This window comes from Parasteatoda tepidariorum, chromosome 3 (genome assembly GCF_043381705.1).
Source record: "Parasteatoda tepidariorum isolate YZ-2023 chromosome 3, CAS_Ptep_4.0, whole genome shotgun sequence".
Classification (NCBI taxonomy): Eukaryota; Metazoa; Arthropoda; class Arachnida; order Araneae; family Theridiidae; genus Parasteatoda; species Parasteatoda tepidariorum.
In genome coordinates this window covers 18,638,071-18,782,249 of record NC_092206.1, presented here as the reverse complement: position 1 = coordinate 18,782,249, position 144,179 = coordinate 18,638,071, and the positions used below count along the sequence as shown (strand labels likewise).

Sequence of the window (144,179 nt, the reverse complement as noted above, 5' to 3'; positions counted from 1 at the left end):
CCTTTAAAAATTTTATTTTATTCCACTTAAAATTATGAAAGAACATCATTTCAATTCACCCTCGCGTTGACAAAAATAAGTGAAACAGCAGTAATAAGGATAAATGCGCGGAAAATAATGTCTATATATACCATTACTAGTTTTTTTATAGGATTTTACATATCGCAGTTACCATATTAGACAAAAGCAACACAAAGTGCTTCTGTGAATAGGGTCAGGAAGCCTTGTCTTTACGAACAAAAACCATTTTTACTTTTAAGAGAGAAAGTGTGTCATCACCAATCAGGAACATAAAGCAACACAAGCAGCAGGAAAGGACCTCCCTTAAAGGGTCACGAGAAACTGACGGCTTTTTGGCAAACAGTTCCTTCTGTCACCTTTTTTTCGACTTTCCCAAATCCAAATATTCGACATTTAGATTCAGTTAAACATTCTATGGAAGTAAATGAAGAAATTTCCATCTTTTCATGAAAACAGAACGTAACTAAAAACAGAAACAGGAAAACTTATAATTTAAAGAAAAAGAGGTGAGTTTTATCTGAATTAACAGCCACCGGCGATTTTAGATGTAGTAGGGAACCGATTATCCGGAACGATCGGGACCATCGATATTCCGGATAACTGATTTTTCCGGTTTTCTGAATCGCTACAAAAAGCCGTTTTTTTATTGTTAAACCCAAAAAAAAAAAAATATTAGGAAATAATCTTAAAAAGAAGAAAAAACGATGAAGTAATACAGTAATGATTATTTCTAAAATGATGGTATGGTACACATCTTTCAAAAAAGAAAGAAAAATCCTAAAATCTTATGAGGAAAAAAAAATTTTTTTCTTTAAATGGCGGGAAAATTTATCGAATTTCGTTCCGGTTTTTTGGTTTTCCGGTTTTCTGATTTCCGGATAACGGGTTCTGTACGTATTACTATTACCTTTAAAGCTCGACAACCGTCAATATGTGTGCATTACCTAGATTAACTAGGGAAATCAGTTAAAGTACATAATCAAGAGTTTCTCACAATTTATCTAGGTAATGTGCCCATTAACGGTTTCCGTGCCGTTAAAGTTCGAAAAATTTGTTCCTGTCTGGCAACTAATTTGTTAACTTCCTCTGGGTTCAAAAAATATATAGACTGAAAGAAAAGTCGTTATATTTTAAGCGTTCAAAAGTAGGCGCCCATTCTCAAGACTTGATATACGAGAATGAGGAAAACAAAAGTAATGTTGAAACATGCTAACTTTTATTTTTCTCTCTTCTTACTTTTTGAAGACAATGAAGTTTTTTAATCGAGTATATTTTACAGGTTCAAATTGTTGAGATTTTTTATAATTCGCTCATTCTTTTTTTACATTTATTGACTTGATTCTTTAAATATTTAAAAAAAAATCAAGTAACATTATGTACAGAATTGTTGCTGCTATTCCAGTTAAAGATCTTATTTTCACTCTACTATTAACGGGTGCTTAGTAGGTAAAGTGCAGATTTTCTTGGTACGTAGTTTATAGATAATCTAGGCATTTTGAGAAATGAAACAATTTCTTGCCATTTTAACTGATCATCCTAAGTAATTTGCTCATCATAACTGTAGAATAATTTATATTTTTATTTTTACTTGGTAATGTATATATATATATATATATGAGCTGTTTGTCTCATTATATATGTATCTTTAGATATTACAATCTACGAAAATAGAATTTTTGCTAAATGTCGCAAAACGTACAAACAAACTGTCTCGTCTAAAAAAGTGGATTTCAAAACGTATAAGCTAAAATATTTAAGTAATAATTTTTAAAAAAAACTCCAATATGACGAGATTATTCCTCGACATGAAAATATTAAAAATATGAATAATCTTAATTTATTCCTAGATTCATAGGCCAGGTAAACTAAAAATTAGATCACTTGATGCTTTTCATTTTCACTAAACTGGCTTTTCTTCAACTTGACATATTGCGTCATTTTCATAATTTAGAATAGCGTTTAACGGTGACCAAAGCAACCTTTTAACAGTCATGAACTGTAACTAATTCGCAACAGTTATGAAAATAGCATATTATTCGTTAAAAAGTGTTATTACATCGGATAACAAAGCCACAACACACCCTCAAAAATCTGCGGATTTAGTGAAAGATTTTTTTTCGGCGAGAGTGTACTAATTTTTGAAGCGAATCGAGTTTCATAAGACTTTTATCACAAAATATAACCAAACCAACCTTATCCAACCATTACTATAGTTACTAAAATTATTTATACGTTGTGGTGGATAAGAAGTAGTAGTTTAATTATTTTCTCACCAGAGTTGCACAAATGAGCTATTTTATTTTATAACCATTGTTGAAGATCTGAACCCGATATTGGGTTTACGGCAATTAATGTTCAACTCTGTAGCTTTGCAATTTTGAACCCAATCCAGAAGACAAGGAAACTCCTGGATCCAGTATTGAGTGAAATTTTCATTCGCGGGGGACTTTTTGGTGGAATTAACCTACATTTGCTTTACATGGAGAGGAAAACCACTAAAACTTCCCACGTTTAGCCTGACGGTATGGGGACTCTAACCCCTGATCATTCTACCACTAAAGATATTTTACGTCAGCACTGTGATCGGTGAGAGCCGGGTGAGGAATTAGTATCGACCGGTCATCGCTAGGATTCGGACCCGGGTTATCTCATTGGAAGGCGAACGCTCTATCCCCTGCGCCACCACGGCTCTCTCACAATGGGCGAATTGCGACTGTCTGAGAAACATCCCTGAAGATGATCCGTTGACATACCATCAAAATTTTTATCTCCTGCAGAGGGGATAGTTCAACCACCAGAACACGAAATCTAGCCCTTTAGGTTAAACAGTTTAAAGAAGGTCGATACCACACACCCTCGGCCCCTACGCAGATTGATTAAAATAGTTTTCACCACCTCGCTGACCACAAACAGTGATGCAGTGTTCTAAGGGGAACAAACGTGTTCTTACGATCAATCCACTGCGAGGCTTGTGACGAACAAAACTCTTTCAATTAAAATTTAGTAAAAATTATTATACATTAGCTAAGCTACCACTAAGAAAAATAATTTTTAAAACTACGGAAATTCCGTTTAGTCGGAGGGATTCAGAATTGTTGCCTTTGAAAAAAAAAATCATTTGATCGTAAGTAGACCTAAATTCGCCTTTAGACCTATATTTTACTTTAGTTTCATTTATAAACAAAATAGTCCTAATTGTTTATGGCAAAAATGACTTAAAAAAGTGAGAGATTTTTATTTTTTAATTAAGAATTCAGCCTCTACTATTGTGGTAAAATTAAAAAAAAAAAGTTTGCTCCAGGGCAAATTGCTAGTTATAGCCCGTTTAACAGTAGCCACTTTTCTAAAACATGCAGCCAATTTTTTTTTTAAAAAGAACATTTTAAAGAGTTAAAAAAACTGTTTACATTAATAATATAAAGGATATCTTTTGAAGCGTATCTCATAAAAGATTGTAAACATGACAAGCTTTATTGCAAATGTGAAGAAAAAAACTCAAGAAAAAAGTGTGAAGTAAAGTAATTTACAGATTATAAATATTTATAATCATTCCATATTCATTAAATAATAATAATGTGCACATGAGGTGCATTTTCGACGAAAAAAGTGGCGATAGAGTAGCAATTGGCAAAAACTTTTTAATCGTCATTTGTTAGATTTAGTCACCCTGTGGTGTTCGTTAATGTTACCCTATACCAGGGGTTTCGAACCTTTATGCACCAACGTGCCATTTTTTCTAAAAAAAATTGTTTCATGAGGTCATAGACGTGCCGACAAATAGTTTTGACTTCGTGATTATTGGGTAAATAATAATACTAAATACTATCAACTCAAAACTCTTTACTTACTACGAAAAAAAAAAATACATTTCGCAATGTCTCAGTTATAAGCGTAATTCAACAAAAAGTAACATCAGTGTGACTTCTGTTGTTGCAGATTAGATTACAAATAACTTACATTAAGGTTATAAGATGTTAGTTTAAGCAGAACTGTTAATTTTTTTTTTTGCTAGTTTTTTATTGTTAGCTTGGGTTTTTTATGGTTATTAATTGCTTTTTTGGCATTAATTGTTCTTTTTTCGTGAATTTTAATTGAATATTTAATATGCTTCATAGTAAACATTGTGATCGGTGGCGTGCCCAAAATATTGGTTCGCCATTCTTGCCCTATACCCACTACTGATATTAAGTTTTGAAAACGAAATATAGGAACCCCTGCATACTAAGCTGCACCATAGTTCTTACGTCATTAAATTTGATATACACATTTCTAACAAAGAGAATAAAAATCATGAAAGTAAACAACCGACAAAAAAAGCAATTCGATGTTCATTCATAGAAAAAACATCCTTCTCTTTATTTCACATCTAACGACAGTTGGAGAAGAAGAAAAAAAAAGTAGGCCTCGTTGCTATTTTTTTCTGTTTTTCTCTCACCATTTAATCTGACTAACATTGCATACAGCGGTGCAGGTGTCTGGCTAAAAGAAAAGAAGAAGAAGAAAAAAAAGATAAAAGTGGGGGGTGCAGGAAGTATGAGACTCAACAAGCGAAAAAAAAACCCAGCAGTTTATTGACGACCAACGAAGTTCATTAACCCCAGCTAAATAGTAATTGGTGACCACCTTTTTCAAAATCTGGGTCAATGGGCGAAAGCAGATATTCCTCATCTTATAACTGGCCGCTAAGTAAAGTTTGCCATCTTCATCAACTTACCTGTAACCCCCCTCCCCTCCCCCTTATCTTTTTTTGAAAATCCCGAGCGGTGACCTGACCTCTTTTTCACTTTTACCTTTTCATTTTCTTCAATTTTTTTTATTATATTTTATTTCAAATACGTTTTCACTGCTAAATAGTATCACACAAGCGTTACCGTGCGAGAACGAAAGTCGGACAGTGGCCGCTGTTTCAACTTTCCAATGCTTTTGATTCTTCCGCTAGGCAAGAAGCATTTAACAACTCAACCCCTCCCCCCCCCTTCTACATCTATTTTCCTATCCCCTCAGCCACTAGTGAAGGAAAAAGTAACTTTGCTCCATTACAGTTAAGTTTAGATAAAAGAAACTTACCAAGTACTCTTTGATCTGATAAACATTTAATTTTTTTCTTAATGCTTTTATTGTATTCTTTTAATGCTCTCTTCCTCACAAATCCTTTCCCCCCTATTACCTCATTAGCCAATTATATTCTATTTATTAACATGATAAATATAAGTTAGTTTAAGAAAGGATCCTTAATCGTCCAGCAATTAAGAAACAGGAAAAAGTTGATTGTAGAAGAAAATATTTTATATCAAAAATATTGCAAACAGCTATTTAACTTTTTCTTTTTTTAAAACGATAATTTAAGGATAACCTTCCCAACAGACTATCAATTTAAATTATACAGATTTACAGTGATCTTTGCAAGGTATACAAATGAATAGGGATCCAAGTATGATTCTTCTAAATGATTAATGAGAAGAAAAAAAATTTTCAGTGCATGCATACCATGTGCGTCGTCTGGGGGGGGGTTATGCCCCCCTCAATAATTAGAAATCTCTTGAAGTCCTCCTCGATATTTCAGATAAATAAATAGAATTTTCATGAATCACCATCTATTTAATCTCATGAAAGGGAAAATCATGAAAGAGATTAATCTTTTTGCATATGTTTAGCTGGGTCGCATTCATTTCATCGACAATCACTTCATCGACANTGATTGTCGATGAAATGAACCAGACCCGTTTAGCTAACTGAACTTGTATGCGTGAAACTTGGAGAACTAAGGTTAATTTTGTTCTCTTAAAAAATACATACCAATTTTTGAAGCCAAAAATAACTTCAACAAGTAATGTAAAACAAATTAGAGATGAGTTCAGGCTCGCTTTTGGATGTTCGTGCCTGAAAGAGCCTGAGATATACGTCGGATGAAGGCCAAATTTTGCGTTCTTATCATTCGGTGTCATTTGATGTCTAAACAAGGAAATTAGTAAATTAAAACCTTTTCAAAATTTCTTTAATCACTAACCAATAAGTGAAAAAGTGACAAGAAAAAGTGAACCAACTGAAACTCGAAGTTAAGTAAAACAAAAATTAAAAAAGAAAATCAAAATCTTAAGCTAAATAAAAGTTATTTGACAATAAGTGTTAGCCTTACAAGGCAAAAGCACTAAACAGAAGCAGTAAATTGCTGTAATTTTTTATTCCTTATAAATTTTATATTTTATGTTTTTAATAACTGAACTAAGCATTTAAAAGAAGTAAAAAGCTCATGAAAATTTTACCTTGAGTCTGAGCCCGTGTTGGGTCCGGGCTGAGCCTGACTCATCTCATCTAGTACAAATATATCTATCATAAGATTTCATAAAGAATTTTTAGTATCCAGCAATTACAAAACAGAAAACTAGTGATTGCAAACAACTATTTTAAAAGTAAGAAATTGTTCCAAAAAAAAACGAAAAAGCATTTCATTTTTTCAACAGGATAATATTTCCAAAAGAATAAGGATTAATAAATTATGATCCGTCCCTCAGTGGACTGATCGTTAAGACACGGTTCCCAGCAGATCACCGAAGTCAAGCATCACTGGCTAAGGTCAGTGTGCGGGTGTGTGACCACTTGGATTAGTCTGCGTAGGGACCGAGGGTGTGCGGTATTGGTCCTCGTTAAACTATGCTACCGTACAGCGCTCGACTTCGCGAGCAGGTCGTCGGGCTACCGAAGCGGGGGTGCCATCCCCTCCGCAGAGGATCAAAATTGTGCTGGCATGTCTTCGGATCATCCTCCGGGATGCTTCCCAGACCGTCGCCAATAGCCCATTGTGCAGCTCTAGTGCGACGTAAATTAACAACAACAACAAATTGTGATCTAAGAATGACCTTTACAAATATTACAAGTGAGTACAGATCGAAAGAACGATCTTTTTAAGTATTTAGTAAGCTATGTCTGTTTATTATATGCATACCAATTTTCTAAGTCCAAAAGCACGCGTATAACTCCGTCTGAGCCAAATTTTGTCAGCATTTAGGTTGTATTTAGGCACCTGCCCTTAGAGTGAAAAAATTTCAGGATAAAATCTCTAGACAGAAAATCATGCGAGCTTAAGGTTTTAGATTAAAAAAAAAATCATACGTGACCATAATTGCTTAAACAAAATCTCCAGTGCATACATTCTTATACATTGATATTCGATATCGTACAATATGTCCACAACCAGATACCCTGCCTGCTATTTTCACAGCTGTTTTTCGAAGGCTCTGTAGTCGCATGAAATGTTGCTTTTGTGCGAATAATATGCTATTTTCATAACTGATGCGAGTTTGCAACAGTTACTCATGACTGTTAGGTCAAGTTTGGCCTATCTTTAGCCAGTGTCTTCTATGTTTATTCTAAAAATGGCGCAAAACGTCGTAATGGACAAAAGTCACAATTTTGTGAAAACAAAAAGTGTTTATGGTATAACGTTTTAATATTTAAAAATTTACTCCAATGCTGCATTATCTAGGCTCATAAGAATTAGCAAAAAAAGGGAATAAGGCATCGATTTCGATGATTTTCATTTAGGTGGAAAAATGTCGCCAAATCGGCAGTTTTAAAAAAAATTTAATAATTTTCAAAATATTTTTATTATTTGACCGTTCTAGAGCCCATATAAGTCTTCTCAGCGAATGGCATTTACAATTTAAAATTATAGCTTTACTTTCAGTTTAAGGGGCTTAAACTGTGGCCTTTTTGTTTTCGTTGGAGAAAGAGCTCCGATGAACCATGTCAAGAGGAAGCTATACTGTGGGAAAAACTATTCATGACAAATATTGATGAATAAAAATCATAACAAATGTCATTTTATTTTACCTCTATTGATGCTTAAAAGTTATGATAAAAGTGAATTCAGGTAAACCTATAATTCCTGATATTGATCTCTAACTTCAGTTAGAGAAATACGGCAATAACTTCAAAATTGTCCAAAACATTGAGACTTCGAAGGGAAAGATAGTCGAATGGGTTGCCACACTTGGCGACGTTTCTCTCTGGATCTCAGTTTCTTCATCTGATATAGGAATTTTTCGCTTGCACAGTGTTTTTTATTGTCACTCCAACTTTTTTTCGTAGGAAGAAATGTTTGAGTGTTAAAGATATGTTAACAAGAAAACTTAAAACGAATAAAATCTTAATTTAAAGTAAACTTTGATAACTTTATAAAAAAGTATATTGATAAAGTTTGTTCTTATTATTTTTCTGAACACATTTTTATCTCTTAAATAAACATTTTTATTTTACTAAATTTTTATTAACTCGATGAAATCTCTATGTTTAAGTCTATTGAATTTTGCAGACGACTTTGCAACTAGCTAAAGCACTGAAAACTGTACTGAAGCGCCGTGCTCGCTGTCAATGCAATATTTAATCATTTTCTGACAGCGACCAGCAGAATAGTCAGCGATATCCCGTCAAAGAGAATTCATAGTTAATCAAAAACTTTCCCGACTATATTAAACTATCTAGAACACTCTCATATTAAGTGAAGCTCCATACAGGATTACTATTTGCAATCATTTTTCGATTGCTACATCCAGAATTTATAGCGAAATTATTACCAAAGGAAATTTAGCGTTTCTCAAATTCCTTACCATTTTCTGATTAACTTGAGTGCTCACATTACAAGGGCCCTTCCTTGCTTGAAGACAATGCAAGTTTCAATCATTTCCAGATCAATACAATCAGAATTTATCGCCATATTATAGAAAAACTAATTAATCGTTGATAAAAGATTCGATTATTTCTCGAAAAAGTCGAGCCTTTAAACCTCATCTGAAGCCCGAGCCTGAAAACAAACTAAATAATAATAATTTTCTGACAACTTTGCCACAAGCAGAGTTCATCGCAATATTATTACAAATTTATAGTCAATCACAGTTTTGTTTGATCAGCTAGATTTTATTATTTATTAAAGCGCTCTCGGTTAAGCGGGCATCGCTCACACCGCTGGAGAAGAGCTAGAGGTCGTGAGTTCGATCCCATCAGTCAATTAAACGAACTGCGTGTAAATGTATCAAGATGTAAATTTAATCTCTCGTGACTGAAAGTGTCCTCGTTGGTAGAGGTGTGTAACTTAAGAAAGAGAGGTGCCAGTTCAGGTGACGTCCACTTCGCCTGACTGAGATCAAAACTACGTGCCATTCCTATCATGGCCTTTAAATAATAAAGCTTCGTTTTTTTCCAATGGCAGGCACAGAATATGAATCTTTGCCTATGAAGATGCTAGAATTGTTGCTCATATCGCGTTACCCAGTGGGCACCTGTGAACCAAAGTCGCGGAGGCAAGCAACATTGCCCACGCCACACTGCCACAAACCCGTTTATATGGTGGGCCACATTCACACATCACACACACAACAGAGGACAGTACAAGGAGAGAGAGAAACATCCATGCCCAGAGCGGGATTCGAACATGCAGCCAATGGCTTCGCAGTCAGGCACGCTAACCGCTCGGCCACCTGGCGGGCAATAAAGCTTTGATGTTGTTGTTAATTTACGTCGCCAATAGCCCATTGTGCATATATATATATANACACTGCCACAAACCCGTTTATAGGGTGGGCCACATTCACACATCACACACACAACAGAGGACAGCACAAGGAGTGAGAGAAACATCCATGCCCAGAGCGGGATTCGAACCTGCAGCCAATGGCTTCGCAGTCAGGCACGCTAACCGCTCGGCCACCTGGCGGGCAATAAAGCTTCGAAAAACGGGACTAAATGCTTCCCCATGGTTGAAGGATGTGTGTAGGTTTATTCAGAAAAGAGTACGTTTCTTTTAATAAGCACGTAACTTAATCACATTTAATCATACGTACTTCTATCATATTTAAGGTTCAGTTTTCGGAACATCAAAAATTCTGATCATTAAATCAAAAGTTATTTGGAGTTATCTTCATCCCCTAACTCTAAGCTTTATCATTTAATTTGTTTTCTAAGTAAGGACCTAGTTTGGAACATTTACAAGTATGTCGCTCCTAGAACTTGAAGAAAAAAAGTAATTCATTCCTAACAAACATATTCCGATAAAGTTTTATTTCTTTGAACACAGCCGCGACCCACAGACCTTTTATTAAACTTTATAAAAATAAAAAGTCTGGTCTGAATACAAACTGATCATTGTTTAGCAACTTTTAATTTTAGATATCTACCAATAATTGTATCGAATCAGCATCTAAAAGCCTTGAGTCATTATCTATTGTTCGCATAAAACACTAATATAAAAATCGCCAGTTGAATGACTTTAGTGTCGCAGAGACCAGAATAGATTATCAAAAATACTATAAAGTTTCCTGAACGAAAGTGCTTCTAATTAGCTCGTTTTAGATATGTACATGGGGGTTGGCCCCATTTCATTTTTTTTCCGGCTCCCCAACGATACCATAAATTTTATGGAGTTTAAAGGGTAACTATACCTGCCTGTTTGAAATAGGCCAATTTTAGAAATTTATTCAGGCAAGAAATAAAAAAATAATATTAATTTATGCAATATTGAAAAACCGTTACTGTTCATTTTCTGGTAACACTAGACAACGGTGCTTCATCATTTGTAATTTTGAATCTAATCCAGAAAACAAGGGAACTCCTAGATCAGGGGGGTGCAAAAACTTTTTGCACCGTTGGTATGTTAAATTTCACAGAAACGAAGAAATTAGGTTTTTTTTAACAAAGAAAAGTACTTTAAACACATATAGATTTTTTACGAAAATTGTCCACAAAAAATGATAACTAATATATTTTAGTTCGAGGGCCACAAAAAAAAAGCTTGGCTGGCCGGATGTGGCCCGCGGGCAGCCAGTAGGTAACCACTGTCCTAGATCAAGCATTGAGACAAACTAGCCTTTGTGGGGGAACTTTTTGTTGGAACTAACTCGCATTTGCGTTACAAGGAGAGAAAAACCTCAAAAACCCCTCACTGTAAGCCCGACTGCAATGGGACAATAACATCTGACCCGGCTATCACTATTTTACGTCACCACTACAGTCAGTGTGAGTCGGGTGGAGAATTCGCATCTATCAGCCATTACTGGGATTCGAACCTAGGTTACCTCTTTGAAAGGCAAGTGCCCTATCTTTCTGAGCTACAGTGGCTCTAAAATACAAAATTTGAAAGAAATCAGTCGAATAGTTTTACATTATTTTGAATCTATGAACAAACTTGTTTATTTCTTCTGCAATATTTTTTTATGCATTAGCCATTCTTTAAATTTGATTACTTTTTTATGCATACAAAACTGACAACAAAATACAAAGCAGTTTTTTTTCTTTTTCTTTCATATGCCTAAGCAAATTCCAATTTTTTTTATTATTATTACCTGTCACTTTATTTTTAATCTATGAACAAATATCTTTCTCAAGCAATAAGATGTTTTGGGCATAAAAAAGTTTCCGTGTTATCAAATTTTAAGAAAGTCGCATATTTAAAATTTTATTTCTAATGAAATATTCGGCCAATTTCGTTCTAATTTTGTATTTTGCCATTTAAAATAACATTCTTTAAAAAAGATCTTCAAATTTCTACACCTTACAATTCTAATTTTTAATGTTAAATTATAACAAAAATTATTTTTTGAATGGAAGTATCTTAATTAAACGAATAACGGATAAACGAATTTTATAATTGAGTGACTTTTTTAAAACTAAATATCAAAATTTGAAAAAACTCATTGAATAGCTTTCAGGAAATAACAAAAAAAGAAGTAATTAAAAAAAGTACGTTTCTTTCAGATTTGGAGTTTTCATATAAATATAGCTTCTGTTCATACGATTCTACTACTAAACCTGAACTCCAGATTTTATATCTGAAAATATGTTTTATTCCTGCTTAGTTTACTGGTTAAAAAGGAAATTGTCTCAAGGTAAAAATGACTTACTTCGGCCTACACTACTTACGCTCAAATTTTGCCCTCCGAGAAACCATAAAAATTGGTAGGGTCTACAGATTAGGGCATATTTTCAGATGCCCTAATGTGATCTCTAATGTACCAGATGCCCTTAAATATAAATCAAAATTATACTTTTTAACGCATCGCCTTAGCAACAAATAAAACGATTTCTTTACCTAAAGTAACAAAAAAAGAAATATTTTGAAGGAAAAAAAAAGAGTTGAGGAAGGTTCTGGAATAAATTTGAAGCACGAGCCTACAACTTTAGTTACAAAAAAATTAATAAATAAACATTTTGAATATAAATTGTGCAAACGTAATAGAAAGAGTCGTGGTGGCTCGGGGAATAGAGCATTCGCCTTCCAATGAGGTGAACCGGGTTCGAATCCCAGCCATGGCTGGCCGATACGAATTCCGCACCCGACTCGCACCAACCAGAGCCCAGACGAAAAATATCATCAGTGGTAGACGGATCATGGGTTAGAGTCCCCTTTCCATCGAGCTAACAGTGGAAGGTTTTCGTCGTTTCCCACTCCGTGTAACGCAAATGCGGGTTAGTTCCGTCAAAAAAGGTCCTCCACAAAGGAAAATTTCTTTCAATACTTGATCCAGGAGTTCCCTTGTCTTCTGGATTGGATTCAAAATTATAAGGCTACGGAGTTGAGCATTGATAGACGTAAACTCTAAAATTGGGTCGGCTGCTCAACGAAGGGTATTAAAAAATAAAAATAACAAAAAATGAAAAAAGGTAATACAAAGCACTCTGATTATGATGGACAGGAGTTCAAGTTGTTTCGGCTGCGGCTTTAAAACATACTCAGATTCATATAGATAAGTACCAGTTTGTATTGGAAGTAAAGAAGGCTAATGCACAAGTTTGTTTGTTTTTTTAAAAAAAATTAAACTTTAAAATAAGATTCTGAATATTACNCCTTAAATATAAATCAAAATTATACTTTTTAACGCATCGCCTTAGCAACAAATAAAACGATTTCTTTACCTAAAGTAACAAAAAAAAGAAATATTTTGAAGGGAAAAAAAAGTAACTCAATAAAACGAAAAATAAATAAACATTTTGAATATAAATTGTGCAAACGTAATAGAAAGAGTCGAGGTGGCTCAGGGAATAGAGCATTCGCCTTCCAATGAGGTGAACCGGGTTCGAATCCCAGCCATGGCTGGCCGATACGAATTCCGCACCCGGCTCGCACCGACCATAGCGCTGACGAAAAATATCCTCAGTGGTAGACGGATCATGGGTTAGAATCCCCTTTCCATCGGGCTAACAGATGAAGGTTTTCGTCGTTTCCCTCTCCGTGTAACGCAAATGCGGGTTAGTTCCGTCAAAAAAAATCCTCCGCGAAGGCAAATTTTTCTCAATACTTTATCTAGGAGTTTCCTTGTCATCTGGATTGGATTCAAAATTATAAGGCTACGGAGTTGAACATTGATAGCTGTAAACTCTAAAATAGGGTCGGCTGTTCAACGAAGGTTATTAAAAAATAAAAATAACAAAAAATGAAAAAAGGTAATACAAAGCACTCTGATTATGATGGACAGGAGTTCAAGTTGTTTCGACTGCTGCTTTAAAACCTACTCAGATTCATATAGATAAGCAGTTTGTATTGGAAGTAAAGACGGCTGATGCACAAGTTTTTTTTTTTTAAAAATTAAACTTTAAAATAAGATTCTGAATATTACTTAATTTTAACATTATTTAAAGAGGACTAACATTTGCATATTTCAAAATAGTTCAGGTTTTTCTTAAGCATTCCAAACAACTTTTTAACGGGTATCAAGAAGATATGGAAGTATTCATAAAGAAAACCTTCATTTACATTCCTTATTGCTAACTCTACATGTCTCGCCCAAGAGTTTTAACGATTCGTACATTTTAGATTTATTATAGGATTATTTGCTTCAGAAAAAAAAGGGAACAGTTTTTTTACAAATGAAGTTTAAAGCCCTACAATATATATGAAAGTACAATAATATATTCTACCAATACTATAATTTCATTGCTTCATATTGAGAAAATACAAAACAACATTAAGAAATAATTACTTAGTTAATTAGTTTTTCTTCAAATTTTTCGATGTGGAGCCTACTGCCATTTTTGCTGCCCGTCCGCTTAACTATTCTGTAAAGCCCATTGTATTATTATAATACGTAGAAATCTTCAGCTAGGTTTGATGAACCTAGAATCAAGTATATAATTCCAGAATATTTATGCAACAAATATATAATTTTATTAACGCTTCTTGATAAGTTTCAATTATCTTCTGAAAACTAAAGAAAGGAATGCGATATTAACGATAAGACCTGCAGAGTTTATGTAATGCCCTAAAAAGCTTTTCTGTGTTCATATCTTTAAAAAAAGCAACATTCTCCCATATTTTAAAATAATCATAATAGTATCGTTAACCCTTTTGAACCATTTGTCAATTCCAGATGCTCAATTGAGATGCTAGTATTTGACGAACAAATTTCGAACAGCCTAACATGATATCTAACAATCCCCCCTTTTCATTATTTTTTATTGTAATATTAAATGTAATATATGAAAAAATTTGTTTACCTTGCAGGAACTAAACCCCCTCACGAGTCTAGGTTCATAACCCCTAATCACTTTCTGCAGTGCAAACAACTAAAATTCCGTTCCAATTAAAAGCAAACTCTCAGTATCACTTTCGCAATGACCCAAATAACAATCAAAACGAAGGTGTTCACATCAATCTTTTTCTCCTTCAAAACAGCAAACGATTTCGAAAACAACGATCAGCAAACGATTTCTTTACTGAATCCCAAAACAGTTTTTAATTTGAAAAAAAAAATAACAAAAGACGATTAGAAAAAGAAAAGCATGTAAGAAAACATGCACATTTTCCCTTATTTTACAGCAAAGGAAGACAAAATTCCCTTAAAAAAATTATAAGGAAAGGGAAAAGTGAAAATAGACATAGAAAAAAAAAATCCTTCTCATTCGATTTATGTAGTTTAGGCTAGAAAGAAATTGCACGTGCTGCTCTCGATTCTGCTAGCCGGCGAGGAAAAGTCAGTCGCTTTTTTTAAACATTTTACATTACTTCATTTCAGACGCTTTTCGCTTCTTTTTTTTTGTTTTGAATCACTAATTGCGTCCTACTTCGACACCTGGACCACAAGAGGCGAATCCCCATGGTTAAAACCTGAGCAGACCGCCATTTGCCCCGGCGAGATATTCCATGCGATGTTCTGCTGCTTTTTCCCATCGAAGCTGCTAAGCTCCAGGGCAAGACATAAGGTGTTGCTCTTTATATCTATTAATAGAGAAGTTATGAGGAAAAAATAATTTTTTTCTTCTTCTTCTACGTGAAATTTTTTAACTCTTGCAGTGTTGAAACTTTCAAAATCCGTGCATTGCATCACCATAGTATATGATATATCTCGTCGTTGGAGGTGTTTTCTTTTTTTTCCTCCCTAATTCTTAAAACATTTGAAGAATTGAGCCAAGTTTCCCTCTCCCACGGTTCCATTCCCTAAAAAAAACTTTCGCAATGATACGTGTCTGAAAACTTGTTTAAAAAAAGCTGTGGCGGATATATTGAAAAAAAAAACGGATGTATCAGATACATAATAAGAATATGAAATATTTTATAGCAAGTTATTCAAGGTAGCGTTATCTTGAATCAGGTATTTTTTGAAACAGTTCCAAAAATAACATGTTATAAATTAACAGATACGTTATAAGAATAGAAATAATATTGTTATTTTTATTTATTGTAGACCTTATCTTGAAACAGTTACGATTCCGAAAATAACAGGTTAAAAATGAGAAACTGTATCAGATATATAAAAAAGAGTATGAAATATTTCATAGTAGAGATTGTTATTTAATATAGTCTTTGTTTAGAAACAAATATGGTTGGAAAATAACATTAAAAACTATCAAATACGTAATATATATATCGATATATATTTCTCGTACGTGGCATCGTAAACTCGGGTATTTCTCTATCTATTGGCAATATCGTAGTTATTATTCTTTTTGTTAGGTTGTCTTAAGCAATAATTTAAGTAGCGTTAAAAAATTATGACATACATATTTATTTAGATTCATTTAGTTAGGTTGTCTTAAGTGATATTTTAGATAAGTTGGTTGCACGTTAAGCATTTAGAATTTCGTACTTATTTAGTTTATTCCATAATTTTGTATTTTTATATAAATAAAAAACTTAGATATGTAATTATTTACATTTATTTTCTAGAATCGCTGTAGAAACTTAAACTATAAACGGTGCAATGGTGTCGTATCAATTATTGGTGACGGAGCTTGTCTTTTAACAGTTATGACTAGAGAGGTGCGTGAGGAAAGTAGTACAGAATGCAATGTACATTGGATCTTATCTCACGACCGAGATAGAAATAATTTTAATATTTCTGCTGCCTACCACGCTGAAATATTACGAACTTATAATGGTTTGTGTGATTTAAAGGCTGTCCGACTAATTTCAAACTATTAAGTTCAGTACATAAAGAATATTGACAAAATCGTGGACATCTGTTGAAAATAGTTAAAATTGAAATAAAAGCATTTCCTCAAGGGCAACAGCTAAACAGTGTCAAAGTTAGGTTAATATGTAGTTCAAGACTAAGATGTTAGGATCGAAGGAGGGGTTTAAGAATTAGAATATTTAAATATAGTTAAATATTCTAACTCTTCGTCCCCAACAAGATAATTTTGAAAGATGTCTAAACTGGTAGCTAAAGGTATTTAAGATTTGTGAAGAAACTTTTAAAAATAGCGCATGGAGTCGCTCCGCGCGGAAGAAGTTAAACTTCGCAACCTGCGACGTTAATTGTAGAGGAATCAGCAGTCGTAGAAGGATCACTAGTTCTATTCGACGACTCTTTTTCCTGCTCTGCTCGCTTCCGTGCTCTGTAATCACGCTAATATTGTGCATTTTTCCCTCGTGGACCTCTTGAACCAGTGGAAGTGCTTGTGGTTGCCTCATCGTCTCGCCCTCGAAAATGTATTTGTATTAATAATGTATGTGAATGCGTCATAATGTAATTTCAGAAGAGAAACAATCAATTTAAGGCTCCTATACTATCAGAGCTGACCTATCAAGCAATATTGGAGCAAAAAAGTTGATATTCACAAGAGACGTACCTTGACATAACCTTAAATCCGTCGCATTGTCCGTGGGATTGTTTTCACTCATTTTTTACAATTGTTATCCACTAAGTTTGAAAATAAAAAGTACTACCCTATTAAATTATATGTGTATCAAAACAAACTAAAAAAATATTTATGGAAAAATAATACTTTTATGACTTTCATTATTTTTATGCTAGTGAGAACCAAAACACTATGGAAATGAATGAGCGAAAACTGGATCCTACCACGTGATTTCCCGGCCAATAAAAATGTAGCGTTAAACGTTCAACGCAACCTTGTTGGAAGTCGCATACGCCGTATAAAAGCACTACCTTAAATACTTATATCTTGCGCAGTTTTTTTATCATCTTAAATCAATAATTTTATAATTAATTTTAAGTTCTTCAAAAAATTTTGTCTCATTCTGTTGAATATATATAAAGTTATAGCAAAAGTACATAGGCAAAAAAATTAATTTTTTATTTAATAAAAAAAAAGTCCCCATCTCCATTAATATTTACTTTAGATTTATGAAATTTTATGCAGTTTCTAATTTTTTTTTTTTCTTTTTTGAATAACGGCAGGCATTGAATTTTCGTTCTTCGCCTTAGAAGATGTCGGAAGTGTTGCTCATTTATCGTTACCCAGTGGGCACCTGTGAACCAAAGTCTCGGAGGCGAGCAACATTACCCACTCCACACTGCCACAAATACCCGTTCATAGGGTGGACCACATTCATACATCTGAAGACAACAGAGAGAGAGAGAAACATCCATGCCCAGGGCGGGATTCGAACCCGCAGCCATTGGCTTCTCAGTCAGGCACGATTCTCTTAAGTAATTCTTAAAAAATGTCAAACACTGAAAGTGTTTCTTCCATTATTGTATGGTAGTGTATTTTACGGCAGCACTGTGGTCGCATGGTATTAATATTTTCACTGCCATTAATAATAGTCGTCAGTATTAACATTTTCAGTGAAGATCATGCGTTCTTCGCAATAGCCTGTTGTAAACGCTATTTGTGAGTATATTAACATCATTTTAAAAAAAGGCAGAGAGATTTACCTATTTTTGTACCAGCATATAAGATCCGTTTATCGCATGGGCAAGTGAGGCAATGACCCCAAGAAGTTTTATAAAAGCCTCAAAACACACAATTTGAAAAACGACTTTGAAATCTTTACTTTTGGATAGCAGTAGTACTTTATTTACGGAATATGCAAAAAATGAGTTAACATGATTATAAAACGGTATCTAATTAATCAAGCCTTAATACCAACAGCTTTGGAAGAGAAATTTCGTTAATTGAAAACAAAATTCTAAAATTGAAAAAAAAAAATTACCATCAGTTTAATAGAGAATTTAAGTTTGCTTATGTTTCATTGACTTAATTAAAGTAAAAAACTTAGATTATTCTAAATTTTGATTACTTAGAACATTCTAAATCTTGGTATCGTTTGAGTAGCCACAAAATATATATGTCTTAATCCAAAAAATCTAAATCTATAATAAGAGTCTTCTGTAATACGAAGATTTCTACAACACTTGTATCCTTATAGTACCCTTAAGTCTTATCGACCTTATAGCCTTGTGCCTTATTTTTAAAAAAGATTGGAGGTACAGAGTGCCAAAAAAGTTGCGTTCAATATTAACTTCAACAATTTCTTTATGACTGTTGACATTGCTACTCGATCTACTTTAATTATTGAAATTTATAATCTGACTCTGTTAATAAATATATTTTTTTTTAAACTTCACCAGAAAATCAGTAATAGTAAGGAAAAAAATTCACTGTAAATCATATCAAAAAAAAATTTATCAGTTTTTTTCTTCAAAATTCTACAACACAATCCTTTATACTTAAAATAAATTTCAAAAAAATAATAGTCTACAATTGGAAAAAATTTTGAAGTACCCCAAGAGAAAAGGGTTAAAAATGGCCGTGTATTAAAACATTAATAAATGATACAATACTTCATTTAATGAAATTAACATCAGCCCACAAACCTTTTCGGTTTTAAAGTAGATGAAGAAAAAAGTGACGAAAAAACTTAAAAATTTGATTTAAGAACTTTAGAATTCAAAAATTCACATAAAATATCTAAAAATTTTATCTAGATAAGTCAGCGACCTACAGCAATTTTTCAGGGCTCGTTTCCTAAAAATACACCAGAAATAAACATTCTTATGCCCAGTTTTATTACATTTAATAATTTATTTTATTTTATTTTTTTATTTAATTCTTAACTTTCTAAAACCCTGTAATTTCCTAAATAAATAAATGAACAACAAATTTATTAATTTTGTCAGTTCAATCTGATAAATTTGTGCATATATATATATAGCATTAAGTACCAGATTTTTGTTATATTCTAACTTATAAACTTCAAATTAAACCACAACTTAAGTTTTTTTTTTAAAAAAAAAAACAAATATATAATATACAAAATTAAAATCATTTACTGATTTACTGTAAATTATCACATTCATAAGCAGAAGTTACGATACACATAATGAAAGCAATATGAAAACTAACATCATCATCATAGTTGGCCAGACATCCCAAAGTGAGCCAATGCCTTCCTCTGAAGATTTCTCTATGACGACTTCCGATTTATCTTTGATCTCCAATTCTTTTCATTAATCCAAGAAAATCAGACTCCACTGAGTCAGCCCATCTCATGAAAACTAACAATAACTTTTAATTTCCAGTATCATACTTGAAAAAGTTTTGTGGAGAAACTGGAACTAGCAACGTCCCCTAGCGAAAAACTAGATAAAAACTCAGAGACAGAGAGAGAGTGAGATAGTATGAACGAACAGTAGAAAGCCTGCCATGCAGAGCTCCTTATTTTTTCTTCTTCATATATGTTTTATATGTTATGTTTGTGAATGTGCTGAGTGCTAACTATAATCATGCTTACAATAAAATAAACAGTTAGCTAGCCGTTGTTTTAATTCCCCCCTATGCATCACACTTCACAGTTTTCCTTACACTGAACTCACTTTAGTAATTGTATGCATATAAAAATGTAATGCCAAACACTTTTCAAATATATTCTCCAGCTTAAATAATAGTCCTTACTTTTAAATTATTCATTTGAAGTTCAAGTGAGGTAAATACAATAAATTAGAAAAAATCGCTAATTAGTTTTTTTTTCCCATTCTCTTTTGAAGCTGAAAAGTTTAAATAAAAATAATTCACTTAAAAAAATAGCAATACAAATTATAATTATACAAATTCCTTTTATCAAAAACAAATTGTTGCTTTTATAGTCCATTTTCTACTTTTGATTGTTAAGTAATAATTTTTTTTTTTTTTTTGCAAACAAATTGTTACATTCTTATAAAAGAACTGTGAAAGCGACATTAACTTAAATTTTCAACGTTTCAGGATACTTTTTGTAATAACGATGTGAACTACTTTCAAATGGGTTAAGTGTTGAACAACCGTGGCTAAGGGATTGTGTTTGCTTCCCAATGGGGTGAATCAGGTTCAAATCTCAACACTGGCCGACATAAAATATCCTAAATAGCAGAAGGATTATGAGTTAAAATCCCCTCGCCGTCAGACTAACCGTGGGAGGCTTTCGTGGTTTTCCTCTCCATGTAACACAAATGTAGGATAATTCCATCAATACAAAAAGTCTTCCACAAAGGCTAGTTTGACCGAATGCTTTACCTAAGAGTTCCCTTGTCTTCTGGGTGAGGTTCAAAATTACAAGGCTACAGAATTGAACATTGATAGTTGTAAACTCAGAACTGGGTCAGCTGATCAATGCTGGTTATAAAATAAAACAAATAGGCTTAGTGCTATTATATTGACTTCAGTTCTGAAATATTTAATCCCTTTAAAGTATTCTAAATATACTCTAGAGTTTTTTATTAATACATTAAATCTTTTGATTCTTTTTACTAAAATTTTTATGAGTTTGAAAAGTTAAAATTTGTATAAAAGTGAACTAATATTCTTCTCAACTTTTGAACAATTCAAAAATTAACTATGTTGCATCACTTAATAAGAAAGAATTTTCCATTTATTTTATAGTAGATAAAAGTAAAGCTTCTAATTAAAGTTTGTTTGAAAATTTTCCCACCATTTAAATTATCTTCTTTTTTTTTTTTTTTAAATGTGTCATGTCTTTAACACGGGAAAGACTGAAGCTTAGTATATACCTATATTGCCCAAAAGCAGTCAAAATGACTGGATTGTGAATGCGTAAATAAATTTGTTGAAAATTAATTTTTAATATTATTTACAGTTATATAACAAGTTATAAGTGAATATTAACAATTTTAAAAAATTATATGTTGTACAAAAATTAACAAAATTCTAAGAAATTGTGTCATTATATACATCATTGTTTTTCTAACTGAAATTAAAAAGCAGTCAAAATGACTCCCTTGAGCAGTCTAATGTTAATAATGATTTGTAGAAGGGAAATTTAATTAATTCAACAAAAACATCACTTTTCTTTGGTTTATTATAACAAATAATTGAACTATAATAAATAAATAAAAATTAAGTTTGTCTGCAAGCACAAGAATCTAACTTTTTGTACTTTGGGCTCTGTAGTCTTAGAACAACATACATTAGTACATAAAAAAAATTACACTAGCATTTTGATTTATTTATAGATTTACTTTTTGGTTATATTACAGCGTCTTAATTTCACTTTTTAGTTAGTCAAATAGTAGATCGACTATCATATAATTATATGAAAAAAAATGGCATCTTGATTGATTGACACATTTCCCTTTTGATCATCATTCACAGCAACTTAATTTTACTTTTAAGTTTGTCAAATGGTTGGTTGTCCTGTTCATGGACAGTTTGTTAATTGGTGCCGTGGGCAGTCCAAGCAGCCTCAGCTATCTGCCAGCAATTGTCCGCATAGAGCTCCTCTTCGGAACATTCACTAATCTGCTGTATTGCAGCCATTAATAACAGGGCAAGTAAAAACAGGTCCAAACATAATCAGGTCCCAGTTCGGCATTGAGGCAGTTTTTACAGTTAGTGCACGTTCTTGTTCCATCCTCATTCTCCCTAGTTTTCAGTCTTATTAGGGTTTTTGTAAGTTTTTTGCTGGTGCAGAATTGCCACAGAAAAAATGAACATATTAGTTGCTTTAAGTAGCCTAAAGCATGAAAATAGTTGCCGAAAACTATGAAAATAGTTTCCTAAATAAGAATAATAATTCATCAAAAATATGACTAAAATTTTATTAAATGACTTAATTGTCATATACCATGATCCATTTAGTCAAGTTAGTGGCAAATATGAGAATTTTTTTATAAATGCTAGTGTTCTAGCTCTAAATTTTATACAAAAAAAAAATTTATATTTGCAGAAAATTAAATACTTTTAACTACTAGAATTTATTCAAAAAATACTTTTTAATTAGAAAATACCATACTTTTTCTTAAAAAAATGTCCCTTTTATCAATAATTGATTCAACAAGTATGTATATATTGTGAAAAGTGATTACTCAAATTCAAAATTCAAGCTTTTTAAAATCATGCGCAATTTTCGTAGCCAATAACCATTGAAAAGTCGATCGAGAAACAAAACAGACTTACAATGGAATCTATGCAAATTGAACACAGTAAAAAGTTATGACTTAAATTTGCAATATTTTTCATTTAAGAAAAAAAATTCTGTGTGTTCAGAAGCTCACAAAGGCCACAGGTTTTCAACCCAAGTAATGCTACAAAAACATCGTTAGGAGTACAGAAAAGTCCCCCAATAGTCTCTTTTTCCTGAAAATAGTTGCTTTTTTGGCTTTTCTGGTGTAAAAATTGGCATCGTTGCCCTCTCCTGAAAATTGTTGCATTTTATTCGCCAGAGGCAACCCCGCTGGTGTTTAGTTTGCAGATCCGATGCTTCAACAAAATACCATTATTTTTGAATTTTGATTTTGAAACTGAATTCATGACACAAAGCGTAGCACAATAAAGAAATTCCTCATTTAGTTGTCGTTCCTCGTTTAGTCTTGCTTCTTCCCTCGGAGGAGCCTGTAATCCCCCGAGGGCGCATCCCCTGATGGTGGATAGGGGAACGTCTTTGCTAGTTTTCCTTTGGGTGGTAGAAGGGAAATAAAATACCTTCTACCTTCTATGAACCAACTGGCAGAAGTCCAACCTTTCAAGGCAATGGCAACCTTTTATTTGCATGGACAGTGAAATAAATAGCATTTGTCCCATAATAGAAAAAATTTTAATTTTCATAATATACATAAATAAAACAAATATTTTTGTAAGTTTTAATACAAGTTTTATGAACAGCAAAATCCTGATTATTTGCAAAATCAAACAGTATTACATTTTTAATATTCATATTTTCAAAAGTTGTGCAAGTAAAATAACAATTAATTTTAGCTTTGAAAACTTAATTTTGAAATACCTCACAAAAAGAGCATAGTAATAAAAAAAAATAATGGATTTTATAAATTTTGGTACCCATAGTAATCTTTTACACTTATTTTCAATGCGTGAAGAAATACACGGTACAAGTATTTGCAAGATTTTTTTTTCTTTTAAAAACTGATGAATTTTTCACTCAAAGAACATTTTAAGAATATGTCGGTCTTTTGCTCCTTTATTAGTTCTTCCAACTAATCTTCTCACTTATCCTCCAATCCATCTTCCAACTAAGTGACTCATTTTCTATTATCATGAATAATAATAACTAATCGAATAGACTGGAGTCTGAGATGGATAAATTTAAATCACTATAAAAATATATACAGATATTCTTTAAACTTAAAGAGTAGATAAATTGAAAAACACATAATCAAAAGCAATTTTCAAATATTTGGTAAGTTGTTGTAAAATACATTTTTTATCAAAAATAATTTTTACAATAAACAAATTGAATATAAATTAATAAAAGATGGAGAACCTTTGTGCTTCATCTCATTTTTTGTGTTCAGTAATTCAAACTTCAAGCAATGCAATTTCTAGCTTTTCATTACATGACTCTATTAAGGTACTTATTTAATCACTTAAATTTAATCACTTAAATCATAAGCCTCTTTTAAATACTTGATAAGTTATTGTAAAATTCCTCTTATTAAAAATAATCATTAAAATAAACAAGTTGAATATAAATGAATACAAGAAAAATGGAAAAGCCAGTGTAGACCTTTTCGTTCTTTGTTGTTTTAAATATCAGTGATTCCAACTTAAAGCAGTGCAATTGTCTGACTTTTCATTATATGATTCTGTGCAGGTGCTTATTTAGTCACTAAGCCTGATAAAAGCTTACAAATTCAAACTTACGTGTAAAAATATGGCAGAGGTCTAAACGGTTTTAACCCTTTTGCACCTAATGGGACACATACGTCCCAAGCAAATTTCAAAAAAATCTCTTGGGACAGAAGCGCTTCTCTGTCTAATGAGAGACTTTCCCACCAGTCTTGCCAATATTTTTGAAGATATTTTTATTCACAGAACATAGACGGCACTACCGTACATAATGCTGCCCTACTCATAGTTTATGCTACCAAACTTGTTCTCTTGTAAAAAAAAAAACTCGTCGCGAAACGGTTAAGACATTTTGTAACATTACAAAAAAAATCAGTTTCTAGAAATCAGTGAGGTTTGTTTGTTTCTTGGAGTCGATGTAACATATCTTTAAATTATAATTTCAGATATATCTGCTATAGATTTGTCAATTTTATAAAAAGAGTTACCAGAGAGAGATAAATTAGCCACAGAAATTATGTTTTGAAAGTATGTGAAGGGCTCAAGGCTTAAGGTGTGTCATTAACAAATGCAAGTAAAACGATGAAACCAGCAAAGAAACAGATATGACAACACTCTCAAAAAGAGAAAGGTTGTGTTAAGGCTTTCATACATGGTGTATGTATTGCGAAAAATGTGCTTCAAAGAAATGTGGTTTACTGATTGCAAAGGAAACTGGAAAAAAATTTTAATAAATTAGGTTAAAATCACTAACTTTCAGTTTTATTTACTGAAGAAGAGAATTTTCATTTATTTTTATTATAATCTGTAATTATGTTTTTACAAAGAATAAAAACTCAATTATCTGAACAACGTAAACATAAGTATAATTGAAAAAGTGATAATGTTTCATTTATTTAGACATTTCCATTGTTTAAATAAATAAAAAATTGCAGACAATTCTAATGACAATGGCCTTTTTTTAAGGGGGGTTGTTATTAGTAAATATCAGCTGAATTTTTTTACAAGCACTAGTTTTAACAAATTTTAATTTCCTAAGCAGCACACAAATTAAGCTGTATTTCAGATTCTCCATTGGCAACAAAATAATTCGGCGACAGATGTAATCTCAAAAGAATAAAGAAACTTGAGAGAACAAAAATAAAATGTGATAATCCGCAACATATTTTAAATAAATTATATGCTAATGAATGAAACAAAACATCGCTCATATCACTATATCTAATATGTCACTTTGATTCTTATAAGTTAAGTTTACATTGTTTGTTTAGATTTTATATTGTGTTGCATTTTCATTTTCATGAGAGTAATCTTTATATCTAAAATAAATATAAAAATATACTAAATTCACCAACAACAAAAAAAGGTTTGAAAAGAAAAGCTTGACAAAAAAAAAATTTTTCATTAAAAATTGTTTCCATAGCTTGAGTTTAAATATTTTCACAAACTCAGAACTTAATTTTTAAATGTGCAGAACAATTTATAAATGAAATAGAATAAAATTTTCATTTGACAATTCACATGTTTAATGCATTTAGATTGTAATAACATAAAAATATTTTGTGGGCATGATTCCAGAAACTACCAAACTAAAAATTTGCAAAAATGTGATTATATACCTAATTGGTTACCTAATAATACCGTTAATACCTAATTCAATTATTGGTAAAGCACATCTTATCGTTACAAATAATTGAAAATTTCACTTTTGGTAGTATACCCACTGTTTATATTAAGGTTTGAACAACAAATTAAACATAATATTTTAGCAAAATGTGCAATTTAGCAAAATTAAATAAATGTTTTTCTAAATCTTTTGAAATTTTGAAAGTTTAAATTATCGCTAAATCAAAAACAGTCTTAAAAAACATTGAGGAACTGATACAAAATTTCAGAACATTTTATACTTAGAACCTACAAAGTTAAAACTTCTTTCAGAGAATCAAGAGAACTATAAAACTCTTTAATAATGTGATACGTTTAAAGATGAGTTTAAAAAAAAAGAGTAATAATACATTGTAATGATATTAAACAAATTAAGTGTTCTGTAAAATTTAAATTTAATGCAGTTTAATGTTTTTAAGTGATAAGTTAAATTAAATTTGATAAAAAAAAGACTCATTTTCTCTCAAGTTCAAATTTTGAATCTAAATACAAACCATTAAATTAAAATCACTCAAAATTATAATCACAAAGTAAAGCCAAAATTATAATCAATAAGTAATTGTGTTTATAATGTAATTGTGTTCAAAAAGGAAAAACAATGATTTAAGTCAATAAACATTTATTGAGCTAAAGGTAAAAAAATCACAAATTTTAGCTACACAAAGATTATATACAAACATAAATGTTTCTCTCATCTACAGATAAAATGAAAATAAATAGGAAAATAAAACAAACTTACAAATGTACAAATATTGATGATTCAAATAGAAGTAAAGACTGTAAAGTTATTACTCAGGTTGTATTACCAATTATCCAGAAAGTCAAATCCAGTTTTAGGAATAAAATCCTACAACAAAAATTTTTAAATAAAATCAATAAACAAATATTTTTGCACATTCTAAAGATTTAACTATAAAAGTAGCATAGAACAATAACTGTTATATTTTAAAAATTAAAAAAAAATTACATAAACTGAAATATGTTAAAAAACTGAAGCGAAAAAATTTATTTGAAAGTAAAAATAATTTCCATTGCTCCATAGTTGGAATAAAAGAAAGGTTACCATGTTTTAAACTCCTATGTTTTCATGAGAAGGAGCAATGTGTTTTGGACATTCAAAACATAGAGACTTTTCTTAAATTTCAACTATGAAGTGAAGAAATTTTTTAACAAATTTTAAACAAATTGTATGTCTTTAAAATAAATAATTTATTTTCTGCTAAATGACTTCATTATAATATTCCTCAGGTTACAACTAACTAGACTAACAACTTTTACTAGAAGTTATTTTTTATGATAAATGACTTTTTATTTAAATATTTTTTTAGCATTAATTAAAATTTTGCATTATATAATAACAATTATCAAGTAACATTCTCATACATTTATAGTCTATTTAAGAAAATAAAAGTAGTACACAAACTAACTCGATAAGAAACCATTTTAATATAATTAAGCTTAGTTTGTAAGACTCTGAATTTCGAGCACTTGAATATCTCCTCACTTCTGGACAATATACATTTTAACATTTATAAAAGTACATAGTGTGTAAAACATATAATGTATTAATATGATATGACATGAGAAGCGAATTCGCCACAACAAAATTAATGTTTTTAAACTTAGTCAAAAACATCAAACAAGAGTTTTTGATTATTATTATTTCTTATAGATACTTCATTCTTCTTTAAGATTATGATAAGATAGATTTAGATCATACAGGATATGTGTAGTTACATTTTTGTCAATCGGTAGAAATAATTTTGATGACAATTACAAAAATCCATCCTGTTTGACTTATAAAAACAATTCTTGCATTTTTATAATTCTAGTCTTACTGAGCAAAGCAACCTTGCAATGAATCAAGACCCACACTGAGTGATTATTTCAATAAATAAATTTTCTACAAATGTATTGTCTATCTTGTCATTAAAAATTGGAATAATTTAATGGCACATGTTGCAGCTAGAGTAAAAATGTAGTACTGGCATGTTTTAAAATATTTATTTTATTTGCATAATCTGAATAAGTCATCATACCTGAACATTGTTGTTGACAGAGTACATTCTGTAATGCTGATGATTTATTTAAATAGGGAAGAGTGTCAAGTGCTTTTAACAGAATAATAAATCCTGACAAACTACTAATACTGAAAAATATTAATTAGATTAACAAGTTGGAGAGTTCACACTATTGTGTTGTTCTTTACGACCCCCCAAAAGCTACATGTTACTGAGTATTTGATTTCTGAATTTGAAAGAGTCAAACGTCAACTAGATCCATCATCATTCAGTTTCACACGTTTTAGTTACGTGCTACGGACGAACCGTAAGTGACAAATGAACATTTCCTAAACCAAGAAGAATCAAGACTGTATTAAAAGAAAAATAAGGCCAAATGAGCAATTGAAAGGGTAGTATTATATGGCTGCTCAGTATATATAATGACACATATAGTAATGTTTAAGAAATATGTCATTAAAAGATGTACAATGAACATCATTAGAAAGTTTAGGGGGTGGTACAAAAATTAGAACATTTTTAAGGTAAAATAATTTGCAATTTTATTATTTAAAGTGAGTTTGTTATAAGAGTTGAGGAGATCAAATTAAAAGTATGATAGCCAATTAGATAAATAACTTCATTTCTTACAAAGAAACAAAATTTCTGTATCTATAAAATGAAGATAAATGTAAAGATTTATAAATCATTATAATCTTACAATGCCCAGAAAGCTAAAGTTTACTGAGTATTTGGTCTCGAAGATAAAAGAGTCAACCGTCACTTAGATCCATCATCATTCAGTTTCGCAAAATTGTAAAAGTGCTATGGACTGACCATAAATGACCAATGAACATTTCATAAGTCCATTCAAAAAATTAAGGCTGTATTAAAGGGAAAAAGGGTCCAAATGAGGAATTAAAGGGGTGGTAACAGTAAAATAGTTGTTCGGTGCATATAATAACACATTTAGTTACATTAAAGAAATGTGTCATTAAAAGCTGTCCAATGAACATCATAGGGAAGTTAGGGGGATGGTACAAAAATCAACAGATTTTTTGGGTAAAATAATTTGTAATTCTATTATTTAAAGTGAGTTTGCAATTAGAATTGAGGAAATTAAATTAAAAGTATGAAAACAATTAGATAAATAACTGTATTTTTGACAAAAAAAAAATTCTGAATTCTGCAGTCATGTTAAAAACTAATTCTACACTATTTAAATTTTTTTAATGTGCTTACTTTTTATTAATTTTAAGTTATTTTTATTATGTTTAGAATATACATACTTATAATTCTTAAAAATCAATTTTGAACTGACATAATGGTTTTAATTTACAAGGGAAAGTTTTTTTTTACTCTTATAATCAAGGTTTAAAAATTAGTTAGCAAAAAAGCTATCGCATTTTAAAAATGACAAACTGCCAATCCATTCAACCTTTTTAAGGGGTTAATTTTTCTCATCACACCAGATAGATAAATACTTTTAAAACAATAATTTGCATTGCCTTTCAATAAATGAAATTAACCCTTTTTATTCATGCACGGAAACTATTTATTTTAAGGCTGCATCGGAAGTAGAGAGATGAAGTAATGGAATGACAAATGGGTGTTTTTTAATTACCAGTAAATTTTTTACATTTGATTAGTATTAAAAAATTACAAATTTTTCTCTTTCTGTTTATAATTGGATACAAACCTGTGAAAATATTATTCCAGTTTTATGAAGGCACTGGTGGTATAGCGAAAATTTCTTGTACATTTGCATCGTAATGATGAAAGAGTGATTAAAGCATAGATTTTAAACAAAAACTTAATTTATTTTCGAGTAATATTAAAGTTAAACAAATATGTCCATATTAAATAAAAATAAAATAGTAAGTAGCATCTCCTATGATAGACATGAAGAGATGTATTTTAAACATGATGCAATTCTTGTGAATATGAGGTAATTCTTGTAACAGTTAGACTGAGGGGCAAAACCATCCAGTCCTAATGCCAAGAATTTGAAATAAGCAGTAACTGAATAGTTTCTAACAGGTGGGAAGAGATCCATGGTTAGCAATGTATCAATAAATAAAATAGCCGAAAACCAAGTCGACCAGGTGTTATTAATATTAAATAATCTGGCTACAACTTAAAAGACCATGAGAATTAATATAACCCTGGAACTGAAACATTTTTGTGATTAGAGAATTAAAGTAGCTTAACCCACTGACGGTTCTGCACGTAAAAATGCCGCATTTTAACCTGCAGTCTTCTCTGCATAGCAAAACCGGTTTTCCCATGTTAACTGATAGGGGAACTGTGTGTAGGGGAGAAACATTCTCCCAATTTTGCCCATTTCCTTAACCGCCAGTGGGTTAAGGAATAAAGAGTTCAAAATAGATTTTAATATTCAGTTCAGTCACAACAGTGAATTAATAAGTTATACATTTGTATTAAATTAAAAGTTAGCCGTTACATTAATTGTTAAGAGAATCAAATACTTTTTTTTTTTTTGCTTTTTATAAAATGTAATAAAAATTAATTAATTTGTTTGATTTAATAAGAATTGGATTGAGAATGATTAAAAAAATTAAATTTATGAAATTAAATTAAAGAAATTTCAAAAACTAGTAAGAATTATGTAATGCCTATAATGGTATCACACACCAATAAATGTTTTCATCTTTCTCTATAAAATTTACATAAACTTCCGTCTTTATTTAATTCAATTAATAGTTCAGAAGACAAGAAAGAAACATTCAGCATTTCACAAGAAGTTTAAACTTAGTTTTACTTAAGCTTATGAACATAGTTTACTAGAGTGTCTAAAATGAAACATGATGAAATTTTTGTAAATTTTATAACAGCAATAATGGGCAAGTCATTTATTATTGATTGATGATTTATTATTGATAAGATTGATGGTTTATCATTTATTACTTGTTACAGTTTGATCATGTATTTAAACCTAATGAAACTATATATATATATATATATATATANTATATATATTATATACAGTACAGATCCCGTTATCCGGAAATCAAAAGCCGGAAAACCAAAAAACTGGAACGAAATTTGATAAATTTTCCCGCCATTTTTTTAAAAAAAATGTTTTTTTCCTCATTAAATAATCATTAGTGTATTACTTCATTGTTTTTTCTTCTTTTTAAGAATATTTCCAAATATTTTTTTTTTTTTAGTTGGGTTTAACAATAAAAAACGGCTTTTTGTAGCGATTCAGAAAACTGGAAAAATCAGTTATCCGGAATAGCGATGGTCCCGATCGTTCCGGATAACCGGTTCCCTACTGTATATATAGATATATATGCATACAATATTTCAATTACATCAATTTCAATAAATAGTCTTATACTTTGTAACATCTATTAATCCTTTTTATAGATGTGACAAAGAACAAAATATGCATAATGAAAGAATATTTTGAATTAATAGTCCCAAAAAAATTGACCGTTAATTAAAAAACATCTTTTCACTTTTCCATTACTTCAGCTGATCTCTTTTGCTCATGATTTAAAAAAAAATAACTACATTTATATTAGTACACAATATTTAAAAAGTATACTTACATCAATATCTATGGGTAATGTCTTATACTTTGTCACATCTATTGATCCTTTCAATTCAAGAGACATACGAGGAGGAACAGCAGGCTTAGCTTCATCCCTTTGTTTCCTGAGAGCTTTAAGCTCTGTACTACCCAGAGTCTTAGGTAATGATTTACGTTTCATAACTTTAGCATAGATTGGTGTTTCATTCTGAGGAGGGGGAGGTGAAGGTGTGACATGAGGTGGTACAGGAGGACTAGCATGCGGAGGTACAGGAGGTGGAGGTACTTCGGGTCTTTTAATCGTTGATTTTTTCACTTCCTCTTCTTTTTTGGGTTCAGTTTTCTTGGGAGTTGCTTCTTTATCTGTCTCTTGATTTTCGGTGGATGTAGGTATGCAGGAGGCATCACTCACTTCCGCAGTTTTCTCAGCAGTTTGCTCGATTTGTTCTTCAGTTTCATCGTCGTCTAAACCAAGTTGACTCTAAAAGAAATGTCACAATATGAAAAGTGTAGTGAAAAAAATGTTAGGTGACAATTTATGGAATTTAAGAAAATTATTTTTTAGTGTATAAACACATTAGAAAGTTGTTTACTCAAAAGAGTTTCATTGAAACTTGATTTATTTGAAAACTTGAGTTGAATATCTTGTAATTACAGCATTGAATTTTGAAATTAGGCAACAAAATAATAAATTTAACAAACTTTACAGAGAAGTTAAACAGAAAGGATAAACATAAAATAGAATATTTTGATTATAACGTTCTAAAATGGAATATTTTGAAAATAATATATTTAAAAAAAAACATTATCTAAGAAATATTGCTAACATTACAAACCTTAAAGACATTATCTAAGTAGATAACTTTTGTTACTATTCTTTTTTTTTTTCAAAAATATATATTAATTAAAATTACAAAACACAGTCAAGTTAAAACTTTTAAGTATAAAGAAAAGCTTACATACTTTTCTTAAATTAAGTAAAATTTACACACAATAATTTCTTAAAAAAAAGTGACTGCACAGTAACTTTAAAAAATAAATCAAAACAATTATTTAAAAAAAAAAGATTTTTTTATTTTTAATTACTTTTAATAATAAATTGGTTATCATGATCCTTTATGAAGATCTTGAACAACCATAATTACTAGACTTCACACCGGCAATGAAAATTTAGTGGTCTATTAGGACCACTTAGGAATTCAGTAGTAGTCCAAAAACTTACAATGATAGACAAACATGAAAAATTTAATTATGCAATTGTATAATCATGTTATGGTACACAACAAAAATTATTTATCACCATCTATTACACTTCAAAACTAAATAAGGTTCATTATCCTTAAATGATTGAAGATAAGTACTTATAAAAATTGAGTGAAATAAAGCTAAAACAATATTAATAAATAGATTTAACATACAGATTAAAACACTGACACAAATAAATACATGAGAAAAACAGAAAAAGTAAAAACCAACAAAATATTATATTAAAAATTAGTTATCTAAAAATTCAAGTTAATTTTGAAGTAAAGTGCAGAATCTTAGTACATGTGTGGGAGACTATAATTTTTAGTTAGAGGTGTTTTATTTTGAATACACACAGGAATCTTAACTTTGCTGCTTATGAAAGAATTATGTATAACTGTTGAGTATGAAAAGATTTAATATGTCACTGGAATCAATTTTAAAAATAAATGTATTTATTATTGCTGTTCAACTAAAACTTCTAAAGTGAACAAAGATTGGCATAATTTCAAGGTATTTTGATGGAAAGAAATAGCATACACATCTTATAGCATACACATTTTTTAAATAGCATACATCATATTATAAGTAACTTTAGTATGCTTATATTTAATCTATTTATTATGGTTTATATTTTATGATATGCAAATTTAGCATTTTTATGATATTCGTATTTAGCATATTGTTTTTATGACAGTGTTGAGTATTTTTATGAAATTTTCAGCAGAGATGTAACAAAACTGTCGCCTGGATAATCACTGGATATAGATTTTCAATTTTTTTATTTATGAAATGCATGTTTGGTGTTTTTAGTAAACCATAGTACAAATAAACTTCAAATTTAATAGGATTGCAATATTTGATTCTGCTTCCAGCATGTGACGAATGCGGTAGCAATAAAAATGCACCTAAAGTGGTAGGCAAGGAAAGAAAAAAAAAAAGATCAAACAGCTGGCACATAGCAAATCAGTTTGGAAGCATTTTTTTCCTCCACTTTTTTAGGAATCTTCTGATCTTAAAAAGTTTGAGGGGGACCCTAAATTGATAACACCTAAATTTCATTTACACAAGGTTATGATGCTATTATTGATATTTAATAATGCTTAGAATGAACATAATTATAATACATTATGCTCAAAAACTATGCTATTTTTTTTTAAAATACACTTTGTTTTAAATAAACATTGAGTGCCAGGGTCCACATCAAAAAGGAACAAATGGAATTTTAGTTCTAAGTACAGTTTGACACCAATCAATGTTAAATCTAATTGTAAATTACCAATGACTGATATGTCATTACAATGAGACAAACAATTGCCCATAAAACTAAATTATTCTATAAAAATAACAAGAAAAAAATCTTTTAATATTCAATTAAGTGTGTATAAAGTTGAAAAATATTATTAAAAAAATTATAATTAAATATTATTTCATTTCATTTACCCAAATTTTTCACTGAGTTAATTATTTATTAATTTTATTAAGTTCAAAACTTTTATCATCTAACATGATGAAGAGCACATTTTTAAATTTAGTACTAAAAACAATCTATAATATTATACAGTTAAACTATGATATAAAAAAATAATAATAAACAAAAAATAATCACCATTGTTTCCCAGCAAAAAGGGGAAGAATGTTCATCTCTCCATGAGTTACCCTGAAATGGAAAGAATGTAAGAACTTTAACAGAATGTGAATTAAGCTAAAAATATATATTAAAAACATCAATAAACATTACTTTTATTACATTAAATCAGAAAAAAATAATAAAGAAGTAACTTGAAAATTTATGTGATTCAAATCACAACAGCAAAGATCCTTGTTATTATAAATAAATAAATTTTAAATAATAATTCAGGGATTTTTCTTTTCAAAAAACATTTGTCATTATTACATTTGTTTACTAAAAGATTTAACATACATATTGCATGAATTTTCATCATTTATTCTATGTATATAGATATAGAGAAAAAGAATAATACTCTTTTTCTTTTAAAATTAAGAATTAACTGATAACCTACAATTAAAAATACAAGTCTCCACCAGGTATCGTGAAACTAATTTATTGAGTTCCATATTTATAACATCAAATATAATAAATAATAAATGAAAAGGTTAGTGATTTAGACCAAATAAAAAAAAAGGCAAGTAATATTTTCATAATAAATGTTCCCTGAAATTCAAAAATATACAAAATATTTTAAAACACACATCAACAATAAATTTAAAGGCTTTAATAGACAGAGAATTATAAAGCCATTGTCAAAAACTAATAAAAATATTATTATTCCCTTATATTACAGAAATAATTCAATTATAAAATATTTTTGGTAACATTTTCATTAAAAATATTAATAAATAAAAATAATATTTTCTGATTCATTGAGTATAAATTTCATTCAATTTTTTGACTTCATAAAATGCAAATTATTACTAAGTTGAATAACTTGTAAATACCAACTAAAACTATGACACATAAATTTGCTACCACTTAAATATAGAAACTAAATAAATTTCTTCTTCGGAAATAAACTCACAAAAGATTTCGTAGAAACGTTATCGTCTTCAACTATAATTTTTGCACCAGGACGTATCCGAAGCACCGGAAAATACTCTACGTTTAAGGAATTTTCTGGTATATCTTGATACATTTTAATGGCTTCAGGTTTTACAATTGCGTTCCATAGCATATCATTTTGCTGCTCATGATTTAATTCCTCCCAATTACAATTAAATCCTTGTTTCAAATTTTTAATATCTGCCATGAATCGGCTTGATGTTGGAGTCATAGAAGAGAAATACTCTTCCAGCTTTTCTCGAACACTAGACTTTGCCATGATTATACTACAAAATGTAATTTTTCTAGTATCACTTTAAAAACTGCAAACAACTGTCATAAAGAATTAAATCGAAAAAGATAAAATCGATTCATGTTTCCTCAATTATGAAAGATGAAATAAAAATAAATTACTAAATTTTGTTTTGTTTTTGCTTGGTGGACAGTTACAGTTAGTTACAACTAATTTTATTATACAACCAGCTTATCGCTTACACTTACAGCTTAAATTAGTTTAACGCATCAATCGAAATCCTTCATATAGGCTCAGAATGGAATCTGCGGGTAAAATTAGATGTTTCAATTATTATTTAACTATTAGGCAATTATTCAAGCACTAAAACCAAAAAGAAAAGCATAGTAACATCCTAGTGGTTAGAGCATCAGACCAATCTGAAAGCCCCTATGACAAACTTCGTTGTTGTAGTTGTGGTTCATTTACGTCGCACTAGAGCTGCACAATGGGCTATTGGCGACTGTCTGGGAAACACCCCCGAAAATGATCAAAGACATGCCATCACAATTCTGATCCTCTGCAAACGGGATGGCACCCCTGCTTTGGTAGCCCGACGACCTGCGCGGGAAATCAAGCGGGACATTACTCTCTTACCAGAATTATTTCTGTGATAGCATTCGATGAACGAATACCACTAATGGATTTATGCTGTTTAATTATTTATGTCATTTTTGCTCATTATATTTTTCCTTAATTTTTTATAGCATCTCGCTCATTATTTTTTTTTCTTCTTCAATATTGTTTATTGACCGGGAGACTGTTTGCTTCACCGTATTTTTTTTTCTTTTCTTTTGAGCAGTATAATTTTAAACAAATCAACTGTTTAATGTGGAACATCTATCGCTGTTGACGAGCTCATATCACGTCCGGGTCACCAATGAAGGGAATTTAATTTTAGACTATGTCAACTTTCGTGTATCAAAAGGAACTTGAAATAAAGTTAACTTGTTTTACATACTAGCGAATTGGCATTTAATATTTATAGTGATAGTTATGACACAGGTTCAACACACACACACCTTAGGTTGCTTGCAGGTATCCAATTAAATCTTATCCGAAAATTCAATCAGCGTGATAATAAATCAACTAGTCAATCAGCGTGATAATCAAGTATCTTTAACAGTAGAAATCACATGGTTGGTAAGACCACAGAAATTTTGCATTCCCGCGATCTTACTAACATAGCGTATTAACTCCCGGCGTATTAACTCCCAGCGTATTAACTACATGTCGTATTAACTCTATGCAGAATTATATGATTTCCTTGGTCTTCTTTTTCTTGAGTTGAAAGTGCCTAATTTCTCAAAACTAGTTAACTAACAAGTAATTTTTATCTCTTTTGATTCTATACCATTTTCGTGCTGCCAAAAAAAGATGAGAAAGAGAATTACTTTTATTCGCGATCACAAATGTTTAAATTCTCCATCTGGAGAGAAGACGAGTTCCATGTCTTTTTTTTTTCCCTTTACCCCTCCTCCTCCTCTCAGCTACATAGAAGTGTAATATTTCCACTTCTATAACATTTTTCGCGTTTAATTGTCAAAAATATTTTCTAAAATTTGAACGACGCTTTTTTTAAGAATTATGTTTAATGCACAGTTGAGTTCTTTGTAGTTTCTTAACTTTAAAGTTTTTAATGTAGAAAATCAAGACATAATCTAACGTACTTCCTCTAATGAGTGCCCAGAAGCTAATTTTGAGAGCATGCAAAGTATTGTCATAAATAAAAGAGTTCTGACTAAGCGCCACCTATAACCTATTTTTATCGTCAATTAAAAAGAGAATTATAAAAGGTCATTTTATTATCGTCTGCTTTGAATAGTTCTTTAAAAAATCAAACTTTAATTTACTAAAAAACTAAATAGTAAAGTATTGTTTTGAAAACAAAATAATACAAATGGAAATAAAAGAAACCTTTTTCATTCAGCAAATTACTCCATATTAAAGGTAAGGATTTTAACTAAAAGTGAAGAACGATAATTAATCTAAATTTATTTAAATTGCATCCTATTGGTTTCACCATAATCAATTTTTATCAAAATTGCACCTGAATATTTTGTTATAACATAATTTAACTCACAGAAATAAAAATTTTTAACTTATTTCGCTTTCACTATAAATATTTAAAATTCTGTATTCAATTAAAATTCTTTTCGATAACAGCCCTTAATACAAGAATCAAAATACAATTATTCTACTTTTGCTTTATCTTAAGTGTTAGTTTTTATTGCAATAAAAGATTTTTTCTAAGATAACTATTAAATGAAGATTAGTGACATTACAATAAAGCACTCCAAAAAAGTTAGGACCTAACTGTTAAATGGGTTTTCTAGCAGCAAAACGAAAACTTTATTACTTTATTAAATTGTGATTGAAAATTTTCGAACTGTAAGATATACAGTTTTTTTTAATTAACTTTAAATTATGTAATTTCAAATGACAAAATACAAAATTTAAACATTAAAAATTTGATCAAATAGAGTATCAGTTTTCAGAAAAGATCACATTCTTAAATTGACTTTTCTCGGGAACTGTTTGAGAGAGTTAGTTTCATTCTTATACTTCGTCATTTAATTTTACAGAGTTAGAAATCACTCAATATTAAAAATCGTTAGTGATACTGCCGCTATTTTAAGTGTTCAATTTCATGTAACCTTTTGTTTTGCTGCTAAGAATTATGAACTATTATTAGAATTATTAGGAACTTGAAATTACAATTTTCAATAGAAAAATGTGCAGGGAGAACGAAGATATTATAATTAAATAAAAACGTACCATTCGAGAATTAGCTCAAGAAATGTTAACTGTTAAACTTGGAGTAAAAAATTAAGTAGTGGGCAATTATCAAGCATTGTTGACTTGATTAGTTTTTTATGCAATGTCATCATTATTTTGTTGTTAAGCTTTAATTTTAAACTGTGATCAAATCAAACGAGTTAGAAGACATGTGTTAGAGAGATAATTAACTTTTATCTTATCCGTCGTTGAACAGCTAATCCAATTTTTTGGGTTTACGACTACTAATGTTCAACTCCGTAGCCCTGTAATTTTGAACCCAATGCAGAAGACAAGGGAATTCCTGGATGAAGTACTGGGAGAAATTTGCTTTCGTGGAAGACTTTTCGATGGAACTAACCGCATTTGCGTTACATGCAGAGGAAGACCGCGAAAACCTCCCACGGTTAACCTGACGGCTAGGGGACTCTAACCCATGATCTGTCTACCACTGAGGAAGGACTATGGTCGGTGCAAGCCGGATGTGGAATTAATATCGAAAAGCCATTGCCGGGATTCGAACCCGGTTCACCTCATTGGAAGGCGAACGCTCTATCCCCTGAGCCATCGCGGCTCAGAGATAATTATTTATAATGATTATAATTAAATTGTTTGAAATAACAATTGCACTTAAATGAAATTATAATTATGTTTTCGCGAGAAAATGTAATATTCGCAGTGAATATTTCAACTTAATTATTAAAGAAACAGAAACACAAAAGAATTTAAATTAAAGGAAAAATTTAGATAAATGGAATAACCCATTTATACTGAAATTGATTGGGGACCCAAAATCAGTTGCAATTTTCTGTCAGCCTCTGTTCTGACAGCTCTGAACACTGCATAATCTCTCCTAGCATATAGCTTATATCTCCTAGTGCGTCTCATATCTCCTAGCATATTATAACAGAAGATAATAAAGAAGCATTTTTTTAAAAAAATAATTGCTTGTATGGAATTATCTTTGGGTAAAATAAATTTAAAATTACGAGCAAAAATTTTCGATTTGCTTAAAAATTCTCCCCCATTAGAAGCTGGCAGAAAGGTTTTTATTCTAATTCTGTAACCAAATTAATTATAAACTAAAGTAGACGATTATTACGAACAAAGGAACCTATGCCTCACATATGCTAATTAATTAGTGTGGTTACTAATTATAGTACTTTATGTTCTGCACGAACGAGAAAAAAATCCAATATAGTATAATTTTTATATGCAGTAAGATTTACTGTAAAATCATTGAATAACTGTAATTAAATATATATTACTCTAAAAACTAAGGTATAAATTTTTACGGAAAAATAGATTTTACGGTCACTGCACTCAGGGTGCCTATACATTTCTCTGAAATTTTATCCGAAATTACTTAGAGTAAAAAGATAATTATTGCGAAGCAATTATTGGGGTTGGTGAGAGGAGAAGAAATTTTTGGCTTAGCCCCCTATTCCTGATTATTTAAGTTCACTAAAAGATTTTTATAAAATCCGAAGAAAAATGTTTAGCGTAAGCTAACATAATTCTTTTTAGTAAATAAATGAATAGTTTCAACTTTCGTGGAGAAAAATTGTTTTATGCCAACACTGTTAAAAATGTAGGATAAAATTACGAGAAAATAATTTATTACAAAGCAAACAAAAATCGCAGCAAAAAAAGGAAGAAAAAAAAAAAATAGTGCATGGAGTCTCTCAGCGCGGAAGAAGTTAAACTTTCTTAACCTGCGACGTTAATAGTAGAAGAATCAGCAGTCGTAGAAGGATCACTAGTTCTATTCAACGACTCTTTTTCCTGCTCCGCTCGCTTCCGTGCTCTGTAATAACGGTAATATTGTGCATTTTTCCCTCTTGAACCAGTGGAAGTGCTTGTGGTTGCCTCATCGTCTCGCCATGGAAAATGTATTTGTATTAATAATGTATGTGAATGCGTCATAATGTAATTTCAGAAGAGAAAACCTAACAATCAATTGATATTCACAAGAGACGTACCTTGACATAACCTTAAATCCGTCGCATTGTCCGTGGGATTGTTTTCACTCATTTTTTACAATTGTTATCCACTAAATTTGAAAATAAAAAATACTACCCTATTAAATTATATGTGTATCAAATCAAACTAAAAAATTATTTATAGAAAAACAATACTTTTATTGTTTTCATGCTAGTGAGAACCAAAACAATATGGAAATGAATGAGGGAAAAGTGGATCCTACCACGTGATTTCCCGGCCAATAAAAATGTAGCATTAAACGTTTAACGCAACCTTGTTGGAAGTCGCATAAGAAGTATAACTTCAAAACAATTTTTTCGTTATCTTGAGATATAGTGAGTTAACTCTTGACATGTGGGACCAGAGAGTTCCAGCGAAATATTTTTTGAGTTGTGACCGAGTTACCTTTACGCCGCAACTATGACAACCGTGCCTGGATGCTCCTGGTAAGATTCGAAGTTAATAAAAGTTATTAATTTTTAATTTTTTTTAACAGGTTTTCACCTCATCCATGGAGAACGAAGAAAATAGAGCTAAGGAATTATGTTTAACAAATGGTAAGAAGTTAGAAACTGGCTAATTTAATATTTAATCATAATAAGTATTTATTAACAATTTATTATTATTATTAAATATTTCAAAAGCAACAATTCTAAGAAAATATTTTGCTTTTTCTTTTAATTTTTGCGCAATTTTTAAAATTATTTTCATTATTATTATTGCTGAGAAAAACTACAAAGTAATATTTATAAGCTTTTGTATAAGTGTTTTAAAAGATAAATATTAATTCTAAAATTATGTGGATGCTCTGAGATTATGCGGACAATTGTAAATTATGCGATAATTTGTAGTACTCAATTTATGCACCAAAGATTTATAAATTAGATAGTTTTATAAGAATTTTAGTTATATATCATTTTAATTTTATTCATTTCATTACAGATCCAAATGCATCGGGTGATTCGAGAACCGTAGGAAGTCTGGACTCTTACGATGGCAATTATGACAGGAGTAAGTTCATCAAATACTTTTTTCTGAGTATATTTTACAACCCATGCACTTCTATATGCGGTACAAACTCTGCTCAACAAAAAACAGTATTACGATTATAAAACGATAAAAAATTCTATCCTTAAATTTTAATTTTCAAATCTGAGTACTGCAAGAGGACACTTGCAAGAGATCTGACACTTGCAAGAGGGTTTAAGATTTTATTACCTCAGTTACCTCAATGAAACATTATTTTTTAAATTTATGTAATTCAGTATTTTCACTGAAAGTAAAATAAATAAATTATAAAAGCGCATAAATTTCAATTTTCGTCCCATAGATTAAGAACGATTTTATACCCAAAAATTGTATGAAATAATATGTTAAAAGGGGTGGAAAAAAGACTCTCTTAACACTAACTTAGACAGTTCTCTCCAACCCCCTGAGCCGCGGATCGGTACCAGGTTGATGAGCTGACCCACTTCTGAGATTATAACTATCAATGTTCAACTCCAATGCCTTGCAATTTTGAACCTAATCCAGAAAAAAAGGGAACTTCTGAATCAAGTATAGGGGGAAATTTGCCTTCGCGGAGGATTTTAGATGGAACTAACCGCAATTGCGTTACATGGAGGGAAAAACCACGAAAACATCCCATGGTCAGTCAGACGGCAAAGGGACTCTAACCCATGAGGATAAGTGGGTGATCGGTTTACGAACAGATCGGTTAACCAACAAATCGGTTAACGAACACTTTCACGAAAGATTTTTGTGTTCCGTTAACGAACACATATTCGGATAACGAACACTTTAAAGAAAGATTTTATGTGTTCGGACAACGAACACATATTCGGATAATGAACAAAACGAATTCTAACGAACACTTCTCGGCCTGAAAAAAAGTACTATTAAACGTTTGTTATCATTTTGCATACAAAATAAGATCACTGAAAGGAGAAATGTATAAAGCATGCTTAGTATTGATAATTACTAAATGAAACTTGAATTAACAATGAATTTAAATTTAAAGGTCATTCAATAACTATAATTATAAAGCTTAAAACACTTCTCGTTTACCACTCTGAGAATCCCAGAGCATTCAAAAAAAATTCCATAATTAAGAACAAACTGCCAGTAATGTGGAGATCGAATCAGAGGGCATGGGTCACGCAGTATCTTTTCAAAGAATGGCTATTTGAAGTTTGTGCCCCGAGCATCAAGAACTTGATACCAATGACTTGCCGTTGAAAGCACTGCTGCTATTGGACAATGCACCAGGATATCCAAAGGATCTTGAAGATAATTTGCTGACAGACATTCCCTGGCTGACAATTCAGTTTTTACCTCTGAATACGACTTCGCTGATTCAGCCGATGGATCAGGAAGTTACTGCGGCTTACAAGAAATTGTACACTCGCGCGCTGTTTTGAAGCAAGCCAATTCCCCTCAACAATGACTTCAAAAAAGTTTTGAAAAGAAAAATTTGAAGCTATTCGTATCATTCAAAAGGCGTGGTCAGAAGTCACACAGCGATAGTTGATTTCTGCTTGGCGGAAGCTGTGTCCACCCTTCGTTCAAGGTGACGGATGTGATCAGGGAGACACCCCTGAAATTATGGATGAAATTTTGACAACTGCTAGAGATCTGGAATTGGAGGTGAACGAGGATGACATAGAAGAGCTCATAATGGGACATGTAGATTAACTGACGACAGAAGAGCTCCAAGAAATTTTGAATGAAGAACACCAAGAAGCACAGCGAAATGTGTCTCCTTCTGAACAAAAGGGAAACGAAAGAGGATACCAATGCCGACATCTGCCGTTAAAGATCTTTTGAAAAAGTGGGAGGATGTCAGAGCAATGGTCTTAGAATGGCACCCAAACTAAGCTGATGTCAGTAGGGTTGGGGATTCTTACAACGACAATGCTATTAATTACTTCCGGAAAATCCTGACAAAGAGAGAAAAGCAATCGGCATTGGGCATGTTCTTCAACGCCCCATAAGCAAAAAATGAAAAGGACTGATTAATATGCAAGACTATATGTATGTATTATTTTTTAAAAAACTTAATAAGAAATTATACATTTTTTTAAATTGAATTTTTAGGGTCTCCAGAACGAATTAATCGATTTCACAAAGAAGTCTATGGTGAATCGATGATCGGTTAACGAACAATTCGGATAGCGAACATAGTCTTGGAACGGATTATGTTCGTTAACCGATCACCCACTGATTTTTAAGTCAGCACTGTGGTCCCTGAGAGACGGGTTCGGAATTCGTATCGACCAGTCTCGAACCCGTTTCACCTCATTGGAAGGCGAATGCTCTATCCCCTGAGCCACCATGACTCAGGGACTAACATATTTTATTTTATAACCGTCGTTGAACAGCCGATTCAATTCTTGGGTTTACGACTACTAATGTCCAACTATGTAGACTTGTCCTGCATCAAATATTAGGAGAAATTTGCCCTTCGTGAAGGACTTTTTGATGGAACTAACCAGCATTTGCGTTAAATGGAGAGGAAAACCACGAAAACCTCACACGGTTAGAATGACAGCAAGGGAACACTAACTCATGATCAGTCTACCACTGAGGATATTTTACGTCGGCACTATGGTCGGTGCAAGCCAAATGCAGAAATCGTATGGACCGCCATCGCTGGGATTCGAACCCGGTTCACCTCAGTGGAAGGCGAAAGCTCTATCTCCTGAGCCATCAGGGATCAGGAACAAATATAGGGGATAAGGACTTATCACTTTACCTGAGGAGAGTTCGAAAATCAGCACGCTATTGGCAGACCGTTTTTACTCACAAAACTTTTTGTGAGTAAAAATCTTTATATATATCTAGTAATATCTTACCGCTTCAGTTTCTTTGGATTGTTTATTTAATGCTACTAAGCCATTTGAGGAAAGAGTTATAAAAATTTTACTCCAATATTTTCAAAACAGTGTACATTTTAAAAACTAATTTTGACATAATAATGCTCTTAAAAAAATGCAAAATTTGCCTTAAAAAACTCCTAGGATAACAAAGGCTGAACTCAATCAGTAAAGTTACAATCAAATTAAGCTCTGGTATAATCTTCCCTAAATAGTATGAATGAGGGTAGGACTTTTGAACAAAGTGATATATTTTACAAAAATAATTCGGTAAAATTACTGAAAATTCTACAATATACCTTTCAAAACATTTATTTCATCACTTATTAGAAGTTTTATACGAATCTAATTTTAATGTTTTATTTTTAAGCAGCAGACTCCCCATCAGATGTAGGTGGAATTGTTGAAAGCTTAGAACCATGTGAGATGATTCAAAGTATGACTTTTTGGATTTAATTCTTTAATCAATATTTAATATAATCTAGTGGCTCAGGAAGGTGATATAGACCATTAACGTGCGTATGAGAGATTTTGCACTCTTCTCCGTTCTAGGGAGCGGGTTCGAACTCGGCCGCAAACCCTGGTTGTATCTACTACATAATATCCTTCTCTAACTTGTGCAGCTTTTCAACTTGAAAAGGGATTATACTGAGCATTGTAATGAGCACGCAATCAAGGCTATGTGTTTGTAGCAATAAACAAATCTTCGTCCAATCTACCATGTCTTGTCGCTTAACTAGAGCAACACTGTGCAAGTAGCAAGTTCTATTTAGTAATTACTTATTAATTATATTAAACAATCACTTATGTCCGTCTAAAATAATTACATGCCCACTTCTATCATCCGTATTTATTTAAGATTTTTTCTTTTTCCCTTTTTTAATCTTTAACATGTATGTTACAAAAAACTTTCATGCATATTAACATAGAGTAACTATAGGCTAAAAGGTTTACATCAAATAACCTCTAACTGCCAGATCCAGATGTCTTAAATTGAGAAGTGGCTTATTAAACCTCGAATGACGGTACGTCCTTAGTCGCTCAGTTTTACAAAATCAACACTATGAAAGTTTAATCAACTGAATAATTACTTCACAATTGGGCAGAATTGATAAATTTAAACGGCAAGAAGTAGTACTTCGTTTACGTCGCACTAGAGCTGCACAATGGACTATTGGAATCGATCTGTTGTTGTTGTAGTTAATTTAAGTCTCACTAGAGCTGCACAATGGGCTATTGGCGACGGTATGGGAAACATCCCTGAGGATGATCCGCAGACATGCCATCACAATTTTGATCCTCTGCAGAGGGGATGGAGCCCCAGCTTCGGTAGCCCAACGACGAACGACCTGCGCGTGAAGTCGAGCACTTTACGAAAGAACAGTTTACAGAAGATTTATACCCCTCACCCTCAGTCCTTTCGTAGGTTGATCAAAGTTGTCAATCACCCACTGACTGACAGCAGTGATGTTGTTGTAAGGAATTGTTTCTTAACGATCAGTCCACTGTGAGGCTTAAATGGTAAAACATTAAAGAATTAGATGGAGATGACAGTTCAAAAATTTTTTAAGTGTCATTTCGCAATCTTTGATACAACTCGGAGTTAGTAGACGCAGCAAACACATGAATAAATTGAATAAATGTTTCTTTTCAAGACTACCAAAATTGTTTTGTTTCGGATTCATTCATTTAATACATGTAAGCCTTTTTTTTTGTCACTTATCTTAATTTAAAAATGAGAACTGATCCTTTCACTAATTCTCAATGATTAAAATAAAATATTCTCAAATTGTTTTATGAAAAAAATGATTGTAAAATATTTACAAAAAAAAAAATTATTATTTACTGCAAACTGAAGAATTTTGATATCCCAAAAAGTACGAACTGATTTAAGCTTTAGTCATTCATGCGAAAGAACTTTCCTTCCTTTCCCTTTCTTTCAAAAAAACATAAAACGAAACTTAGCCATTAATCATACATGCTTGAAATTTTCCCAAAAATCAGTGGTCACGGAATATTTTTCCTATTTATTCACTCATCTAAAATAAAACAGCAAGATAAAATCAGCGCACAAATGAGGAAATCTCTATTTTATAGATAAAAAATAATCAAGTACATATTAAGATTCTTATCTTTTAACTACTCAATTTAAGGCAACCACTGAAGTTCAGACAAGCAACCAATTATAATTATTTCGAAAATATTTTAATTTAAAATTTTAATGAATAAAAATACATAGAGATTTTTAACCAAAACGATTTTCTTCTTTTTTACGTTTTAGAAACATAAATTACAATGGCACAGTGATTAATGCACTGAGCTATCATTGTATGGGATCGGCATTCTATCTCAGGAGCATCAAGCTTTAGACGGATGGATACCAGTTTATGTGGGAAATAAAGGCAGCCGGTGCGCATTGTTGCACGCTTTGCCAAGACGGTGAATTTCGAAGACTTGACCTCAATGATTACTTTGAAGTCAGCAACTTGGCAGGAGAGATTTACTTTCGAAGTTTCGATACTTTCGAATGATCGTTACATTGATTTCTAGGCCAACTAATTTTAAAATTCTCTTAAGAAAAGAATTCACCAATAACAATTATCTTCCTAATTTTTTTGTTATAATAGTCGATTGTCATTTTATTTAAAATTAAATGGCTTTACGTATCTTATTGCTTTGTTCAATACATTTCTAAGCTTAAGTTTTTAGCCTAAGCTTTGCTTATAAATTAGTTACATATGATTTAATGATTTATTTGAAGTATAATTAAATACTTATTATTGTGAATTAATTACTTGTGGGATCGCCCACAAAATGCCTTTTTAACAGAAATATTTTTTCTTCTAAGTTACGAAACCGTAAACCATTACAAAAATATGTACTAACTAAAGATACTGAAACTCTAGCATCAAGAAATCCTACCTTGTTTAATAGATTACTTCCTTTTAGAATTGGGTTCAGAGATGAAAGACTTGTTCAGCGGTTGGAGTGAAGGTTTTTTGTAAGTGGAAACTTTTATTTTATTTAATAAAATAATATCATATTTAAAATTTATATTGCATAAACTTTGGTTTGAAATTAAAATATCGAGTCATTAAAGTCATATTCATTATTAAAATAGCAAAAAAAAAATTTTTTTGATTATTATTATTTTACTAATTTTACGATTAACCAGCAACCATGTGCGTCAAAATTAATATTTACAGCCAAAATAGTTCTCTAGATTTCACACATAAGAAGAAAAAAATTCTAACTCTGCGAAATATCTGCAAAATGATTTCCTAATTATTTTTATCTCTCTCTTATTTTTAAATATCAATGGATGATGATTCACGAAAATTTCTTTATTTGTCTGAAATATGGAGGGGAACTTTAAAGGATTTCGAATTATAGAAGGGGACACAAACCCATCGTCCCCATGCAAACGACGCATATGCTTGCACCCCGATGAAACTAAACAATGATGTAGTCAATTTTAATATAATATATGGGGTCAAAACATTCTAGAGAAGTGGTTGTCAAATTTTTATTTACTGCCCACAACTGGACCCTTCAAGATTTTATAATAAACAATATAATCTAAGAATTTATCATAAACTGGATGCATAAATCCGCTTTGTAGAAAATGTTTAAATTCTCAAAATTAGTTGAGCATCCACAGGGATTAATCAATAAATATGGATAAAAAAAGGACAAATAAATAGAAAAAAATATATAATAGCAAATGATATGTCAATTTTTACTAAATTAAAAATTTCAGGTAGTGTGCACACCAGAAGGTATTAACTCAGCAAATGAATGAATAAAGCTAAATATATAGACAGACATGCTAAAGAGAGAAATTATAGAAAATATATTACAGTAAAGACTTTCATGAAAACAATTTGGATATCAAACCATAGTTTAAAAAAATTCTGTTTTGAAATATGAAGAGCAAAATGCTTTGTGGAAACTATTTATACAAATTAAGCACATTAAATTTAATATTTTAATTAATGTTATTACATAGTAAATGTTTTAAAATTAAATTATTCTTTATTTATCTCCAGAATTACTGGTTGTTATACCAGGATGATAATCACTCCCCTTACCCATGAAATTCTCAATTTTATCTGTTATCTCCTCCACATAAAGGAATGTTTTATACACATTGCATCTTATTTTTGAATCATCATTGAGACGTAAATGAAATCATATCCTGCATCTTAAAAAATTAATTTAAAATAATTGTTAATTACAATTATTTAAAATTAATTTAAAATAATTGTAATTAAAAATTAATTGTCCCGCAGTGGACTGATCGTTAAGACACGGTTCCCAGCAGATCACCGAAGTCAAGCATCACTGGCTGCGGTCAGTGTGCGGGTGGGTGACCACTTGGATCAGTCTGCGTAGGGACCGAGGGTGTGCGGTATTGGTCCTCGTTAAACTGTCGTCGGGCTACCGAAGCGGAGGTGTCATCCCCTCCGCAGTGGATCAAAATTGTGATGGCATGTCTTCGGATCATCCTCCGGGATGTTTCCCAGACCGTCGCCAATAGCCCATTGTGCAGCTCTAGTGCGACGTAAATTAACAACAATAAAAAATTAATTACAAAGCCATTTGATAAATATTTCAAATTATTAAGCAACATGTTATAAGTAATTAGTTGTACAAATAAAAGGCAATTCCCTCGCCCACTCACTCATCATAAATACTCCCATTTTCAATGAAGCCAAAATTTGGAGCATAATGATTTGATCGATAATGGTGCATCTGTATGTGATAAAAATAAAAAGTTTTATTCCGATATTTCGTAACTTTCAGGGTATTCTAATAGACAGTAAAGATAAATAACTTACTGTTACTTAGATAACAGTTTCAAATTCGAACTACGTGCTTATCAGGCATAAAGAAAAACTAAAAAGTTTCATTTCTATATTTTGTAATTATTCCAATTGAAAAGATATGCTAAATAAAAATTCGCCGCAGAGATAGAAGTCTCACATTTTGACCACGTGCACCCCGGAATAGATATTAAAGGGAGAAACTAAAAACGTTTCCATTATTTTATTTCAATTATCGGGGTCAGTGGTCGGAAAAACAACATTTTCGTAGTTCACGACACTACTTTGGAATTGTAGTAACTACTTCGCTACTTTAAGAAAACAAACTTACATTAAATGTAAGGGAATTACTAAGAAATATTTATTCATGTTTACAAGAGCCAGTTTATTCCAAAACATTTTCTTCGAATTTATTCACTTAACCTTCAACTTTCCATGCAATTCTCGATAGGGAATATTAAATTTAAGAAAAACGAAATTATCAAATACTTATTTTTTAATGCTCTTTTTCCTCTAAGAAATTAAGTACATCGAAAATATGTTTAATTCATTTGAAATAACATTGTAAAAGTGTGGCGATCAAAGTGATAAATTATCTATTTCTCGGAATGGTTAGTTTAAATATTAGTTATACGTGATTCCTGTGAACGCTCAGCTGTAGCTACATGGTCATTTTTATGGACGGACATACGAAAATTTATACCAATCAAATTCGAAAAATTAATTACGTTAGAGCCGTGCTTTACTAAATTAACTCTAAAAATAGTTGCCAGGAATCTCTACAAACTACTGTTTTTTGTATCGCACTACACTATTTTTTTTAAAAGTAGTACACTACACTACAAACTATGAAAAAAAGTAGCGACTACAGTAGTTTCTTTACTTGTAGTGGGCTACTGCCGTCCACTGATCGGGGTAATTTGCCTAATTAACAGTAATGCTAAAAAAGCACAATAGAAATCTCAAATTTCGACCATCAGATAAAGGGGGAAACTAAAATGTTTCATTTCGATATTATGTAACTACCCGAGCAATTAGCCTTAAATTGAAAGTAATGCTACTTAACGCATTTTTACCAAGATGGAAGTCTCAAATTTAAACCATGTATTTTTTGAGAGGTTTATAGAAAAACTAAAAAAGAATCATTCCGGTATAAGTAATTGTCGGGGGTTTATCGAGTAATTTGGCTTATTGGCATTTATGCTAATTAGCGTATTTATCAAGATAGAAGTCTCGAATCTGGATCTTTTTTTTTTATCACATTAAAAAAAAAAAAAAAAAAAAGGTTGAATTTCGATCTGTTGTAATCATTGGCATGAATAAGGGTAATTAGAAATGTTAAATGACATTTTAACCTATATAGAAGCCCCAAATTTAGACCATGATTTTTAAGAGACAAATAAAAACTATAAAATCTTTATTCCGAAATTTTTTTACTATCGGGGACATTGGGAGAGGGAGTAATTAGCCTAACTAGCAGTTATGCTAAATAACAAATGTGTTTCACAAATTACCTCCATGTGTAAAGTACAACACAGTCAACTTGGCTTTTGTTAATCATTAAACTTCAAAAAGGTGAATTTGTGCTGGTAGGTGACTATGTGGAACCTCGAAGCGGTGAGTGAGTTTGGGTTAACTGGACACTGCAGGTAAATTCAATAAAGATTTCAAACCCACTATAAGTCTACCAAAAAAAAAAAAAATCTCTTCTTTGTAGACCTTAAAAATTTAAAAAGTGTTAGAAAATTTAATTTTTGTTAAATTATTGAATGATTCTTAGATTATTCATCTAAAATTATAATGTTATAAGTTTGGTACCTACACATATACTATTCTCAAATATGTCAAAACTAAAACTGCATGCTATATATTATTTTAAAAAAATTAAACTGCAAAACTTAAACTGTGCCAAAAAATTTTTGTGAACTCCACATTTTAAAGTTTCTACATATATTTTTTTTAAAAAAATCCTAGAATAGATAAAATTTACATGCAATAAAAATGGTCATAAGTGCACAGCTGAAAAAGTAACAAATGTATTTTGTTAAATAATCAAATAAAATTAAATGAATATACTACCCCATGTTTTAACTTATAACTTAATAAATGAAACAAAACATCCATAAAATAAAAATAAAGTAAATTGGCTAATAATATAAATAATAATTAAAAATATTATCACGTCATCAATTTCTAAGTAGGAATGCAAACCAGAGCTAAAGTTCTGAAACAGATCAAATGTTGAAAATGTCAAAAATAAAGTTGCATTTATAATAATAAACCTTGAATTTAGACAAATGACCTCGATGAATAAACATAACTTACACAGTATCAATTAAAACTGCAGGATTTAAGATGTCATTGTTACCTGTCTTCATGTAATTAATGCTGAGTGGGCTTGAAGCAGCCATCATGAATAGAACTGCATTCCTCACAAAGGCAGTTCAGTGTCTCAGCAAATTTTAATAATGTACTTTTATCCTTGACTGTATTTGCTTAACAAAAATAAATAAAAACTAATCATAAAATTTTAATATAAATAATAGTAATAACAACTAATTTATCAATTATCCTATTATATACTAATATAGAGTTAAATATCAAAGATAATATAGATGCCAAAGTTAAATTACACAAAAGTAATAAAATCAAAAGATGTTACTAAGAAAATAAATGGAAGAACACAGGGCGTTTTTTTTTCAGAATTTATGTAATTAAACCTTCTAAACACCTTTTTTTAATATGCAGTTGCATGCAATCGGTAGATCTCAATATTAAATATAAAGCATGACAAATTAGTTTATTAACACAAATGAAATTTTTTTTCAGACCATCAAAGCAAATGGAAGAACAAGTTCTCAAATCGATGGATGATCTGAAAAAACAAGCATATATGTTAGAAGCTGAATGTTTAGAAAATAAACTGGAACAAATTAAAAAGCGCATGACCGATTGATGTAGAAGTATCTGAAATAGAATCATTTTTAGAAAAAAACTGAATTCAACAAAGGAAAAAGCGATTGAATGTTAAAAAAAAATTCATTCATTTTTAACCACTTCTTATGTATCTTTCTAGTAAAAGTCTTTATATGCTATGTAAAAATTTTGCTTTTATTTTTTAAAACTTCGACATAAAGTTTATTACAAATATTTAATTGATAATTAATTATAAAAATAACAGAGTGTAACTAGGAGGTAAATTGAAATTTTGTATTAGAAATATTTAAGCAGATGTCAAAAAAAAAAAAAAAATCATTAAAGCTAGCTATACCTATTTTTTGGAAAAAATTGTTTTTACCATTTTCATCAGTCATTTTGAAACATATTTATTCTTCCATTTAAATCATGTGATAATCACATCCTCAGTAAAATAGTACAGTTTTAAAAGGGAAATTTTAGAACTCTTGCGTAACAGACTTCTTGGACCTTCATAACAGAGACATTTTCTTAAACTTTTTAATTAGCTTCAGAACTACTGAGCAAATTTTATCGCAATTTGGTTTGAACACAAGTTGATCTAATACAAAATAAATAAATAAAATAATAATCACCAAACTGTTATAATACAAATGCATGATCCTGCACTTAGCTTTATTTTGCACCCAGTATTGAACAGCCAATCCAATTATAGGTTTACAACTATTTTGCAGTCACGTTAATTACAATTCAACCCAGAAGACAACAGAACTCAAGTAGTGTAACAAACATAGGGACAAACTAGCCTTTGTGGAAGACTTTTTGACGGAACTATCCCACATTTGCATTACACGGAGGAAGAAAACATGAAAATCTCTCACAGTCTGACCATTCTCACCGTGAAAAGCTACGGTTTCCTACCTTCTGACTGTAATAAGTATTACAATATATAACTGTTGATTTTTCTTTAAATTTATTAAAATACGTTCGAACCAACATTTATTGAAATCAGTGAAGTAACACTGAAGATAATCTACCTAAATGTTTTTTTAATTTTGAGTACCAAAGCACAAGAGAAATTTTTGTTTTACTGATTCGATAATAGTCCCAAGTCACAAATTTTCTTTTTTTAAACATTTCTTAACAAAGCATTGCAATAACACAACAAAATAATTATTTTTATTTATAAACAATATTAAAATATTTAGAGAAGCAAACATGACATATAATATTTTACAGATATATTTTATACAAATGATATTTCTTAAAATCTTATATACAGCAGTGAAATATGAAAAATAAAACTTTTAACAGCAATCAATACTGTCCTGTAGAGTTATTTGTAAGCAAAGATAAGGTTACACTTCCAAAAAGATGAAATTTGTATCAGTTCCTTGTATCCATCAATGCTGCAGAAAGATTAAGGCTAGAAGCATCAGAAAAAGAATCCAGCGTGATATTACTTAAATTAACATCCATGTCACATGGATCCATACCAATGTCAAGACTGCTCAACTTATCGAGATTATCATCACTCTGAGAATCATAAAAGTGTGAGTTTCCAATGCCAACCTGATCTTTTGCAATAGCTAAAATATCATCTACCTTTTGACGAGATTCTAGTAAAGCAGTGTTGTGAGTTGATCTGCTTTCAGATATATGACACTTTTCTTGACTAAGCATTTGAACACTTCTTTTCTGTTTGAAATCACTGCCAGAAAGATTTGAGTTTAACTGATAGTTAGTAGAAGACACAATATTGCTGGTAAAATTATTCACCATTCCTATAAAGAATAAGTAGTAAGATAACATGAGTAATGTAATAACGAAATATGTACTAATATAGTATATCTATATTTTAAAATATGTCTAAATTCTGTTAGGAAGATAAATGTATTTTAAGGACAGAAGAAAAAAAATATCACTGAATTTTTCATACATTAAATAGTTTTATTCTAGTCAATGTATATAAAAAACGTTTGAATAATATTAAATAAAATTTTCATATAAACATTTTGAAGTTTAACTGTAGAGAATTGGAGTTCAAAGAACTAAATATTTTCTTTAAAAAACAAAATATTTTCTGTTCAAAGGCAAGTACAGCTCATCATTAACAAAGGATGAAAAGATTTTTAAAAAAAAGTTTGTAGCAAAAATATATTATAAGATATATTATACACAGATATATAATAAAATTATTTTATTCCAACTTATGACATATAAAAAACAATTGAATATTTAATAAAATTTTCATATTAAAATTCAGAGGCTGGAAAATGGATTTTAAAAAGAGCTCAAAAATCAAATATTTTTTGATCTAAGATAAGTAGAATTCATGATTAAATGAAGAATTTAAAAAAAAAAAAACTAAAATTGACATTTTAAACAGAGTTAAGTTTAAAATAAAGTAAAATTTTCTTTAAAATCTAAAAGAAGTGTGAAAATTTCTATAAGATTGATGTACTATTAGTTGTTTTTGCAGACTTCTATTCCCCATCTTCAAAAATAGAAGCCTGAAAAAACTCTAGAGTGCTAGAAAAATTCAATTATATTATCATAAGAAAAAAACATTCGAAAGAACATTCTCCCTTCTAGAATTTTATTCGAATGAACTTAATAATTTCAAAAAATATTCATAACATGTATAACTGAATTAAAAAAAGAAGAATAAAACCTATGAAACCTTTAAAACTAGAATTTTGGCGTAAAACTATTCACCCACGCATTAAAAACTACAGAGTGAAAAATCAATGATGAAAAAAATTTATAAATAAATAAAATTAAACATCAAAAATTAGAATAGAAGCTATATTCTTATTCTCAACTAAGAAGTGCCCCTTTCTATTCAATAAATTTTTCTAATAACATTAGGGTTACAAAAATATTGCAAAATTCTAATAAAGCTTTAAAACAATGGAAAATAAAATTAAAAAAATTAATAAAAGTCAATCTGCTTATAAGACAAACAAATTAAAAATGGTAATGGAATGAATTTCTCTATCAATAAATATTATTGAAGAAATTAACGTAATAAGAAATATGTTTAGGTGGCATCTGTATTAAAAAACTCCATCTTTTAATGATTAATGACAAAATTGTTGCAAACTAAAGAAGCTAATTAAAAGCTTTGTAGCATAAGTTTAATTAGCTAAAACACTTATTTTGATATAAATTAAAGCAGAATGAAACAGGCAGATTTTGTATGATTCAATTGAATTGGATTTTGATTTTTACCACCAATCAGTATCATCAAATAAAAGTATCAAACATAAACACCTTTGTGATAGAAGTTAATGTGTCATTAATACAAATTGGAATAAATTGAATGCAGTATTTAATAGGAGGAAAAAACAGAATTGGTTACACCACAAACAACACTGTCATAAATGTACTTTGAAATCATGCAACACATGTTTACTCATAGAAGATTATCTCTTGAAGAGTAAAGATATAAATGATGAATTAAAATACAAACCATTAGTTGGACTGATTTTCGATCTAACAGCTTGTTTAATAACTCTAGGCGTAGCTAATGGCTCAGCTATAAAAAAATAATAACAATTAGTACTGATTGGTATAATGAAATTACATAAACTTTAAACTGCAATGATGTCATGTTTACATAAAACACTCAAAACAGTTTGATATCTAATAAAATCAAATGCAGTTTATGAATATTTCATTTTAATTTTGTAGAAACTAAAATTCTTTAAATATAGAAGAATTGAAAGCAATTTATTTTAAAAAATACAATTTTTTTTATAATATGTCAATTTAAAATAACACTTTTATAAACAATTCAGTAATTTTTAAAATGTTAAAATAAAATCAATTCTTCTAATTTGGAAAATCCTTTCCATTATCTTTTAAAATCCATTTATTCTTTAAAACATTTTTCACATTTTTTTTAAATAAAAACATGTATTAACATTAATCAAATGTTGGTTTTTTTTATCATAAAACATGCATTTATGGAAGTAGATTGCACTTTGCTCGGTAATTTTTTAATGATATTTTTTAAACAATGTTATTCAATAACAACTTAGTATACTATAACTTTTTCCTAATTGTACTCATTAAAGTATAGCAAATTTTGAAAAATAATAAAAACAAAAATAACATTACCATTATTACTACTTGAAGGCAAATTACTTGGTTGAAGTATTTGACTAAGCCTTAGTGCCTCAAATTTATTACGCTTCCTAGCCAGACCTTCAGGATCTAGACAAAAATTAATAAAGATCAAAAATCTTTAAATACAAATACAGCAACAGTTTACTAAAGAATCCTTTATTACAAATTTAATTCATGCCTAAAATAACGGTACATTTTAAGTAAGACTTGAGATTTAAAGCAATCCAAATAACTTCTTTTGACACAGAATTATGTTTAAAATGGAAACATTTTATCCCTTTCGAGCCTAACGGGACACATACATCCCAAGCAAATTTCAAAAAAAATCTTTTGAGACAGAAACGCTTCTCTGTCTAATGGGAGACTTTCCCACCAGTCCTGCCAATATTTTTGACGGTATTTTTATTCACAGAACATAGATGGCACTACCGTACATAATGCAATTCCTGCGTTTTTGAAGTGTTGTAGCAGCTCATTCCATACTGTATGAACGTAAATAGTTCAGTTTTGAAAAATACCGCCCATTTTCGATTAAATTTTGATTGATCTATACATATAAGGCCAGAGAAGTTACTCACGAAGTGGATTACCTTTAATAAACTGATAAGTGGCAAAGTTTTACTTCTGTTTTTATTAGCGGGGCATATGTGTCCCTCTCGTCTTGAATAGTGGGAACACATTATCCCAACAGTCCTATGTGAGCATTGGTTTGTTTTACAAAATTACTCATTAAAGACTACTGGGACACATATGTCCCAGTTGTCAGGACTGATGGGATATATATATGTCCCGGTCTTAAATCAGTGTTTAAAATCTTCCTAAAAATATGACATCTTAGTTTTAGCACCCTAGTGTGCCCTACTCATAGTTTACGCTACCAAAATTGCTCTGTTGTAAAAAAAAAATTTAAAAAAAAAAAAACTGGTTGTGAAAGGATTAAAATCATTAACTTCACAAAAACTTTATTTAAATGATATTTTAACTTGGGAAGTAATGCATTAAATATCAAAATAATTTTTCAGTAAAGTACCTTGTTTTAATGGGATGAAACAAAATGTCCTAGGTTTACCAACAGCTCCATCTGAAGGTCTGCGCAACTGAACAAAGCAATCAACACCTTGGGGAACAGTTACATCTCTGTAGGGAGGAGTTTGAAAAGATATCGCTGCTTTGCGATGAACATGATGAGGAGCAAATTTTCCATTGGCACACCAAATTATTTTATTGTTTACTTCTTCATAGAATAATATCTGAATATCATCTACAAATCAAAGAAAATTTTTTTTTTTAATAATTGGTTAATTTGACAATCTAGCTGATTGGTACTTTACTTGGTAGAAGTACATAAATATAGCACTTTATTATAAACATATATTTCTAGAAGGAAATTAATTCTTTAAAATAAGATTTTGACTTGATATTTTTTAAACCCTATTTTCCATTGCAAATTAAAATGGAAAAAAAAAAACTCCTTTTCAACTTAAAATTAGTAAAAACTTACTAAAAAAGGAGTATGTAATATTTTAGAATTATCAATGCATACATAAACAAATTGTTAAAACAAATTCAAGAATAGTGATTATAGACCATGATAATTAATTAGCCAAAAACTATGCATTTTGGATTTCTAGGAGGCAATGCGTATTTTATGTGACATATTCAATTTACAAAAACTAATTACAGAAAATTTGATGCTCTAGAAAGGTTGATCGATTTGTTTAATCATCACTTTGGAGATACAATTCTTTAAAACAGTTTTTAATTTTTGAACCTGCTTTTCATTTTTCCAGGGATTCCCTTTTACTTCTTATTTTGATGTAATAATTTCCAGTTCTTTCCTTTCTTTCAACTGGCTATTTTACAATAAATCCCTTTCAATTATCATATTTAGTATTTGAAAAAGTACACCAATAGCAATTTAATTTATTTTCTAAAAATAGCATTCTTAATCTAAGCTACCCCCTTAAATCTAAGCTAATATTTAATCAAAAAAAGTAACAAAACCCTTAATAAGAAAAAAAAATTTCCATCCATTGCCAATATAAATTACAACAATTAATGTCTTAGTACAAAAATTTTTTAATTAATAATTTTTCTAAATTATATCAAAAATGGGTACATTTAGGTTAGCCGGGCACAAGCAAAAAGTCACCAAAAAACATTGACCTCTGCCAACTTTTGTTAAGTTTATTTTTAACACATAAAAGTTACATAGAATAAAAAAATAAATAAATAAAATGGAAAAAAAATTTTAAACAAAATGGTTGAATTTTTTTGCACCTGAATTTTTGTACCCAAAAATATTACAATTTTAATTATCTCAACTTTTAGAAACAAATAAAGGTTATTAAAAATATTTAAAAAGGAAATATAATATACAAACAGCTTTTTCTAAACACGAATCTTTTTTACAAAGTAAATTATTTAAAATTTTAATGTGTTAAAAAAAAAGGATTGAAAAAATATGGTGCATTAAAACAATAAAATTACAATAAAGTAAAAGCAGTAATATAAAAAATATTATTACACACAAAAAAAATATGATTTCTTTCCTCTTTATCCTTAAGCTAATATTTAATCAGAAAAGGTATCAAAGCTCTAAATAAATAAATAAAAAATTTGAATCCGTATCAATGAACAAATATGACTACAAAAAATCAATCCTTTTTTGACATTATTCTATAAATGTTACAATTACTACTAATCAGATTTTTAGTTTTTCAGCTTTTAGAAACAAAGATTATTAAAAATATTTAAAAAAAAGAAATAAAGTATACAAATAGGTAATTATTTCACATAAAAAGCAAAAACAGGGAAAAAGCAAATTACTTAAAATTTAAATATGTTAAAAACCTTGAAAAAATATGGTACACTATAAAATAATCAAATTACAATAAAGCAAAAAGAGTATGATAAAATATATTATTACACATTAATGAAAGGTTAGAAAGCTTACCCTTATTCACTTGATCACATAATAAAATAACTTCTTGACCACCTGTAACTGGAGCAGAAGAATGACTCAACTTCGTAATGGTGAGATCAGATACTGTTTCTATAATAAAATTAAGTCAAAATCAATAATAAATTTAATATATGATAATATTTTGGACAGGTTTTTAATTCACCGTTGTTGTTTTTTTTTTTAAATATCATAAAAGTTTACTTTTTGATACAAATTACTAACTAATTCATCAATAATGTATTCTCGTCAGTTGTTTACAATCTCTTTCCAGCCTTCAACAAGATTTCCAATACCTCGTTCGTCAAACTCAATTGGCTGGCCAAAACATCTCTGAGGTCAAAATTTCCCATTTAAAAACTTGGCATATTAATAATAGGTAATTATTTCATTATGGTAACTTCTCTAGTCATAACACAAATGTTACAAGAACTTTTGAGGCCTTAAAATTTTTATAAAAAGCAAATTGAAAGAGGCGTTAAAAAAAAGGATAATTTTTCTTGACTTGACATTACATTTTAACGATCTGAAAATTAGCATAAATCAATAGGAACAAATATACAAAATATGCATTCCAGCAGGACAACATCCTCTTTCATATGACACCTTTCTTATTTTTTGACAATCATTAACAAAATCCTACTTTTTTTAATAAATAAATAAATAAATAAAAAAAAACAGTGGAAGCTTGGTTTTTAAAACAAATAGTTAATAGCATTATTTTGAATAAATGTGACAGAAAACTAAAGTAAATAATACAAAATATAATAAATCAATCAGAATACTGCTGTAAATATCAACAATTTAAATGTTAAATTTTTTTTTATAAAATTAGCAATGTCACATTGAATTTTTATATGATGCATATTAGCAGAATTGAAGAATTAGACATAAGTTTTGATAATCACATTTTTAAAAAAGTCAAAAAAATGTCTTTATCATACTCACTATTATCATAAATTGCATTGCTTACAACAGGTGAGAGAGGGATGCACATTTTACCGGTTTCATTAGGTAAGAAGANCATCGAACTCATTTGGCTGGCCAAAACATCTCTGAGGTCAAAATTTCCTATTTAAAAACTTGGCATATTGATAATGGAAGAATTTACCCCGACCCGCCCTTATTTAGGGCATACGGGTAAATGTTTATTAAAATCAAAAAAAATCCAGAGAACAGTACAAACACAAATTACATAAAATACACATCAGACATGGCAACAGCCCATGAACATGGCGGGGGTAGAACAGCTAAAATCATGTAAGGTGATAAACATTAAAACAGCAATATATTAAAAGTGTCAATTAAAAGAATAATTTAAAAGAGCAATTTAAAAGAATGAATTGAATTGAATGTAAGTTTTAATGGCGCAAGGTCCAGAGAGGACAAGCTGCGCCGAGCAATTTAAAAGATAAACGTGCAAAATTTACAAGAGAACAATATTGTAAAACATTTAAAAACATTACTTTTAAAACCAATTAAATAGTACAAAAGTAAATAACAATAAAATTTTGATAAAAACCAAATTGAAAGAGGCGTCAAAAAAGAATAATTCTTCTTAACTCGACATTACATTTTAACGATCTGAAAATTAGCATAAATCAATAGGAATAAATATACAAAATATACATTCCAGCAGAACAACATCCTCTTTCATGAGACCTTTCTTCTTTTTTGACAATCATTAACAAACTCCTCCTTTTTTTTATATATAAATAAAATTACAGTGGACGCCTGGTTTTTAAAACAAATAGTTAATAGCATTATTTTGAATATATGTGACAGAAAACTAAAGTAAATAATACAAAATATAATAAATCAATCAGAATACTGCTGTAAATATCAACAATTTAAATGTTAAATTTTTTTTTATAAAATTAGCAATGTCACATTGAATTTTTATATGATGCATATTAGCAGAATTGAAGAATTAGACATAAGTTTTGATAATCACATTTTTAAAAAAGTCAAAAAAATGTCTTTATCATACTCACTATTATCATAAATTGCATTGCTTACAACAGGAGAGAGAGGGATGCACATTTTACCGGTTTCATTAGGTAAGAAGACTTGGAAGCAGAGCCTTAAACAATTCAGATTAATCTTTCCTGGTTCAAGATGATGAGAGAAACCAGCTGAAAAGTAAAAATGTTACTATTACAAATTTAATTCACAAGACAAAAAATTAAAATATTAGTGTTTTTCTTTTAATATCAGAAAAGATTTACTGATTATAAAAGAATATTGCTGGTAAAGTCATTTGTAATGTGCATGTATTTATTTATTTGCTTTTAATAAGCATTACATATCAGAGAGTGAAAATAAAAATATACAATCATCACAATTTTTCAAAAACTATTAAATAATATATAAAGTTACCAGTTATTGACCAGTATATGTTTAAATAATTAAGACAAAGCAATGCCCTAAAGAACACTTGGGTATGATAACATATTGAAGAACATAAATAAAAATAGTTGCAAGATATATAGTTGTTATCAGCACCATCATCAGTACAAAAGCTTCATTATAATGAAAATTATGAATGACTAAATAACATAAATTTTCTAACTATAGTAAATATTTTCTTAACAGAAATTAAAATTATACTAATCAGAAAAATGATATATATCAGCTAACTAGAAAATTTTTTTAAACCTTTCTTCACTGAAGAAACAAACATGGTGTCAAAATTTTTCTTCTTTATCTTGTTGTTGTTGTTAATTTGTGTCTCACTAGAGCTGCACAATGGGCTATTGGCGACGATTTTTCTTCTTTATCAAAACTCAATTTCAATGCATTAAAAATTGAGTATAAAAATCTATAATATTTTCATACTGGGATTTGCAAAATAAAGTTACATTTGATAATTGCAATTAAAAAGAAATGCTTTTTTTTCTTTCTAACACCCAAACATTTGTATTTTTAGAAATATAATTTGCTGCATCCATAGTATACTTTTTTTTAATAATTTGCTTTTCTCATTAAAATCAAACTGGTCTATTGCTTAAAAAGTCAAAGGATCTGAATAGGGGAGAAGACTAGACAAAAGTTTTATTAGAATTTTATTTAGCTCTTGAACTGCATGAAAATATGGCAATTTTCTTGCAAATTTTAAATACAGAATATTTCATTTTAAACTATTATTGACAAAACTCTCATTTCTGTCAATTTATACAAACAAATAATGGTTTATCCATTAGCTTTCTGTCAAATAAGTTTTTTTTATGAACTATTTTCCCCCCCTATTATTTCCTAAAAATATACAAGTAAAATAGTCATTTGTATTTTTCTCCTGATTTGTATTTTGCTTTCATGAGCACTATTTGATGAATAATTTTTTTTCTTACTCATTTTTAAAACAATTCACATTTCTCACCAGATGTAAGATAAATTTTAATATGTATATTTTTTTTGTCACCTGAATAGGAAGGTGATAAGTATATTTTTTCATCTTCGAGTTTATATTTGCACATTTATGAAATAAAGAAACTGTTAAATAAAGTATATAATAAGTAACTCCATATCACAAAAATTTATAATTCTCAAAATAAAAAAAAAGTGTTAATTTACTATTCTCAGGGGTGATTGAGGCACAAAGTGAAAAATTTTCTGTGCAAAAAATCATTATCAATTTATGCACCATACATGTTTCATATTTAACAAAAATTTTTGGACTAACATTTATAACTAAATTACCTACTAATGCCAAATATCACATCTTTAGAATAACTAATTCAAGAAAAACTTACTTCTAAAAAGAATCGTGATATTGGATTTTAAAATCCTGCGAATATGAATAGTGATATTGGATCTTAAAACTGCATGAATATGAACTTCAATATTGGATTTTAAAAACACGAAAATATAAATTGCAATATTGGATTTTTAAATCGGGTAAATACAAATTACTGTGCATAATTATTAGATCATGTGAATATAAATTGCAATGCGTAGCTTTTAAATAACGTGTACATGTAGAAATCGAGGATTTATATTACAAATGCTTGAATACCAATTGGATTTTAAAAACATGTAAATACAAATCGCGATATTGAATCCTTTAATTAAGTGAATAGGAATTGCAATGTAAAAATTTTTAATCGAGTGAGTACGTATTGCAATGTGTAGCTCTTAAATCAGGCAAATACGAAAATCAATAATATTAAAATTTTGCAAATAAGAATTGCAATATTAGCAGATTCGAGAGCAGTTCCAAATATTCAAAATGGCGAAAATCCGCCAAACCAAGACTCAAATTGGAGGAAGAATGTGAGTAAATGTCTCGTTAATGGTAATTAGCAAAAGCTTAAAAATTTTGTTGGGTTACAATTTTTTGTTTGCTGAAGTCAGGGAACCAATGGTCTTGAAATATGTGGAATTCTATGATATTCAAGCAAAAATTGCATGCCTTGCTTCTAATTTTTAAACCCAGAAAAATGATATGAGTAACAAAGAATTGCGACATACCTCCAGAATACAATCATCTTTGTATTCTCTTAAATATTTAAAAAAATATATATATGAAAAAGGTAAAATTTAACTTACTCCCAAATGGATCAACTTGAATTGCTTCCCTGTGCGATAGAGATTCTTTGATATCCTTTTTTTTCACACATTGTATTCCGAGATTGGCAAAACTACAATAAAGATAAAAACTAATTTAATGTTCCAAAATACTGATAGCAAAAACACTACAAGAAAGGATTAACTTGAATCTGTAAAAAAATAAATAAATAAATAAATGGATAAAATAAATATTGATTTTTAATATTGCTTAATTTTCTTCACTTTCATCAATAAATACAGTCGAACCCCGCTATAGTGAACCGTCTGCGGACTCAGTAATGTGTCCACTATAACCGATGGTTCACTATATCCAAATTTTTTGAAGAATATTTTTTGCATAAGACAGTTGAATGATTGAAAATTGGATTTGCATTTTTGCATAAGTCATTAAAAAAATTATTAACTAATTAACAGATAATAAAGCAAAAATTGATGGAAAGAGTAATTACGTAGCTAAATATTAGTTTTATTTTCACTTTTTATGAAAAAAATTTGTGATTTTTGATTGAACACAATTTGATTTTAAATTGAGTTCATCAATTTTCTTATCTACAATGTGCAAAGAATGCAAGATTTTTACATTTTGAACAAGATTTCGAACCATCTTAACAAAGCATCTTCTACGTTTTCTCTTTGAGCNAAATATAACCAAATGGTAAAATGCTTATTTCTTGACAAGCTGTGCAGTAGATTTAAAATTGAAAAATACTCATTAAATAGTATTAATACTTTTGAACATCGTAATTATTTGATCCAAAAAGTTTTTTTCCAGGTTTAGTTTCTAAGTTGTTATTCATAGCAGGCTAGATTATCCTTTTAGAGCCATATGAAAAACTATAAACAATCATTTCAATCGTTAATCATCATTAAAAATAAAAAGCAACATATTGCATTAAATACTCTAACAAGGGGGTATTTGTATATAATTAACACACAAGCATAGACTTCTTAAAAATAGGTTATCAAAAATAAACCATTTTTTTTCACTTTCTCAAACTGCAATAGCTTCATGGGATGGAAAACAAGTTTTCTTTACTTAAAAATTTACAAAATCTTAATGAAAAAAAATAAATGATGGACATTTTTATACCTGCAAACCATATCAGGAGAATTAATTGTCTTGTAGCACACTCCATTAGCACAAGTTTTGCCAACTAAATTGTGAGGATGTGGAAAATAAGGCGGCCCGTCCTTAGTAACACAAGAAACAACTACACTTGCAGCACCCTGATATCCATGAACCTGTAAAATTATTTGCTAGCTTAGTAAGTTATAAAATTGAGAATATGAAATAACTGCTTAAGTATAAAAAATGAATCACGCTAAAAACATAATACAGAATTTTTTAAACAATAGATAGAAAGAATGCAACTACTTTTCTCAATCATCTTCAATTCAAAAAGTCACTATGACACCTCTCAGAAAATGAACAGTATCATCAATATATTGACGATAATAAAAGGGTAAAAGGGGGGTAAGGGTTATAAGGGGTGATATAAATCAGAAATTACATAGTAAAGACGAAACTTTACATCCAGTGTTCGGGTACAAATCATTCAAGAACAGCAAGCTTAAAACAATTTTGAAATTTATGGGGAAAAATTTATAATAAAATGTACATTAAAAATTATATATTTAAGAATCAAGGAAGTTTTTTCAACTTTTAAAGCATTTATATGTTTTAAAGTTTCTAACTTTCCAAGATTACATAATAGAGAACATTTTTAAATACTTTCAATTAAGAAAATGACATGCACACACAGATATATATATATATATTGCAAATTTTATAGTAAAGCAAATATTTGCATTGTTAACCAACCAAAAATTTATCTCATCGAATTTAGGTGGTTATAGATAAAGGAAACTGCTTAAATATACATTCTTGGAATGTTTCGAAAGTTTTATTTTATAATGATTTCAGAAGGCCTGATTTGTTACAGCATTCTTTACAATGAAATGAATAATAATAAATCATTCTGTTTCAGAAATAATAAAAATCTTTTACCTTAATAGTCGGGTAAGTTTTCTGCTTGTCTGTACTATTAACACCTCTTATACACCCAGCAGATCGACCTTCACATTTATAACGAAACCTTGCACCAATTGAGACAGGCTGCTCCAATACTTCAACAAAAGCTCGCAAAGATCTAGTAGAGTTAATTTCTTGAAATTCACCAGTCAATCCAAGATTGCGACAAAAAGATCTTTCTAAAAATTAAATATTTTTTTTTGTAAAAATACATAAGAACAATAAAAATTAGATTTTATGCAATTTAAACTAAGAGTAAAAATAGTTAGTTCAACCATTATGCAGTGTTTTAACTACAGCACGAGAATCTTGCATATTTTTTCCTTTTTCTCGCATTAAAAAATTATTACCGCGAGAAATTCGCACATTCTATAAATCCATTTCCAAATTCGTTAATTTCTCGCATTTTCGAAAAAAGCTTAGAATTACGCATTTAGAATAAAATCTGTTTCACTTCTCTTCCTGGATCTTTCATTATTTTCAACATCTGCCTCTTTATCTATCTAGCTTCCCTATTTACCAGTATTGTTCAGAACCTTTTCGAACAACAGAACACAACCGCAGAACCCCTTTCAGAATACATTTCTCTGCAACCACATGTTTACCGTAGGTTAGGTTTCTTCATGTAAGACGTTGAAATATTTTATGTGCTAATGTGAGATGGACAAATACCTTGTAAAGGCAAAATCTTATATGTTGATGCACCAAAAATATTCAATGCTTTAAAAAATAGAAGACATTAAAAATGTATTATAATTAAGGAATTTTTTTTTCAAGAGTTTTTGTGTTTTTTTAGAAATCTCACCCTGTTTTTGAGAAAGGGTGAGAAATTCTTACCCATTTTTTTTCTATGATGAAAGCACTGCATTATGAACTAATTTTTTAACCTTGCTTATATTTCAAACGTAATATTCTCCACACAATAAGGACATATTTGCCAATAATATAAATATAACATTGTACTTTAAGTTAGATTTACAATTTTTGAGAACATAAAATTAACACAATTTCATAATTTTGTTATTGTAAATGGTATAATAACTCTATTAAAGAGCCATAAGACAAATTCAATGTATAATCACATTGAGAGAAAACTTAAAACATTATTTAAAACTGATTTGGCATCAGAATCACATCTCAATGAAATCTATGAACTAATTATAACCAATTAATCTACTTTAATTTTATTTAGTACTGCAGCACTAAATTATTTAATTCACTATCAGTTCAATAAAAATTAAATTATTTAATACCTTTAAATTATTGGAATATTAGATATGTACCTACACAATCCCATAGTTAGTATAGTAGACTATTAAAACTTATGACACATAAAATCAAATATTCATAATTATTAATCTTATCACTTCATAGTTTAAATAACAATTAAAACTCTAAACTTATAACTTAATCCAATCAAAATCACATAATAAGGCCACAAATATAATTATAATTTCATTAAAATAATTCATTTAATTTACAAAAATAAAATAATTTCATTTCATGAATTATATTTCCAATAAATATCAAGAATTTATAAGCAAATAAAAGTTTATATAGAGTTAGAAATTTTTAAAAATTTAGTCATTGATCCAAATTACCAGTCAATAAGAATTTACTAGCCTGAATGCATATTCATCAGTTTCAGTCTCTATTAGAATTCCCCCCCCCCAAAAAAAAATAATAAAAAAAAATCAAAAGGAAAATTGCAATACAAAAAATGTTTAATGTTCAAGATTGTGATGAAACCGTACACGAAAATGGAGAAATTTTAACTCCCTCCCCCCCTTCGTACATTACCGTACATAAAGTCTTACTTCTCCCCCTTAGAGTACATACATTTTATTAGCCTACTCCTCCTTTTCATAAAAATTAAAATAATTATGTTTTAAATAAAATTTAATATTTATTTAAGGAGTGTGTAGGAAAAAGTCAAATTTAAATTTGTTGCATGCTTATAATGTACGTACTTTGTATAATACCTCCCCATCGTACAAAACCGCACAAATTGGCAAATCCCCTCCCCCCCCTTCAGGATGTACGTACTTTTTGAACTTTTCATAACTATTGTGAGACAAAAACACAAAACAAAGAACATATTTAAGATAGCCTATATCAAATTTTAGAGGTATCTAGCTAACCGATCACCACTAATTACTAGCATTGTAATTAATAATTATCATAATAAAAAGTTATATCTAGTGACATTATAAAACAATTATTTTGTTCTCTTGAACTTAAGAGCTTTATTATAAGAGAATACTTCCGTATCGTAATCTGCCGTATCAACTACAATTGCAAGGGATCCAATAACTTGCAAATTTTAAAAATAAACATATTGAGGTTCCCAGAATAGCTATTAATATTACCCTTCGGGTTGGTTCCATTCTGTGATGTTTTTAAGGAAATTTCCGTACTGTGATCTGTGGCAGAATAAATGCTAAGTCTTTGCAACTTCCGGGCATCTGCTCGTGAGAAACTAAAAACATCACAGAAAAACTGAAAAGGTATAACTTGTAGCCACCCCCGGGCAAATAAATATATGTTTTTTTAAAAAAATTTGCAAATTTAAAATCTATTTGGCACCTTGGTGATTGTAATTGGTGCAACAGATCATAATACAGAAATATTCCATTGTCTTTTTCTAGTTTCTCACGGTGTTATTTTATTATTCTGAAGCAAATCAAAATAGAAAATTCTTCCCCCCATTATAGAAGTATATTATATAGGAGCAAAATTAAAATTAACGACAAATTATTATAATTCTCCTCAAATTCAAAAAAGTAATGTGGATGCAAAATGATTAACACAAAGAGCAATCATCTGATTTGCTAAAAATTATTGATTCAGACGTTTTCCACTAATTCAAGAACACATTAACTGTAAACATAGTAAGTTAACTTCTGATAATTACGAGTCTCAAAGAAGATTTTATCTAATTACTGAGTAAGTTAAATCAAAATTTCTTCCACAAATCTGATTGGTCTGAGGCTTTCTGGGAGATCTATTTGTGCATGGACTATCAAATTAAAACACAAACAAAAAACCAAAATATTATTGGTATATAGTTTATTATAATGAAGAAAAAAAACAAGATGAGTATTGAAGATACGTCATAATTTGTTTATTCCCCATTATTTAAAAAAACAAAACAAGAAAGTTCCTCTCATATATTTTCAGTTATTTATTGATTTAAGTTATATTAATAAAACAAATTATTAGTAATTACATACTACAGGCGACTTATAATTTAATGACATTTTAATATCCATAGCAAAAATATAAGCAAAATTAAATTTTAAAAGTGTATAAGATGCTAGAAAACAGTAAGTTATACTAACCTACTGGCTGTGAAGGTAAATTAAATGACAATGTGTCTATAGATGAAAACATATTGAAAAAAAAGTTGTATTCTTATGTATGCAAGCACATGTTAAGATCAAGAGGCAAAAATATAGATTTAAAAATTAAAATAATGTTTGTACTTCATGATATGTTCTAAATTATAATATACGTTTTTTCTTTTTTTTAAATTCAAAGTTGAAAGGCTATGGAATAAATTTTTCTAATCGTGAAATACTTCATCGATGCATTGGTAAGTATTCGTCCTTTCAAAGTTCATTGAATTACTAAATTCGTTATAAACAATGAGAGAAAGTAAAAACTGAAACTACATTCTTCTAGTAAATCAAACATTTCTCATTTCTAAACAACTATTGCGCAATCGGACGCAATTTTTGTTTATCTTGCCAGATCTCAATTTCAGAAAGTTACATAAATATTATTATTATTCATGAACAAAATTTAATATAGATGGCGCTTAATAAAATTCCTTACATTCTGCTTCTTGGAAAAACTTTAAATCAATCAATGTTTGGTGCAACTTGAAAGAGAATAGACGTACAGTGTGCAAATAAATAAACAATATATCTTCCAAAATATAGGAAGGTAGGCAGTTTATTTTTTCTAAACAGATCTACCCCAAATAAAACTTTGTTTTATTGAACGGATTTTTAAGTATCTCACCCTCAAAAATATTTCACCTTTTTAATATTAATTTTTCATTTAGCCTATTTCACCGTACCTCAGGGAATTGTAAAGCAAATAGAAAATTTTTTGCACACAATTCTAAAATTCCTTTATCCAATGATAATTTTATAAAATAAATAATTTCTTAATGCATATTTATTATTGCTTATTTACTATATTACATTGAATTATGTTATAATGAAAAAAGAGTTTCGAAGTTACAAAATTTTTAAAAAAAATCGTATTTTTGAGTTGTTTACAACTGGAGCTATTTAACCTATTTCTTTTAATTTAGGTACATTTTTATTTAAAATTGTTTAACCTTAATTAATGTAAAAATTTGCCTACTTTAAATTCAAAATTTTGACCATAAATATAAAAAAATGCAGTTTTGCTTGAAATGATATTTGATTAAAAAGAGTTTTCATGATTTTGTACAAAAAGTTTTCAATTCCCTTAATAAGTTCTCGAATGGTAGAGAAATATGCTATAAGTGGAATTAACATTAAATTATTAAGAGAAATATCGTTCCATTTGGTGTGTTTTCTCACTACAGTTGAGCAAAAGTAGTAGCAGTACTTTATTTACGTCTCACTAGAGCTGCACAATGGGCTATTGGTGACGGACCGAGAAACATCCCTGAGGATGATTCGAAAACAGTCAACACAATTTTGATTGTTAGTCGAAGAGATGGCTCCCCCCGTTTTGGTAGCTCAACGATCTGATCGCTGAATCGTGCACTTTATGGTAGAACAGTTTAACAAGGACCAATACCGCACTCCCTCGGTCGCACCTTCAGACTGATCAAAGTGGTCACCCACCTGCACACTGACCTCTGCTATATATGGTGTCCCAAAACTCAGGCTACATACGTTCGGAGTTTCATGAAACACAACTAGGCAAGCACTAATCACCATACAATCTATGATAAGAACGTAAGTTGTAACATGCTAGCCCCACAATGCCACAAATATTCCCAGAAAATCTTTGAGATTTGTCTTAGACAAAAAATTTGGATATTCCAAAATCCAACAAAGATCTCTAAGATATCTGAATATCCATGAAATATCTGTCCATCGGGGATTGCAGCTCTATGATGACCAACAGATATATGGATATTGTGACATCTGCTGTATATTTAGGAGACTTCTGACAGATATATAAGACTTATTAAAGGCATCCAACACATAACATTAATAACTAGATACTTATGTCAGATGTCAATAGTGTATAATATCTGGTTATTTGAGAGATATTCGTATTGGATAGATATTTTAGTCCCTAAAAACCTTGCTTCTAATAAATTTAATGATCTAATATGAGGAATATATTTAAGCTTTGCATCCCATAATTTTAAGAATCAAATTATTTTAAACATTATAGAATGTAGAGTACATATAAGCTCATATTAGATCATTTAATTTTGCAGAGCATTATTTGTGATATTTAAATTTCTTGACTTAAATTGCTTTCTAAAAATTTTAATTCTGCAAATAATTTATTGTTTATTAATTAAAAAATGCTTTTAAAAATTTTGATTAAAATGAAGATTTTGTGTACTTTTCTTTATCAACTGGCAATGTTTTTTTTATTTGAACTTTTAGTTAAATTTTTAAATTATAGTATGAAACACAAGAAACAAATTAATAAATCTTTTTATGCACAAAAAAAAAAAAAATGCTTTATTTGAAAATCAGAGAAAAATATCTAAACAAAGCAAATCTAGAGTTTTCTACAACCCAAATCCATTTGTTTATTGCATTAAACATTTATTTATAATATTTAAATAAAAATTCTTATAACGATTGATAATTAGCATCAGATTAGTAATAGTTTAAGTTAAATCTGTTACAATACCATATAGAGTTTGCTGTATCCCAAACAATATAGTTGAATAATATGCTCAATAGCTTAGCATGATTTTTTAACTAAATGTATAAGCTGAACAAGATTTTAAGTACAAGATATTAAAAATAAGTTATTGAAAATTATTATTTTAAACTAGGTAAGGAAAAAGTTAATGAAGATATTGATACAATAACAAAAATACTTAATCTTTATCAAAATACTTATGTTATTAAAAATTCGGGATTTTCGAAATCACGTAGAAAAGCGGAAATAACTGTTATGAAAAAAATCTAAATTTTATATTTACTATAAAATCAGCTTAAAGAAAGCGCGTTAAACGCACATTTACTAAAGAATCTGTTAAAATTGATTGTGTCAAAACGTGATGACTTAAAAGTGCGATTAAAAATTGCCATTAAAAAAAAAAAATTATTGTGTTTAGAAGCTCTCGCGGGCCGCACTTCAGTAGTTGAAGGGCCGCATTTGGCCCGCGGGCCGCAGGTTGTGCACCCCTATGTTAGAGAAAAAAAGCTTGGCTAAAATCACCAAACTTCATGATTAATGTGTCACTTCAACATCAGTATGTCATATTTATTTGACTAAAGTGATTTATTTGGTATTTTATTTATATTTTAGCACTTGAATAACAACATTTCTAAAATCAAATTTATTTTTTAAAAAAAGATAGTTCTTAAGGAATCATAAGAAATTTTTTTAATACTTGACGACCATTTAGGTACAGAAAGTTTCTTCTGGTACCCAGGCAATGGATAAGTATCCACTTATTTATGGTTAACTCCATGAAATTAGTACCATAAAAGTTTTCATGGGTTATGTGCTTAGTTTTGAGTAATAATCTTGCAAATTTTTTGGACTTGAATAGTACAAGGGTGAACTCTTTAGAACTAACTTAATTGCTCTAGAATAGAATAAATACTAAGAACAAAAAGGCCCTCAAACTCAGATCACTAAGTTTAAAAAAGGTTCCTTTTTACTTAAAAGCAGTCATCAATCGTTGCTTCATATGCCTTTTAAACCACTTTGCTTCAAATTGACTTTTAACATTTCTGTAAAACAGAGAATGCTTTTTTTTGTATTATTAAATGAGGATATTTGGCTAAAGAACTTAACAGTTAAAAGGGAATAAATATTATAAATACATTATTTGCGAATTAATAGAATTTGCAGTTAATAAAATGAATGACAACAACTATGCAATAAACATAAATATAAGTGTTTTATTACTTCCATATCAATAGCATGGCATATTCATTAATTACATTTTAAATAATATTAGTAAGATCAACCTTCATTATAAGTTATTTAATTCAAATTTGAAACGTATATGACATCAGAATCAGCAAGTTTTTTAAGCAATCTGTTTCATAAATTCTTTGAGAGTATAACACATTACAATAAACAGAAAAACACATTCAGGCAAAATTTATATATAACAGAAGGTTATATAAATATGTATTTCATATGTTTGATTCTTGTTTAAATAATCATGCAATTAAAAAAAAAGTAGAAAAAGAACCTAAAAATAAAATCAACATTTTAAAAAACATGCATTACGTATTTAAAATATTCACACAGGAGAATGAGAAGTTTATGGCAACACAATTATTAAACACAAATATTGTAAACAGTTTGTAGTTATTAGTAGAATGTAGTTATTTAACAAAAACAAGCATTTGAAATGATTGCTTAGTATACATAAAAAATATTCAAACAACTGATTTCAAAAAAGAAATATCAATTAAATGTTGCAATAGTAAAAGGTTCCATGCTGTTTTTTCATCTTAAAAGTTCACAAGAAGAAAAAAAAAGGAAGAAAACCAGCTATGAAGAAATTCTTATTTTTAAAAAATAAAGTGCATATCACTAGGAAGTAACTAAGTTTTAAACAAATATAGTTATGCTTGGTTTCTACATAAATAATATTTCTAATATCATCATAAAGTTTTTACAACTAGATCATTAATCACTGGTCATATTGCAGGTACTGTGCTGTAAAAGTTTCCAATTCACTGTATAGATAATCAGCTTTGTTCCTAAAAATAGAAGAAAAGAATATTTAGAAGGCAAACTCTTTGCTTATTGAAATGAGAAATTATTTTTGTTTTAATAGTTTAAGTCATATTAGAGACTAGAGATACTACTGAAAAATGACACTAAACCCATTTAAAATAATAGAAGTAAGTGGTGATGCTTTTGTAAACTGTGGTGATGTGAACTATGATTATTTTGTCTCAAGCCCTTCAATTAAATTATGATGGTCATAGTTATTATTTAGAGTTCGTCATTCTTAAGAGGCAACATCAGTGAAACTTTTAAAATATAATTTTCATTTTTACACAATTCATCACCATGCCTATTTGAGAACATTTTCGATTAAGTTAAAACTTCTTAAGTAATTGAAACATATACAACTCATATATGGCTAAATTAAGTCTCATGGATTCAATTGAATCATCATCGAGCCCGGATAATTTTCAACTCATCTCACTAAAAATTTCACTAATACAGTGGGATATTTTTAGTACGTTTACAGTTTTTATTGCACTTTTTTATTAAGTGAAAAAAAAATTTTATTTTACTAATGCAAAAGACTAAGAGGGAGGTATTTTTTATTTGCATCATTTGCAGAAAATTTTCAATATAACAATCGACAAAATTCTGACAAAATATTCAAGACACTTTATTAAGATTAAATTTCGAAAAGAGTTATAAATTTAAAATATAAATAAATAAAAATGATGGAAAAAAAATTAGATAAATTTGCTATATTCAATTGTGATTAGAACAGCATTATGATAAGTTTTAAAAATCAGAGGTGAAAATTTTCTTGGGGAACTAACAAAATCAGAGAAATTGGGCTTTTCCCAAAATTTAGAAGGGGTTCAAGAACGTAGTCTAATAAAAACAATGCAGTTAAACATTAACAGGTTATATAATATTATTCTAAAATTGGTTATACAAATTGTATTATGATATTTTGAAGATTCTGTGTTCTTAATTTTTTATACTTTTGTGTGAATTTTAATAAATGGTTTTTTCCCCTTTATTTTGTCACAACTCTTATTTGTGCAAAATATTTTGTAATTTATATTTAATTTAAAATTATAATAATTAATTTTGGTAAAATTTTTTTGTTAGGTTGCATAGCTATTTTCATAGATCATATATTTTGTTCATGTAGAGGTTGGTTTAAGATATTTTAATTCATTCTGTTTGCAAAAAGTTTTCAGGTTTTATAAGGGAAAAACTTTTATCCCAATAAAAAAACTTCAAATTTAAAAAAAAAATAATAATAAAAAAAATCATATGAAATTCCATTTACAGAAGTAAGACCACATATTTTTAATTTTTATTTAGTTTCATAAATACTGTTAGAAAAGAATGAAAAAAATTATAATTATTTATAGATGCGTTTAACTTATCAACAATGAGTTAAACTACAAATGATTGGAAATAAACATGAGAAAAATAAGTATACAATAAAGCACCGGCCAAAAATTCAAATAAAACTAAATGGAGAAAATTATTTTAAAAAGTCCTTTTTAATGGAAAAATTAAAATAATTATCGCCCTCCCTTTCAAATTACAAATTTTTGATTAAACAAATACATTAATTAAAAAATTTTTCAGATTGAAATATATTTATTTACATTATTTATTGCAATTTTGTTAAATTACATGTGATTGTTTATTGAACAATGATCTATAACAGTGGCTCTCGACTTATTTATACCATCTAAACCGTTGCAAATAAATGATTCCACAATTTTTTTAAAGTCTAAAAGAAGTTTGCTTACTTAGTAAACATGAATTTCATTTGATTTAGACCCAATATAGCCCATTTTAGCATTTTATCTGGGATTCAACTTTCCACATTGAAACTTGAAAAATACATTCTCTGCTTCCTAAATTCAGCCTCGAAAAATGTAAATAAATACCAATACTTGAATAAAAGCAGAGTTACATTTTATAAGAATAAACTTTAATATTTAATGTTGTACTGATTTTTTTTAATAACTATGCTTGCTAACACTCAACAGAGAAAATATAGATTTCTTTTAAATTACCGTTGTCAGTAAGTTTTGATGAGTTTTTTTTTCTGCTTCATATGTAATGACTGTTATTAAAAAATATTTTTCTAGTATTTTTAGTCAAAAATGAAATCAAACAAGTACAGACATTAGAGGTCCCAAATTAGTATTTAAGTGAAAAAAGACAACAAAAAAACTAATAAAATATTGAATATTGCCAACTTGCTAGTAAGGAAAGATGCGATTTAAAAACATCCAAAACCAGTTAGACTTGCCAAAGGAAACAAGGAAAAGTTAAAATACTTATCAGAAACAATTTCAAGTTTCATCTGACAAGCAAATTAATTTCAAAGTTTCCATTATTTCTTCCTCATCGGCATATTTTAGCAGCATTTTTGTTTCTACCTCACTTAAATATTAAATTATCATCCCTAGAGAGTCTACTTTTTTTTAAAATTTCATTTTTATCAAAGATTCTAAAAATCAAATTATTTAAGAAATTCTTATTACAACTGCCCAAATAATTATTCAGGGCAGTCATTAAAAATCACTTTGTATGTAGTTGTTTAAAATCTTGCAAAGAATGATTTACTTATTTTAATTTCATAAATTAAAGCTTCATAAATATTCAACTAATGTGTTCTGCAGTTACAAAAATATTATCTAAAATAAATCAGAAATGTACAAGATCTTATCAGGCTTTATAAAATAAAAACACCTTAAAATTCGTTTACAACTTTCTAAAACAATGGGGGTCATAATTATAAATTTTCTCGACGGACTGACATGAGGAGAGAGATAAAATATAAAAATAAACACACAAACTGAAACAAGTTTATTAGCTAATTATTATTGTCACTGTTTCTTTTTTATTGCAACATGTATAGTTAAGCTAATTGGTTTTCCTCCCAAGAAACTATTACTTTTCTCCCAAAAGGTTAATCCCTTCCCCCACATGGTAGAGAACCTCTGGTATAGAACATAAAAAAAAACTACAGACATGAAATTTTTTAAATCCAGGATTTAGTTTGAAAGAAATATGCTACTTACAGCAAATCAGGTCTGAAAGCACCAAAGGCAGCAGAAATTGAAAAATGTATAGGCGAAATTTCAATAACAAAGAAGTCACTGCATTAAAGGAAATAAGTTTAAAATTGTCTCACCTAAGAATCCTAGAAGCACTACTTGATTCATCTAATTTCTGTGTATCTTGATCAAGTAAGCCAATTTCATTCTGCATATCACTAACAACTTCATCAACTAGATGACACAATCGAGCAAAAGTGCTGGACAGTTCTCTGCAAAAATAAAATTGCATAAAAAAGTGCAAAGTTTAAGAGCAAATTCAAAATAAATACAGGATGGAATAAAATAAATATAGAATTTAAAATAAATGTAGAATTTAAAATAAATATAGAATTTAAAATAAATATAGAATTTAAAATAAATATAGAATTTAAAATAANCAGATTGAAATATATTTATTTACATTATTTATTGCAATTTTGTGAAATTACATGTGATTGTATATTGAACAATGATCTATAACAGTGGTTCTCAACTTATTTTTATCATCTACACCATTGCAAATAAATGATTCCACAATTTTTCTAAAGTCTAAAAGAAGTTTGCTTACTTCAAGTAAACATGAATTTCATAAATTATCTTTATCTTTCTTTTTTTAAATTTAATATAGCAAACTTTTCCATATAGCAAATATAATGCAAATATTTTTATTTTGAGTGTGTAATCTCATTTGATTTAGGCCCAATATAGCCCTTTTTAGCATTTTATCTGGGATTCAACTTCCACATTGAAACTTGAAAAATACATTCTCTGCTTCCTAAATTCAGCCGCGAAAAATGTAAATAAATACATTGAATAAAAGCAGAGTTACATTTTATAAGAATAAACTTTAATAATTCATGTTGTACTGATTTTTTTAATAACTATGCTTGCTAACACTCAACAGAGAAAATATAGATTTCTTTTAAATAACCGTTGTCAGTAAGTTTTGATGAGTTTTTTTTCCTACTTCATATGAAATGACTGTTATTAAAAAATACTTTTCTAGAATTTTTAGTCAAAAATGAAATCAAACAAGTACAGACATTAAAGGTCCCAAATTAGTATTTAAGTGAAAAAAAGACAAAAAAAAAAAAAAAAAAACTAATAAAATATTGAATATTGCCAACTTGCTACTAAGGAAGATTGGATTTAAAACATCTAACACCAGTTAGATTTGTCAGAGAAAACAAGGAAAAGTTAAAAGACTATAATAAGAAACAATTTCAGCATAAGAAACAATTAGCAAACTAATTTCAAAGTTTCCATTCTTTCTTTCTAATCAGCATATTTTAGCAGCATTTTTGTGTGTTTCTACTTCACTTAAATATTAAATTATCATCCTTAGTGTGCACTTCTTTTTAAAATTTACATAATATTTACTAAGGGTAGTCATTATGAGAGACTCTGTACGTAGTTGTTTAAATTCTTGCAAAGATTGGTTCAATTTCATAAATTAAAATTTTATAAATAGTCAATAATATTTTGCATTTACAGAAACCTTATCTAAAGTAAAACAGAAATGTACAAGATCTTATCAGGCTTAAACAAATAAAAACACATTAAAATTAGCTTACAACTTTCTAAATCAATTTCGGTCATAATTATGATTTTTTTCGACGGAGTGACACGAGAAGCAAGATAAAATATAAAAATGAACACATAAACTCAAACAAGTTTATTAGCTAATTAATATTTTCACTGCGTCTTTTTGATTGCAACACGCATAGTTAAGCTGATTGGTTTTCCTCCAACAAACTTTTCTCCTAAAAGCTGAATCCCTTCATCCACATGGTTGAAAACCTCTGGTATAGATCATAAAAAGAAACTACAGACATTAAATTTTTAAATCCAGGATTTAGTTTGAAAGAAATATGTTACTTACAGCAAATCAGGTCTGAAAGCACCAAAGGCAGCAGAAATTGAAAAATGTATAGGCGGAATTTCAATAACAAAGAAGTCACTGCATTAAAGGAAAGAAGTTTAAAATTGTCTTACCTAAGAATCCTAGAAGCACTACTTGATTCATCTAATTTCTGTGTATCTTGATCAAGTAAGCCTATTTCATTCTGCATATCACTAACAACTTCATCAACTAGATGACACAATCGAGCAAAAGTGCTGGACAGTTCTCTGCAAAAATAAAATTGCATAAAAAGTGCAAAGTTTAAGAGCAAATTCAAAATAAATAAAGGATGGAATAAAATAAATATAGAGTTTAAAATAAATATAGAAATTAAAATAAATATAAAAATTTGAAACATACTTCAAGTCAAATATATATTTAAAAGAAAAAATAGAAAATTTTTAAGCCACATAGGGATTATAGATAACAATTTTAAGAAGAAACTGTAGTGGTCAAATATGGCGAGCCTTTGTTTTAAAAATAAAGTTGATTCGAATAAATGTTACATTTTGTAATTTTTTTTATTGTATAAGACAAACTAAATTCTGGCACAAGTTGTATTTGTGTGCCTGAGTGGCCAAAATAAAAGCGATATATAATGCATTCATAATATCAAGGATAATTTATATTTAACTTAATTTAAATTTTCAGGTTTGATTTTATTTTGGTCACCCTATATAACTGAATTACAAAGACTACAGACTAGAAAAATAAATACTCTAAAGTATCTGATTGTATTTCTGATCTAAATTTATATATTAGATTTCTTGAATTTCAAATTTTTAGAAGAATAAAATTCTAAAATAAAAAAACATTAAATTGGAATTCATATTTTGCTAAATATATTTATTTTAAGGAATTTATTTGAAATATAATTGTTATGTCTTATATGTCATTATCAATTTAATTCTTATATTATTAATTAAAAGGCTTGTCTTTATGTGATTTAAAATATCATGTAGCATGAGTCCAACGATCTTTTAATGGATTTCAAATCTAAAAATACAAATATAATTCAAAACACAAACAAAATAATTAATTAAAAATATTTTCAACTTCATTAAAATCAGCATAACTGAAATGTAAGTTTCATATCTACAAAGAAAAACCAAAACAACAGTTTCCGAAGAACTGTGACAGCCAATCTATTTAAATGTGTTCCATATGAATTTTATTATGACCGTTAATATAAGAAATCATTCAGTAACATACAATTTTCTAACTAAGCATGCTTAATTAGAAATCTAATTTTATTACAAAAATAACCAATGCAGAAAAATTAACATAACTTACTGTTGAACTTGGTGGCTACAGTTGGTACAAGTAAGGTCTAAGATAAGCTTAAGTTTCCTAGTTGTGTGACCAACATATTGCTTTTTAAATGTTCTTTCTCTAGCTTTATTAGTCCATGATAATCTCTCATATGCATATAATAACCCATAGATGCCAAAACCAGCAAAGATAACTCTCCAGCCAACAGTTTTTATCAACTACATAAAAGGATTGAAATAATACATTACAACTTTTACAATATCTAATAAATTCTACAATACAAATTTAATTTTAACTATCTGTTACAACTCAAAGAAAATAGAACTTAGATTTTACTAAGAAATTGTAAAAATGCATTTGGAGACTAAAACTTATTGTCAAATAATTTCCTTACAAAATGCAGCAATCACAAAGCATGTTTTACAGCATTTAAACATGGTAAAATGTCAATATACCATTTCTCTCAGTGTTATTCCTTTAAAATATGGATTAAAAATTGGGAGTTCAACCTTTTATCTGCAGTTCAAAATTACCTTTGCATTTTGCAAAATATGATCAGAAAATTAGAGGATATGTCTAAAAAGTTAGAATTTATAATTATTTCAATAAATTCTGGGAAAATAAGCTAATTAAAACAATAAATTCTGAAATACGGTTCTAAATGTCAATTCAAAATGTTCAAATATTTCATGAAAAATTCCTACACTCAAAGATATTTTTTTTGTAGATAGATCAAGAATTCCTTCAAAAATAAAATATAAATACCGTAAACTCTCGATTATCTGCGAAAATGAGTGGGTCACCTAGCGTGTATAAGCGAATTTGTGAATAATTCGCAAAACGCTTATACAGGGTTGCCACTCAAATCTAGAAAAAAAATTCCCTGTACATATTATACACAATATATTAAGAGGAAACAACAATTACTGTGTTCTTGTGTGAGCTATATTGGGCTAACTATATTTATTAGTTTTAATTGCTGGAAAAAAAAGCTGAACATACTTAAATAATGCTATAGTAAATGAAATAGTTTAGTATAGCTGAAATATCATGGTTAAGTATCCCATAGATGACGCTTTGAGTGGTCACCATTTTTTAGAATACAAAAATAAGAAACAAAATTCCCTGTATTTTCTCAGTTTGTAATGAAAAAATCGAAATTCCCTGCATTTTCCCTGTTAATTTTGGTGATTTTTAAATTCCCTGAATTTTCCAGGTTTTCCCTGTGGAGTGGCAACCCTGTTATAAAGGGCACACATAAATTATTTTAATACAAATTATACATTTTAATATCTTTTATTATCTATTATCAGCAGTTTTCTTCACATTTTCTTCTACATTTTTTCATTATTGTTGCATGAAAAAGCCTATGAACTCTTTTTGTTTCTTGGTGTTGGAAAGACAGGAGACTGAAATAAAACAGGCACAAGTAGACTTAACTTGGAAGTTCATACACTATTGAAAAAGAAAGCAAAAAACTGTTTGAAAAACCTCAATTACTTCTTATAAAGAGTTACTATGCATACATGATTTTTAGAAACTCTTATCAGTAACAAAACTAAAAATAAACAACTGACAACAATTCTGAAATCATGATAATGGACCATAAATTTCAAACCATTGATTCATTTTTTCCATCAGGTGTATATTGGCGCAGCATGTCCTCATCTGGACCTTGCGCCACTAAACCCTACATTCAATTCAATTCAATCCATCAGGTGTATAAGAGTATCAGGGGTTGTGTGGGGACCATATTCATTTGTTAGTTGTCAGTTATATAACTGATAAGTGTTCCAAGAATGTGTTATATGTTGATTAAATAAATGACTGAAGATAATCCATTCCCATTCATCATATGAAAGCAAGAGGGAAAAAACTAAGTTTCTTTACTTGCTATCAATATCATTGCTTTGAATAGTAACAATACGGATACTGCTTTGATCAGTGACAATCTATTTATTGAAATTTGAACTTTATCCTGCATTTGTAGTTCGACAGCTATAACATGACTCACGTTGCCTTTTGCACTTTATGAATGCCTCACCATTTTCATCCTTTCAATGCGTTTTTACTTAGGAATTGCACTCGAAGCTGCAATGTTTAAATGTTGACCTGGTCATAATTGTGAACAACAGGGCTACGAACATGAATGTTTGCTACTATCTTGTTCTCAAAACTCTTAAAATAGTTACATCTTTATGAATTTATACATTTTCAATTTTAAATGCTATGCTGTTTATCATTAAAAAAAAAAAAAAAAAAAAAAAAAAAAAAAAAAAAAAACAATAAANTGAACTTTATCCTGCATTTGTAGTTCGACAGCTATAACATGACTCACGTTGCCTTTTGCACTTTATGAATGCCTCACCATTTTCATCCTTTCAATGCGTTTTTACTTAGGAATTGCACTCGAAGCTGCAATGTTTAAATGTTGAACTGGTCATAATTTTGAACAACAGGGCTACGAACATGAATGTTTGCTACTATCTTGCTCTCAAAACTCTTAAAATAGTTATATCTTTATGCATTTATTTATTTTCAATTTTAAATGCTATGCTGTTTATCATTTAAAAAAAAAAACAATAAAGCAAGGATGATTTGTGATGCGGATAATCCACCCAAGAAAAATGGGGAGTTTACTGTAAAAAATAATAATAATTATAATTTTATTGTATAAGATATATACTATCATCTTATTCTTCTAAAAAGGAAAAAAAAATTACAACACCATAAAATTTATAGCTGGTAAAATTAGGTTTCTTCAGTATGATGCAATAAATATTTAGACAATTATCTACCTATGATATCAAGTGATAAAAATCAAAGAGCAACAGCATATTAGTGCAATTTTGTTTCTAGATTTAAGATCTCTGCCACGTCAACAACCATCAAGAAACAGCTAAGAGCTGTTAACTTTTGAGTTCGAAAAGGAAAAATATCTATGCCAAGTTAAGTAGAAACTACATACTCATACAAGGGGTTAACTTATAAAACTGAATTTGAATTTACTAGGGGAAAGAAAGAGAAAGAAAAAAAAACCCATTTGGTTACTTACAAATCCGCCAACAGCCAAAACTCCAACAGTTGTCTGTGATGATGGTGAAGCAAAAGCCAGCTTTTGGAGTAGGGCAAGGTATTCTGGAGATGGGGTAACGTGTCTCATCTCATTGCTTGGAGTTTGTGGGGTGCTAGGAACAGGCCATGGTACCTAGAATATAAAATATTTTGATGACTTAAGTCAAATATATAAAAACTAAGAAGAATTTAAAATATTAAAATAGATGTAGAAAAATTCTTTTAGGAACATATTTAATTTATTGCACATACCTCCGTTAATAAGTTTTATAAATGTATGCTTAGCCTGCGGCTGAGTATAACGGTCTTTAGCCTTCCTATTTCTTCATCAAATTTCAAGTATTTTTTCAATTACAGTCGGACCCCGATTTAACAAATTCATCGGAACCGGAAATTTTATTCGTTGAATCGGGGTCATTCGTAAAATCGGGGTTCAAAAAATATTTTTTTTTGTACATATGTATAGCTAAAAATTGCTAGTTATAAACGACTATCTAAGATCAGAAAGGAATTTCCAGTTTGACTCATAGTCCACGTGACAAACCCCCGGAAAATGACATTGCAAGTGTAATGTCTTATTGACTCTGCCCACCTACCCATGACGAATTTTGTTTTTCCCTGTTGCGGGCTTTTCTTTTGTTTGAGACGAATATGCACTTTTTCTATTTTATTTCTCCCAAGAAAGATTTTTTCCCTTTAGAATCTGCCAATTACAAAAAAATGCAGTATTTTTCTGATCAAAATTAATGAAAAATATTTTTTCCGGATGCTGAAATAATTCGTTAATTCGGGGTTAATTATTCGTTAATTAGGGGTTTTTGACTCTGTTTTTGCTGGGGTTGAAAAAAAAATTTGTTAAATCGCGAAATTCGTTAAATAGGGGTTCGTTAAATCGGGGTCCGACTGTATTTAAAAAGTGTTTTATTGCCCTTGACATTTTCTGATTTCTATTTTAAACTTTTTTTGGTTTTCTACCAAACTCATCCGTATGTTTATAAATCAATATAAAGTTCTATAAAAATGAAACATTAAAAAAAAAAAAAAACTGTGATTTTCAAACAAATTTCACCAAAATGAGGTGGTGACAAAAGGGTTGAAACTAGTTACAAGATTTGAACAATGCATGCAAAAAGTTTCTAAGTTGAGATTTTGTGTTTGCAGAAAGCTTTTCATTTTATCCTAGTCTGTCTAGAGTAAGCCATGAAGCTTTAATTGTTGAAAAAAAAAAACATTTAAAATGCAAACAAATTATTGGAAGAGAATTTCCTCATTGCATAATCCTAAGTTAACCTTTCCTACTTTGCTTTCATTTTTGAAAATTTCTTTTTAATACTTATAAGTTCGTGGCTTATTCTTGATTTGCCTGAACTCCTTTCTCTAAAGTTTTAAATTTTTAATTACTTATGGAGGTGAAAGAAAATTAGCAATAAAAAGTTTCTTCCATGGTGTAGCATCTTCTTAACCAGACAGTAAAGAATTACTATTATTAAAAAATCTAAATAGTTATAAAAAATAACAAGCCCATAAAAAAAAATAATAACAGGGAAAAACACTTACGGACTCCACTGACTTCCCAAGAACCTTTTTAGACTCACGTGGGCCGAGGAAACATTTGATTATGTTTACTAACCCAAATGAAAATCTAAATTCCAAGTCTTCCTGGAAGTCAGAGCACAGGCTATCACAGTTGATTCGATAGAGAACCTCAAAGTTATGTCGAGGTAAGACATTCACCATTTTTGGCCGGTGTTCCGGAGGTATCAGTGAAGACATTCGATCGATCATGTCTTTTTGAGAGCTTTCGACTAGCATTTGAATCTGACTAGAGAGTCTACCCCTCAGGTTACTACTCAACCCTTGTTCTACGTGACTGTTCAGCTCTTTTTTGTAGACGCTGAGTACAAGGCTGTCGGAGTGGAAAGGACGCTCGAACTCGTCAACATGAACATTTAACCTCCTGATTTCTTCACTTAAAGCAGCAGCCACTTTTTTCTCAACTACTTCGCATATGTTGCAGATTTCATGTTTCACCTCTTGAGTCAGTATATTGAGCTGCTGTTGGGTGAAGTCTAAACGTTCATATTGCTCCTTCCTCAGGGATAATTTCTGAGTCCTATTAAGAGATAGAAATATTAAGGATAAGGATTAGATATGCTATGCGATGTTAAGTAAAATAAATCAATAACATAAACTAAATTTTAAAAAAATATATAATTAAAGTTTTTAGCGACAAAATTAGTTTGAACTACTAGTTTTTTTCCCTCAGTTATAAGTCCTTTAACATTCTTGGGAGATAAACAACTTAGCACAAACTATTTATTTTTTGATTACGAGATAGTAAATACTTAGCGAGTTGGGTGCATAAGTCGATTATTATTGCAATAGACATCATGTGTCAAATAATACTAGACACGTGAATTTAAATATCATTATAAAATAATTTAAAAATATGGAATTTCGAATTCTTTAGATGGGGGTGAAGACTATTTTCTTTTTGACTATTTTTAATAGATAAGGATGAAGTAAAATCCATTGCAGAGTAGGATCTGTATGACAACACTGCTAACACTAAATAATGTTGCAAATGATGTTCTGTAATATTTAAATTTTTAGTTCGATGATATGTTAAGTTTAAATAAAAAATACCTGAAGTTTAAAAGTTTTTATGTATTATATTTTTTTCTGAAACACTCTTGAACAAATTAACTAATTTTTTCTTCTTGATTTTTTAAAGTATTGTAATTTAAAGTATTGTTTCCAAAACAAAACCTTTATATGTAAACAAGATACAATGAGAGAAAATGCAAAATTAATTGCAGATAATATGTTAATAGTTTCTTAAAGGGATAATTTGTCAAGTCAAACTGTTCATATCTTTTTCACTGTTTATAATGCATCGATATTTTAAGATCATTGACTGTCCGAATTTATTACAAGTAAAAAGTCTACTTATACCATGGTATATGTGGTTCTTTAAATATTTATTTAAAAAAATTAAGTTAAATCTGAAAAGTAGTACCTGAACACTTTGTAAGTAGAATTTCGTTCGAGAAAATTAAATATAATCCTCAACTATTCATTTCATTTCTTTTTATACATGCTGCGAATTTCTAATGTGAAATGTGTTTCCAATTTTGTAAATTATTTTAAAAATGGATCAAGCAAGCTGGCTTGAAATAAAAGTCAAGAAACAATCTTCCTTCAAATCCAAGGGAAACTTTACTCTGGGAAGATGTTTTGAATAAATGTTTAATTCAACACAGGGTAATTTATTATAATTTCCTGTAGTTTTAAAAGTACCGCTAATTAATTTTAACACTATTATTATAATCAAATTTACTTTAACTCTTTCAATGAATGTTCAAAAAAATTTTTCATCATTGCCTTGAAGTTATTAGTACCTTGAATAATTCAATGATGTAGGTTTGTTAATTAAAAAAAAATCAATAAAAAAAAATCAATAAAAAAAACACACACAATATCTGCATAATCCCAATAAATTTATTTATTCATTTTTTAAGTGAGTTTGAAGTTGTAAAAAAAAAAACTTAACAAGCTCATTAAATAGTTGCAATGGAGGTCTATAAAGTCAAGTAGCGAAAGTTTAAATTACTTAAATAAGCAATAGTTTGACATGTGTTGACTTTTTAGAAACATTTTTAAGTAGGTAGAACAATCATTTTTAACTTTCAAGCAACTGACATAAAACTTTCTGCAATGTTCAAAAGATATAGCAAATAAGGTTGCCATGTCTAAAACAATTTGCTAAAATGAATTTTTTTTTTTTAAAAAAAAAAGGTTAAAAAATTACTGAAAAATAAATCATGGTAATAAGCATTTTAATTCTTAAAACAATAGAATAAATGAAAATATTCTGAAAAAATATATCTACAACTTAAAGTTTTAATATCTAAAAAAAATAATAATAATAAAAAATTTGGTTTTGTATTTTCTATTTCCATAACAAAACACTGAATAGTGAGTGATAAGACTACATGATAATTTGAAACATCTAACATATTATGTTTATCTGAAAGCTCTATCTCTACATTTTTTTTAAGAAACCTCAAGTCACAGGATAATCATCTATTTTACCAACTAATGAGAAAGGGGGGATAAACAAGAATGCACTAAACATTTACTACAGCTAATAGAGATTGTAAAATTAAAAATGTTAAGATGTTTGAGACTTTTCTGAAAGATGTTTCATATAAAAGTTTAAAATAACACCAAAATCACCCCATTTACAAAAAATATTTGCTTATTCACCTAAGTTGAGTAGCTTGTTCATAAACACTATCCATTAGCTTGCGTAAGTCAGATGTAATATTTTTTCCTCTCTGAGTATGCTGTTCAAATTTTGTTTTTACAGCTGATTTTGACAGACATTCCTGAAACAAAAGTAATGTTTTAAAAAAAAACATATGGATAAGTTATAAACTGACTTAAATACATGTATATAAATTATATATACATAATATGTATTAAGATAATATCCGAAGAAATATGGATTACCTTTATACTGGAGTAGAAAAAAACACACAAATGTAAAAAGTACAATAAATTAGTAAAAATTCAGAAGTGCTTTACACACAGAATCAATATATGAAAAACAGGTCATTGGGTGTAAATTGTTGTAATTATTTTATTTGTGCTTTGCATATTGTTTTTTACATTATTCATAGTAGTTTAAAATAGCTATAAAAAATTCATAAAGTTTGGATTTTTTTTTAAACTTAAATTACTCATATAGTAATGCATGAGACATTGTCCCAAAAGATTCAATTATTGTAAATATTTATATATATATATATACATATAAAAAGCAATTGAGATATTTTTTACTATTTATTAATTTACAACTTTATTGAAAATCAAAAATGCATTAAGAAATTACATAATTGTATGAGGAAAAATTGGATTAAAATGTTTGAATGACTTTTTATTCCAGGAAACATTGCATAGATTTTGATAAAAATTTCAAATTTAATATTGCTGGAGGTTACAATAAAAATAGCATCATCTAATTAATATGGTAAGAGAGGCTTCATTTCCTTTTGGCATGAGCCGAGATTAAATTTTCCACAGTAAAGCTGGCACTAATTGGTATGCAATTTTTCAATGGTTTCTCACAGATCTGAAATTTTCTATGAAATTGTTTCGAAGGATAGAATTTTTAACAAGGTATAATATATAAGGATAGAAATTAATGATAAAAAAGAAATAACAAGTTTCTACACATAAGAAAGACATTTCTAGTAAGAGGCTTTACTACCTAAATGTTTGTTATTAAGACAATAAAAATGGTATGGTAAATTATTCATATTAATTAATATAATAATTATTAAAACCAATAATCATCAACTATTATAATAGTTAAACAAATAAATAAGTAAAACCGCAAGATATTAGCAACCCACTCTATACTTATATACAAGTGTAATTCAAGCAAATAGGATTGCTTTCTAAAAAAAAAAGTGTATTTTACTCACTTCAAATTTACGCTCAAATTCTTGAAATTCAAAATACCGAGCTTGAAAGCCCTCAGCAATAGCACCAGCTGAAATATCATTAAAATCATATTAATAATAGCGGAAAATTATTAATTATAAATGAAGAAAGCAGATGTGATTCTACATCAAGAAAAACTTGCAAATGATACCGCACTTCTAAAGAATCAGAATTTATTCAACAGAATAAAACTGTTTTGCTAATAGATGTTAAATAGATAAATATAATAGGTAATTAAAAAACATTTTGTTCGTAATAAATAATGTACTATCCGAAATTATAAAACAATTTGTCATAATAAATCAAGGATAACAAAAACTGAGTTACTAAAGGGGATTTAAAATAATACCCTTGAGGCAGAAGTTTCAAGATCCTTAACTCGGACATCCAAATGACAACACTTAGAAACGGTTAAGAATAATAGAAGAATCTTGAAGATGGTTGGTTTGGGGAAAAAAAATTGGACTGTTTTAAATCCCCTAATGCGCGAGCGCAAATAACGATATTACGAAAAACGGAAGAGCCAAATCCAATTTGATTGAGTGTTGAATTCTCTGACAATGTCAATTCCCAGTTTTGGGGTGAAATTGCGTTTCCCCCCTGACAATTCACTGACTTTTTTTTTTCAAATCTTGTTTTTCCTGACTATTCCCAGGGCTTACGAATCCGTTATTTTACTTTCGGAGGATATCATTGATAAATTTGTTGGAAAATGTAAACAAATAGATGGGCAGTGTTTTCTTCTTTGCTGTGTCACTTTCTAGGGGAAGTTGTGTCGCTTCCTGTTGTGTTTCGGCTAGAAGGAAGTGGGTGTTTTTGTATAGATTATGTTTCTTCTTTGTAAGAGTTATGTTTAGTTTTGTTGGGCGTAGTTTTCTTTCTTTATATTTAAAGTTTTATCTTCTTCAATAAACATAGCTGTACAGTTTTGTGTGAATTGAATTATTCATTTATAATGGATGTCTGCAATATCTGATACTTAATAAGTTGGCTCCTATTTTCAACACAATTTCCGAATTTTCATCCCAGATTCTAAATTTAACAGGAATCAAGTTTATAAAAAGATTCATACTTACTATTTTATTTAACTTTTATTTTTTAAAACATGTTCTTAGAAGGAGTGTCACGTATTTAATTATATGTTCGCAATTTTCTTCTTCTTATTTAATCCACTTTTTTAAATAATGAGTTTAAAAAAAATTAACCTCTCAAATTTGGATTCTAACAGATGTTTTATAACTCTTTTTGGAATCATTTAAAGCTAGATTGATAGCTTTTGCATTTTTCCCCTACTAGGTTACCTACTAGGTTACCCCTACTATGTTAATAATTTACTAAATTATAATTGCAAAATTCTGATTATTTCTTAAATGATTAAATTCAGTTTAACTTTATTCCTACTTTATTATTATTGAATAAAAAGTAGCCGTATTTTAATCGTTTTTGTATTTCCATTTTACTTTTTCGTAGTAAAGTATGGGAATATATTTTTCTTTTTTATTTCTCTTTCATCTTATGTTCACTGATATGTGTGTGCAATGCATTTTCTCCACCCCCTCGTAAATGAAAGAGAAAACAAAATCAGCATGCCACTCCTTTGAGTTTGATTGACGGCAGCTTATCAGAAAAACTATTCTTTCTGACATATAGGAGAAAGTAAAACATACATCCCTTTCCTGCCCGTTCTCTCGATCAAAAGATTTTCAGGGTCACGGAAGAAAATGACATTTCTCAGGGCAAACAGGGAGAAAAATTCCCCCCTTCCCCCAAATTTTCCTCTACTCAATTTCAACGATGAGTCAAATTTCCGCCTTTTTTCATAATTGTTCTAGTTTAAAATGGCGGAAAAACCGAGCAAAATTTTTCACGGTTTTCTGGATACCGGATCTATTTTATCTGTAATAAATTTAGTAATTCCCCCTCCTCACTACTGTAATTTACTATCAAGTGTGGATTATGTTCAAAGCTTAAACCATTAACATTATAACCTAAATATAAATATGTTTCTTAAACTCATCAATTAACTTAGGGAGGGGGAAGAAACAACAGTAAATAACAAATAAATACAAATTCCCAAATTTAATTTTTGAATTTTTAACTGTTGTTTAAGAATATTAAAAAACAATAATAACCATAGCTTAAAAGGTGATGCCCTTTATTAACCATTCATAACTAAAAGAAAACGTGAGAAATACTGAAATTACTTTTTTTAATAAACCATACATGGCATATGAAAGGAAATTGTTCAGAGAGGATAGAGAATTTATATTTTATCTATAGAATATCGTGAATATAAATGTGATCATTACCATGTAATGGTTCTCCTTTCTGTTGCTTTAATCTTGCTAGCAATACTTCTTTTGCAGATACAAAAAACACTCGATTCTCTGCTTGTGAGCGGTTAGCTACTTTGAGTTCATCAACAAGAAAATTAACACTGCGGTCCATATGTTGCTTACGAACCTAATAAAACGAAAAGTAACACAAAAACACTCAATAAAAACACTTGTTTCACTGCTTGTGCATGATAAATTGCCTTGAATTTATCACAAGAAAAAGAAAGAAAAATGCAAAGACAAATTTAAAATGACCAATGTATAAAATGACATAAATTGAAAAAATGTAACAAGCACTCAATTCGAAACTAGTGGATAACTATCCAGTAAGTATTCATAAAAAATTATTATGAAGTCCATGCATTGTAATTGAATATAATAAACAATATGTTAAACTGTGTAACACACAGGAATGTTATTAGAATTAATTGGATTAACTTACTGGTAAATAATATGTGAAAACCACTAGCCAAAGAGAAGACAAATATTTTCAATTAAAATGTTAATAATGTTATTGACGACACCTTACTTTACGTCATGCATACCATTTTAATTATACAGAACACTATATTTTATACTTACTGTTCATAGAGTATTTTTTTTAAAAAATTATGTCAGTATAATAAAAATATTTTACAAAGGAACAGTTAATACTTCATTCATTACAAAATTTTAAGAATTATTATTATTTTCAACAAAACAAAAAAAACCTTTTAGCAAGTTTCTTCTCTATTTCCAGGAGAATATAAAATTTTTGAGTTAAGGAATTTTGATACATTAAAGTTACATTTAAAATAAAAATACATAATTTAAAATAACTAAATTCTAGCTAATAACATTATTAATGCAACATATTTTGCTTGAATAAATAAGGATATATTGTCACCAAGTTTCATTTTTTAACATAATACATTTACAAAACAAAAAAATATATAAATAAAATACTCACTTTATCTAAGAACTCTATCTCATAAGCAGAGGCATCCCATCGATTATTTAGAATAAACATATTTGGTTTCGATAATCTTTCACTGACTTTATGAAAAAATTGTTTTTCCTGGAATCAAAGTAGATTTATGAGAAGAATTGTTGCAAGAAAAAAACTTCAATTTTAAGTGAAAAATTTAAATATGCATAGCAAACAATAAATAAATTATAAAGATTATAAGAAATAGAATTTAAAACATCATTAAATCCAAATTTAATAATTCAAATTCTAATAATATAATTAGAATTTAAATTCTTATTAAACATAAATGTAACACGTGTGATTATGATTGGAAATAACATAGTACAGTGAAACCTCTAAGGAGCAATCACTCCCTGTTCCACAGAAAAAGGGTCGTAAATGAAGGTACATGATTTTTTGCAAATGATTTTGCTTAGCATAATTTTCTTGGTATGAAAATGCCACTTGTGTTGGCGTCGTTAAAACCCGAAAGCTGAACCAAATTTAGCATCAATAAAAATTACCCCGACTGATATAATTATGTGTAAAAACAAATTTATAAATTAAATAAATAAACAATTATCTTTTTTGTCTAAGTTTGAATTTTGTTTTATATCATAAATTAGTTATCTTTAAAGAATAAGAAAAGGTTTGTTTTCTTGAGATACTAAGTTTTTACCTAAAATAATTTTTTTATATATATAATTTAACTTTCAATTTTAAATATGAATCATCGACAGCCTAGCCTTTAGTGCACTCTAACTGCAACATGAGGTTGTCGATCTCTTTCAGATTTTGTGAAAAAGAACTCTCTAAATAAGAGTCACTCACAAATATTTTGAATACATTTGAATAAACTAATTTGTTTGGTTAATATCTCTTGTTTTGATATTTTCTCGTGTTTCCTTTTTTTGATATTTTCCGCAATTGGAGTGAAGGTTTTTCCAGCCACTTGGGAAAAGTTTTAATGGTCTCTTCTACAGGTTTTCTTCAAGACAAAGTCAATGGAAAAAATTCCGTGCCTCTTAAAAGTGGTTGTAAATAGAAGTCACTACACAGAGGTGGTCTTTCCTGCAGGTTTCAATGCATAGATATTTTTTAAAAAATTCTACTTGCTAGCTCATAGTCATGTTTAAATAAACTGAATAAAAGTCAGCCATATTTCGTTTTTTTTTTAAAAAAAAGGTTAACATTCAAATAAAAGGGGATTTTTAACAAATAAAAATATCAGAAAACAATTATAGAAAGAAAGAAAAAATAATTGCATAATTTCATAAATTAGGTTAAAATAAATTGTTTTCCAATAAAATTTTCCCAAAACATATTTTCAGACAGTTAGAAGTTATTTATAAATGAGCAAAGACCTATAATTTAGATTCGAAAAATGAAATAAAATTTTTAAACTTACAGCAACCATCAATGTGGACTCTGCATTTGCAACAAGCACAAATACATCAGCATCTACACAATATTTATCAATCCATTCATCCATATGGTGTTCAATATCGATACCAGGACTGAAATTTAAAGAATTCAAATACACTTACTACTTAATTTTAAAAACAAGAAAAATATGTATATACAGAGAAACAGGACTTACTTAAATATTTAAAAAAAAAAAAAAACTAGACAACAAACTCTTTTAATTTTGTAAAAAGAGTAGAAATTTATTTTCTTATTGAAAGTTATTCCCATACAAGTTCGATACAAAGTCAAAATGACCAGAGAAAATTTCCAATTTTCTAAAATTTTGAATTAGCAACATTTTCTAAAATAGAAGAGATAAATAAAGAAAATCTACACAATCAAACATATAACACATTCAGTTTATCAAAAAAAAAAAAAATGCTACATTATTTTTCTTCTTTTTTGTTAAATCAAACAATATACTAAATGGAATTATCCTGTATGTGAACTAACTTACTGGATGGAATTTTTAATTTCTTTGTAAATTTAGATTTAAAAAAAAAAAGAGATTTTTTTCCTTCCAGTTTCTTAATCACTGCAACCGGTTTGGCAAATAATAGCATATAAGGAGGTCCAGATTTTGTAAATGCCATAGTAAGAGCACAGAAACTATACTTTAACATTTGCTTATAGCAATTATTGAAGAAGGTTTTTATATGTTTACACAACAAACACTTAAGATAGACAGAAGCAGATATTAAATTCAACTAAATGCTTAAACACATACTGTTTATTACAAGTGCTGCTTTCAAATATCAAAAAACTTAATTTTAGAATTTTATCACAAAACTTTTATATGTTGAAACAAACATTAGATTGGACTAAATACTTAGGCACCAAACACTTAATTTATTCTTCTCTCTAGGAACTAAATTATGCCCTTTCTCCTCTCTTTTTCTTCTAACAAATCATTTAAAATCATCGCAACATCCTTGATCTCCCACTTAAGCAATATTAGAAAAAATATTATTGGTACACTTTGTAGAGTATAAAGCAATAGTTTGGTAAAAAAAAAATTGTCACCCAACCCACATTTTAAGAACCTATTATTTCTAAATAAACCAAAGCACAGGAAATATTAGAAGTTTAAAAAGTAGCATTTAAAATGCGACTTTTTAGCATTTAAAATAATAGAAGAAATTAACAACAAAAATATTTACCTATCCACTAAAACAACATCATTTCTTAAAAGAGGACAACGATCAGCCGGCCAATACACTCTTATTAAAGAGCTATCGCCAAATTTGGGTGACATCAGGGCATTGGCTAAATTAGATATTGACTGCAAATAAAATAATTTCAATGTAACATAAAATTAACAAATTTTTTTTACAGAATTGTTTTAAATTTTTATCAATTTTCATTTCATGCCAATAAAACAGCTTTAGTAATCCACATGTATATACATAAATATAAAATGTTTACTCAAAATTACAAGAAAATGCCTTAAGTGAAATAATAAAAAGTTCTGGATATATTTTAGCGAATTAAGCATTTAAAAAGGCAATAGGCTGGCCATATAACCCCAAGAACTGAAATTCACTGGATCACCCACTTGTATTGGTGGTCTAACTGCTGACCGAATTGTACCTTGACTTTATAATACTGAAGAATCCACAAAGCAGCCAATTCATGCACAATTTTTTCTATACCAGTTTCACACTCTGTCTATTTACTATTTTAGAGAGCCACTAAATAGAGAGAGGTGAAAATTTTTTATCTTTCTGATTTGCAAAATACTATTAACTTGGATTCAGGGCAATGCTGCTTAGGTAACAGAGACCAATAAGAAACCATGAAGTATTGAGTTTGGGCAGGTGTATCTGGTTTGGCATCCTAATTCAAATAATTCGAAATCCCACATCTTAAAAGACTTCACAATAAAATAGAAAATTGCACATTTTTTTTTTTTTTAGGAGTCAACTTATGCACTTGACATACCAGATATTTTCTATCACATAATCAAAAATAGAGTGTCCAATTATACACCAGGACCAACATTCTAAATGTGAGATAAGAAATCAAAATCTTGAAGAAAAAAAACTTGCTGCAAGTTCTTTCTTTGATTCTGTGGCACATTTTAATGTTTACTTTAATCAAATTTTTAGAACAAAACACATAAAATGTTTAGAATACTTGTGGAGGACATTTTGTTTGAACCAACCAGTATTTGCAGTACATGGAGAGAAAAAACACAAAAACCTTCCATGATTAGCAAGACAGCAAGGGGATTATTATTAGAATGATGGCCAACCATCCCGTATATCTTACATCAGCGCTGAGTTGGGTGCAAGCTGGAAGCCAAATTCGTATCAATCAGCCATCGTTGATAATAGAACCTGGCCACCTCACCAGGAAGAGAGCGTGCTATCCCTTGAGCCACCGCCATGAGATTAAGTTTTATTGGGTCATTCTAGAAGTATGCTTAAAATTCTTCTCAGACAAATCTCTCAATCTCTAGTTAACTAACATTAGAAATGGTTTAGAGCAATATAATGAGCAGCTATGGCAGGTTAAGTTAAAATTAATTAGCCAATCCATAGCACATGACAACATCTTTTTTGTACCAGGTGATAAATATAATAGATCAATAACAATGAAACTTTTTTTCCCTATACATACATAATTCAACTTTTTAGGTGTATTTCGTCAATATTTACAAACAATATTTTTTTTCATCAAAAGAAATGTACAACAAAAATTCATTTAATTAATGAATTGTGATTACCTGGAGATTTTGATGTTCTTCTGAGTCTTCAGTTTTTATGTAAGCTTCTGATCCATTAGCTGCTTCTACCTGCACAAAACAGTTAGTAGTGTGTCCAATTCCACTTGGAAGAATTTTATCTTGAAGCATAGCATTAACGACAGAACTCTTTCCATTACTTGTCCTATAATATATTTACAGTGATATGCATCAATTAAGTAACAAGCGAAAATTGTAATTATCTTTTAATAACTATACTTTAAACCAGGGCTTCATAAAGTTCTATATGCAATGGCACCCTCACAAGATTGAAAACTCTCATGGTATCCCAGTAATATAATATTTGCTGATGGTAAATTATTTATTATTAGTAAACAAGGTAAGACTATGAAATAGTAACTATGGAAGTAAGTGGTGAGAATATATACAAAGTTAATATAACTCATACTTAATAAGTTTTACTAATGTATTACTAGCAATAGCAATGTATAAACTTAGGACAGAATATTAATCTACTATATTTCTACGACTCTATTAACTCTGCCATGAAACTAATATCTGACTATTATTAGTCTTAGAGTAATGGCATCTAGAGGCATGACTCACCTCATGATTATGCCCCCCCCTCTAACCCTGGATATGCCTCAGCACATACTTTAAGAACCTTTGGTTTAAACAACAATAAAAAGTGAATTATTAAATCTGAAAAATTCAAGAGGAATATAATAAGAACTGCATTTTTAAAGAAAATAGTAGCAAAAGTAGTAGAGTTAATATATTATTCCATATAACTAGTATTTAAATATTTTCACAAATTAGGATAACATTCTAAGTCAAAGAAATTAGGATAAATAACACACCTTCCAAAAAACACTACTTTCATATGTTTTCTAGCCAATACTTCCTGAATGCCATTTATTTTTTCTTTTAGTTCATGGACCTCATCAGCTTGTTTCTTAGTAATGATGTCACTATCCAAACAAATTGCTAGGGAAAAAAAACATACACTATATTTATATTATTTTGAGTTAATACTGTTATGTTAAATATTACTTATTAGATCAATAAAGATTTAAGTCTTAAAATTAATATTTAAGCAAAAGTAAAGCAATCCAAAATACATAAATTTTTATAAAGGAAATTTCTTTTTTAAATTCTAGTTATGATAATGCAATGTTTCTTAATTTAAGTGTCAGAACTGTTCCTTTTAATAGCATAGGATAGGATAGGATAGTTTTTATAGGAATAGCATAGTTTCTTTTAATAGCCTATATGATGAAATATACTAAACATAGCTTTTTCCCCCCCTAATNTTCCCCCCCCCCCCTAATGACTGGGACTGAACTATTACGTTCTTCAATAAGGAAGATACCAGAAGTGTTGCTTATTTAACGTTACGCCGAGGGCAACAATGAACTTGAGTCGCAGACAAGTGCCTTGTCAGTTCGGCACCTGCTGGCTCAAAAAAAAAATTATATATATAATAATAATAATAAAACTAACCTAAAACAAAAAATTATAAAAAACTGAAAAAAGAAAAAAATAGCAAATGAAAAATGAAAGAGCAATTTTGTAGTATGGAGTTACTACAAAGTAAAAAAAAAAAAAGCAAAATATACTACATATAAATTCTTGGAAATTTTTTTAAAAATATTTTTGCAATCTTAAGTAAACTTTCAGTATAGAAACTGCTATCATCATTAGATAAATAAAAATAATAGTAGTTTTATTACAGCAATACATGTTATTCATATGGAATCTCATATTTTGAAAAATTGTTAAGAAATTAAAATTTTAGATAGATACTCAAAATACTCAAAACATCTTGTTGTTAACTATAATTAATCAAGTCAATTTAGGCTAGTAATTAAATTTCTATATCACAATTAGCAATAATATGATGTGAACAAAACTATTTTTTAAAAGAGACATACTACCACAACACATTATTCAGAGAAGCAATGAAAATGTAAGTAATAAAAGTACACATCTAATATTCATCTCATTAAATACTCACAGCATAAATGTAGCAGAGGTATATTGACAGCAAAACATACAACTTAGTAAATGTTATATAAATTAGACAATGTAAGAAACCAAAACCTATTTTGAAGATAGATGCAAAAATAAAATTAAGCCAAGGTAGAAACAAAATTACTCCACAAAAAAAAAAAAGTCAAACAAATACAATAGTTATAAATTTGATGATGTAAATATGTGCGCATATTAAGAACTTGGCATTGATACGATATATGTTTTAATTGATGCAAACCAAGAATACAGATAAAACTTGGAGAAAAGCATAATACAGTAAAACCTCGCTATAACAGTATTTTTGGGACCAAATAAATATATTGTTATATCGAGGGCCTACATACTTTGAGGACACAATAAGATTTTTTTTTTTTCATTCTAATGTTATATATGTATTAACTGTAAATGTATATACATTTACTATGTAAAAAATTAATTTGCAGATAGCTTAATTATGGTTAAATATTAAAAACAATTGAAATAAAATACGATAGCAAACATACCTGAAAACTGTTTTTATTGAAAATAATCAGATACTTTTGCTTATTTATTCATTTTTTTGATTGTTAAGTAACCAACAAAATTTGCATTGAGTTCAAAGTAAGAAGATGATTTACGTTTGTGAATGGTGTTCTACCCACCCTCTTCGGAAAAAATTCTCTTTCAGGTGTTAATGTGATGTGTGTGGTCATTTGTGACTCATGATCAGCTTTTAACACGAATGAAATGAAATCAGATAAGAATGTTACATCTGTAACTTTTTAAGAGATAAGGAAGCAATTCTAAGAATGGAAGCTCTTGGAGTGGTCAGATGTGAGTCTTCTCTTGTCAGAAAAAAATGGAAAAATGGCAAAAGATGATAAAATAAGATTTTTTACATTATTTGAAAACCAATAATAGATAGAGAAAAAATGAGGTTAAAATTTGAAAAAAAAAAAAAAATAATAATAATAATCGTTTTACAGGGGTTTACAGCTTTGGAGAATATCTTAATATTGAGAGGAGGATAACATTAATTCATATGGAAGTTCATCAGGACTATGAAATATTATCAAAATAGAGGGAGTTATTGTTGTATCGGATATCGTAGTAAGGAGAGTTTACTGTATTAACAAAGTCCATCATATCATTTCATAAGAGAGAAAAATATTACATGATAAGCTTTGAAACTTCTTAAAAGAACAATAATTTTAATTAAAAAAAAATAAAAAAAGCCATTTTCTTAAATGTATCTACTTACTTCTTAAAAAATTAGAAGTTTCATCTACATAAACATCAATGTCTTGAAATATATCATTTATCTTCTTTTTAGCCAAGCCAAAAATTTTGAGTGGCGAAGCAGAAAGATCTATTCTAGGTGAAGTGGGGTTATTGGGCTTCATGTTTCCATTCGACACGAGAGGCAGGCTAGGAGGATCAGGTTCAATTGGACTCAATGATAAAGACCTATTCAAATAGCCTGCCATTCCACTGGGTGGGGAAGCCACAACTAAGAATTCTAAAAGTGAATCAATTTACAAGAAATATAAGTAAAAGAATTTATTTACAAATTAATTTGCACAGTCAATAATTTATTTTCAGTATTTTATTCATTTGCTACGATTGTGTAAAGAGATCAGGTAATTTCTACATGATTCATTTAATATGTGTGAATCAAATTTAATAAAATTAAAAGGTTCACCAGGAAAGTCGATCGGTACCTAGCAAATGGATAAGTATATTAAGTCTATATCCTATTTTTTTCAAGCAAACCTAAACTTATAAACCTATAGCAAGTTGTAAAACTCCAAATAAAAAGAATAAATATTTTTAAAAATTATACAAATTATAATACAAGTTCATTTATATTTAAAAAGCTGACCTAAAGTAGTAAGATTTAAATTTCAGCAATGGTAAGAATATAATATCTAGGTAAAAAGTTTTGAGGCAACAAAATCTTTGCCTGTTTATTCCAGTAAAAAACCATCAGGAAATAATCATTAAGTAAAAATTTAAAATCATCAAAACCATCTACAAATAGAAAAGAATTATATATTCTTTGTAATATACAAATAATTTGCAATTTTAGCATAATATTAACTATTAAATTTTTTCTACTAGAAAAAAATTTAATTTCATTATAGGTGTCATTTTTCTAAATCAGTTGATTTTAATTAATATTGATTGAAAGTTTTACAATAAAAATTTATAATTTACTTAATTTAACCCATTCAAAAGGAGTTTTACAGATATAAATAAATATAGTAATAAATTAATGTTATAATCAGTTATTAGAACATGAAATTGAACCTTTATTTTTAAAAATTTAACAACTTTTAACTTATTATTATTATTCAGATATTCTGAGGTTAGATTCAAGTTCAAAATTCATTAATAAAAAGCTGAATTATTAACATTTATAGCATTATACATTATTGACCATTAATTTTATTTTATTTAAAAGCAAGGTTCATTTTCTAGTTTCACTTGTGGAATTTATAATAAACTTTTTTTTTTTATCAAATTTTGCACTGTATTCCAATTATGAGTTTATAAATATTTATGTTATCCACAAAATGATAGAAGTAAGCAATTATTAAATTACCTAATTGTAAATAAGTGAGATTAGTTAAAAAGCTCAACTTTGAAGCTGATTCTTTCTAGTTATCAAAATTTTTCAGAATGAAAAATTACCTAATGGAGGAAGTTTTCTCTATGATTTCAAACAAACACTATCTACAGAACACTCTCCTAAGTTGATAAATTTTTATTAAAACTTTACAGGCAAATAAAGTATAAATGTTAACAAAATTTGTACGAAAACCAGTAAATTTTAGAGTAAATTTTTTTACCAAACGCTAAAAAAATATAGAAATGTTAAATAATTATTCAATATGTAACAAAATATTTAGTTCTATAACATAAATTAGAAATTTGATAATGTTTACATAACAATTGAAAATGAAAACTTAATAACACTTATACTTAATAACTAAATAAACACTTAATCGTCAAATATAAATATTTAAACTTTAAATAGTCTCTAATTAGTCATTTTTATTCCTTCAACACAAATATAGGAGGTAATCAAGCTGATGAAATAAATGATAATAAGCTAAAAATAAAAAATTAATGTTTTAACAAAACGATTATTGTCATTTTAAAATATTAAAAAGAAAACAATAGAATATTTCAAATCTAGACTAAATGTAATATAATAAACTAATTTTGAAGAAAAAAATTGTTTACATACAGCTCATTCACATTCTAAAAACATAACAAAATTGCAGAGCTTAAAAAGATTATATGATGCAAAGTTACATGAAATTAATAGGTTATAATTTATTTATTTAGCAGTAAAGCAAATTATAATCATGCTGAAAACAAAACAGCGCAGTGAATAATTTGCAGTGCAAATTTTTTTGAGTTTCTCAGAAGGTCGTGTTGACCATCAACTATGTTGCCATATTGTTAATTTCCTAAGTAAATTCCGATTCTTTATTTTTGCTTCATTCAAGTTATGGTTAAACAGAGTTTTCTTCATTTTTAAATTTGAGAAAATTAGCTAATAAACCTAATTATTAACACATGAATATTTACGAAATCAGTTATAAAAATATCACATGATGTAAAATGACTTAAAAATTACTCAAATGGACAAAATTAGCTCCTTAAAATGACAAAGTTTTCAACTGAGCAATTAAAAAAAATTTTCTGTTTTTTGAAATTTCGAGTCCCGCCGTGGACTGATCGTTAAGACACGGCTCCCAGCAGATCGCCGAAGTCAAGCATCACTGGTTGCGGTCAGTGTGCGGGTGGGTGACCACTTGGATCAGTCTGCGTAGGGACCGAGGGTGCGCGGTATTGGTCCGCGTTAAACTGTTCTACCGTAAAGTGCTAGACTTTTCGTACAGATAGTCGGGCTACCGAAGCGGGGGTGCCATCCCCTCTGCGGAGGATCAAAATTGCGACGGATGTCTTCGGATCATCCTCAGGGATGTTTCCCAGACCGTCGCCAATAGCTCATTGTGCAGCTCTAGTGCGACGTAAATGAACAAATCAAATCAATTAAAATTTCGCCTTATTTTCTAAAGAAAATAGCTTAATCTCACACTATTATCTGAAATCAGTGACAGAAATGTTTAAGGACCCAAAATAAATATAAATATACGAAATGTCCGACATCCTTCGATGGATTGAAACTGACAGGAATTTTCTAATTATTAAGTTTGTCTCAATAACATTTTAAACAATTACGTCAAACATAGATGTCCATTCTTTTATTTAGTTTTAATAAACAAACTAGTGTTTGTACTACAAACTAGTTCTTTGTTCGGAATTATTTTTCGAAGTCCGTTACAGCCACACGTACTTTTAGAAATAAAAAGCGCAGAATTTTAAATTTACTATTTCTTCTAGAAAAATTAGATAAATACAGTTCTGCAGTCCGAATTTTTAAAATTTAGTCTAGGTTAATATTCTTGCTTTTAGATTTTTTTATAGATATCTTTGCTCTTTAGTAATTTACGTTCAAAGAAATTTTCCTTATCATTCTCATTTTAGTTAGTTTAAACAGATAGTTAAATGTTTAAAGTAGATTTTAAAAATCAAAGTAGAAAAATGTATCTACTATACACAATTAGGTAGTTAAAATTATAAAACGTTTCATTGTTTTAACGTCTCTGGGAAAAAATCAGCAGAAATTCTGAGTTATTAAGCGCTATTTCTCGTAGCTTAATGAAGTGATGTGTTTATTTCCAGCCTTTTTGGAAAAGTAAAATGCTGTCGAATGGTGCTCTATAATTAAAAAAGCTTAAGAACGAAAAATAACTGAAATTAAAATTTTACATTGGTTACTGTTTCAAGAAGCTCTTGAGATAAAATTAGCATGACATATTATAGAAGACTTCACTCATCCATTGCATAACATAGAGCCGCGAGGTTTATTTTGCATTAATGTTTTACATTTTACGTTACAATAATATAATTATATTATTTATTTAATGTGTTTTTCGATATATTAAAGGATCCTATGTACAAAAAAGAAATTTTTTATTCGGGAAATTTAAATAATGCCTAAAAACTGGGAAAATCCCTTAAAAATAGTTTATTTATATTATATTATTTTTTTAAACTCCTTTCACAATATTTTCACGATAGTTTAACATGCGAAATGTGTTTTATGTATAAAATCATGTGTGATTTTTGTGAAAGAACACATAATGGAATAAAAAATAAAATAAAACAAAATGGCGGGAAAAAGGTTCAAACTTCAAAGCACGGGGCACGGGTTCGAACCAGGGACCGATCAAGACAAATTCAGGCCAAAGGTCCGCCAAATTCTCCAGGTCCCTTACAAAATATTTTGAAATTAAATTACTGAATTCATAATATTTTGATTCAATTTCCTGAATTAATAAATTAAATTCATAATATTTTGAGTAATTAGTCCTACCAAAAGTAAAGAATCTATTGAACTGCACGATTCAAGATAAACATTCTATAAAATTTTGAAGGCAGACAATTGAAGATTATTTTTCTAAGATGAAGTTTACGTGTCTATAAATTAAAGCAAAATATAAAACAGCAAAACAATGGTAGGTCAAAATAAAAATAGTTTGGTGATCGCAAACAATTGAAATCGGTAATTTTTGCTAAAAGTCGCTGATTAGCTGAATTATTTTTTTATTGTAAGCTGTAATTAATTTTTATTTAGTATTTAAACCAACGCTTAAAAAATGGAAAAATTCTGGAAAATTAGTTTATTTATATTATATTATATTTTAAACTCCTTTTACAATATTTTCACGATAGTTTAACAGGCGAAATGTGTTTTATGTATAAAATCATGTGTGATTTTTGTGAAAGAACACATAATGGAAAAAAAGTGAAATAAAATAAAATGGTGGGAAAAAGGTTCGAATTTCAAGCCCGCCTACCTCCCTTTAATATTAAGCTATAATTTTCAAACTCGGTCCGAAATTTGGCCTCTATGAGCAACCCTTTAACCAAAGCAAATTTTTATAGACTAATTAGGGGGCTCGCAATGGCCCCTTAAGTCTGTTGTTTAGCAAACCGGGAGAGGGTATTTGAAGCTATGTTGTAGCGCGATACTCGTATAAGCGTGGTCCAACGGCTAAGACCGTGTGATACTGACTTACGCATGGAGCGAGGGGGCGTAGGTTCGAAAGCCAGCTGTGGTCAATTTTAAATTTTTTTTATTTTTTTCTCTTTTTCTTATTTTACATTATATTATTTATTTAATGTGTTTTGAGATATATTAAAGAATCCCATATATAAAAGAGAATTTTTTTATACGGGAAATTTCAAATAATGCTTAAAAACTGGAAAAATACCGGAAAATTGGTTTATTTATATTATATTATTTCTTTAAACTCCTTTTACAATATTTTTACGATAGTTTAACATGCAAAATGTGTTCTATGTTGAAAATCAAGTGTCTTTTTTGTGTGAAAGAGCGCATAATGGAATAAAAAATAAAATAAAATAAATCGGTGGAAAAAAGGATCAAATTTCAAGCCCGCTTACTTCCCTTTAATATTAAGCTATAATTTTCAAACTCGGTCCGAAATTAGGCCTCAATGAGCCGAACTCCTCTGTGAAGCAAATTTTAATAGATCAATTAGGGGGCCCACAATGGCCCTTTAAGTGTTTTGTTTAGCAAACCGGGAGAGGGTACGTGAAGCTATGCTGTAGCGCGATCATCGTATAAGCGTGGTCCAACGGCTAAGACCATGTGCTAGTGACTTACGCATGGAGCGAGGGGGCGTAGGTTCGATCACCGGTTGAGGTCAATTTTTAAATTTTTTTTCTTTTTTCATCTTTTGTTTATTTAACATTCTATTATTTATTTAATGTGTTTTTCGATATATTAAAGAATCCCATCTATAAAAGAGAATTTTTTTATTCGAGAAATTTAAAATAATGCTTAAAAACTGGGAAATTCCCGGAAAATTAGTTTATTTATAATATATTATTTCTTTAAACTCCTTTTACAATATTCTTACGATAGTTTAACATGCAAAATGTGTTCTATGTTTAAAATCAAGTGTCTTTTTTGTGAAAGAGCGCATAATGGAATAAAAAATAAAATAAAATAAAATGGTGGGAAAAAGGTTCAAATTTCAAGCACGCCTACCTCCCTTTAATATTAAGCTATAATTTTCAAACTCGGTCCGAAATTTGGCCTCTATGAGCCGAACTCCTCTAGTGAAGCAAATTTTTATAGACCAATTAGGGGGGCCGCAATGGCCCTTTAAGTCTTTTGTTTAGCAAACCGGGAGAGGGTACTTGAAGCTATGCTGTAGCGCGATCATCGTATAAGCGTAGTCCAACGGCTAAGACCATGTGCTAGTGAATTACGCATGGAGCGAGGGGGCGTGGGTTCGATCCCCGGTTGTGGTCAATTTTTAAATTTTTTTTCTTTTTTCATCTTTTGTTTATTTAACATTCTATTATTTATTTAATGTGTTCTTCGATATATTAAAGAATCCCATATATAAAAGATAATTTTTTTATTCGGGTAATTTCAAATAATGCTTAAAAACTGGAAAATTCCCGGAAAATTAGTTTATTTATATTATATTATTTCTTTAAACTCCTTTTACAATATTTTTACGATAGTTTAACATGCGAAATGTGTTCTATGTTGAAAATCAAGTGTCTTTTTTGTGAAAGAGCGCATAATGGAATAAAAAATAAAATAAAATGGTGGGAAAAAGGTTCAAATTTCAAGCCCTCCTACCTCCCTTTAATATTAAGCTATAATTTTCAAACTCGATCCGAAATTAGGCCTCTATGAGCCGAACTCCTCTAGTGAAGCAAATTTTTATAGATCAATTAGGGGGGCCGCAATGGCCCCTTAAGTCTTTTGTTTAGCAAACCATGAGAGGGTACTTGAAGCTATGCTGTAGCGCGATCATCGTATAAGCGCGGTCCAACGGCAAAGACCATGTACTAGTGCCTTACGCATGGAGCGAGGGGGCGTGGGTTCGATCCCCGGTTGTGATCAATTTTAAATTTCTTCTTTGATTTTACATTATATTGTTTATTTAATGTGTTTTTCGATATATTAAAGGATCCCATATAGAAAAAAAGAATTTTTTTATTCGGGAAATTTTAAATAATGCTTAAAAACTGGAAAAATTAGTTTATTTATATTATATTTTTAAACTCCTTTTACAATATTTTCACGATAGTTTAACATGCGAAATGTGTTCTATGTTTAAAATCATGTGTCTTTTTTGTGAAAGAAGGCATAATGGAATAAAAAATAATATAAAATGGCGGGAAAAAGGTTCACATTTCAAAACCTCCTCACTCCCTTGAATATTAAGCCATAATTTTCAAACTCGGACCAAAAGTAGGCATCTATGAGCCGAAAAATTCTTCCAAAGGAAACATTGTTATAGACCATTTAGGAGGGCCGCTAAGGCCCCTTAAGTCTTATGTTTAGCTAACCGGGAGAGGGTACTTGAAGCCATGTAGTAGAACGATCCCCGTATAAGCGTGGTCCAACGGCTCAGACCATGTGCTAGTGACTTATGCTTGGAGCGAGGGAGCTCGGGTTCGAAACCCGGCTGTGGTCAATTTTTAATTTTTCTTTTGTTTATGTTACATTATATCATATATTTAATTTTTTTTCGATATATTAAAGGATCCTACGTATGAAAAATAATTTTTTTTATTCGGAAATTTCAATTAATGCTTAAAAACAGGAAAAATCCCGGAAAATTACTTTATTTATATTATATATTTTTCTAAACTCCTTTTACAACATTTTCACTATAGTTTAACATGCGGAATGTTTTCTATGTATAAAATCATGCGTCATTTTTGTGAAAGAACGCATAATGGAATAAAAAATAAAATGGCGGGAAAATGTTTCAAATTTCAAAACCGCCTCACTCCCTTGAATATTAAATAAACTGTCACTTTTAGAAACATTAAATGCTTCAACGTGGTTAAATTATCAGATAATTTTTAATATGAAAGTTGGGAATCACGATTTCAATACCTTAAATTTTTGATTTATTTAACGTATTTAATACACATTTATGAAATACAAAATGCTATACATTTTTTAGATTATAGATTCCTGGTTAGTGGTGTAACCAAAGAGGAGTGTGGGGTCTTTACAAACCCCTAATTAAGTCACAGAATGCTGGAAATTTTATCAAACAGTTTTTCATAAATTTAAAATTGGGTATATAGATGTAAATTTTTCATGCATATTTTTATTCTACTAACAAAATCCTCAATCTGCGGCTCTAGTAGCATAGTTGGTTAAGGCATTGCTCACATTGCTGGCAGGAGAGTTAGGGGTAGTGAATTTGATCCTGGTGGCCAACAAAACAATTGGTGTAGAGATGCAGCAAGGTGCACATTAATTTGTGTAAAAATAGGTAAATCTGCATGGCAGAAATTTCTTTCATTGATTGTGATGTGGAAGTTTGGAGAAAGGGTACCAGCTCAGGTGCTGTCCATGTCATCTGACCAGTGTCAAAATTACGAGGCATTCCTACTATGGCCATTAAAAGAGAGGACCCTAAAAAATGGAGCTAGGTGCTTGGTAATGGCTAGGTTTAATCTGTGTAAAGCTTTTATTTAAAGTTTGATATTTGTGTAAGGTAACAATTTACGACAAAGACAGAAAAAAATGGAAAAACATTTAATAATAATTTATTCAATTTACAAAAATAACAACTATGTAAAATAGAAATTGTATTCACACAAGTAACAACATAAAATATTTACAGCTAATGTCCAGAACAGGGTTGAAACAAAGATGATAAGAATTCTGGTTCTGAAAGTTTCTTGTGGAACTTATTTATAAGATCTTGTATTCTTAACTTGCGTCTTACATGTGGAGGTTGGCAGCTGAAAGAAATTCACCAGAACAAGTTAATAAAGTTCAAATAAAAACATAATTTATAGCTTAAAGCGAGAGAAAAAAATGGCAGAAAAGAAATATCTTCTCAGTGAGGTAATTAATTTTTTGTCAGGCTGGATTTCAATAATGCATTATAAAAAGTGAAAAGCAAAGGTTTTATAAAAACAAAACGAACATGAGTTACTAAAAAGAATATTACTTAATTATTAAATGATTAAAACTGTAAAAGGAAGATAAAAGTAAATAATAATAATACAAATACTAATGACACACATTTGGAGCTTTTTGAAAACTACAAAAATACTGAGATATGGTTTATGCTGTTGTTTAATTAAAAAAAAAACTTTTATACCTATCTGCATCTAACCGCCTTCTTTTCAGCATATTCAACGCTGTCTGTCTTACAAGAACTCCCAGAGTTCTTCTGCTTACAACCATTCCATCTACCAAGGGTAATGCAAGGGACATTCTGTAGAATAAAAATTCATTTAAAGTCAAGTGAATGAAGTAAAAGACATTTAAGTGAAAGTAGTCAAGCAGTATTAAATACAGTTATTTATTCATATTATTCAAATAGAAGTCACACCATACAAGGCAATTTATGTGTGGTGAAAAACAGGCCAATATTTAGATCCTCATGACCATCAAGCAGTAAATATTTAATCTCTTTGATCACTACCTGATTTTTTTTTGGAAGACAGGGAAAGTTTCTTAACTGATTGGTGTGTTTTTCACCAAAATATATTGGTGTGTCTTTCACCAAAATAAAATATTGTACTTCAAAGACTTTTAAAAATTGTACCAATTATGAAGTTATTCAAGGTAGCAAGTTATTAAATGTTAGTTAAGATGGTTTAATTTTCAATGAGATTTTTATTTAACACTACAGCCAAGGATGAGAAAAAAAGTGAAATGATGATAATAATTAATTAAAGTTTATTTTAATTCTTCAGGCCGGGTAAGGTTGACTCAGCCTTTCATCCCTCCAGTGGGTCGATAAATGAGTACCAAGCATGCTTGGGAACTAAACACTGGGGGTTCCGCGTTCGGCTGACCACCTGACCGGAACATCGCTCCTGCACCCCAGAGCCCAAGGTCAAGAAAACTGAGATGGGCACAGTATGTCTTGGCCCTCAAGGGCTGTCGCGCCGCTGAGTTTAGTTTTTATTTTAATTATAATAAAAATAAGAATATGTAATCTATGTGACTTCAAAGTGGGAAATTTGACTCATGATACAGAAGCAAAAATTTGTGTCCGTTAATATTTCTTTCAAGAACCACCGTTTGGCAACAGCTGATCTAGGTGATCTATAGTAGTTAATGTTAGATGTCATTTAGGTCATTTTATTTTAAAAATGCAGAATTTGCAGCTTATTAGTACAGCTACAAAGCTTGCTGCCAGACTACAAGTCTGAAGGCGAGTCAGAAATCAAGAGTTCAAAAGACCATTAATAGAGGGAGAAAAACGAAAGAGATTCAGAAGGTAAAAGTTTAAGTTTCTTACATTGGATAAAAGAGGTATTTTCTTTCTTTTCTTCTGTCCTATTTATTTCTCTATTATTAAAATTTTTCTTACCCTCATTATGCAAATGTTTCTGATTGGATATCAGATGTATGTTTGTTTATTTAAGACAGAGTGAAATTAGGTTAATAAGAACGGAGAGAGTATAGCTCTGTTATGTCGTTGACAGTAGAATACTCTCATCGATTTTAAACATTAATCAACTCTTTAAAAAAATTGCATAATGGTGAAAAGGATTGTAGCAATACAATACACAAATATGAGGTGTTATTCATGCATCTGGAATTACAAAGTAAATTAGACAGTTAAGAATGAAAATGGTTTCATTATTTTTTTTTAAAATCCTGCATGATGCTTTTGTATGTAATGAAACCCATCCAATTTTTCTTTATAACTTCACTTCCGTTTTTATATGATGCATTGCTTGAAAACAAGGAATAATGCAATGCGTTTGGAATCCTTATTCAAGAAAGCGAAAATGGTTACCAAATGACAGAAATGTGTTCCTTTCTAATTTCTTTGTTTATAAAAATTCCGAAGTTTGATAATCATAATAAATAAAAGATGTAAACAATATAAATAAGCATACTTTCCAGCGGGTCCTTGTAGTTTGATTTGATAGAGCCCATTTTGTAATGGATGAACAAAAATTACAAACAAATCCTTTTCTGATGTTCGGGCTATAAAATTTGGTGGCTCTAATCCTGTACTCATAAATGGTATAATATCAGCTATAAGAAAATAAGTACTCAGTAAAAATATTTTATTTCAAAACAATATATCTGTACATAATAATAAACGCGGCTGTTTGTCTGTCTGTAATCACAATATATCGCCCCAGAAGCCTCGCTCAGGCACGAAACTCGGCACATAATTGTGTTTTGACATAATGAAGAAGTGTTTTTCTTTCTTTTTCAAAAATTTGGATTAGTTTTTTAGTTATCAGTCATTTTGTANAAATTTGAATCGGTTCGCATTAGTTTACATTTATTAAAGTGGAGAAAAGTTTAACTTTAGTATTAAAAATGCGGCAACATATTCAATACGTAAATCGAACGTTTCGCTTTGATATATTTGTCGCTGTTTATAATTGTTATAATAAGTTTTTCTTCTTCTTTCCACGCTCTATTTTTTTTCTTAAGCGAACACGATAATTTTTGTAGCGATATAGAAATAGAAATTGATACCATAAAAAATTTATTCGTTTTCGTGTTATTTTCATGCATTTAGCATTTTAGTTTCTTCTTCCTAAGCGTTGTAGCTTAATAATTTCAAACATCCTCAAGAGCTATAACACATCTGCATCAGAACTGGATATGAAGACAAAATTGTGTTCTTTTCATGCATTTAGCATTTTAGTTTCTTCTTCCTAAGTGTTGTAGCTTTATAATTTCAAACATCCTCAAGAGCTATAACACATCTGCATCAGAACTGGATATGAAGACAAAATTGCAGGACAGGAAAACTTTAATTGTCCACTAATCTTCAGATTTCCTGCTATGTTTTAAAAAACTTTATTTGTGAAAACCATTAGTGTGGCGGAGAGCTGGCAGCCTCAGACGGCAAGTATTTAATAAAAGAACAGAAATAAAAAAATAAGCAGGATTATGGCAAGATGCATAACTACATTAAATATTACACAAACAAAATCTTTGTTATATTAAGATAAAAAGGTGTTACTTGAATTTGTTTGTTTCTTTTTTTTTACCAAAAAAGTGCAATTAGCAAATATACCAGTTCTTTTTTTAGAATTTAAAGCAAAATGTGAGTGTATCTAGGACAGAATCATTAAAATAATAAATCTAATAAAACTAAAACGAATGAAAGCTAATGACAAGCTCATGAGAAAATTCATTAAAGAATAAATATTTTTAACTGAAATGATTAACAATTTCAAAATAAAGTACATATTCTATATTCTAAATTTATATTTAAAACAAACTATGGATTCAAAAGCAACATATTTTCGAAAAAAAAAAAATCATTAAATAATTAACACAAGATTTCTCGGGAAACATACCAAGAGGGAATGAAGTCTGATCATCCAAGTTTTCAAGCCAAACAACCACAACTTTCATATCACAAACTGTAGCACAGCTATGCTGTCGACCATATTTTCTGCCAGAACTTCGACCTTGTCCTTGAGATAAGTCATCTGTGTTGTCTAAGTTGAGAGACATAGCCCTAGGCATCGGTGCTTCAGAAAAAGATCCAGCTGGCATAGTTCTCCTTTCTATTTCTCTGGGGGAGTTGGTTAGATCTAATTTGATTCATAAAATACATAAGGTTGTTGATTAAATATTTTCTAAATTGAAATTATATTAATAAATGTTGTCCTAAAATTCATGCAAGATCTGAATTTTGCTACATTAAATGCATTTACATTTTATTAATTTTGCTAAATTAATGCTATAAAATATTGCCAACAGAAAAAAAGGAATCAGCATTTGAAAATTTAAAGTATTAAAAAAGGAAGTTCTATTTAAAAAAAAGACCCATTTTCATTATCGAGCAATATTTTGAGCGTTATTATGTCATTTCCTGGTCGTAGAATTTCCCGTTTTGGAGATGAGAACCTGTCGCCTAGATCATGGTTTAAGATTTATGCCAGGCTCGTATGATCATTTTTGATTTGGAGGATAAAATTGAGTGTTGTGTCAATCAAATTCATACTTGTATATGGAAAATTTTGCTAAATTAAATGCATTTACATTTTATTATTTTTGCTAAATTAATGCTATAAAATATTGCCAACAGAAAAAAAGGAATCAGCATTTGAAAATTTAAAGTATTAAAAAAGGAAGTTCTATTTGAAAAAAGACCCATTTTCATTATCGAGCAATATTTTGAGCGTTATTATGTCATTTCCTGGTCGTAGAATTTCCCGTTTTGGAGATGAGAACCTGTCGCCTAGATCATGGTTTAAGATTTATGCCAGGTTCCTATGACCATTTTTGATTTGGAGGATAAAATTGAGTGTTGTGTCAATCAAATTCATACTTGTATATGCAAAACGGCAATTGAAAAATTCGATAAAAGAGTACATATGTGACATCAAAAGCTCTGATTACTGAATATGCTTTTTAATACATAACACTTAACTTAAGATATAATTAGGAAATCTCAATTTTAAAGTAAATTCTTGTATTTTTAACAACATTACATTGAATAAAAAATCTAACTCTGATCATAATATGGAAGAGGTTCCATTATTTGATTATCTTTCTTAAGTTGTTTAATAACATTATCAATATTACCATTACCAAATTACCTTTATTTCTAAGCAACACTTCATCACCAAAGTCAACGGATTTCATTTCCCTTCTTGCTACTTTATCCTGAGAAGAATAACTCGGTACAACAAAGGCCAACTCAGAATTAACATCAGACCAGTACAGAACTTTATTTTTCCCATTGAATGCACTAACTGTGTGATCTTCTTCGATAGACTCTGTAAAGAATTTCTAGTTTAAATAAAGTAGGGAAGATATACTGAAAATTAGAACTTTTTGAGTATTTTTTCAATAGTTGGAAAATGAAATTTGGAATCTTTTAATTAAACATTGCTTCTTCCAATTATATAACTTTTTCTCATATTTTTACCATTAATATAGTTAATATTGACCACAATGTTAGCATGAAATATCCTCAATAGCAGACGGATCATGGGTTAGAGCTTTCTTGCCATTGGGCTAACCATGGTAAGTTTTATGGTTTTCTTCTTCATGTAACAAAACTGTAGGCCAGTTCTACCAAGTCTTCTGTGAGAACTAGTTTATTATTCCAATGTTTGATCCAGGAGTTCCCTTGAGTTGGGATCAAAATTACAACATTGTTGAACATTGATAGTCTTACACCCAAAATAGGTCAGCTGTTCCACGCCTGTTATAAATTAAAGTGCTTCATCTAGAAATTTTGAATAAAATTAAGATCCTGAAAAATTTGAAATATTATATTCTAATTAGCTTGCTTTGAAGCATGTACTAAAAATAGAGCTTGTACAAAAAAAGATACAATATTTACATCACAAGGCAGAAAACTATAATAAACATCCCGGTATGATGAAAGAGTGAATTATGGGTAACTTACCAAGATCTTCATTGGGCAAAATCTTCCATGCAGTTGAAATATGGCCAGTCCATCCTGAATGTTTTTTAGCATCCACAGACCAACCTAACGATCTTAAAAACTCATGGAAGTGAGGGTGTATGTTAATGGTCACCTATTTAAAAGAAAATATTTAACTTAGTAACAAAAACTGTTATTTTACATTTATTAAGATAATTTATGAACTAATCATGAAATTTAAGCTGCTAATAAAATAAAAAACAAGTAGCAAATATTAATTTAATTTGGTTAAAATCTTAAATTAAAAAACCTTAATTGGGCTGAATAGGGGATAAAATGGTCATAACTAAAAACCATAACATTTTAATAACTATTGAAAAGCATGCTAGTTTTTATTCAAGATTTAAAAAGTTAAAAACAAAGTATAAGAAAATATATTTTCTATCTGTAGCAGTTTCAAACAACTGATCTCCTATTGCTTGTTGAATCACTTAATCTAGTAGCAGTAAAAGGATAATTTTATACTTTCATTAAGATAACTTTCTGATTGACAGCTAAGCATTATTTATTATACATTCTATTTTTAAAATAATTCAAATAAGATGGGTAAAACGAGCATATTGTTAATGAACACATATAGCAATCCTTATGTTTAATTAAATATATATTAGTTTAAAGTAAACAGTAACAAACAGAATTATGCTGAAATATATTGATAATACGGAATTTAAATAGTTTTCTTTAATATTAATATCAAAAAAATTGAACAAAAATAGAAACCAAAATATTTTTAACTCGAAACAAAACAAAGCATTATTTTAGGAAGAATTAAATTCATTTGTTTTCACCTGCCCTCGCTCTGTATACATATTTCTGTATATATATGTGTGTGTGCATAGATATATATATATATTCATTTTATATGTGCATTTGAAAACAGTATAATATTACGTTATGTAGAACTTGCAAGTTGAGATATAGTCATTTATTGAAAGATATATACAGTACGGAACCCGTTATCCGGAAATCAGAAAAACAAAAAACCGGAACGAAATTCGATACATTTTGCCGCCATTTAAAAACAAAAAAAAAAGTTTTTTTTTCCCCATAGGATTTTTTTTTCTTTTTTTGAAAGATGTTTTACCTTATCACCATTTTGGAAATAATCATTAGTGTACTATTCATCGTTTTTTCTTCTTTTTAAGATTATTTCCACCTATTTTTGTTTTTTTTTTTAGTTGAGTTTAACAATAAAAAAAACGGCTTTTTGTATCGATTCAGAAAACCGGAAAAATCAGTTATCCGGAATGAATATGTATATATATTGGAGAAATCACAAGAAAATATTGTCTAGAAAACTTTCAAATAAGATTCACTTTTCATACAAATATAAGTTGTAAATAATATAAAAAAAATACGAACCACATTTTGTAGAAAAGAATTAACCGAAGACTGCCCACTTCTTACATAAAATATAAAGACAGTATCAGCTGTTCGACTTGGAGTGTTGTCAATTTCCTCTAATCTTGAATACATATTTTCTTTAGCATTATCTAATGACACCAAAGATGGTAGTGGTTGAGTCAGGGATTCCTTAAGATAAAAAAAATCATAATGTTATCATAAAGCAATTAAATGTGCAGAAACATTATTCAAATAAAAAAAAAACCTTTCATTTCGTATCCAGAAAAAAACAATATAATGTGTATAGCTTGATTAAGTTTAAATGAACTCAGTAGAACTTAAATAATTAATATTACTAGCTAATTGCAAACTTTAATTTGACATTGCACTTAATGCAAAAATTATTTTCCACTTAAAAACAAAATTGCCTATTAGTAAATCAATAACATATAATTAATCATTCAATCCTTAAATGTTTAATAGAGAAATTTGAAATTGAAGTATTTTGCAATTAATTAAAGTAAATTCTTGGATGCTTGTGAATAACTGTATTTTGAGAAAACACAGCTAATTCTTATAAATGAAGTCTATTCTGATGAATACACTAATTAAAAATAATTATAAAAAAATTATATTTCACTAAAAAGAAAAAAATTTCAGACTATTTTAAAACAGCAGAACCTTTCAGTTAGTTTTATCTGAATAGATATTTTGCCTTGCTAAGAAATTTTAGTATATGAAATTATTTTCATCACTGCAAAATTATAAGAACATATCAGTCAAGCAGGTACATCAGCAAATACTTCGAATTTTCCTTTAAACATACTTCTTGCATATTTTGTTTTTCAAATGTATCATCTTATTTTAAAGTTACTGACTCACAGTCGCTTCTCATAATGTTAATAATACCCGTTTAGATCATTTTGAAACCAACAAATTACCATGTCTTGTTCAGAAATTCAACCAAAATGTAAAAAAAAATTATTGAAGTTATTTCGTTTTGAGATAAAAACGTTACTCCCTGATGCTAGAGGTGAAAAAGAAAAGTAAAGTTTGTCACAGTTTGGGAAAAAAGCGTCACATATCACGTTTGATGTTCATGCTTCCATTGATGAAAATGTTGAATCTTATGGTGTTGTCAGTCAAAGAAGTTTTTTGCCAATGCTAAAGTGAAAAGTGATACCAATGAGGACGATAAAACTGAACCATAACCATAGATAACATTTTTAGAAAGCCTCAAAGCTTTAAAAATAACTAGGAATTTTCAGAAGTTACAAAAAATTACTGAAAATGAACAGCAATCTGTTACAAATGTTTAAATTTATAGTAAAAGATGAGAAAATAAAAAGTGTTCAAACCAAATTTTTTATATATTTTAAAAATCTAAATGTTTAATGCATTTTTTTGCATCATTAATATTTTTTGCTTTACATGCAGGTTTTCAAATTGAATTTTTTATACTCATAATAAGTTTATTAATTGTCATATCCATTACTTCTCTATTAATTTCAGTAGATTTTCAAGTCATTATTTAATATTTTATGTTGACCTCTATTCGTTATTTTAAGTTATTTTATAATATCAAGAAGTTACTTTCATTATAAAATAAGGGACATTAAAAATTTTTTTCAAATAAATGAGTGCAATTAAAAGTTTTGTATGAAATAAATAAAGTGGAAATTTGAAGAAATTTTTTTTTTAATTATTCAAATCAAACTGCTCCCTAAAGTTTTATGAGGTTTTTTTTTCTACAGAAGTTTTGTGAAAACATATAAAATGAAGATCACAATTACCTTTAATGCATCTGAGTGTAGGAATCCAAGATGAGCAAGAAACAAGCGTGATGTTTGAAATTCTTGACATAAGCTGTTGATTTAAAAGTAATTATTGAAATAAATTAATACATGAATGATTAAGTGACATTAAAAAAATATAAAAATAGTGATGCTACAATTGCAGTTTTCAATTAAATATTTGGAAGTTAGTCGCCATTTAAAGACTTATTAAGCATAAATAAGAAAGTTAGTTTCCATTTTAAGACTTCTTGACATAAGCTGCTGATTTATAAGTAATTATGATGATTCAAAGATAATTATGTAACAAAATTAACCTAAATATGCTGGTTATCTAATGGTTTTATTATTAATTTTTAAATTAATTATTAAATATTAAGACTAGAAAAATCAACAAAAAAGAACTTTGGGAAAAAAAGAAGGATTGTATATGCAAAAAAAGTAACAAGTTTTTGTAGGACTTAGCTACTGCTTCCATCTTATTGCCAAACATTCTTTAGATTTACCATGATGTCTTCAAACTGAGGATTTTTAATATTTTTGCATTAATTTTTAATCTTGCCCCTTTTATTTTGTACCTAAGTGAAATTATACTTGATTGCATTTTACAATGCAGTCAATATAATAAGGATTTTGCATGCAAAAAGAAAGCAAAAAAATTTGATTCCCATGCAAATTTATGAAGTGAAATTTATAGAATGAGAGAAATAAAATGAGATTTATAGAATGAGAGTGTCAAAAAATGTCCTCAACGAATTGAAAAGTGGCTGACGGAGTACTAAGTAATGAAGTGATGGTTACGGAGGCATTGATCATAAAATAGTTAAATTAGTGCACAGTTATGTAAATTGTCTCAATTTGTACAAAATTTATGAAGAAAAATAATCTAAGAATGTGGCTTACAAATGCATTGTATATATAATAAATTATTTTCTTTCATTCATGTTTTTTTGCTTCCACAATGTAAGCTATTTTACAGATAACCTTCCCACTTTATTAATTAAAATTTTTTTCTAAGAAAATAAAATGAGTTAACTGTGATGAAAAATTATTACTATATTTTTTTTAATTCTTTGTAAGGAAATGCTTTAGAGACATAAAGGTATATCAGACAACTTATAAAAAATAATTCACAATCTGCCAGTTAAAAATTACTTTGTGTTGTCTTATTGTAAAGTTGAAAAACCAACAATTGTAGCATGAGCAAAAAATAAATATATTTACGAATGTATAATAATAACAATAAAGACATAGGGAAAAAACAAATCTGATTAAGTTTTTGAAATATTTGAAAAATCACAAATTTGCTTATTTTTATAGAGTTCTTTGAAAGGTAAAAAATGAAATCAAATAATAGATTATGCACAAAAAGGACAACCAGTTCCAGAGTGATAAATGATTTAATTTTATTGTTAGTAAAATTATTATTTATTTTTATATACTTTGTCTAGTTATGGAGTACTAATGGTTAAAATTTTAATGGTAATAAATAGTTTAATATCTGAATATTTTCAATCTTTGTCGAAGTAATAAAGAAATTATTCCAATAAAAAAATTAAATCAAATTGTCTTGCCAGTTGTTGAAAATATATTGCTTTTTGATTTCAATCTGATACTTGATGTACTGAGAGTGACTAAATTTGAGAAAATGAACATTCAAAGCAAAAGTAACAATAGGGCTAAAATTAGCATATACATAATAAAATTGTTTTAAGATAATTCAAGGAAGCCTATTAAAATTGGAAATACGAGCAGCTTGGAGATTTGGAACTGTCTCTGCAATCATGGAAGTGTCTGGTCCTACTTCACTTATTGTAAAAGTCATATTTTAGCTTAATACTGTTATAATAAAAAGTTATTTTAACTAGTTCAAAAAATATATTAATGTACAAAACAGATGTGCTTACCTTGGTATCTTGCATTCAGTTTCGGGATTTGGATAATCCTTGTCTTCCAATTCAACCTGTTTCTTAACAGAAGTCTCAAAATTAATTTGGTTGTCAATAAGCTGCAAAACTTTCTGATACTCATTAACTTCATCCTGAGAAACGTTATCAAGCGATGGTATGCTATGATCCCTATTTTTATTTCCAAAGAGAAAACAATAATTGTATTTAATAAAAAAGCAAAAAATTTATGAGTTAAAACAATTTAGCAAAATAGTTTAGTTAAAAATACTTTTTTTAATCAAAACAAATGTTTGATGACTATTAGTGGAGTTTAGGAAAAATGATGTAACAGGCAATAATTATCCTAAAAATTGGTTTCAATCATACTTTTAATTATTCACTTGCATATTTGTCTAAATTTAAATTTTTTTTGGGGGGGGGGAGGGCAAGCTTAAAAATGCCATAAACTTTGTTCTTCTAAAAATAGCAGATATAATCACAACAATTGTATCAGAAAATTCACGCCTTTTTTCTGTTTTTAACAAAATCTTATCTTTTTCTATTTTTTGTCACCCTTCATTTATTGATAAATGGAAACAATTAATCCCAATTCAATTAATTACTTTAGTGTAGGTGTTAAGATTGCTGTCCTTTAAAATTTAAAAAAAAATTTAGATTATGAGCCTTAAATAATGTTAGATATTGAGCCTTAGTCTAAAATAATGAGCATAGTTAAAGCATTTAAAAAGAATTGCACCACAACTTCTCTAAAGAAAGCTAACTTAATTTTACAATTTATTTTATGTAATAATATGATTATTTAAATAGAATTTTCGAAAAAAAACCTATCAAAATAAAGTTTTGAAAAAGGATAGAATTATTTTAAATCGTTTCAATACATTAAAAATTATTTAAAATGAATTTTTGATTAAAAAAAAATATAATTATTTTTGGTAAAAAAAATAATATATTATTTAATATAGATTTATTCTTTAAAAAAGCAGGATAGTGAGCTATAGAAAGTATCTTAAGAAATTCATGACTCCCTCTAATACATAAGACGTAGAATAATAAGATATAGTATTTGTTTTTACAAATTAAAAAGAAAGCTAAAATTTTTTATAATAAAAGCAGATTTTATTTTATTTGGATTGATGAATTAAATCAAATTGAAACTATTAAAATTCGAGTTTAATATTTTTTTGTTACATATTTGAAATTATTGTCTAAATCATACAATTAATTTCAGATGTAAAATAAACAGTTTATTGATTATATTAGAATGTAATTTGTGAAGAAGTGTTAATAATAACATTTCATATTAATTAATTGATTGATAATTTAAACAAGTATAACAAGACGATCTATAAATTTTTTTTTATTTTTCTTAGATAAGTGATGTATTTTACACATAAAGTACTTTTTTTTATTGTGACAAAAATTTCGTAGTTTATGAAGATAATGGCTTACAAAATCTAACATTTTTAGAAAGCACTGAAAAAAATTTGATTGAAAATAAAAAAAAATAGTAAGGATATAATAATTTTTATTGACTTTAGAGCAACCTAAAATTAAAATTTTTAGAGTCATAATTTTATTTCATCTTTTGACAATTCTGCATGAACAATTTATAAATCATACCAAATTAATTAAAATCATTGATTTATCCACTTTCGCAACAAATTCAAAACAATTTGCAATAATTACAAGCACTAAAAGTTTAGAGCATATAGATTGCACTCACGCTTGACAAGTTGTTATTTTGTCCACTGATTCTGGAAAATATCGTTGTTTAATATTGTACACTGTCCCAACATCATTTAATGGCAAAGGTCTGCCTGGGTTTATAGAATAAGGTTTGTTGCCAGACTACATAAGAGAAAAAATACATAAAATTGCACATAATTGAAATTTAAAAGCAAAATGAAGACACAAGTAATTTCTAACTCACCTTGCTATATGGTAAATGACGCAACTGCACACACCATGCATAACGACCAAAGGGACCTCTTATTAAAGCTGTTAACGTTGGCTGTGGATCTACAAAATAAAAAATAATTAGAAACTAACATTGTAAGTAGAATTAATAATTACCAATTAATATTAATCAATCAATGAACCATTTCTATTTAACAAGCATTTAAAACGCTTAAGATATTTAAGAAAACATGGAAAAATAATTATTTTAATGCAAAATATGAAAAAAAATAACATTTCCAATAACTTCAGAACTCAATGATCATTCACCCAATTAGACTTAGAAGTATAAAAAAAAGTAACAATATAAAATCAAAATTTTTACTGCTTCCTTAAATTATGGCTATGTTTTCCATATTATGACTATCTCTATAATTTAAGGTTGAAAAAAATTCAAATGGTCATACGGCATTGAGGTAAGATTAAGAACCTTCACAACCAGTTCCATCTTCTTTTTTTTCTTTCTCAACATGATAGTCTAGTACTAGTCAGAGTTGTTCTAATAATTTGTCTTAAGTTTGCTCCATCAGAAACTAGGTGTCTCCATTTAATGATGCCCATATTTTTTTTTAAAGAATAAAGCACTACAATTGAAAAGATTGCATACATTCCAAATTTCAATTCTCGCATTTAATTCTTGCTAAGTTGTCTGGGTCAGTGTTCTCCCTAAGTGTTTTAGAAGGGTGGCCCACTCTGCTTCCCCCTTTACAGAAGTTTCTTAGAAAAAATGCTCTTTTATAATTTAAAAAAATATTGCAGTAGCAGAAACCAGATAATTCGGATAATCATAACTATAGTAAATTATTTTTAGGCTAAGCTAATTCTAAGTTAATTCATTTATTTTTAGGTTAGGCTAATTCATTATTTCTTACATTAATTTGAGTATTTCAAATTCCGCTTTGTAAGGCACTAATCTAGCTAAATTTAATTGATAAGGGACTTGGTATGGAACTTAACTACATTCTCCTGAAATGCAAACTTTAAATAATAGCAGTGAGTTTTAAGTGAGTTTTAAGAAGTTTGTAGTTGAAAAGAAAGTAAACTCATAAAAATAACAAAATAATTCTTGCTTAAATCAATTAATTAAACACAATTACTTTTTTTTGTTTTTTTTTAATTATTACACAAAAGATAATTTTAAAATTTTTGCATCCTGAAGGGTATGTTATATATGTGTATATTTTACATACGTTTTTCACCATATTGACATGAAACAAAATCCACTAAACTCAAATAATAAAATATTTATACAGCATAAAAATGCTTAAAAGTTAACTGGAATCGAATTTCCTGCCTGCCTAATAATTTTTGCCGAGCTCCAACAACAAGTAATAAAATCGTAGTAATAAAATCGTAAATTTAGTAATAAAATCGCACCAAATGTTGTTAAAGATATTAAACACTCAGCCTCAAGAAAACATTATAGTATGCTTTTACTGCACAGAATTTAATTGTTTAATCTAAATAAATTAAGATCACTTTTGTTTAATCAGTTGGAAAATAAAATAAAAAGGCAATCCAGGATGATGAATTCTTAATGAAATAAATCTCTCAAATGGTAATACATTTAGGAAAATGCAAAATATTTACCTTGTTCATTTCCCAGGTGCTGTTCCAAAAGAGCTAGAATAATTGAACTGTCCACAGCAAAGTATCGGAAGTGTTTAACAACTTCTTCTTTGGTCAGTTGGTCATCATTCAAGTTTTTGCACTGTTGCAACAAAGATTTCTCATCTAACAGAGATGATAAATTCTGCGATCCACAGGGAGGTGGAAAATATCCCTGGGATAAAAATGAAATATAAAATAATTATTAATAAAGTTGGAAATCATTGCTGGTTAGCAGAAATAAAGTAGTGAAACAGTACAACAGTCAAACCGACAATAGTAAACCAACAGCAGACACAACAATAAATCCACTATAAGCAATGATTCCCCAAATTCAAATTCGATGAAAAATATTTTCTGGAAATATTATTGGAAGTAATAATTGCACAAGTACATAATTTGTCTATAAATTCACTAATTAAATACAGTAGTCTCCTTACTGAATATGACAGAGCCTCCTTTATATCCAAAATTTTATTGTGATGTTAAAATTAATAATTTTTACCATAAAATTAGGCGATTGTTACCTAATAATGAATTTAAGATATTTATCTTTTGATTTCTGTTATGAAGAAAGTTGCAATTTTTGTGTAACTTACATTTCTATGTTCCTGTTTTGAGAACTATTCTCCTTATGGATTCCAGGGATAACACATAGCAATAGAATTCTATATATGAAAGAATCCCCATTATATGTTAGGAACACGTGGACAAAATTTGGGAATTCTATCTTTCTGGCAGACTTTTATTTTGTTCCAGTTAGTGTAAGTACTTTCGAACTATCCTGATAACTAAACAATATTGAAAAGAAACTAATTTAGTCTTTCGTCATACCTGATAAGGAAGACATGGTTCAAATTTGACACTTATATCTTGGCAAAAATGTGTTATTATTTAGCATTACTGCCAATTAGGCTAATTAACTCTTAATTACTCTGATAATTACAGAACGTTTTTAGTTTCTATTTATCTCATAAAGAACACAAGTTCTGAATCAACTCATCCAAGCAAGAAATCAACTCATCCAAGTCGAGAATAAATTTCAGCAGAAATTTATTTGGGCTTGAAAAGCTCATATGTAGTACTAAGATATTGAAGAGAGAAATTTTTTTTATGTATAAAATGTATAAAAATTGTATGTATAAAAATTTTGATTCAAATACAAAGTAAAGTATTTTGTTAATATTTCAACATACTAATTCATTTTTGAATGGAATATAGTTAAAAGACAACAATGTAAACACATTTTAAATAATTTTAAGGAAAAATAACTAAAAAACAACAGTAGCAAATACATAAACAACAGTGATGTCTTACATATGGAATTGTTATTCTAAATCAAGCTTCTTTACAGTGAGCACACATAGCCAATCAATGATACAAATTTAAACAATTAGTCATACAATTTATAACTTTTGCAAAAAAAAAAAAAAAAAAAAAAAAAAAAAAAAAAAAAACTTTTTGAGTGGTTATTATGCAGCTAAAATTAAAATATCAATTTTGGTACATAAATCGAATGAATTTTAGCAATTGTGCAAAAATGTGGGCTTTGGTGCAACTGAGAGTGGTTCATAAACTAAATTGAGAAGTGTATCATAAATTTAAAAAAAATCAGACTAAATTTACTCACAACATAATCAAGCATGTGTGCCAATACAGCTTCAGCAGCATCTTTTACACGCATCGATGCTGGTTTCAGTTCTTTGTCACCTTTGAGTTTAGGAGGATCACTTCTTTTTGGCTAAATAAATTAAAATATGGAAAGACAATTTGATTAGAAACTAGAAAATATTTTTTTAAAAAATGCATCAGAACAATTAAGATTCTTAGGACATGTATGAATAAAAAAAACACTCCAAAAATACTGTGGTATTGCTTTTATGATGTTTTGTTACTTTTATATTTATGTGGTATTGCTTTTATGATGTTTTGTTACTTTTATATTTATGTGGTATTGCTTTTATGATGTTTTGTTACTTTTATCTTTGCTGCACTGCTATAATTACTTTAAAGTTTTAGTTTCTCTTTCATAAGTTTTCACCTGCCCTTTTCTGCCCTTAAATAATTTAGCCAAAAATAAATGTAAAAAAGAAATAGCAAGTATAGCCCTACTTATTTTGTGATGGTGGTAACAGCCAATAAGAGTTGAGTATGCTTTGGGGGCTGGGTTAGAGGAGGTGAGAGAAAAGGCAATGACACACATGGTTTTTGGAGAGCTGAGGTTAAGATACAAAAATATGAGGATCCTCAACAGCTAAGTTATATTATAAAATTTTCTATCACCCCATAATTATTTTTTTATTTATTTATTAATTAGCAGTGCAGCTTCATAATGTATAATTTCATGTTAAATTTTTATGTACCTATTATTAATTGGAGTGAATGCCTTCCTGGAACAAAATTTGTAACTCTAAATGTCTTAAATGATCTATATTAAATAAATAGTTTTAACACCTTGCAATTAGTGATCATTCTAATGATCCTGTTCTCTTACTTAAGAGTATATTATTTTTAATTGTTATTCATTTTTATTCTTATCTTAATGTGTGTGGTGATGAACTGAACATCACCACAATACATAAAATAAATTCAAAATCTAATATAATACTTTCAAAAGAAACAATATTTTAATTAAACTTGAAATTTTGTTAATTAACATATTCAACGAACTTAAAACAAATTTGCAAACATGACAAAAATATGTCATTTGTGTATTACAGTAAATAATTGATGATCAAAAAATGATGGCATTTGGTCAAAAGTGGCGCCAACAAACATGTGAGTTAGCAATGCTTCTAAAAATCCGTAAAACCTATAGAATTTCTTTTGTCTCACTTAACCATTAGGTAAAAGTAAAAATGGTGAGTTGCACTAAAAAAAAATAGTAAGTTGCACTAAAAAATAAATAATTAACAAGCATTAAATTAGTAAGACACAAAGAAGAACCCTGAAGGTGGTATAGAATTTCTAATCACAATATATCCACTGATTCTTTGATAGAAATGTAAGCTATTTAAGATTCCTGTAAATTAGTATGACCAAGTGCATTTAGATCTGAATAAAAAAACAACATATCAGCTTTTACTTTTGAACATATCTTCAATTAGAACCAAAGTGAGTTAAAAACACGCATCTCAAAAATAAAATCGTATGAAGCAATTAAAATGAAGTCTGAAAACAGCAGCAGTAAATACCTTTGAAAAACTCTATAGAAAAGCTGTATAAATCCATTGTTGAAGATGATTTAATTTCAACACAATTCACCCCATCAAAGAAAAACTTGCTTACTAAAAAAGGCTTTTTTTTTCACAAAAAAAGGGTAATAGCATTTTTCTTTATTTTATTTATCACCACTGAATTGTTTGATTTAACATCTAAAATTAATGTAGTAAAACAGTAAATTGTCCAATCTTTTGATTTTAATTGAAACTTAAACAATGAAAGGAACTGTAAAAAGTTTAAAAAACGAGTATTTAATTTTAAAAATTAAATACGATGTAAAAACCATTATTAAAATAAAGTTAACCATTATTAGTTAGAAAAGTTAAGGAAAAATTATTACCAATATCTGACCTTGTTCACACAACCCGATTTTAGGATTGAATAGGACAGTTGGTAACTATTTTTTTAATTTCAACAATGATTAAAACGAGATTAAATGAAAAGGATTTATGAAGATTACAATAAAGTCAATGAGCAAGAAAATAAAGAAAAAATATTATGGCAACATTACCCTTTAACACACACAATATTTCAAATTTTTTTTAAAGAAACAATTATTTAAGAAACCTTATTTCAGAACTTTATTTTGACAAAAATACAATATTAATAAAACTTTATATATTTAATTTTGGATTTTGATCAGCAATATGAGTCGTGTAATGTAATCTTGCACATACAAAGGCTTTTATTATCTTTCTTTTTGTAATATAAGAAACAATAGGATTAAAAAAAAATTCACAAATCAAATATAATATCAATTCATAACATCCCAACAATGGATTACAGTCATTACGGAACCCTGTTTGTGTGTTTTTCTGTTCTCTTTCTAAAAGGCTACACTTTATTTTTGAATAAATGTTATAGCTCAAGTAAATGATAAATATCAATCGAAAGATTTTTTCTTAGCTTTCATACTGTTTTTCAATTCTTGATTATATCATATATTGAAATACAGCAGCATAAAATAAGACTGTTGAAATTATCTCAAGTGTTTACAGTTTAGCCTGTTCAGTGTGCTCGAATTAACTTCCGTTAACTTGTTTTATACAATAGTTGTAGTAATGAAATACATATCTATGAGTAGGACTAACAAATTTTCAACATAACATACAGTCTTTAATTAAAAAATGTTTCAGACATATTTAAGATTTAAAATCTTTCTAACGAACACATAAAAATTTAGCATACAACTAATTAATTTTTAATTAATAGTATGCTAACCTACAATTTACAATTAATTAATTTTTTCTACCTGTGACTTTGATCCTGATATTCCAAGTTCTACAACCTCCAGAACAGTGTGAACTGTTTCCTTATCATTTAATAAATTAGGGTGCTCAACAAGCCATGTTGTGACACAGTGATAAGCAGCAACAATTGTGGAATGTAAATCCTTGGAATGAGCAGGGGGTGGCCTGGAACACTGGAATACAATGTAATCACAAATCCATTTCACTGCTCGTTTTCCCTCCAGAGAATCTAAGAAAAATATAGAAAAATTATTTGAGAAAGTTAGATTAGTTAAAATAAAAAAATAAGTATTCTATTCATCTAAATCACAAGAAACTACTAGTTAAAATATTGTTGATATTTTATTTTTTCATGTACTTACCCGTAGCAATTTTCACTATGTACGGTTGCATAAATAACAAACAAATAATTAGTATTTACTTTTCACCATAAATGATAGTTTTATAAAACTTATTATATTCTATTATTTATAATTTTATTAATAAAAATAAAAAATATGTACAGGTTATTACTAGATTAGGGAAGGGACAATGGGAATAAAAACAATTTAAAACTAGCAGCAAGTACAACAGAACTTCAATTCTAGAACCACCATTTACAGTAACAATGTAGAGCGTTCAGAGCATAAAATTAACAGGAATCTCTATGCAAATATTTCCGTTGGAATAGTTTGATATAAAACTAAAAATTGTTTTATGGTGAACAGTGGTCTCTGTTGTCAAACTTTTTAATTAATTTTGAAATTTGGTGGAAATATATTTTACGATATTCTAAGCAGAACACAGCAAGCCATGCTTTTCAAGCACTTTCTGCTCTTCTTTTTAAATTTTTCCAAATAATTTCTTGTGACATTTAGTTAATTGATCTCCTGAAGAATAAATTGACTTTGTCTTACTGTAAAGATTTTCAAAAAAAAAAAATTTCAAGAAAACAAGAGTGCATTTTAATGCTGTTTGTATAGATTTGTTTTTAATCCTCTGACAATTTTTCCTACAAAAAAGACACTGTATCAAGAATTATGTAAAAAAAAGTCATTCTATATGTACGTTTTCAAAGTGCATGTTAAATATAATAGTGAAAAATTTTCTGACTTGAATGAAAATTTTTAAAATTAAAATCAACTTTAATTAATAATGTAAATCAATATAATTAATAATATATTGAATAAATAAAAATTAATGTAATTAATAATATATTTAATAATTAAAATGAAGCCGAAAAAAACCTCCACTGAATGATATAAACTGTTTAAAAGTTGAAATATTTAGACATTTGTGCTAATACATTTCAATAAAATAGATACATTGAAAACTAATGTTCAATAATTATATTTTATCATAAATGTCATGGTCTGAAGTGGTTTAATACTGGCAATTTTTTCTAACAATCCTTTAAAACTTAATTACACATTTTATATTTCTAGGAGATGTAAGCGCTGTAAAGTCTAAAAATATTAAAAAGATAATTGGTTTGCAAAAGCATAAATTAAATAAATAAACACATAAAGAGATAAATTTAAAAAAATAAAAAACAGACGATAAAATTAGAACACAAAAAGAAAGTTGTTGATTATTTTTAAGATTAGTTTTATTGTGGAATTTGAGTTTCCGTATATCCCGTTACGGGGTTTTCTAGTTGTTTATGATCTTTTCACTATCCCGTTACGGGTACTGTATATTTGTTACTGTTTGTGTTGTTTGTTAATAAAAGTTTTTTATAATAAAAAAAAACTGAATAGTTCTTGATATAGCTTATGATACGTTACATCGCATTTAAGAGCCCCAATGGCTAAGTGGGGAAAGGTACTGATCAGTCATTGTGACAGATTCGATCTTCAGTGTCCACCCAACTTCAAATTGATTGGTACCAGCCTTTCAGGATGATTGATGAGCAATGCTGACCACATTGCCACCATCATGCTATTGGTTATGGAATTATGATGCCTTAACTCCATCATCCTTTTAGCCTACATACGACTGTTGCATAAATGCTTTACTTTCTTGCAAGTGCATCCTCTACAGCCCCTTGTCAAACCTTTGAAACCATTAAGAGTAAGAAAAAAATGTACTAAAGACCTTTAGCACAACAAATAATATATACAATGTGTTTATAGCACAAAATATACCTGCTTGAGGGAGGTGAATTCTAGCCAATCCAGATAAAACTTCAAGAGCAGCAAGAGAAACATTGAGATCAGTCTTCCAAGAAGATATCAATCTGTGGCAGATGAGGTAGGTCGCACGAAGGAAAAGAGCATGAGTAGAATCTGGGATAAAAGAAAGGCACAAAATGTCAAACATGAGTACAAATCATCACTTTAAAATAATTTCTAAGAAAGAAAAAACAGGAAAAAGAAATTACAGAACCTCAATAATTAAAAATTAATTTTTATACAGGATAATTTTTTTCAATAAAATATTTATTTTAATATTTCTTATGTATAAAAAATTGTCTATATCAATTTGAGACTTAATGTAATTATGCTAAACATTCCTTTTAGATTATCAAAAGGTATAAAATAAATAAGGTTCATTTCAGCAGTTTTAATAAATAATGTAGTTCTTTCTTTTAACCCAAGAGTAAAAACAAATATTAAAAATTTAAAGTAAAATATATAATCGAATCAATATGCTTTTCAGTGCGTAAAAAATAAATGTAATGATTTTGAGTAAACTAAATGTGTCATTTGATGCAAGTTATAGTAAGAGGAACATGAAAACTTTAATTTATTACACTACATAACATTGAGAGCAAGCTTCATATTAGTTTTATTAGTATACAGTTAAAAACATGCAAAAACAAAACATTTAGTTTTATAATTATTAATGTAAGTTTAAATAAGACAATTAATGTAAAGGTGTGAATTAAGGATTCTGTATTTGAATTAGGGAATCCTTAATTCACACCTTTACTTCATCTAAAATTTATAAAAACTTCTATCACTTATTATACTAATCTTGACTGATTTAGTATTTTTTCTAAATAAGGCAGCTTTCGCCTAAATTCCGCTATAATATGAAAGGAAATTTCTTTATTTACACTCTCTAATTATTTGTGACAAAGACTATAAATGAAATGAGATTAATCTAATTACCTTGTATTTGTACTTAATCAGCTACCAATTAAAATGACTCGCAACACTGATACTGAAAATTGAAGCGCCATTAACAATAAATAAAAATAATAAATGTGAGTTGAAAAAAAGCGCTTTAAATAATAGAAGAAATTCTAAACTTAAATCCTGCTAGTATTTAGAAAAAAAAAATATTACAATGCATTTAATTTTTACATAATACTTTTCATCTTTTTTTCCAAATGGTTATGAGGATAAAGAACCTCCATGAAAACAATTTAGTATCAACTTTGTACTTATGAATAATATTAAAATTATGGAATTTTTCTGATACTATCTCTCATATCAAAGATAAAAAACTGTGCCCTTTTTCTGGAAATATTCTGAGTTTATTCCAATAAACATGATCATAATTTTTTTATAAAAGTAAACTTTTTTACAGCTTTTTTATAAAGGTAAATGTGTCAATATTTTGTTCAATTTTTAAAGAAAAACCCCAGCATCCACGCTTGATAGAATAGTTTAAATAATAAAAAAAAATTTAAATCAATAAAAATCGACAATATTATCATGTAAACCAATACACTATTTTTCAAAAATAAACATATATTTTATTTATTGTATTAACAAAGAATAATTGAAAACACAGAAACAGGCATGTTAAGACACACAGAGAAAATTAAAATATAAACAAAAACTACAGCAAAGCAATACATTCCCAAGAAGAGAAACTAAAAAGAAATGATAGTTAAAAATGAATGGATCCACCACCAAGGGTACCACCACCACAGGAAAAAAATAAGCACAAAAAGAAACAAATGTACCCAAAAGATATTTCTTTTCATACACATTTATGTTTTTATTTTACCATCAATAAGAAGAGGGAAATCAGCTCTTAATAGGTTGTCAAGGTCAGGACCCAAACTGCTACACTCAGATGAGCTTAGAGAATCGCAACTTTCAGCTACTTCTGTCTGTAGTTCTGGAGGAACCATTAGAAAATCCATCATTTGGAAATATTATAGGCTAAATTTATTTTACCAAGAATACAATATATAATCGAATTATGAGCACCAAGGACATTTGCGAGTTCACTTGGTTAATATTAATTTTCAATTTGCTAATTGATAAGGGAAATTTAAAAAAATTTTTGTGAGGCAACTAAAAAAAAAAAAACTAAAACTATTTAATTACACAAAAATTTTAAAGGTTTAAGCCTTTCAAGTTGTTTTATTAAAAGGATTTAAGATAATAATTCTTTCATCTAAAGATTAACAAAAAAAAAAAAACTGTTAATAAAATGTTTACTGTTGATGATAGATTTTAAATTATTGTAAAACTAAACATTAAGTATAAGAATTTTTATAAGTTTGCCATGAAAATAATTTTTTCTTAAATATTAAGTGGAGTAACATTTCATTCTTTATAATTAAAAACATAAATGAAATTTCATGTAAAAAGATATTTACTCATATTGGTAAAAAAAAATGCATTATTTAAAATCTTAGTCCATTAACAAAATATTTATGTGGCAAAAAATATATATATACACTCTGATGTCAATTATATTGCAACACTTCCAAGGCAGTCTAATAGTAAAACTGATCGATGAGATAAATGGTTATTTATATTAAAAAGCTATGATTTATATAACAACTGCAAAAGAAAACAAAGCTCTTATAAAAATAAATGTAACAAAACTTCCATTTTCCCAAATTTCACCAACACTACAGTCCTGATAAGGTAAATCACTTCTTAATGTTAATTTTTGAACTCATTTTTATTTGTTTTAATAAAGTTTAATTTGTAACAAGTGTTCTCATACAATTCCCCTGTGTTAATATATGTCCTACACTTAGCTTTTCATGCTGATGATTGACAAAATGTATTTCTTTACAATTAATAATTTCAGATTTCTCTTACTTCACTTTAAAAACAGATCATTAGTTGAATACTTGGACAATATAATTCCATAGCAGAATTTACAAAGTCAATGTGCAGCACAATCTTCATGAATTCAAATTTGTCTAATACAGCCAGAATCATTTATTTTATTTTTTTATTTTCTATTATTTTATAACCATCGTTGAACAGCCGACCCAATTTCATGGGTTTACGACTACAGCCAGAATCATTGTAAAAATTAGGCTTAATCTAACATGTGTCCAACAACATTATAAAAAATGTTATTCAGAAGTTGCTATTTTAATAAAATTTTTTGCACATTTTAAATGAATGGAATAATGAAATAATTGAAATTTAAAAATTGGGACGAATCCCCATCAAGTTTATAACGATTATATACGTTAATAAGCAACTGGGTGTAAAAATTTGTTTATTAATTTTTCCTTGTCTCTAAATTTTTTCTAGATTTAGGAGTTGAAAATGATATTTCTGTTTCTCCTCTCAATAATATTTTAGGCTTACTTAATAAATATAAGAAAAAAAATTTTCTTCCGATACTGTAATGTTTTTTTCTTTTTTTCAAAAAAAAAAAAAAAATCTGAGATGAAAATAATCTGCAGAACTTTCTGCCGTGCTGGAGGATTTCTGCTATCGGGATGATAAGTCATATTTGTAAATTATTTTGGATATCGCTTTTAAACAAAGACACAATGATATTTATGAAGGCAATAAGATAATTCCAGTCATTGTGCTGTTACCGAGTGGGAAATGTGGAAACTTCTAAAGTACTTATCTGAAAGCAATATTTAGTAACAGTTTAATATAAAAATAACAAAAAGTGCAGTTTAAAGTTATATTACTCGAAACACTTCAATTTAAAAAATTAAATAAATTTATTCAATTGTCCATTTATTAATAAGATATTTTCTGTGAATATCAATAATGTTTCACACTGAACGCCATGGTAACATGTTTCCTTAAAATATTTAGTGACATCAAGGCTAAACATTTTCCATAAAATAATTAGGCATTCAAAAAATAATTTTTTCACATGAGATTGACATTGATTATAATTGAACAGCATTACATACCAGATGACAGTAAACTATTAACAGAATCAACACTAGCATTGTCATTTGAAGGCGGTTGAGTTATTTGTTCATTATCTTCACAAGCTGCCGAATCTTGAATGAAAAACATAAGACCTCCTGCAAAAAAAAGATGTTCTGAGTATAATTTTTTGCATAACGATAAAATATAATTAATAACTTTTTCATCAGACATATAAACTAGAAAATAAAAAGACTAAAGTTTTAGACTAATGCGACCGAGTGAATAGTTAAAAATAGGCAAAACCGCTAGGTCTGGATACAGACTAGATACATTTTTTTAATATTTATTCAATACAAACATTATTCAAAATACATTTTTTACATCCAATTGTTAAAACATAAAAATATTTTATACTAAATATATATTTCTATAAAAATATTTTCACAGAACATTACATTTCTGAGTAAGTTTGGTTACATATTTTGTATGGCTATAGATCCAAATTTGGATCAAGACTCATTGCTGCTAAAGTAAATGATTTTTGATCAAAGAATCAATGAGCCTTGACCTAGATTATCATCAAAAAGATAGGATTGGGACAATCATAAAATAAATAACTATGTATGTATTGTAAATGATTTTGTTGAATCTATTATATAGATAAACATCACGATCATATAGATTTAAACTTAGGATACAACATAAGGCAAAGAAGAGATAGGTAAAGATTGATTTAAGCTACTCAGTGAAAAACTAAAATATTTAACCTACAAAAAAAAAAAAGATCAATATTATAAAAAATTAATTAGCAAAGTTAATTCAGACTAAAATAATGGTCAACATAATTACAGTTATTAATTTTATTAATTGACAAAAAAGTTTCTTAGTTATAAAGTTCACTCAAATTAGTAAACGCTTTTTTTTGCATGAGGTAATTATTCAAAATTCAAAACATATATAATTTAAACATAATATAAATTACGAATAGGCACTAGCAGTGTAAATTTATGGGGAAAAGGAAATATCAGATCTAATAAAAATAAATATCTGAATTCGTCGATGTTCCTCCTGGGAGAGAAACTCCAAAATGCCACCCTGTGGCTAGAGCTCCTCCATATATCACCAACAGCAAGTGAAAAACTATATGAATTAATCAAGGAAAAAAAACTTCTGTCTCCCCAACTTTTTTGACTGTGCTGTTAATGGTCTCTGCTTATCGGCTGCGGGTCCTTGGGTGAATCCAGCTCTGGATTCACTATACTGGTGTTATCTCATTAAATAGTATAACAGAAAGTGTTTATACAGGGTGGCCGCTAAGACGCGGAATAAAAATCTCCTAATTTTTCCAGATCGATTTTTATTGAACTCCCCTTAGTTTTGTAACACATGGCATAAATTTTATATTTAATTTTTCAGTTATATTTTAATCTCACTCAGAAAATATGTTACAAAACACTTACATTTGCTATTAGAGTTGAAAATAAAAAATTTTTAAAAATTTTTTATACTGAAAAGCAATTGTTTTGGAAGAAAATATTGGACTTTTCAGTACCTTAAATTAATTCTTTTCTTCATTTTAAGTATTTTAAATTTAATTTTTCAGTTATGCCTTATTCTTATACATAAAAAATATATATATAAAAAAACACTTATCGTTGCTAATAGAGTTGTACATTAAATTTTCTTTAAAAATAATAATTACGAAATAAATTTTTAAAAAAAATCTAACTTTCAAGTGACACAAATTTAATTAATTTCTTCTGAATTTAAGGGAATTTTAAATTAAATTTCCTGACATATCCCTGATTTTTTTCAGATTAATAAAATTCCCTGATTTTTTCCTACTCTGTTTTCTGTGGTCACACTGTTATAGATTAAAGATTATTAACCAAGATTAAGATTATTTAGAATAAAGATTATTTACCTAGAAGCATATGTGTATTCAGTGATTCAGTTTCAACCTGTAAAGCATTTATCAAAAGATTCACAAGACGAATCTTCAAAGATTGGAATGTTAGATTAGACTTCTCCGTAGATGTAAGAGCTATAAAATGTAACACAGAAAAAGGCAATTAAGTTGAAATTATTCATAAATCAAATATTTAAATAAATGTCTTTTAAATAATTGCTTACTCTTTATAGGCAAGTTGAAAAAATGTAAAGGCAAAGGAAGCATAGAAAGCAGTAAATGAATCGCTGAATGACGCAACTCAGCATGAGCAACTAATGGCCCAGGTCTGAAAAATTTAAGAACATTTATAGTAAAGATATAATATAACAAAAAGTAAACAACATGACTGATTGTAACAGGAAAATTTTTTAGATGCTTCATGATCAAAATTATTATTATATTAAGTAAACTTATTATAAAATCTTGCAAAATTTGAATATTTAAGAGTGATTCATCTAAAATTATATGCCATTTATGTAGCAACTTTTCTGAATAAAGCAGGTTTGTTTTTCAAAGGCAAAATTATCAAGGTTTGCACCTAGACAAATTCATATGGGATTTTCTAAAAAAATCTGAATAAAATTGTGTAACTATTACAAGGATAAATGATTTTTGGCATCGAAAAAAAAACTGTTCATCTTAAATGTTTTCATACCTTTTATACCTAAACCTTTTCCCTTGACATTCCACAGCATATGACAGTTTTTAAGAACAAAATAATTTGATTTGATTTTTGAACATAAATAGATTCTAAATCTAGTTTGAAATATAAATTTTTTCTCTTTAAAATAAAATGCCCACAGTTTAAATTTTTAACTTTTATTTTTTGGAATATCAAATTTAAAAAAAAAAAAAAACTCACTAAATTGAAATATTCTTAATTTACCGACATGCAGTTAGACTGATTTTAGAAACTTTTTGATTGGCTGAAGTGTCCCATTTCTTTACAGGACAATGTCAATGATAGATAACGAAGCCACCAGAAAGAAAGAGTGATAATTACAATTATAAAAATGATTTACAGTTGGTATTAAGCAAGCATTAAACAAAAATAATTTGAGTAACATACATATTTACGTCAATAAAACAGAGCAAAATAAAAGCAGGTGCCTTTTTGAATATACTGTACTAAACTAAAAAAGTACAGTGCAGTATGCTAAAAAACTCTATACTAAGTAAAAAAAAAACTAAGTAAATAGTAACTTGAAAAAACAAATCAAATGTAGTTATGCAAAAGCTTTAATTTAAAATTAATTTTTCTTGGTAATAAAACACAATCTATAAAAAAAAGAATGATAATAATAAAAAAAATGCACAACCTCATTTTTATTTCCCCAGGTAATACTAGCTCCAAAGCCTGAAGAAAATCAGGAAGAAGTATCATAACTCCATCTAAATCTTTTCTGAGCAAATCACTGGAATTCATTAGAATGCTAGATAACATTTGTCCCCTAGACTATAAAGAGAACAAAATAGTTAAAAAAGCTTAAAGTAAACCTTTGTTGACAATTGCTTTCCTGTGGATGTACAGTCTATGTAAAGAACTCACCTCACCATTTGTCTGAAGCAGTAGTGGTGACTATGATTACGAGGTTTAATTATTTCCAGTAGGGGTGTTACGTCAATATTTAAGACAGGTTTTGGATCGGCTTGGCTAGTGAAAGGGTTAGGGGAGGGAGAAGAAAATCTGCAAGTTCTTGTTTCTATGTCATTAAGCGGTCTTATACTTTGTGGCGAGGGGAGTTCTTTACATAGATAAACAATTGGCTTTTTCAATAGCATACAAAAAATTTTCACATTTTTAAAAATATAACTTTTTAAGAAACTATTTGACTGCTTTGGTCCAAATTTTGTATTTTGACGCTAAAAATTTTATATTTAAAAATGACGCAAAAATTCGAATTCCTTAAAATTTAAAATTTTTTCGACTATTATTGAATAAAATAAAAAAATAAATTATAACAGAAACCCTTATCCATTCAATAGCCTGAAGCACAAAACCCATAGCCCTAGGTAGATTCCTGGGAACACATGACATTATGAGGCTTTGCGTGGAAATATCTTTGAATAAATAAATTTTATAACCGCTTGCAAAAATTTCTTGATTTGCTTAAAAATTTCTCGAGATATAGCCAAATACACAAAAGTAAACTTAACATTACAGGCTTCAAACTTTCGATCACCCTCCTACCTAAACAACTGGGACCATATTAATCAGATTGCAGATAAACACCATGTTTTGAGTGTTAGAAATCCATATCCAACAAAAAAGATAAGTTTATTGTTAGAAAGTACTTTTTGTGTTTTATTACGTATTTTAAAATATTGTCTGCACTCATTAATTAATAAAGTTAGGTATTCAAACCATTAAAATTGAGTCTTAGTATAAGAAAAACTGTTAATAAGATCAAAAGTTATTTAGAGTGTTTACATTTTTATTTTGTATACTCTACAGTTAATTGTTTCGATTATAATAAACTTTTAAGCAACAAAACCATTAACACCTGCTTAAAATAAATTTGATACATCAGTTTTTGTATTGATGAGCAGATAGACAGGTTGGAAATCAAAAATAATTCAGTGACATAAATAATTCAGTGACATAAATAATTCAGTAACATAAATAATGGTCAACATTTTACAATACTAAGACTTAATAAAAAAATATAATTAGATATTATAGTCCAATGACATATAATTAGATGTCTAAATTTCTACAATATAACATACATCTTAAAGGTAAAAAAGGACTTATAAAGATTGAATTAAAAGTAGAGTTATTTTATCTGAAAGCCAACTCAAAATCTGTTTATTACATAAACCAGCAGAATGCTGCCAAAGTTAAGCAGGCATAACTTAGCTCTTATTAATGGTAACTGCACAGAAGAGTGATAAAATATAATATTATTTTGTTCCAATTTTAAGATTAATAAAAGAAATTAGCATTTATAGAATACATGTATCCATCGATAAAAATACATCAAAACATATTTTCTTTAAAGATAAATAAAAAAAAATTTCTTATTAGTCATATTTATTTATTAGTCATTGTGATATCAGAATTTATCACTTTGTTTATTATTTGTTATTAATTCAGAGATGGCAATGCAGTCATTGTTCGTTTGGGAATTATATTCTTCCTGAAAGGAGTCAGTTCTGTTTTGAACGGCAACAATTAATGCTGTTTGGCACGAGACTGTTTGTTTATGCCATTATTTTCTTTTTTAAATAAAAAGTTGTCTAGTTTCATTTCAGAGTTTTGGGAAAAAGTCTATAGCAATTGACCAACAGATACTACAGTCATTGTGGGACAATAAATTTAAAATATTTATTGAGTGATAAATATTTTTATGTCCTGTTACTTTAGAACTGATATATTGTTTTAAAGTTCAACTTTAATGAGATACTCATTTGGATTACATAATTTCATAAAATAAATTAACAAGAAAAAAAACATTTTATAATTACCAAGCCACCGGATAAGCCATACTGCAAGGCAGAATAAAATCTGGCTAAGTACACAGGCAAAATTTCCTCACCAGTTCTTTTAGCACAAAATATTCTACACAATGAACCAACAGCCTCTGCTTGCCCAGATTCAAAATTTTCCAAAGTAAGATTAGGCGGTATTTCAAAAGACTCTAACATGGGTGCAGTGCTTTGCCTGCTATCAAGAACAAGAGAACTTGGTCTACGTAAGCTAGCATCACTTTCTGGAAAAGCAAAAATGAGAGTGTATTGAGTAAAATGTTCTTTATACATACGCATGTTATACATTCAACATTTATCATTATAATTTCTCTTGTTCTAGCAATAATGTATACAGCATGAGGTCATTAGAGTGCTAATGAGCAAAAATTATATAAATATTAACATATAACTAATAAATGCTGAACTAATTTTGATTATAATGCTACACTTAAAAAAGAATTAGAAAAATTAACTGATCATAATGAAGCATAAGAAACATAACTTTTTTATTAAACTAACCATTCAATTGACCATTTTCATAAAATAACACAAGTCTCGAGAACTGCACAGTTTAAAACAAAATCTAGAAAATCAAATGTTCTTCAAAAATAAACTGTTCAAGGAGCAAACATTTAATATAGATAAAGAATAAAATTTTTCAAGGAAAAAAAGTATGATTCATACATTTATTATATTCTTTCAAAAGATGTTTACAAAGAATGCATTCTTTTAAACCAAATGAATTCAAATGCACATTGTGAAAATTTTAGTATGACAGTGAAATATTTTCTCTTGATTATCTTATATTGCAAAGTAATTTACTGTTAGTTTAATTAAAGAATTTCTGCTACTCAGTCTGGGGCTCTATCGAAACAATAAAAAGCATGTTTGTATATTACTGATGTAAATTCCAAAATATTTATTTAAATAGATAATGAAGAAGAAAACACTTACGATCAGAGCTGGTGGTGAACGCGGACATATCTGAACCAACTAAGGCAGCTTCAAATAACCAAGATCCATAGAGATGAAGAACTGAATTACATTTAGGCCTGGACGGAGAGAGGGGAGGTCGTAAAGGTGGAGCTGCAGTTGTTGTTGGTGTGGATAGCGGAGATTGCTGCGGAGTCTGTGACAATAGCTGTTGCTGAGATTGTGATATAAAAGATGATTGACTGCCAGATGTAGATTTTACCGATGTTAAATTTGAGATGAGGCTCGTTTTTTGAGCACCTAAAAGTAAAATAAAAACATCCAATGTTTGGAATTTAAATGAAACAATGAAATAGAAAAACAAATTAACAATTAAAAATTTTTTTTTGAAATAATGAAAAAAGTTCTAAAAATATTGGAAATAATTCCTTTATAGAAATTCCTGTTTTTAAGTAACATTATGAACTTTATCAGAATGTAAAAAAATATTCTAAAATATAAAGTAAGTACATTATAACACCAGTAGGTACATTATTTTTACATTTGGAGAGCTATTTCTGGTACAAGGATTCGAATCACTCAACAATATTAATAATAGCAGCAAGACACCAATCAGCAGTAATATTGAGTGCAATGCACTCACTGTGCCGCTGACTGGCTAAAATCTAATTTTGAGTACTTAGCACTCAATATTAGATTTTTTAGTCAAAATAAAAAAGAATTTTAACGACTTTTATTACAATTATTTAGCTACTTGAATTTTTGATTTTTAAAATGTCAGGTTTATTACCTTATCTGGCAAGACAAAGACATGACATGATTTACATGGTTTTACTTTTAAAAAAATTTAATCACCATACTATGAATAATATTAAAATATATAGGAAGCATCTTTGACTAGAATATGTAAAAATTGTAGAGAATTTCGAAATAGATGTGAGAATCTTCATAGTATCTGGCCAAAAGATTATAAACTTAAAAAAAATTAAAAGAATGGAACTCTATGTAAAAAATTTAAATAGCATAGAAATATTTTACAAAGTATTATATTCATTAAAAAATTTGTGATGAACTGCATGTATTTAATCATTTTTAAAATATAAATAGTCTCAAACAACAACAAAAAAATATTTGTTTTTAATTCTCAAATATAATTGATTTTTGAAAACAACTCAAACATGTTTTGGAAAACAATAAAAATTACTATACTAAAAATAACAGAGATTTAATTAGCTAGCATATTTCGAAAAGATGTTTATTAACAGTTAAAAGGTTAATTGAAGAAAACTAAAAAAAAATTTTGGAAAATATTTTATACTATTTCCTTTTTGTATAAAAAGCTACACACATTAAAAATAAACATGGCAACTAAATATAATAATTTTACGAGCTTTTCAAACATAAAAATTTTAGAAAACTATATATAAGGCCCTAATGTCTACATATATTTTGATATCACATGTCTACAAAATATATGATAAACTTTGAAAAAAATTCATTAATATAAATAAGCTGTTCTTATTTTTAAGAAGCTAGAACTAAAAATTGAAATAAAAATTAAAGCAGTAATAATTGGAAATTAATGAATAGTTACTAAAATATTTTAAAAAGATAATTGACCAACATATAACAATTTAAAATACTTCTTAGAAGCTAATGAAAATTAATTATTGTGTAAAAATTAAATCACTTTTACAGTGCAGAAATAATTCAAAACTGCACGTCTTTGTTCAGCGCCGCAACAAATAATAAAAAAAAGAACTGAAAAACTATCACATTTACTCTATTTCTAAAAGGAAAAAAAATAAGGCAATAATCAACACCTGACAATTTTAAATGTTTCTCAGAAGCTGATGAAAATTAATCATTGTGAAAAAATTAAATAACTTTCACAGAGTAGAACTTAATTAAAATCTGTGCATCTTTGTTTAGTGCAGTAACAAATAATTGAGTAGAACTCAAAAAGCTATCACATCAACTCTGTTTTCAAAGGAAAAAAATAGTGAAAAAAAAAATGTAGATAGTGCCAAGTAATAGCAACTGAAGATTTTCTTAAATAATAGCAACTAAATAAAGAAGCTGTGGGTTTTAAGTGATAAGATTTTTTTTTGTTCATTTATTTTTAGGTAGCATAAGAAATATTCTATTGACAAGATATAATAGGTGAGTATGATTTTTTTTAAAAAAAGATGCATTTTACATTTTAAGAAAAAATATTACTTTTAGTTGCAGAATCCTTTGGGGCATTTTTAGAAAATCCCCTCCGGTTATGGGGTGGAGTGCTTGAAGTGGATGAAACTGTATGAGAAGAATGAGAATAAGTTCTGGGAATGTGACTAGTTTCTTCAACATCAAGCTGAGCGATTCCTGAAAAGATATTTTACACTATGGATGCAATTAAGAAAAAAAAATACAAGGATATTTAATTATATTAAAACAAAAAATAGTTCTAATGAATTTTAATAATATTACAGACTAGATGATAAAATTACATAAACATTATTAATGTCTGACACTAAGGGAGCAGTACTTAATAGTGCTTACAAAAACAAGAAAAGCATATAACAACCATAAGTAACCGTTCAAACTAATTAATATTAAGAAAAAAAAATTTTTTTTAAAATTATAAAACATTTTTTTAAAAATTTATAAAACATTTCAGACTCACAACATAATTTATTGCATATTTTATTTAAATTTTAATAAACTGAGCAAAATATCCTTTTCAATAGATTTTTAGGAATTTTCTTATATATCTGGAAAATCTACATTAAAAATAACTATTACTGTATCCCTTTAATAAATGTAATGAATTTTTTTCAATACATAATAGAAGAATTTTTGACAAACCAAAATAATTTGAAAAATCCAATGGTCTACTAGAAGATTTAGTAGAGGTTGCAGATATGCATATAACTTAATTCTATTTATTTTAAAAATGTCATAATTAAAAATGGGGATCTGCTAGCTAAGAAAACAAAATTAATTAAATTACATTTAGTAATTTAATTAATGTAAAAACCTTTGCAAATTGTTTATTTATTTATTTTTTAAATTTTATGAAAACAGTCTTTTTCGTCTGTGCCAATTTTCATTGTTGGCATATTATCGAAGTACAATTTCATTTTGGTAGGTGTTATGAATTACGATTATTTATGTAAAAAGTAATTCTGTTTAAAAATGATTACTTACAAAAAAATTTATATCTAAAAAATATTATTTTAATATAATACTACTTTTGTAGGGAGTAGATTTGAAAAACTCAAACAGTTATTGTTCATGATGTGATATAGAAATACATAAATTTTCTTTTGTTTTTGAAAATTACAAAAAAAAAACATGTTTTTTTTAATTAATTTTTTTAATTTTTTCCACTAACTAAATCCATTTTTTGGTTGATTTCAAATGTTATTCATTAAAAATAAAAGCTAGTGTACTTAAGAGCTAAAATAAAAGTCATAAACTTTCTTCAATTAGAAATTAACTTCGTACATAATAATAAAGTGCCTGTTCAAAAAATTTGATTTTTAGAAATTTACCTAAAAATACATCCACAAGGTTGGATATTCCTTTCATAGCCTTATAAAATATTTGAGGAAGAACAGCAAGGCAAGGATGTTGGCAAGGATCAATTACCATTTCGCTGCTCAGAGCAAAATGGTAGAACTTTGGAGTTTGACTGATGACCTCTGGTCTACAGAGATCAACTGGATTACCCAAAGTGTGTAACATTCTATACCATGCTTGAGCGATACAGTCATTGCTCATATCAGCAGGAACTAGATGAGAATCATCATCACCTACATGGAAAAAACATAAATTTATATTACATAATGTGAATTTAAATGTGTACCTATTAGAGTGAGGTGTGCAAGTTTGTTTATGCAACAATGGTTTAGAGCAGTGTTCCGCAATCTTTTTATAACAGCGGACTTGTCAACGTTTGATAATTTTACCGCGGCCCGCTGAGGGGGGGAGGACATTGATTGCTTATATTTTAGATTATTCTGATTTATTAATTTTAATTTAATTGCATTTAAACATGTCTTCAAAATAAAATACAACTACACCAAAAAATAAATATATAGTGATTTTACATTTTAATTTACTAGAACATTTAATCAATGAGAACCCTGAGCTTGCTTCTTTGCAATGAGACGGCTCCATTTGGGGGTAATCGGAGACAATGATACATTACAAACCCTTTATTGGGGAACACTGGTTTAGAGCAGTGATTTCCTAAACTGTCTACTAGTTGTTTGTGGTGACATCTTCAGTATATCTCGTTAAATTGATTTCATACTAACTAGAAACATAAGTTTATAGGCAATATACTAAATATGAGAATATTTTTTAAAAAGGTTAGTAGTTTTTTTGATTGGCAGCTCACAGTAGGATCTAAAAACAGTAAAGTAACTCAGAAGTTTCACAAGTTTGATAACCATTGGTTAAGAGAATTATGAAGAATGAGTCACAAAGAACAAATATATTTAGTAACTCTCAAGAAAAGAACAAAAGACTAAAATTATAAAATTAGCAATAAAAAGTACAGGTTGAATGTAACTAATCTTGAAACAACCACTGAAGCACAAAGTAGGATGCCAGAAAGAATTAGTGGGATCATCATCAATCTGAGATTGATGCTTATTAAAAATTTCCAAAACTTGTAAATGATTAAGAGCCCAGAAAAAAAGAGCTCCTTGGATGGAAAAAAAATTGTCCTGAAAGAAACTGTTAAGTGAGGGCTTTTTAGTTTAGTTTCTGCTAGGTTTGAAATCTTTTCAGTCTGTGAGTTTTGATTATCCCAAGAACATTTTGAAAGTAAAATAGTTTCAAAACTAACTTAGTTAGTTTTTTCTTCTTCAAACTAATTTCTTTTCTAATTTTTTTTTACAAGTTCTATATTTTTCTTTTCTTTTTTGCAAATATTCTAATCATAAATAGCTTTCTTTTCCAATTTTATTTTTTTAAAATTAAAATAGTAAAGACTAGATAATTTAAAAAAAAAAAAAACGTTTTTTTTGTTGAAGTATTAAAGAACACAACAAAAATGTAAGCCAAATTAGGATTTAATTTTCAATAAAAATTAACAAAAATTATCTTGTTCGTATCAAAATTAGCATGATTTAAATTTGGATGTAGAACTTTTATGCTGATGACGACTATTTAAAGAGAAAATTGAACTTTGGTTGTTTCAAGATCTTTAGTGAAATTACTTAAATTCAAACACCAGAATAATAATAATAAAAC

The 144,179-nt window shown here is 28.7% G+C and overlaps 5 protein-coding genes across 10 annotated transcripts in view; 1 reads left to right on the top strand and 4 right to left on the bottom strand.

Moving 5' to 3' along the window:
* Window positions 1-26,537: 26,537 nt before the first annotated feature.
* LOC107453448 (uncharacterized protein C1orf198 homolog) lies at window positions 26,538-35,763 on the bottom strand. Its single transcript, XM_043044870.2, has 4 exons — window positions 35,280-35,763; window positions 34,349-34,399; window positions 31,514-31,975; window positions 26,538-26,782 (listed from the first exon to the last, which is right to left on the bottom strand). The coding sequence occupies exons 1-4, from the start codon at window positions 35,577-35,579 to the stop codon at window positions 26,738-26,740; spliced, it is 858 nt and encodes a 285-aa protein (XP_042900804.1). The 5' UTR covers window positions 35,580-35,763; the 3' UTR covers window positions 26,538-26,737.
* Window positions 35,764-37,366: 1,603 nt separating this feature from the next.
* On the top strand, window positions 37,367-52,676 carry LOC107453446 (uncharacterized). 2 transcript variants are annotated; one of them, XM_071178389.1, is made up of 6 exons: window positions 37,367-37,541; window positions 40,849-40,909; window positions 41,295-41,363; window positions 44,598-44,663; window positions 47,177-47,228; window positions 51,883-52,676. In XM_071178389.1, the coding sequence occupies exons 2-6, from the start codon at window positions 40,864-40,866 to the stop codon at window positions 52,007-52,009; spliced, it is 360 nt and encodes a 119-aa protein (XP_071034490.1). In that variant the 5' UTR covers window positions 37,367-37,541; window positions 40,849-40,863; the 3' UTR covers window positions 52,010-52,676. The 2 variants fall into 2 exon arrangements, with proteins under 2 accessions (XP_071034490.1, XP_042900874.1); XM_043044940.2 differs by having other exon boundaries at window positions 37,373-37,541; window positions 44,601-44,663.
* Window positions 52,677-53,126: 450 nt separating this feature from the next.
* On the bottom strand, window positions 53,127-69,417 carry LOC107453452 (embryonic polarity protein dorsal). The gene is made up of 10 exons (XM_043045018.2): window positions 69,008-69,417; window positions 65,643-65,845; window positions 64,725-64,876; window positions 63,614-63,705; window positions 61,060-61,200; window positions 59,060-59,158; window positions 57,134-57,364; window positions 56,095-56,190; window positions 55,445-55,510; window positions 53,127-53,753 (listed from the first exon to the last, which is right to left on the bottom strand). The coding sequence occupies exons 1-10, from the start codon at window positions 69,057-69,059 to the stop codon at window positions 53,356-53,358; spliced, it is 1,530 nt and encodes a 509-aa protein (XP_042900952.1). The 5' UTR covers window positions 69,060-69,417; the 3' UTR covers window positions 53,127-53,355.
* A 3,344-nt stretch (window positions 69,418-72,761) lies between these two features.
* LOC107457351 (Mitochondrial assembly regulatory factor) lies at window positions 72,762-101,388 on the bottom strand. Of its 2 annotated transcripts, XM_043045186.2 has the most exons (16): window positions 101,150-101,381; window positions 100,591-100,647; window positions 99,158-99,415; window positions 96,744-96,870; window positions 95,905-96,067; window positions 94,337-94,458; window positions 93,118-93,226; window positions 91,710-91,817; window positions 90,734-90,887; window positions 88,406-88,473; window positions 87,183-87,304; window positions 84,471-85,026; window positions 82,894-83,046; window positions 79,860-80,056; window positions 78,659-78,793; window positions 72,762-73,597 (listed from the first exon to the last, which is right to left on the bottom strand). In XM_043045186.2, the coding sequence occupies exons 3-16, from the start codon at window positions 99,381-99,383 to the stop codon at window positions 73,528-73,530; spliced, it is 2,310 nt and encodes a 769-aa protein (XP_042901120.1). In that variant the 5' UTR covers window positions 99,384-99,415; window positions 100,591-100,647; window positions 101,150-101,381; the 3' UTR covers window positions 72,762-73,527. The 2 variants fall into 2 exon arrangements, with proteins under 2 accessions (XP_042901120.1, XP_042901071.1); XM_043045137.2 differs by lacking the exon at window positions 100,591-100,647 and having other exon boundaries at window positions 101,150-101,388.
* A 6,194-nt stretch (window positions 101,389-107,582) lies between these two features.
* LOC107457370 (ral GTPase-activating protein subunit beta) overlaps window positions 107,583-144,179 on the bottom strand; it is a 44,488-nt gene continuing 7,891 nt past the window's right edge. For 2 of the 4 annotated variants that reach the window (XM_043045246.2, XM_071178387.1), the window contains exons 6-29: window positions 142,469-142,729; window positions 141,150-141,296; window positions 138,951-139,229; window positions 137,994-138,238; window positions 135,845-135,981; window positions 134,708-134,811; window positions 134,499-134,618; window positions 132,613-132,729; window positions 130,485-130,598; window positions 128,669-128,809; window positions 126,545-126,771; window positions 123,701-123,811; window positions 122,053-122,245; window positions 120,437-120,525; window positions 120,230-120,354; window positions 118,504-118,674; window positions 116,597-116,669; window positions 114,822-114,992; window positions 113,421-113,553; window positions 112,603-112,782; window positions 111,352-111,591; window positions 109,921-110,062; window positions 108,162-108,278; window positions 107,583-107,796 (exon numbers count right to left, since the gene is read on the bottom strand). In XM_043045246.2, the coding sequence (XP_042901180.1) occupies window positions 107,676-107,796; window positions 108,162-108,278; window positions 109,921-110,062; window positions 111,352-111,591; window positions 112,603-112,782; window positions 113,421-113,553; window positions 114,822-114,992; window positions 116,597-116,669; window positions 118,504-118,674; window positions 120,230-120,354; window positions 120,437-120,525; window positions 122,053-122,245; window positions 123,701-123,811; window positions 126,545-126,771; window positions 128,669-128,809; window positions 130,485-130,598; window positions 132,613-132,729; window positions 134,499-134,618; window positions 134,708-134,811; window positions 135,845-135,981; window positions 137,994-138,238; window positions 138,951-139,229; window positions 141,150-141,296; window positions 142,469-142,729 (3,758 nt within the window). In that variant the 3' untranslated portion in view covers window positions 107,583-107,675. The remainder of the gene's footprint in view (window positions 107,797-108,161; window positions 108,279-109,920; window positions 110,063-111,351; window positions 111,592-112,602; window positions 112,783-113,420; window positions 113,554-114,821; window positions 114,993-116,596; window positions 116,670-118,503; window positions 118,675-120,229; window positions 120,355-120,436; window positions 120,526-122,052; window positions 122,246-123,700; window positions 123,812-126,544; window positions 126,772-128,668; window positions 128,810-130,484; window positions 130,599-132,612; window positions 132,730-134,498; window positions 134,619-134,707; window positions 134,812-135,844; window positions 135,982-137,993; window positions 138,239-138,950; window positions 139,230-141,149; window positions 141,297-142,468; window positions 142,730-144,179) is intronic. The other 2 variants (XM_071178388.1, XM_043045284.2) reach the window with 2 other exon arrangements.

Excerpts from the sequence above, each read along its gene's own strand:
- LOC107453448 (XM_043044870.2), bottom strand. The coding sequence starts at position 35,579 with ATGGCAAAGTCTAGTGTTCGAGAAAAGCTGGAAGAGTATTTCTCTTCT. Across the intron at positions 34,400-35,279 it reads ACGTTTCTACGAAATCTTTT|GGTAACTCATGGAGAGATGA; the intron begins GTGAGTTTATTT and ends TTTCCATTTCAG. Across the intron at positions 31,976-34,348 it reads CTTTTTGCTGGGAAACAATG|AGTCAACTTGGTTTAGACGA; the intron begins GTGATTATTTTT and ends CATTTCTTTTAG.
- LOC107453446 (XM_071178389.1), top strand. The coding sequence starts at position 40,864 with ATGGAGAACGAAGAAAATAGAGCTAAGGAATTATGTTTAACAAATG. Across the intron at positions 41,364-44,597 it reads CGATGGCAATTATGACAGGA|CAGCAGACTCCCCATCAGAT; the intron begins GTAAGTTCATCA and ends TTTATTTTTAAG. Across the intron at positions 47,229-51,882 it reads GGTTGGAGTGAAGGTTTTTT|ACCATCAAAGCAAATGGAAG; the intron begins GTAAGTGGAAAC and ends ATTTTTTTTCAG.
- LOC107453452 (XM_043045018.2), bottom strand. The coding sequence starts at position 69,059 with ATGTTTTCATCTATAGACACATTGTCATTTAATTTACCTTCACAGCCA. Across the intron at positions 55,511-56,094 it reads GCCTTCAAGTAGTAATAATG|CTGAGCCATTAGCTACGCCT; the intron begins GTAATGTTATTT and ends ATTTTTTTATAG. Across the intron at positions 53,754-55,444 it reads GAAAATCAGTCCAACTAATG|GAATGGTGAATAATTTTACC; the intron begins GTTTGTATTTTA and ends TATTCTTTATAG.
- LOC107457351 (XM_043045137.2), bottom strand. The coding sequence starts at position 99,383 with ATGGCAGGCTATTTGAATAGGTCTTTATCATTGAGTCCAATTGAACCT. Across the intron at positions 94,459-95,904 it reads AAGAACATCAAAATCTCCAG|TCAATATCTAATTTAGCCAA; the intron begins GTAATCACAATT and ends TTTTATTTGCAG. Across the intron at positions 90,888-91,709 it reads AGATAGAGTTCTTAGATAAA|GTTCGTAAGCAACATATGGA; the intron begins GTGAGTATTTTA and ends TCGTTTTATTAG.